Source organism: Durio zibethinus, chromosome 8, assembly GCF_047325235.1.
Source record: "Durio zibethinus cultivar Kanyao isolate XHJ-2024 chromosome 8, ASM4732523v1, whole genome shotgun sequence".
NCBI lineage: Eukaryota > Viridiplantae > Streptophyta > Magnoliopsida > Malvales > Malvaceae > Durio > Durio zibethinus.
In genome coordinates, this window is record NC_143169.1 from 22,005,969 (window position 1) to 22,132,408 (window position 126,440).

Below are 126,440 nucleotides of genomic sequence, written 5' to 3' on the forward strand. Positions count from 1 at the left end.
TAAGATTAGCTATCCTCTTATCTCTTGTCTCATTCACCATTCTTATTCTATCCCCTCTTGTTAGCTTATATCCTAAGCTAAATCTGTCTCTCTTTTCATATATAGCCAATGGCTTCGTGATTCCTTGCAGGTTCTTCCCAAGTCTGACTTCAGGTCACCATTCCATCTTGGTAAGATGTTTGACCATCATTTTAGTTGTTGTAGACAAGTGTAGCGAATACATTTTAGATCCTCCAGCTATATATGTTGCATTGGCAATCTCAAAGAATTTATAAAAGCATTCCAGAGCTTCATCTGCTGATTTCACATAAAGAGTATTTATCGGTTGAGTTACCAATAAATCTTTTTCTCCTACCACACATGTTAGCTTTCCTTCAACAATGAATTTAACTTTTTAATGTAATGAGGATGGGACAACACCTGCCATATGGATCCACGTTCTACCCAATAAACAACTGTATGAAGGAAAAGATATCCATAACTTAAAATTTCACGTTGAAAGTGTATGGGCCAATCTGTAATGGCACTTTTATATCTCCTAACACCTCTCTTCTGGTTTCATCAAAGGCTCTCACTATCATATGACTAGGTTTCATATAAGATCCATCAACAGAGAGTTTTATCAGAGTAGTCACATGCATAACATTGATGGATGAGCCATTATCAATCAAAACCTTAGCCATTATATGACTTTTACATTTCACAGTAATGTGAAGAACCTTGGTACTTCCTCTACCTTCAGGAAGAATCTTTTCATCATTGAAGGAGATATAGTTTGAAATCGTCAAATTACCAATAAGCTATTTCATATATTCAACAGAAGCATTGTGAGACACATATGCTTGATTTAGCACCTTCAACAAAGTATTACGGTGTGACTCTGAACTGAGCAATAATGACAATAGCAAAATTCTAACTGGCAACTTGTTAAGCTTTCTACCATGCTATACTCGCTATGTTTTATTATATTTTAGAAATTCACATGCTTCACTTTCAGATACTGATTTTTGACATTGTTTCTTCGAGACTGCGTTCAGACCATTCTGACTTTTATTTTCTTCTCCTACTTTGGCTTTCTCCTTTCTAGCTTTTTCTAGAGCCTTTGGGGTATAACACCTCCCACTTTGAGTTATGCCTCCTACACCCATTATGTTGGCAGTATATGGGTTGACTACGACATTATAATCATACTTTCAAGGTACTGCTTTATCATTCTGATATGAAAAAGGGCCAAGAACTTTAATTGTCACCACTGGTCTGGAAATAGGCTTTTCTAGCTTCGATGTTAACTTTTCATCATAATAGATAGTTATCGATCTACGCATAAAATTATTTTTTAAATCAATGGTAGACACTTCAGCTTTCACCAACTCTTCTTTCTCTCGATAAAACTCTATTCGACCTTCATCCATCAATTTTTATACCTCTTGATGAAATTGGTGATAATTCTTGATAGAATGCCCCATAACACCTTTGTGATAATTGCAGCTTTCAGTTGAGTTAATTGTTTCAGAGCAATTTTGAGGTTCTATTGGCTTCAACATGTCAGCTTTAACTAAGACTTTGAAAACCCTAGCCATCGGAGTCTTAACTTTATTTATTTTTTCCTTCACGTGGCTTTTTTGCCCATCAATTAAGATATTTATTGATGATCTGGTATGATTTGGTAAAGGGTTCCCATTGATATTTGGAGTCTCTTGTTGGTTGGTATCAAAATTTAATACTCTTTCATTGATTAACCCTTGCACTTTATGCTTTAAAATAGTACAATTTTTAGTGAAATGACCTAGATTCCCATAATGATAATCACAATGTGCATTGGGGTCATACCATTTGGGAAATGAAGGTTTTAAGGGTTCAACGATAAAAGAAGCAAGCAGATATTTATCAACAAGTCAAGGATACAAATCTATGTATGTCATAAGAATGAGATCGAAAGTAATTTTTTCTTGGGTATTTCTCAGGGCTCTCAAATCACTATTAGGACTAGGTCTCCATTCTGGTCTGATAGATGCAGCAGGATGATTGTAGGTAGGTGTCTGAAAGGATAGCTAAAAATGGGATGGATAAGCTAGTTGTGGTAATGATTAGTATGGTTGATATGAATGAGGGATGGATGTAACATGGTTTACAGAAGGGTAATGGGTTTGGTAGACTGGTGTAGGATAAGGTGTGAAACCTTTGAATTGTTGCCCTATATAGTTCACTAGTTAAGCTTCATTCTCTTTCCTTTTAAAAGCTCCATCTTTTCTTGCTCCACTCATCTTTCATGTATCGAGCTTACCATTCTTTATGATATTTTTAATGATCTCATCTGATATTACGATATCTGTAAAGTTCTTGGTTGCATTGCCTATCAATCTCTTATAGTACAATACTTTCAGGGTATTCACAAATAAAACAGTTATTTCTTTCTCAGTGAGAGGAGGTTGAATTTGTGTAGCCACGTCTCTCCATCTTTATGTATACTCTTTGAAGTTTTCAGTTACTTTTTTTTCTATACTTTGTAGAGATAGACGATCTGGAATCAGATCCGTGACATGTCGATATTATGTAAGGAATGCCTTTGTAAGCTCTTGTCAAAAATGAATACGAGTCCTATCTAATTGAACATACCATCTAGTTGTAGAACCTATAAGACTATCTTGAAATATGTGCATTAACAACTTCTCATCTTGAGCATATGTTACCATCTTTCGATAATACATGATGATATAGGTCATTGAGCATTTTGTGCGATCATATTTTTCAAATTCAGGGACCTTGAATTTAGGCAGAATGACCACATCTGGAACTAAACAAAGGTCAACCGCATCTGTGGAGTCATAAAAATTCATTCCCTCTACAGCCCTAAGCCTTTCTTCCAATAACTTTATTTTCTCCCGGGCACTGGTATATTTACTTTTTCAGGTGTCTGCATCCCTAACTTTTCTTTTTCCTTGGGATCACCCAAACAGGTACTAAGATTGGCTCGGGTGGTTTTTCCATCATAACAAAATTAATAAAATTTTAAAATTATCCTGGAGTAAGTGTAGATGTCATTCCTGAATAAGGATTGAGATATCCACCGAGAGTAGAAATTGGTACTCTAGTTCCTTGTGAAGGTTGGTTCAGTCGTGGCTCAAACCCTGAAAGATAGATAGGATCTACCATATCTGACGATTGCTATTGAAAGTTAGGATTTTCTTCCATTGCTTTTCCCTTGTCAAGTTTCTTGAGCATATCCATTATTGTACTGAGATCCCCTCTTTGTTCTTCCTGAGCTTTTTTAATTCTTTCAAATTGACTGGCTTATTCTTGCTCTATGATTCTTATCTGTGTCCTAATATTGTATAAATGACAAGTAAGTTCAAAATTTTTGATGGGTGAGCTATTCTTAAACCTTTATTACCATAAATTTTTTATTTTGAAGAAGAAAGAAAGAAAAAATTAGAATGCTATGTGTTGAAAAAAAAAATTTTACTTATTTTATGAAAAATGATGTATATGATGCATGAATACAAGTGAGAGATATTTATTCTTGGATGAATTTCAACATTAAAAATTTTTATTGATCCTATACAACTTTTATTACATAGGATTTACCATCTTAGAGTTATATCCATAGAAGCATTTAGCTTGTTCATAATGGTCCTTTGCCTTATCTAAAAAGTTCACTAGGCGTTGTCCATATTCTCTTATGGGATTAACTTCTCTTCTTAATGCTTCTACCTTTTCAACCATTTTTCATGCTTTCTTCACTGCCTTACAAACTTGATTAGTCAAGTGCTCTATGTATTGTTGCCTCCCTAAGCTTTCTGCCTTCCATCTCATGTGAACATCCATTTCTGAATCACATGTGAAGATTCAATCTTTTTGCTTTCTATGCCACTCATCTATCATTGCTAAAATATGGCTCTTGTGGTCTTATAGTTGTATCTCTAACCCTTGGATCACCTGGTGAAGTGATTCTTTTTCATTCAGTACTTCAAAGTGCTTTCTTATAGCTTTTGCGAGCATGACTTTCAACCAAACATGTACTTCATTATACAACTCACATGGCACACTGATTGAAGATGAGCAAATCTGTAGTTCTATGGGATCCATGAAAACTTCTTGGGAGAAATATGTCCTAGAGCAAATATCTCGATGCAAAACTGTATGATATGTTTAATGCAAAAAAAAAAGAAAAAAAAACAAAATTGAGTTAGTGTAAGGATGTGGTTTAAGAAAAAAAATATTTTTTTTATTTTTTTAGTGTTTTTTTTATAGATTTTTTGTTTGTTTTGTTTTGTTTCATATTATACACAACTTTTATTCTTAGGTATTTCCTATAAGAAGATGGACAAGGCTCTACATAAGGCTGATTTTTTAGGCTTATTAGATGCTGGGTTTGGATTGACAAGGTCTAAAGGTTCCCAAATTATTCCTTACTGTCGTCCATGTTGGACTAGTAAGACACCCCGATCCTCACCCATTATAAGTTACGAACGAAAAGGGTTCAATTCGAGTGGATGTATTTCGCTTGCCATTACGGAGGTTATCACCTCACGAGAGTATAGGTACTTTACTTCCTCTTATAAAGGACGGAGCCCGAGTATAGAGCTCATGTATGAGATGCATCGTGCCATTGTGTGCAAATATATCCTAATTTGTTGAAAGCAATATATATAGAAAAATAAAACATAAAAGGCATAGTAAAAGAAATGTGTGTGAATTTTTACTTTTTATTTTTGATTTGTTTTGTTTTTTTTTTTTTTTTTAGTAAAAATGAAAAATAAAAAATTTAAAAAATTGATTAAGACTGTTTAAATCAAATTTTGAGGATAACAAGTAGTTAATTTTGGCCTGACTCTCGAAAACAAAAAGCGTCCCCAATGGAGTCGCCAAGCTATCGTAACGGTTTTGTGTCTGCCCGATAATTTGAAAACGAAATAAAAAAAAAACTACCGGAATTGCCACCAATCTTTTTTTGGCTATGTGCGATTGACCACCTACTAAAACATATCCTTTTAATAAAAATTTTAAAATTAATAAAAATTTATTAAAAAGATAATTTTACGGTCTGCGAAACAGTCTGGGTTCAGAATCGATTACGCGTAAGGAAGGATTAGCACCCCCACAGCGTCCGTTAAAAAATGATACCAATTAACATGTTATCCCTTGATTTTGATAAAAATAGTCCAATTTTCGGTGTTAGAAAAATAATTTCCTTGATTTTTTATTTAAAAAAAATTTTCGAGAAAAATAAATTAAAACATTTTTATTGAAATAATTCTTAAAATGTTCCAGTACGTTGGTAACATTAGAAGAACTTTTTTCTCACCTAGAGATTTTTTAGGCATCGCTTCTCGGAATACCTTAGAATCTCATCTTCGGAGGCTCAAATTTATTTTTCGTGAAAAAAATGTCATGCATGCAATGCGAAATGTTATCATGTTGACGCACACATTTTATTTTCCCTTTGTTAGAAATTTTATTAATATTTTATTAATATTCTTATTTAAAAAATTGAAGAAAAATAAAAATTTCATTATATTGAAGATTTTTTATAAATATTCCAATACACTGATAATATTTTACAAAAAATCTTCTCACCTAAAGATTTCTTAAAGCATCTCTACTCGAAATACTTTTAGAATCTCATCATCGGATAAAATTTCTTTTCTTCTCATTTTTATTACTCATATTTTTAATATATTCATCAATTTTTATTTATTACTTTTTTTTAAAAAAAGAAAATTTTTATTATATTGAAAATTTTTTTTAAATACTACCATACACTGGTAGTATTTAAAAAAAATCTTCTCACTTAGAGATTTCATAGGCATCACTATTCGAAATACCTTTGAATTTTATCGTCGGATAAAAATTTCCTTCTCTCATTTTTTATTAGTTTAGTATTATTATTAAATTTATTTTTATATTATTGCTTTTAAAAATTTAATCACAATTTCATCATTTGATCCAACAAATATAAACATTTTAATATGCATAAATATTAATAAAATAATATATAAAAAATAAGAAAAATTAAAAAAAAAAATTTTACCTGAACCGGACCGATAACAGTCCAATCAACGCACGGTTCGATTCGACAGTTCGGTCCGACGGTTCGGCTCATCTGGGCACAGTTCAACGGTTTAAGTGCGGTCCGGTTCGATCTGGTCCTGTTCAAATGGACCGATCAGGGGCTAATGGAGAAGCAGGTCGTCGGGTCGGGTACGCGAACCTCGAGTCTGGTAGCTAGTTGACGCGTGGATCCTCCTTGGTCTAAACGACGTCATTTTGGGCATTTTATTGAAACGATGTCGTTTTGGCTATTAACAGTTTATATAAAAGTTAAAAAAAAGTTTTTCATTCATTTCATTCATTTTCCAGCAAAAAAATCTCCTTTTTTTTCTCTCTTCTTCAGTCGACCTGGGGCCGGTGGCCGTCCGTCGCGATGGCCGTAACAATCCTTGCCGGGGGCGAGCTCCGGCAGCCGTTGACGGTGTCGAAAAATTTTAAAAATCTCTCACAAACTCTTCTCGACCCCCTGAGCGCAGATCTAACCTCCTTTTCACCTAAAGGAGTCTCCACTTCCCTAGATCTGCTTTCAAAGTTTCGGTGAGGTTATTTTTTTGTATATTCTGACTCTTTTTTTTTTATGAAACTGACCCTTTTTTTTGTGCAAGAAGCTCTAGGCGCTGGGTTCCTCCCTACGGGAGGACTGTGTATTTTTTTTGTGTTTTTTTTCAATTTTTTTTTGCAGCGTCTCCTTCCTTTTTTTCGTTTTCTTTGGCTTCGTTAGGAGCTCTATTTATAGAGCTCCAGCCATGTGTATTTGGGGGGAAAGGCATGGGGCTTGGCACGGGTGTAAGCACGAGCCCCATGCCTCTTTTATTAGTTTTAGCCATATCCGGTAATTTTGTCAATGAAAGAAATAATTAGAGGGGTGGAGGGTAGGGTATAGTGATCAGAAGAGTGGGGTGAGGGTCTGGTGGATCTGGTGGCATGGGTGGTGGCAATGGTGCCAGGGATGGCACCACTGCCATCCTCAATTTTTTTGTTCTGTTCTGTTTTTTTTTTTTTCATTTTTTTGGTATTTTTATATATTATTTCATTTTTTTTATTATATTTCATATTTTATACCTATATTACGTATTTATTTATTTATTCTGGATAAATTGATGTCTACATATACATTACAAGAAATGTAAAGAAATATCAAGCCAATATTTGCATAAGTTGTTTCAATTGCGAACCCCCAATTAATTCTTTAGGAAAATTATGAGATTTGAGTTACAGGATCTGGTTAAGACTATTGCGTTTTGAGGAGTTCTTCGGCTTCCCCCAGTCAGAAAATCTTTCTAAATCCATGCTATTCTCTGGATTTCTAGCATAACATTCTAGGGAAATAAAACAAGATAGTTTTAATATAATTAAATGCTTAAAGATCTATGGCTTTGCAGCAATAATATTGGCAAGCCAGAGTCAATTCATGCAGCTGGCAAAAGGGGAAAATTAAGATTGCATCAAAGAAAATTGGCAATTTTGACAAACTTAGCATATGTTGACCCAACATCAATATTTCAAAATCGTGAATCAAGCATATAACAACAAGGCGAGAGAGTAGCCGCCTGCTATTATACTAGGTCTTCAACTACACTGGGACTCATCAAGAATTGAAGCCCAACAAAAAAGAAATCTTACTATTTTAATTTTAAAGTTCGTAGGATAGTTATGAGACTAATATATGTCTTATTTCTTTAAATTATTTTTTTAATATGAAAATTTATTTGATATATTATTAGTCAAATTTTTTAACTCTTCAAATGGGATTAAAAAACTAACAAATATTCTATTTTTTAGTTAATTTTTTATTTTTTAATATACATTATGAGTATGTCATTTTATTAATCTTGTTTGTAAAAATCTAAAAATTTCACTACATAATCTATCTGATAACTTCTTTTAATATAATTTAAGATGTATGTGTTACTTTACTAATCTGCTTGCGGATTCCACTAACAATGTATAAACTATTTTTCTTTAATTTTAATTGAATTATAATAAATAATTATAAAAAAAATTTTGGCCCATTAAACTACACCTCCGTCCAAATGCTCATGCTTTCCACCCCCATGACATTTTAAAATTTTTTTTTACAAAAAATATGTAAGTAAGCCATGAACCAAGGGCTTCAGGCTACAGGAGATGCAGAAGGAAAAAAAATTAGCTAAAAATAAAATCACAACAAAATAGAAAAAAAGAGTAAGCGTCACTTACTGCTCTATGTGCAAATGTTACTGGCTTAGGGTGCTGGTAAAGACTAGAGAGGAAGGAGGTGACTGGTGAAGACATTAGGGGCTATGGCTATGAATGGCAGGAAGATGGATGAGAGTCAGTGAGGGCATTCCAGAGCGTTTAGTTTTAGTAGAGTTGGGGAAATTACAAATAAAGATAATGGCCTATTCTTTTGCTAACTATATTAAAATATATTTACAAAAAATTACAAACAAATTATTTGAGAAATTTGATTATTTTGAATTTCAATCCGATTCAAAATTTTACTAACCAATTGATTAATCAAAATTAATTTGATTTCGATATCAGTTTTTCATCTGTTTCACCAACTCTTTAAGACTTATTCCCTTGTTAATTTCAAATTATAGTCTTTTTGAACAATTTTAAAGAGAAATTGGGGTTTTATTTTTGTAATGTAACGATAGTTACGTTGCAAATGGCGACCGCTACGATTCTGACTGCATGATTTGAATGTAATATTTTAATGCATGTTTTATTGTTCAAATGCATATATATATATAATATGTATTATTTTTATTTTTATTTTTTTAGGTTGCAGTAATTATAATTTTCTTAATTATGCCCCCTTTGCCATAAGTTTCTTTCCGTCTTGAGCAAACGACATTAAGCAATAAAAATACATTCGTTCATTAATTAATTTCCAAATTTCATATAAAACCCATTGATTTTCAATTAACTGATATAATACATTGGGTCAGGCAGCTTGAATGTCCTATTGCCGACATTAGTCCCCAGGAGATCGCTCCATTGATCTCCCATGTTTCCAATGATTCTATATCCGCTCTCCTCGAGCTTCTTCCTTTCACTCGATTTGTATACCAATGCTTTTTTGCCTGAATAAGATGATCCCCTGCTTCCAAAAATATCACCAAAAAAAGATCAAAACAAGAAAGATGAACGACCCACCATGTTTTTTTTTAAATCATTATTAGAAGCTTATTACTTACTTGAGTATAAGTTTCTCCCAAGTGTGATATCCAGCTTTTCTTAGATTATTAACCGTTACAGTTCTTTGATCTTCTGGTCTTCCTGTTAAGAAAACGACCTTGGTCCCAAGAGACAATAACTTTTTGTACAGTGTAAGACTCTCTGGCAAAGCTGGGGCTTGGCCTTCCATTACCCATTTTTTGAATAAAGTGGGGTTATATGGCTCCACCCTGGAATTCCCATGCCATTGGAAACATGACAAACACCAAATTTTAGTTTATAATTTGAAGCAAATTTAGTACAATTTTAATCCGTCCAATATATATAACTAATACTGTACTTAAACAGGATATGAAGACGAAAATAGAAGCAAAAGAGTTTTGAGGTCATGCAAATGGCCTTGAATTAATAAATCACTGATGATAAAGTTGAGATGATCTGCATGATTGCGTACGTACCCGAATCCATGCTGAGCAAAATAAGGCAAATTGGAGAGTGCAGTCTCATCTATGTCAAAGAGCCATACATCTTTGCCATCTCTAGCCAGGCTGAGGCTTTGAGCATATAGAATAGCCTGATTAGCTACCACTCTCGAGTCTTTCCTGTATTGGTGACCTAACATGTAATGTCCCACATAGTCTTCACACTCTTCTGGAACAGTAATCCAGCCAACAACGTTATTAGTTTCGACGCCCAGGCGCCAACTCAGGCATGACAAGCCAGGTACATGGTCACCGCCGGCACCCGATTGTGGCCTGAGGAGGTGAACTTTGTGGGGGATAGTCTCCTGGTCTGATCCCTGTGAAATTGTTAGAGTTGTGGCAAGAAATAGAAACAACAACAATGCCATGTTATGTGTAATTTTTTGAGTAGTATTGAAGGAGTGAATTTGTTGCTTTGCTGCCTTTTGGATATAGCCGATTTGCCCAGTTTAAATAGGCATAGATACTTGTTCGCTAACCTCTGTTTTATGACAAATATCTTGGTTGTCCCTATTCCTTTTACGAGAAATATTTCTAAAGTTAAATTTGGGCCCAAAAAAGAAAAAAAAAAAAAACTAACAATAATTGAGACCGATCTACTTTTCATCCTAACTCAAATTATAACGCAAAAATGAAATTATAACAGCTGTGTCATTTATTGATAAAAAGCTAAACTTTTGGTTTTAGCGAATAAGATTCATAATAGTTTCAAATAAAAAAAAAAAATCTCCTTTAAGTATTATTTCAACATCATTCTGATCAAACTAATTGCATTTCCAATTATCCCAGTTCAGTTTGCTACTCATCAAAAGAATATTTTGGAGTATTTATTTGTTTTATTTTGTATACATCTCCTCATTTTTCTTGTTGTTCCTTGCAATTGACTCAGGCCAAGTCAATCATTTTTTAATACGATAAAAAATTATTTTCATGATCAATTTTTGTTTAGATTTAATTCATATTTAGACGACTCAATATACGTTCTCTCACATTAATCTATATATTTAGTTTTCCATAGAGTATTCTATGTAAAGATCGAATTAATCCTTGTAATTCCAAGTCAACTATTTTAAATATATGATTTATTTTTAAATGTCATTGTGCTTGCAAATGTATTTAATCCAACATTGCATTATGATGTGACTGTGTATTGACTTTATATTGGTTGGAAGTGAATATATTTGACAAAAGGATGGGTTTAGCACATTAACGGAGATGGGCTAAAAGTGAAGTGATGCAAGTGATCACAATTCACAATAAAGCAAAGTCAAAAAAAAGAAGATATTTTGTGATCTTAGGAATTTCAATAGACACCATTACAAGTTTTAAGGATCCTTGTTTTTCCTCTCTAATTTCTTCTAGCAAGAAAATCTACACTGATCAGACTACTCAAGAAAAGGTGGGGAAAAGACATTCTAAATTCATTGAACCCAAACATTGAAAGTGCTGTAAATTTTTTTTATTTAAAAATAGAACATTTTTAGCTTTTATCCAATTTTTTTAAATCAATTCAAATAAATTTATTTATATTAAATTTAAATAAATTTGTAAAAATTATTTTTTTACTTAAATAATAAAAAAAATAATTTTTTTATCATTTGAATAAAATCATCATTTGATTGGTTGAAAGTGCTCTAATTGAAAACAAAAATTTAAAGATATACAAGCCAAGCCCACCTGATCCTATTGAATAATGGCACCACTGACTTTTTGGTAGATTGTGGTACATGCTTGTCACTAATCAAAAATCACATTACAAGGAAGGCAAAAATGGGGTGGGGGAAGGGCCAAGCAACTATCTCTTTTTCTTTTGTTGTTGTGATTATAGTGATTAAAACTGTTGCATTCGGAAAAGAATTTGGTGACGGATGAGCTGCATCATGTTTTTGAAGTTGCAGCTTCGAAGGCGACTGAATGTGGGCTGGGGGATCAAAGTACCGATGCAGTCCCTTCCCTTTTCGACCGTAAAGATTAAGTAATTATACAAGATTAGAGATTAATGCAGATCTGAAATGCCATTGATTACAAAAGGTTGCATATTTAAAATGTCAAGGTTCTTTGCATATCAGAAATTTATTAATAAAGTTTAGCGATTCATATTTTTCCACCAAAAAAATAAAACAATCTCTTTATTTTTATTTTTTTCATTACGACGGGAGAAATGGGACAAGTCACAATCCTGAAGTAATAGCAACATTGAGGGCGACAATAATTTCGAAACGTGCGAAAGAGAGATGGGACGTGATCAAGTCATGGGAGACAAAAGCTCCTCCACTGCGATTTATGTGTTCACCAAAGATCTCAATTATAGGTCGAACCATAGGCAATGGTTAATGTTAACTATCTTAGTTGGTAAACATAAATGCATCTCAATTTTCACTCATATACTTTTTCGAACCTAATTTATTAATTTTAAATTTTAATTTATTTTTTATTTTAAAAAAAATTGATAAATTTATTTGAATTTCGTAACTTGAAGAGATACGTAAAATCACAGTAAGAGGGTACAAATTAAATTGATAATTTGTATGTTTATATTATATAAAATATTAATAATTTATATATGCATATTTTAATATATACGAAAATTATAAATTATAGTTTATATTGATATAAAAATATAAAATATGAAACATATTTTTTAAATTTTATGAAAATTTTTTTATAAGTTTTATTAAAATCTTAAATTATATTATTTTTATATTTTTTATTCATATTATTTCTGTGTCATATTATCGTAATATATTTAAGATTGACAGATTTAGCAAAAAACTATTAAGTTGTCCATATGCCTGGCTTTTTGTTTTGCAATAATTGGGCGATTTAAGCTAATTTCTTCGACTGAATTAGAGCTAAGGAGTGGAGTTTTGTCTTTTGTCTCACTATATATGTAAATACAACAATGTACGTAGGACTTTTGACGATGTTCTTGCCGTGATCAATAATTAATTTCTTGCTTTTCTGTTTTTGTGAATTTGGGGCCATAACATATTAGGCTTATTACCACTTAAGTACTTACGAACAATACCAAAATCCTTGCTATAATTTTAGTATCATGTAATTTTTTACTGTTAGACTTGTTCACTGGTCCAATTGTTAATGGGCTTGATTCAATTTGTTTTTAGCAAAAGTTTTGAAACCCAAACACGACTCGAGTCGTGAAAATATTTATTATAAAATAAATATTATTTATTTACTTTTAATTCAAATATATTTAAATTAATAAAATATTAATATAAAATGATTTTTAATGTTTTAATAATAAATTTACATTAAACGCTGTTGAGATCTCCCGTGTTCCCATTTTGGGAAAATCAAATTAAAAAAAGAAGTGACCGAGAGGAGCTCAAGGCTCTTTTTTGGCAAAAATCCAGAACCAACGAATTGCAGCCGGCGACGACAAACAACGACAAAGGCCGAGCTGGATCGCCATTCGCCAAAAATATAAATTGAGGTTAAATTAATGGAAGGATCAAAATGTTATAATTTCAAACTTTTAAAGATTAACAAGTGATTTTATAAAGTATAGAGTTCAAGATAATATTTAACTCAAAGTTTATGATCGCAAATTTACTCTATTTGGAATTACTAAATGGATATAATTTCATAAATTCAAAATCCTCTTGAAAACATTCACGCTTAGATTTGCGTAATTAATTAGGCTAAATGGTCATTGTGACTTTATCTCAGCGAAAAGGGGACGGCAGTTATGAAACTTTCAAGTCTTAAGCGGCAACTTCCATCTTACGTTGATTTTTATGTATGTTTAGTTTTGTTTATTTTTATTGATTTTTTTTTATGGATGATAAATGTAATATTTTATTTATTTAAAGTTTTTTTTTTTGTAATTATAAATTCTACTAGTAAATGTAATCTTATTTTAAAAAGAAAACTAGGCCACATCAACTACTCTCAACTCTTGGGAGTACTAATTATTTGTGTACTTTTCCATCTGTCAGCAAAAGTTTTACTAATTCTTTTACAATATTAATAAATTATTATCGCATAAGTCTATGCATACTTTTTCATTTAGTATTTAATTAGTAATCCGTAACAATCAAGGCGCAAATGGGAGGTTACGCTTTACATCAGTCATGTTGATCGATGCATAAACCATTCTTAATCAAAGTCTTCTACCAAACCTACCATGAAAAGTACATACTTCTGACCTTTTACTTAGCTTTAGCTTAAAGTCATGATACTTTTGTTTTTATTATCATTTTTTTTATATTTGTATTATATTTATTTTATATTAAATATATATAAAATAAAAATTATCATAATATAATTTATATAAACACGTTAAATATAATTTTTTTTTTTACTTTTTATCAACCTTATATATTAATTTTGTAAAATCTTTAAATTATATCATTTTCATTTTTTTATATAATTTTTGTGCCATACGAACGTATGATGTTAAAATTATTAATTTTATTCAACAGAGAAATCTAACAAGCAACATTACCTGAGAAAAGAAAGCCGGACAAAAATCTGTTGAAAAACATATAATAATAGTGAGACGGTAACTTAAAAAACAAAAACAATTAGCTACAAGAACAATTGACCAAGTTTCTTATGCCAGTATCTGGTTTCAGAATGGTACTTAGGTCTTACCTGTAATCTAAGTATAAAATGTAACTGTTGCTTTGCTATCACATGTGAGAGAAATGAAGAGACAGATGAAGATGAGAAGGCATTTCCTATTGTTTAGCAGCTTTGCTATGGCAGTTTTGATTCATGCACAGAATCAAACAGGTTTGGCTATCTAAATCTCATGATAACAATTCCATTTCTCTTTAACTAACAGAACAACTAATTATAAAGGCCACCCCATGTTTCTTCCCAGGGTTCATTAGCTTAGATTGTGGGTTGCCTGAAGGTTCAAGCTACAATGCAACCACAACAGGCATAAATTATACTTCAGATGCGCCATTCATCCAAACTCAAATTGGCATGAGCTATAGACTACCTGGATTCAATTCAGGCACGCAGCAACAGATACTGGAGAATGTTAGAAGTTTTCCGGAAGGAGACCGAAACTGTTACATGATAAACCTCAGCAAGGGTAATAGATATTTAGTCAGAACAAGTTTCATGTATGGGAACTATGATGCAAAAAATGAAACACCAGAATTTGATCTATATTTAGGACCTAATTTGTGGGATACAATGGTTTTTCAAAATGCATCTGCTGTTGTAGTCAAGGAAATCATTCATGTTCTTCAATCAAATTATTTGCATGTCTGTCTCGTGAACACTGGGAAAGGGATCCCTTTCATATCAGCATTAGAGTTGAGGCTTTTGAAAAACACAACCTACGACACCAACTCTGGAACAGAATCACTGGAAATTTTCTTCAGGCATGCTTTTGGTTCAACATACAATTCAACATTCAGGTAAGTCGTTTACTGAATTTTTGCAAATATAGAAGAAAAAGAAATTTTAGGTGCTCTTTTCTTATAGTTAATGGGCAATATTTGGCTCAGGTTTCCACAAGATGATTATGATCGTATCTGGCGGCCTTACCAAAGAGCTGATTTGGGACAAATAAATACTTCTTCCACCATTACATCTAACAACGACTATGATCCACCAAATCTTGCCATGAGCACTGCCAGCATACCATTGAACGCAAGTCAACCCTTGAATTTTTCCGTCCAAGATTCCGATCCCAATGCCCAATTTTATTTTTACATGTACGTGGCAGAACTTGAAGTGCTCCAAGCTAACCAGACCAGAGAGTACATCATCTATCTCAATGACTTGCTTTGGTTCACAGCTTATAGTCCTACATATTTGCGGGCAGACACTATACGTACCACAGCTGCGTTAAATGGAGGCAATTTTTCAATGGTAAGAACCAGAAGATCAACCGAACCACCTACCCTGAATGCCTTTGAGGCTTATAAGGTAAAGGAATTTCAACAGTCACAAACAGCTGAAAAAGATGGTATGTTGTCTCTATAACTAATGAAAGATTGTCTTCAGTCCCGATCATTACCTATCATTCTGTTAATATATATCTCCTTCTCTCACATATATATGATAGTTAATGCGATCATGAATATAAAATCAATGTATGGATTGAAGAGAAATTGGCAAGGTGATCCTTGTGCTCCACAAGAATACTCATGGCAAGGTCTTAATTGCAGCTACGAGGATTCCAATCCACCTAGGATCATATCTTTGTAAGTCTCTGCCTTAGAGTTCAAGTTAAGCTATTAATATTCATTCAATTGTTAATAAAACTATTGTTCATGAAATCAGGAATTTATCCTCTAGCGGTTTGAGTGGACAGATACCTCCTTATATCGTCAATCTGACTCAATTACTGTATCTGTAAGTGTCTCCATCTCATATGAAATAACCCGGTATCATCATATAGAAGGATGATAGATGGAGGAGAAATATAACCATTTCTATTACAATATCAGGGACTTATCCAACAATAATTTGACTGGACCAGTGCCAGACTTTCTAACTCAGTTGCAATCTTTGACTCTGCTGTAAGTTAATTACTTGAGATATAGACTTGAAAAATCTAAATTTTGAATAAGGAATTAAAGAAGGTTCTTCTCTATATCTAATTTGCAGAAACTTGGAACGAAACGCACTAAATGGTTCAATCCCCAGAGGACTCATTGATAAGTCAAACAAGGGTTTGCTACAATTAAAGTATGCTTTCCTTTCCATGATTTACGATTTATGATTATATAGCAATTTCCTTGTGTTCTTTCTAATCTCCTCAGCAAACATGAGAACAAATTTACTGCATGAGAGGTTAAATTCTTAGAAATTGGGATTGGTATAGGTAACTTTATGTATCAGATGTCGATTATTAACTCTTGTAATCCAAGTCTTACATTTTTTTTTCATTTTTCTTTGTCAACTGAATTAATTAAGTGTGGAGGGAAATCAAATTCCTTGTACATGGAATTCATGCATGACAACGAAGAAGAAGAACAGCGTAGTGGTTCCGATTGCAGCATCAGTTGCTTCAGTCCTTTCTCTCCTCATTATTGTTTCGGCTCTCCTTTGGTGGTTTAAAGGGAGAAAAACAGGTAGAACAAAACTTACAAAGTATGCGCTACAGCTTTTCACTGTATTTTTCTCAGCATTTCATTAAAAATGTTCTTTTAACAAAGTTTAGAAACGCCACTAAATAGTAAAAAAAACGTCATTAAAAGCCCAATTTCTTCGAGTGATGGTGGACAACAAGACATAAAAATGATCTTTTTCATGCTATTGCCAAGGATTTTCTCATTAGTTATATGCTTATTGAACTTGTTTTAATGTAATCAGCAGGCAATTTGGGGTCTAGAAAACCATACAAAAAGGAGATAAAAAATCGACAATTTACATACTCTGATGTCCAAAGGATCACAAACAATTTTGAGAAAGTTATTGGAAAAGGAGGATTTGGAACAGTTTACCTCGGTTACATAGGTGACACTGAAGTAGCAGTTAAGATGCTATCACAATCATCTATTCAAGGGTATAAGCAGTTTGAAGCTGAGGTATAATAACATCACTAATACTCAAGTTTGACCTCATTGATACATATAAAGCTATTAAAATTGGGGTTTTAATTCATGACAAATATATGTCATCACACAGGTGGAGCTTCTTTTGAGAGTTCACCATAGAAATTTGACTAGCCTTATTGGATATTGTGATGATGGCACCAACATGGGGTTAATCTATGAGTTCATGGCCAAGGGAAACTTATTAGAGTATCTCAGAGGTTTGAACTCTTTATTCCCTTTATTCCCCTACTGTAATATTTTTATTAAAAATTTATATTTAATGCACTATTAATTAATAAATATCATACACACTCAATTCATTAAAAAAAAAAGTACTTCATTTTAATATATTGTTTATATATATTATTATTACACATGGTTAAATTTCTTTACTTAAAATAAAAGAAAAAAAAATAACTCCCTATGAATTCAGACAGCAATAGCAGTGTCTTGAATTGGGAAGGAAGACTTGGAATAGCGCTCGAGGCAGCACAAGGTTAGCATGAACATTTTTTTTTTTTTTTTGGATATTTGAGATCGTTAGATCGTAATAGAATTCATTTATAATAATTTCTTATTTTTATTTTTGCTTTATTTTGGTAACTAAAATACAAATAATAATAATAATAATAAATGAAATGAAAATGCAGGACTGGAATATTTACACCATGGTTGCAAACCTCCCATAATCCACCGAGATGTAAAGTGTACCAATATCTTATTAAATGAAAACATGCAAGCTAAATTATCTGATTTCGGGCTATCGAAAACTTTCGAAGGTGGCTCTCATGTCTCCACCGTCGTTGCCGGTACCCCTGGATACCTTGACCCTGAGTAAGTATTTACATCTTGTCTAGAGATTATTGTTTGTGATCTCATCTCCCACCTCATCTGATTGCTGAAAATTAATTTTTTGGTTTCCATGCTTGGCAATGAAGGTATTCCACAACAAACAGGTTGACGGAGAAGAGTGACGTTTATAGCTTTGGGGTAGTTCTTTTGGAAATCATTACAAACCGGCCTGTGATTGCAAGAACAATAGATGAGCCTACTCACATAAGTCATTGGGTTGGCTCCATGTTGTCCAATGGGGACATCGAAAGCATTGTCGATTCAAGGTTGAAAGGGGAGTTTGAGATAAATTCTGTATGGAAAGCGATAGAAGTGGCAATGGCTTGTTTATCTCCAGCATCCTCAAAAAGGCCAACCATGACTACTGTGGTGATGGAATTAAGCGAGTGCTTGTTGGCAGAGATCAATAGGACAAGGGGAGTCGTCAATGAGGATGAATCACTAGAATCAATTGGCATGATATCCTTGAATTATGGGTCTGAAATAACTCCTCTAGCAAGGTGATTAGGACACCAAAAATATCATGGTTTATTATCCTTAGAAAAATGTTCCCCTTGAGCTGGGTTTGTAATTTTCTACCTGTACATAAAGACACTTCAGGGAATATAAAGTTTAGTTTGTTGTTTGTTGTAGTACACATATAAAAACACTTCCAAAGATATTAGCCATGTATAACACAGTTGTAACAGACTTTGAGCTTAGTTTTTTTTTTTTTTTTTAATTATAATTTCGTTTATTTTATGGAAAGGAATAGATATATCATATATCTGTGTTCAAGGTTATTAATTGATTCTCGATTGTAATTTTTAGATATTGAACAAGATAAAGAGCTCGGAAGTTTTATGTTTTAATTTTGAGAATGAAGATTGATGTTTATTTGAAATAAAAAAAAAAAGTTTATTTCTTTAAAAATTTTGAGCTTTACGAATAGAAGACGTAAAAATGAAAATTTTATTAATTCATTGGTTAACTTTTACTATCACTTTTTTTAATTATAGTTTAATTATTGAATTAATAAAATTTTCATTCTTAATCTTTTTTACAAAAATATTGTGCTTATACCATATAAACACGGATTTTGGTACTAAAATATTTACCAACCAAGGTGATGAGGATGCATTTATAAAAGGAAAGACGTAATAATTTATTAAAACTAAGTATATTACTATACATTTAGCATGATATATAAATCCCACATGAAAATGAAAGAATTTTTCATATGATATTAATACATAAAAGAAAACAGTTTACCAGGTCAATATCAGCGAAATTCTCCTTCTTTAAAGGCTTTACTTTGGCCAGTAGCCATCTATCTGTTCAGTCTACGTACTGAAATCAGTCATCTGAAAATTCAAAATCTTGAAGAACCATATTCTAATAACGTGCAGGCAGCGTTACCTGACCTTCGCAAATTGCCCTTAAAAAATGAACCATTTTTTTTATTCACTTAAAACAAAATATAATTTTAGAATTTTACTAAGTCAAGTTTACACTAATGATCTGGTCCAAAAAGAAAAAGTTTACACTAATGAGTAGTGACAGAATGATAAACAAATAATAATATCAATTTTAATGTCACAACTAATCAAATATAAATAATTATTAGGAGGATTTTATAACCTCATGGTCCCCATCTTCTACCAAGCTAATTAAACCCATTAATCTGAGTATTTCAACTTTGGACCATTTCATATCATATAATATATTATACATATTTGTAACATGAACTATAGGTTGAGAAGTACGTGTCATAAATAATGGATATGATTGTTATTAGTTTTTTATTTTTAATATTCTTTAAGAAATATATATCATTTTTTTAACTTATAGAGTTTAAAATGTCACTATTAGTAAATTAGATATTTATTATTATTGTTGCTGTTGATATTGTTATTATTATTATTATTATTATTATAAATAAGATTCTGTCGAAATTCAACTAAAAAAAGTATGAGAAATTATAAGCAATGAGACTTGGGCTGTTCTCATGTTTAACCCAAACAATATTGTTGTTGTTAATGGGCTTTTTTAGGCCCATTTCGCTTTATCAAATATTGTCATTTTTATCTCTATTTAATTTTTTTTTTCAATAACTTATATTTCATGAAATTTTGAGACTTTTGAAATTTAAAGACTCTTCTCTTCCAATTTTCCATAAAAAGCTTAAAATTATTTCTAATTACTTTAGAGTAGAAAATTATTTGTAGACTCCTAGTTTAAATTAAAAGAAAAAAAACAACCAAGCAATCTTTTTTATTATTTTCATCAAATGCATTTAGTTAAATGATCGTTAACATATTAAAACTCCAAAAATTCTTAATCCATTCACACATTAAGTAGACTTAGAATGAATATTCCTTTCCTCAATCTCTAAAACTATATTTAGGTTTTACTCCATTAATTCATAATACTCTTTTCAAGCTACAATCCTCTCGTAAAATATATATATATATATATATATATATTGACATCATATATGTTTACTTATTCAACTTTTGGAAATGCTGTAATTTTCTTTTATAGTGGGAAGGTCATAATTGCAGCTTTGCAGAAGTTGGCGGAAATAATTTTCAATCCCTTCCTTGACTGCACTGTAAGTTACTTGGAAATAAAAATTAAGTTTTTTTTTTTAATAAGTGAAGTATTTTTACTGTTTTATCTTTACAGAAACCAGAAGGAAAACAGTCTAGCAGAACTGGTTGAAAGATCAAAGAATTGTATCAATGGTAGCATCAGTTGTCCTTGTAATTTTTTATGAATATATTCAGTAGTCATTTGCTAATTGCACCTGTTAATCCACAAAATACATACCAGTCTATGGAGTCCAAGAATAGCCAGTACTTCAAATACTCTGAGAGGTTCAAAGGATGACAAAAAACTTTGAGAGAGTTCTTGGAAATTAAAGGAGGATCTGGAACAGTTTTCCATGGATACTTGGATGGCACTCAAGTGGCAGTGAAATGCTTTCTGAATCATAAGTTCAAGGATTTTTGAAATATGTATTTTATTATTTTAGAATCTCACATTTTATAAAAATAATAAATAATAAAATTTGTTAATTATTTGATGAAAAATTAAGTGATCTAATTATATATATTGTTCTAAAGATTAATGCCTCATTTGGGGCTAAATTACATGTTTTTGCTTTCAGGTATATAATCAGAATCAAAGAGCAAGAATACTGATGTGTATAGCTTTGGGATTGTTCTTTTGGAGATGTTCATAGACCAACCTGCTATTTCAAGAACACCTGAGGGCTAAGAAGGCTCATAATCATCAAGATCTAGTCGAACAAGTCAGTTTTATGGTTGCAAAAGGAGACATTGCAAAGATTGCTGATCCAAGATTAAAAGGAAACTTTGGCATTCAATCTCTTAGGAAAGCTAAAAACATATATACCAATGGCGTGCATATATATCTGCACGTAGGACAGGAAGGCTAACCATGGATGAGGTAGTGATGCAATTGAATCAGTGTTTATCGGTTGAGAATTTGAGATAGCTCAAAATAAGAAGGGCCATCAAAGTGAAGAAAACATTGTTTCTTTTTGGAATAAGATGTAAAATTCACAAGAAATTGACTTCCCCTTATTTGATAATAACAATATAAAATGTTAAAATACATGTGAACCTTGTATAAAGTATAAACCCATAACTAATTCACAGATAGATTCAAACAAGAATTTTAGTTATAATATGTAACCATGTTTGAGGATAAAATTTTTTTTCAATATCATATCATCTGTTGATAGAATAATTATCTTTCTTTTATCCGACAAATTTCTTAATAATCTCATAAAAAACCTACAAAGTTTCTAATGCCAATTTAGAAAATCATATTAAATCATTTTGTATATTGGCAAACAAAGATAATATTCAAAAGGACTAATATGGTTTGGGTAAAGTCGTCATGTCAAACCTCGATTGAGGAGTAGGATGGCAACTCAATCCGTTCTCGATGGATTTTGATCCGATTCGATCTTATATGATCAATTTTTTTTTTAAATCAAATTTCGGGTCAAATCAGATCAAATAATGTTAAGAAAAAATTGGATTCGGGTTTTAGATAAACCCAACTCAATATTATATAAAATTAATTTTTAAATTAATTTTTTATTTATATATATTTAAATAATTATATATTTAATGTTTATATTTTTAAAATAATATTTTATTAATTTTGAGTCGAATCGAATATAATTTATATAATATCAAATTGTGTTCGAGTTCGGATTCGAATATTAAAAAAATAAAAAATTTTAAATTTAATTAAATTTAAATTTAACGAATATAAAATCAGATCAGATTCGAAACGAATAAAAACTCGTCCCTATTGAGGAGTCTATAACCAATCATTCCTGACACCTACAAGTCACTAATATATGTAGCTGTCCACAGCTATAATAACAATCACTCGAACAAAGTCAATTCAGCCGAATTTAAAATTTAATTTAAATGATTCATTTAATTTTTTATGAATTTTCATAATTAAAATTTTTACATTTTCTATAATTTTTTGGTTTAGATTTCTTTTGTTTCGGAAAAAAAAAAAAAGTCAATCCTTCCAATTTGAACTAGAAATGCTCTTACTCGCACGCAAATTGGTTATTTTGAGACCCATGAAATGTGGTAAGCTTGAATGACCAAAAAAAAAAAAAAAACCCAGCCTGAAATCTGGCTCCTTTCTCAACAGATTGTGTACATTTAGCATGTATATCCAAACTACAAAAGACCCATTTGATCCAATCAAAACCCGCTTTTTCACCCTTACAAGAAAAAGCTGAAACTGCCGAAGCAAAACCAGGATTTAACAAATTTTAAAAAAAATCCACATCACCATCATCAATTCATTATCATGAAAACATCATTAGTTAGATGATTCTAGGGATTATATACAAGTATAAAACAGAATTAGGAGTTTAATAATCATATATATATAATATATTACAAATGCACCTGCCAAAAAAGAAGCATAAACATGTGCTATGCAATTAGACTGGGGGTGGTTTTCAAGAGCACGCTTTGGATTGAATCAAGGAGACCACTGGCTGGGGACTCACATATGTACAGAGAATGTTTCTTTGCTTTGGTTAGCAAAACAACGTACACATTAAAATAAACCACCATAAAAGATCTCCAAGAAAAAGAAAGCTTTTCAAGTACACAGAGAATACATTAACCAAAGAGTAAAGTGATCATAATCACTTTCTGGCCCTTGATCTTAATCATAGCTGCTATAATTGCTAAGCCTTTTCATATGAAAAGGTTGTCAAGAACTAGCTATATTTCCACCATTCTTTTTGCTGTTCCACTCTAGGTTATCTCAATTTTGAGAGTGGAAGCAGAAAACAGAATGGTGGGAATATATAGAACTGATAGACAAGCTCCCCCGTTCTGCTCCATCATTGTCAAGAGTTTGAAACTCTAGATCGATTACAGAAGATATATGTAATGATGAAAATGATGATAAAGGGATTTTGGTTTTCGGACTAGTTTTCTTATACAGTAGTACTTGTTCTGAGGCTAGGAAAAGTTTTTTTGCATGTTATTCATTAATGATGAATAATGCAATGATGATGAGTATGACTGAGGAACCATGTGGTTAGGACTTCTTTTATAGGTTTTGGAATAGCTTTTTCAACTTGGTGGGTGCATGGTGGATATGATTAGGGTTTAGGAGTGGAAAATTATGTGTTTGCATGGGGAGATCAAGAGAGTGGTTGAAAGGTAAAGAAGAGAAAGCAAGGTTGGTAGGAGGACAATTGATCGGGTCACGCTTGTGGCCTAGGTTTTCTAGTGCCTTGACTTGGGAGCTGAGGAACTTTATGTAGTTCGCAGCCTCATCAAGCATTGATGCTGTATCCATCTTGCTTCCACCAGGAACCAGCCTCTGCAAAACCCTAATTCTCTCACTTACCCTCTCCCTCCTTTGCCTTGCAGCCACAGTTTGTGGATCAGTTGATATTCTCACGTTCTTCCTCTTTGGTTTCTCCACCACTTCCAAGCCTAAGTTCACAGGCCTGAAGGCTGCAGCTCGATAAATCATCTCTTTCATTTGTGCAATGGCCTTTGGATCAGGTTCCTCAATGGAAGAAGATACTGATGAACTTGGCTGTTGAAAATTGATGTTCGATGAACAAGGGCGCTTTTCTGATCTGGCTTTCTTTGCTTTCGGCGGGTTCTCAGGAATGAACCTAAAATCTCCTTCTGTGGCAGAAGGTTGAGTCTGAAGAAGACTGAAGTAACCACAATTTAGACCAACTTTCAACTCACTTTTATTTGAAGAACTAGGCTTTGTTTGTGACTGTTTGCCATTAGTGATGTACTGATCCGAAGAACTCTGGGACACTGTCTCGTCGAGCTCATTTACTGGGCAGGTGAAATCTATGCTTCCCGTATTTGAGCCATTGTTTTCAGACGCTCCTGATGAAACTGCACTGCTAGCAGCAAAATTCCATAAGTTCTTACAATCAGAGAAAATCATGGAAATCCCATCTTCTTCAACTGATGTATCAATGTTGCTACTAGTAGCTGAGAGCAAGCAATCAAGGGACTCAAGAGAGCCTGTAGTTGTAGCACCAGCCTTATCATTTCGTAAACCATTGGTGGCTTGTGATTGAACCGCCATACCAATATCAGAAATTGAAGCATTTGATGTGCTCAAACCGTAAGCTCTACCTATCAAAGGAGAAGAGCACAACTCTTGGGTTATAGCATCTCTCCAATTAGTAGATTTCGGGAGGCTTGTATCTGCCGCTAACCTTATTCCTTGACGCTGCAACATATTAACGTTCGAGGCAACGTTTACTGAATCTAGTTCAGAAACTGGTTGTGGAACCATTTCCCTTACTATATCTGAATCTGGATTCACACGAAATAGCTGAGCTTTTTGAAGTTCTTGAATTGGATTGAAGATATCTTCTGGCAGATCCATCTCGCCACCGTACATGGAAGAATTTAAGTTAGACATTAATACACTGTCTTCTATATCATTTCGCTGACTGTTCCACACAGGCAATGAGTTAACTTCTGAGCCATCCCATCCCAGGCCATCCATGGATGAAACTTTTTTCTGAGCCAAAGAAGAATAAAATTTCTTCAACATCCATAAGCCAAGGACTTTGAGTAAACGTGATATAACTGGAAGGTTCTATAGCAGTTATGCCACTTTATTGCATAGTGTTTCATCAACAGAATAAAAGAAAATTGAGATGAAAGATAGTTGAAGGACATACCAAATCCAGATCCAGCTGCCACTCTGGTTAGATTGCCAAAAGAAGCCAACAAGTGACGAATATTTTCTGCGGTTGGATCAAACCTCAGCTTAATATCACTTTCTTGATTATGAAAACTGTGATTATGGGCAAAACAACCATTGCTAACGTCAGTGTTGGCAACTAAGTTTGTCCTGTATCAAGGAAAAAAATAGAGATTGAAGAAATTGCCCCAAGAAATCATCCAACAAAACAAAAACATGAAAGCAATCCAGGAAAGCAAAAATATAAGTCAAGTATGAACTACAAATTTTGGTGTCTATGGAGTTAAAGGGAAGATATTTCATCTACCTTGAGCTGTTCTGGAGAAACAGTATTGACACCGAACTGTTATGTTTAAAAGCATGCTTATATAGATAGGAAAAAGGGTATCTCAATAAAATACAATTTCATTAGTTGAAAGGAGGTGTAAATGTGGGGTTTGAAAAAAAGATAAGGCTTTTTGGTCGGTTTGGTGGGTATGTAAGAGTATATTTCTGCAGATGGGGAGCATCAAGCATGAGATATCAGAGAAGCAGTTTTTAATCTCAACTATATATAATTGATAATCTTTTATTCACAATTTTTTTATGTAGTTTTGCTCTCTTTCTAATGGGGAAAGCTCTAACATCCTTTTAGTTGCTTATAATATTCCATGTGCACTGTAATTTTTCAGTAAAAACTGCAGTCCAAGCAAGCATCTTTTGACAGTATACCACCCTCTTTCTAAAAGCTTTCCATTAATCATACTCTTAATCATGACTACTATCACTATCCCTCTTTTTACTTTTTACATAGCAGAATTAATCTGAGACTATGAAAACTATAAAACAGATCAGTAAAACAGTAATTATATCTGTACCATGCTTTTACCATATTCAACTGCTCTGATATAATGACATGTATTTCAACATTTTCTACAGAATTTCATAATTAAAATTTGATGATCATAGTAATTAACTGTGAAAGGACAGTAAAAGTATATGAAAAAGGTTGAAACCTGAAGAGTAACCGCAGTTACATTTCTTAGGATTGCTAATTTGAACATAAACAAGAGCAATGGGGGACTGGGGAGGTTAGGTTACAGGCAAAGTAAAAGGGCAGTCGGAGGATCAGATGAAGCAGATAGCACAAGCAAGTTGCTAAGAGAGTTTTGTCTCTTCAATCATCCCACAACAGATAGTTGTACTTGCAAGAGAGGGAAAGAACAAAAAGAGAGAGAGAGAGAGAGAGAGAGAGAGAGAGATAAAAGAAAGAGAGAAGGAAAGAAAAGGGAAGGTATCTGCTCTCAGGATCCTGAGTCCTACCCGCATGCACTCCATCATTACAGCTCAATGAATGGGATGCCATAAATGTCATTGCTAAGTGCCAACCTTAGTGGGATATCTCATGTCCAATCTAAAATCAATTGACAATAAATGAAAAAATTTAACTTAAATATAAAATTATAAAAAATTAAAAATTTATTATATATGAGATAATTTATTTTAATATATTTTTATCACATGTAAAAAAAAATCAAATAAACATTTTACGTAATAAATTAAGAAACGATAAGTATCTAACTTTCTATCAATTAATAATTAATTGAAAAATCGAATATAAATATAAAATTATAGAATATTAAATATTTATTAAATATGAGATAACTAATTTTAACATATATTATCTCTTCTTATCGTCAACTCTCTCATGTTTTTCATCACTAAATCTGCAAAGAACAAATGACAAGATAAAGGAATTTGAACATCAGATTTCTTGACAAAACAAATATAGTAAACTACGGAAAAAGAAATATACCAACTTGAAAGTTGAATTCCAAATTCCAATCCTTACCACTTCCTAGTTAATCAGAACCTATAAAAATAAAAAACCCAAGATGGAGGGAGAGAGGGAAAAATCATTAAGATTGATGGAATTGTTAATATTGAATATTTTAACTCGTAAAACTTTGTATTCGAACCCATTTAATGAACTATACGTAAATTTAATTGTAAGTACTAACATGAGATGCGTAAGTACCCCACTCTAAACTTTTAGAAACAAAAAGAACAAAAAAAAAAAAAAAAAAAAAAACAAGAAAGCGTTAAATGACTGTTAATTTTAAGTAAAGAATCCAAATTGGAGTTGCTCTGAAAGTTATTCATTGCACCTGGAGCGTTTCGGTGAGTTGAATCTTGATTTTTCCTGTTCTACTTACCAAACTATGACCTTTTTGAAAGATGTTGCTATCTCGAACTTTAATCGGTGGATCTTTATCAATAATTTGGTGCCACCGATTTCCAATCTTTTTCATGTATAATTGATATATATCTTATTCCAAAACCTTTAAATCTTTCTTCTTCCAATAAAAAAAAAATACACACATCATGATGACCACCAGTGTTAGCTCAAATAGTAAGAAGGGAGCAAATCTATATATTTAATTTTGTAGATTTTGGGGAAAAGAGAGGTGTTTACGTGGTATCTTTCCTTCTTCCAAAAAACTACTTTTTTATTTTATTATTTATTAAATATTTATTTTTTTGGTTTCTAATGTTTTTATTCGGTTTTTTTTAATTTTTTATTAAATAAATTTTATAAAAAGAATCAATATAAATAAAAATGATAAAACACTCCGTATTCAATTTATTTCAATTCGTAACAATCCAAAATATGTGCGTTTGTGGTCTCATGTTAGGTGTTCACATTAAACCACCCTTTTTTTATTAGTTTTTTTTTGTTTTTTTATTAGATAAATATTATAATAAAAAAATCAATTGAGATGGAGATGGAGATAACAAAATAACTTGTATTTAAGTTTTAATTCGTTCCGATTCAATTAATATATGTTTGTAATTCGAGATAATTTTGGTTGAGCTTTTTTAAAATTGAACTTGGTTGAAAGCAAAATTTTGTGTATTACACTTAGATATTGATATTTATATAAAAATATATTTTTTATTATTTATTTAATTTTATATTTATATACATATTTTATTAAAAATATTATTTAATATCTTAATTTAATAAATTCACATGCTATCTTATTTGATTTCTTTTTTTTGTCATTTTTTTATTTTTTAAAATTTTATTTATTAAATAATTTATGAAAAAAAGTTAATAAATGTATGGATGACAAAATAATTTATATCTAATATATTTTGATTAGTCACATTCAATGGATACAATTTTTTTTTAAGTAAGGATTGTGTTAAATTTTATATTTTTAAATAAATTGATTCAAGTGGGATTGGATTTGGAATGTTGTTCTTCTCTAAATATATAAAAGAATATATTTAATTAATTATTTAATTTATATTTATATTTATATTTATATTAATAAAAATATTATTTAATATCTTAATTTAATAAAAATTATATCTATAATTTATATTAAAAAATAAACTCATTTATATTTATTTATATGTTGACCTCGATTAAAATTTGATATAACATTTTTACTTTTTTATATTTAAAATATAATTTTAAAAATAAAAATAATTCGGTAAAACGCAGCAGCATGAATCAAATTCTAGTTAAATCTAAAATTGTGGGACAGAAAAACAAATTGTTTTAATGGTCATTTCATAAATTGAGTTAAAAAGTGACGGCAGTCAGGCAATTAATTCCTGTTTTCGATTATATTTCAACATCTTTTCATGGCATTTCATATAACTACCGACGCGTTTGCTAAACGACTGCGTATGAGTAGAAATATAATCGATTAAATTTAAATTAATATAATATTAAATTTGAGTTTAAATTTAATTTAAAATTTAAAATTTAATTTGAATTTAATCAAATTTTATTTTTTTAATTCGAAATCGATTCAAGATGAAAATTGAACGATTCGAACTTGTTTAATTAAATCATAAAAATAAATTTGATTTTTATATTTAATAAAAATTTAATTATTTGTACTTAAGTTTGAGTTCGAATTCGAGATATTTTATTAATTAAAATAATAAAAATATATTTAAATATAAAAATTTAATTAAATTCGTGAGCTATTCGAATCAAATATAAAAATACTTAAACTTGATTCACTTGATAAATTGAACATTTGAACTCAAACTCAATTCTTTAATAATTTATTCAAATTCAAATTCAAATTTTATCAAAATTAAATTCAAATAACTTATGAATACTAATATATCATTTATTTTTTTAAAAATTGTAGATATTTCATCCATACTTAAAGTTATACAAATCATCACATCTATCAACAATCTCTTTAAAATCGAAGATATTGAAGTTTTTCATAATAATGCTCTAATCCATCTGGCAAGCAAATCAAATTAATGGCAATATTGTTTTTCTTTTTTTTTTTTGTAAACATATTGACATATTTGGTTCTAAGTATAAATAAAACAATTTAAACGTATGCGATTTAGGATTTCAACAAATACAAGAAAAGAAAAGGAGTAAAAGACAACCAAATAGAAGCATTCAAACTCATAAATTAAAAGAGTCAACAAAAGTGAAAAAAATATTCAAAGGAAAATTCAATCTTGCAGTAATTTTTGTTTGGTTGGGGCCCCATTGTCAGAATCTCAATTAATGATGCGTTATTTCTGCCTAAAATACTAACCGTTTTCGCGGGCGCTTTGGGGTGGGCTCCATCATCCGCCAGCCACGTTCGCATCTCGTCCTTTTGCATTATTGCTGATTGGACATGTGACGCAACGGTCCGCATCACATGTGGTTCATGATGATTGGGTGTGACCTAAATGGACAGCCGTCTCCCACGTGGGGAAAATCTAAACATTGAAGAGCTGGATTTTTGGGGACCATTGGGGTTTCCCATCTGAATCTGATTGAATATTGATAGAATGGTGATGATATGAAAATTCAATGTTAGGTTTTTCTATAAAATTAACAAAAGATCGTGTCTTTGACACGCTTACGGTCCTTTTGCGACAGTTAATTACTAAAATATGGTGTCTTTGACACTCTTAAAACCAGCCCGAAGAGTGTTTGCTAATGCATATGTTCAACTCTTTGTATGGTGCCATCAATGTCCCAGGTCGGCAAAATTCAAAGATAAGAAGAAATCATTGTGACCGTTCATCGTTGGCGTCGGCGGAGAGAGGTATTAACAACTACAACGACATGTCACGGTTGATAAAAGCCGTCGGTTCAAGTTGGTGGCAGCGAGGCTTTGGTGTACATGCATGTACAGAAGGTTTGTCACATTCAAAGGCCTCTAGCTCAACAACCCAGAAACGGCCAAAGGCCCATGTCAGGTTGGTAGTGGGGGCTAGGTGGCCTCCTCCAAAATGAAGGATCGTCGTCCCCAACGTTTTCTAGAACTAGCATTTACAGATTTGTAGTGATTATGAATATGATCCTAGAATTCCCAAGCTGATGTTCAGGGTCATGAATCATGATGCTCACCCCCACTATCATGACACTACGGGCCCAAATGATCACCATATTTATTGAAAAACGTAAATAAATAAATCACAAATAAAAGGAAAAAATTGAGATCTTTGTTCTTGCATTTCATACTTGGTTATTTAAATAGGTAATAATGTGCTTCTAACCTCATTTTAGTATCAAAACTGCTGAAGGAACTGTGGCTTTGACTTCATTACTTTCTACTTGTTTAAAGATGCATGAGTCGCATGATTCATGCGGGGATGATCTCCCCCACGTACTGAAGATTTTTATTGCAATATAGCTGGTCGTATACAAATTCAATACTCCAAGGCCCCGAGTGCATTGATATGGCAATTTGTAGTGTCAGCAAATAATGACAGAAAAACCTGTTTGGCATGATATTCATGTATATATAAACTTAAAAGATAGTTATCCAACTAAAAAAAAAAAAACAATCCTGATACCAAAGTCCAGATATTCAAATCTTGAATGGTGATTTTCCAGGAAAGTTCTACAGAAAAACATGGTTATATATAAACAATGTAAAATGGGCAAATTTTACACTTTTGTTTAAACCAGCTAGCTCCAGTTATGGCCTGATCCACTCAACTGATCAGGCTTGCCTATCTATCTTGCAGACCAACCACCAAGAGAAACATTTGGGGTCTTGTAGCTGATTGATGTTTTCCCAGTAAGTTTGTCTCCAGAAGCAGAGGCCATAAAGCAAGTAATGCCTTGAAGCAGCAAGTATGAGTGCATGACCAACTAGGCACCAAGATTTTAATTGATATGGCAGCTTGTTCTTGGTTGCAATGATACACGGCACGCACACAGAATAAAAACTGCTGATAAACAGGACAGAAGAGAGAAAATAGTCTTAAAAATTCTAATAATGATATGGCAATTTTGTCATGATAAAACCTGTCCTATTAAAAATTTCTAAATATTTTATCCGAAAATTACGTGTTATGTTTTAAATTATCATATCTCTTGTCCATTTAAGGGTTAAAAAGAGTATGGCCGGCCATTTTCTTTCTATCAGGCAGCAGCATTAAGGTTACAGTTGAAAGTGAGTTCGAAGACCTTTTTCTTTATAGGTGCAGATTTATAAATCCAATTTGCTAACATTTCCTTTTTGATCGTTAGATTGCTTCTGACTCGCCGCTCTACTGGACTACCTTTCTCCTGGTTCGTTTGGTTAAACCAACCCCTGATTTAAAAGCATGGCCACAGACACAGACCACAGTGGTAGGACGTAATGGGCCTCTCTTGCTCAAGTCGGGCTTTACACATAACTTCGTGCAGCAGCAAGCTGCATGCATTTTACGGGGCAAACTCTATGCTCCTGATTCTTGATCTTTCTCGTCATCATACATATTATTTCCTGTGGAAATCTCTCTTATCCCAATCATTCTCTAGCTTTAAAAAGTTTAAATTTATTTCATTTTCCATCAATCATTCTCAATTATTGACGTTCTTCGTGTATTATTCCGATTTGCAAGTTCGTTTTGTTGGTCCAAATGGGGTTAATTTAACATAAATAAATTATCACCATTTATCTCTTGTTAAAATCCATTTTAAATCCAAATTCCATTCATGAAAATATACTGTGAGAAATCAGTTGAGATTCAGCGAAATGATAGGGGCCACAGTTTGACACTAACCAGGAGTTCTATTTCCTTTCATCTTCTAAACACAATCACCGTAGCTGAAGAAAAGTCCCAACATCACCACAGGACATGGCTGGCCAAGCTACAATCCGACAATTTCAGTTCTAAACTCAAAGCAACAGACACAAATTTTACTCATTACCAATCCGAGGTTTCTCCATCCCCACTTTTCATTTCTCTTTTTCTTTTTGTCATTTGCCGTTTCGGTTACTTTTAACAGTTTCAACTTATTGTTAAAAACAAAAACATTCCCTGTGCAGGGAAACCACAAAACCTGTCTCTGTTTCTATTAATACCTGGCAGAATTCACGAATTTAAGAGGAAATGTGAACAGATCCATCTTGATTTTCAAAACGTTTCTCCTGTTAATTTCAACCTTGTTTATATAACTCATAAAAAAATCACACCCCAAGCATATGGTAACAACAATTCTGTCCCTTCTTTTCTATCTCTAAATCTCGTAATCATCATTTTTTACATGTAGTGTTTGTTTTCTCCGAGATCACCGGAAAAAAGGTCATTGATTCCTTCGAAATTTTCTGCCATTCCAGCCATACTTATTGTCCTTCTTGTTTTACAAATACTCAGCAAAAAGTGATTTACTTCGCTTATTTAATTATATCAGTGATCTTAATTCTATCATAAACCTTCCTTTGCTCTTTTCTATATAAGATGCGTTTCAAAGTTTTAACTTTGTCATCTGGAGGAAAGGTTTTGATCCCAAAAGGGTGCTTCTTGGCTTGGTTTTAGAGGAAAATATAAACCCAGAAAGCTGATTTTGATTGAGAGATAAAGTTATGACGCAGTCAAGGGTGGTGACAATGGAGGAAGGTAAGGACCCGGCTTCTGCAGTCAGAACGAACCTCTCCAGGGCTTTGCATTTGAGACTCATTCTATTTTGTTTGTTGTTTTTGGTCCTGGGCATTGGATTATCGATCATCAGTATGTATTCAGTACGATTTTTTATGGTCCAGCATGTATCTACTGTAGCACCATCAACTATTCAGCCTTGTTTTAAAGAGGCTAATAGCATAAAAAGTTGGATTAAGCCTCCATCAAACTTGATGCATACTATGAATGATACCGAACTATTCTGGAGAGCTTCATTTATTCCTCAAATCAAGGAATATCCTTTCAAGAGAGTCCCCAAGATTGCCTTCATGTTCTTGACAAAGGGGCCATTGCCACTGGCTGCTCTTTGGGACAGATTCTTCAAGGGGCATGAAGGGAAGTACTCGATATATATCCATGCGCTGCCATCTTACATTGCCAGCCATCCACCATCATCTGCTTTCTACAGGAGACAAATCCCAAGTCAGGTATTATCAACTTTTCATTTTCTCACATATGTTGTGGGATGTGGGAGACTTTTTAGTTGCTTAACCTCATATTTGTTGGAATTTGAGATGCTTACTTGGTTCATGATCCTATTTAATTGTTGTTATCAAATAATGTCAATGTTTATCCTTTGGTTTGTCTCCAGCTGAAAGCTTAATAAAAGTAACTGTTCCTTTGTGCTGCCATCTTTTTCTTGTTTGTCTTTAATGAGCTTTGGAGTGCAGTTAGTGGAGGTAGCTGCACTTGAAGCTTGTTATGCTATTTCAAGATTATGTGAATTAATATGATGCTGATGAATAAAACAGACTTCTCTAACATGAATGCAAAAATTACCAACTTCAAGGAAATAGTTTAACTTTTTGGGATAGATGGTGATCGACTTTTCATCTTGACTGATTGTTGGTCATTTTTTTTTTGGTTATATTCACATAGTAAAGTTTTATCTTTTTTGTCCCATATCTACTATACAAATTTATATAGCCATGTCCACATATGTGGCTCAAATTTATAGCCCTTGTTCTTTACATATCTTTGCTTATATATTCTTTCTTCAAGATTGCCTTCGTTTATGTAGTTGAATCGTTGAACTATTTATACTATTTTATAATAGGATACAATTTGTAGATCTTGAAACTTTTGGATGTTCATCTATTATCCATTAGCTCTTCACGACAACCGCCACCTGAGAACTGAAAACTCTTTTTCGGGTGGGTGATCCCTACGGCTGTCAGTTTGGATTACTCTTGGCGGGATAAAGGGGGAAGTTGTGGCTGGTGCAATCCAACCATGATGTCAAAGCATTAGAACTGCACTTGTCATATACAATATGCTTCTTGTCTATGCTTTACACCATTGGTTGCTTCTGTCGTTTAAAATGTGATTCTATTTTATGCTTTGTATTATCACTTGCCAACATTTTTGTATGATATTTTCTTTTTTTTTGTGTGTGTGTGTGTGTGTGTTTGAATTGTTAATCTTGTCTGTTCTTTTATTTTTAAAACTTGTATCTGCATAATCCTGATATGCTTTTGAATGCATTTTCAAACACTAGCACATCAAAAAGAATGAGGAAATTCTGTAGGCACTCTGAAGATGTTCGTTTAAATGTTGTTATCCTTTGCAGATGGTGGAGTGGGGAAAGATGAGTATGTGCGAGGCTGAGAGGAGACTCATTGCTAATGCATTGCTCGATATCTCCAATGAATGGTTTGTTCTCTTGTCTGAGTCTTGCATTCCTCTGCACAATTTCAGCATAATCTATCGCTACATATCAAGATCAAGACACAGCTTCATCGGATCATTTGATGAACTTGGACCTGATGGGAGAGGACGCTACGATCAACGCATGGAACCAGAGGTCACACTTAGCCAATGGCGTAAAGGATCTCAGTGGTTTGAAGTTAACAGGAGGCTTGCAATTAACATAATTGAGGACACCACCTATTATCCCAAGTTTAAGGAGTTCTGCCAGCCAGCTTGTTATGTGGATGAGCATTATTTCCCCACAATGCTGAGCATCCAATTGCCTCATCTCTTGGCAAACAGGACTCTTACATGGACAGACTGGTCAAGGGGTGGTGCTCATCCAGCCACATTTGGGAAGGATGACATAACAGAAGGTTTCTTTAAGAAAATTTTTGAAGGTCAATTATGCCTTTATAATAGCCAGACAGCTGCAGTTTGTTATCTTTTTGCAAGGAAGTTTGCTCCAAGTGCTTTGGATCCTTTGTTAGGATTGGCATCCAAAATTTTAGGGTATTGACTAAACTTGGTTACAAAGATGATTGTTGGATCGAGTTATAACACCGATGTTCAAGCCATTTTTGCATGTATAGATTATTAGATCCTTAACTGATATGGCATGATTTTATTGAATTTATCAGATTACAATTGACTGAATATAGGATCATACATTTTTTTATAAATTTTTAACATCTTTCTGAGTTTTATATCTCCAAAACTAGGGGGGAAGAACGAACAAATAATTAAAGGACATTGTAAATTGTTATTTGGGACACTGATATTGATGAACTTGAAGCATTTGTTTGATGTGTTCAACCAAAATAAGATTGTATTTACAGCAGCAGCATTAAGTTTCAACCCCAGTGAGGACAATCAAGAATCTTCACAGTTCATCATGTACATTTTCCTTTGGTGAATGAAATTTTGGCTCTGCTGCAACAAGGAGATACCTAGCAGCCAATGATGCCTGAAGTGCAGCACCATAAGGAAGAACATCTTCATTGATCATAAAGTAGGGTGAATGAACAGATTTGAGCAGCGGACGGGTCTCATCTTGCATTCCAAGCATGAAGAAATAGCCAGGAATTGCCTCTTGGTAAAATGCAAAATCCTCAGATCCCATCAATGGTTGCATGTCTTTAATTTTTTCAGTGCCAAGCATATCCCCTACAACATTGTGGAAGTGCTCGTGCAAGTCCTTATCGTTTATGGTCGGAGGGAAAAGTGGTACCGATTTATCATTTTTGTAGAAATCAACAGTTGCACTGCATCTTTGCACAGCAGCTTGCCCTTTGATAACCTGTGACTTGAGTTAATCAGGTTTTTGGGATTGTAAAATTATTAACATATGTGAGTAGTACTACATTCAAAATGCAGGAAATATGGGAAAAAAACAATATTGAACCTCTTTCAAAACTTCTAGTTGCTCACAAGCCTTTTCTTTCAATGCTGGAGTATTTTAGTTTATTTGTGTACTCCAAAAATTGCTGAATGATTTGTGAAATGATTCAAAACATCTTACTTATATACCTCCTCAATTCGCTGCTTAAGTTGTGTTAAACTTTCTTTTGAAAATGCTCGAAAGGTTCCACCAATTGTAACTGAATCTGGAATGACATTGAAAGCACCACCTCCTTGAAATTTTGCAACTGTCACCACCTACAAGGAAATGCTTTGTTATAGTGGAGCACAGAGCATCACAAGAAGTACAAATATATTTTATCGGTTCATTGAGCCAGGGAAACTATGTTAGTAGAAGGGAGAAAGTATTTCCCGTGGAGTAAAGAAAATCTAAGAACCAAAATACCACTAGGTTTCAGGTTACAAGGTATCATTCCGAAGAGGGGTACAAGATCTAAAGAAAACTTTTCTAAGAAGGATATTTCAGTAAATATAACATGTTTGAAATTGAAATGTCAAAAGGAAACCAAAATTTGAGACTCTCTCTTTGCATATTTAGTTTAGAGGGAATTTAAGAACTTCTTGAGCATAGAGAGTTCCTTCTCTCATCGATGGATCTGAAGTCTAAAGCTGCTTTTGCTGCCTCCCTATTCTGCTTTAACACTACTCATACCTTCAGGCATTGGTTATGTTCCCTAAGCAGCATTTACAAGTATAGGTTCATAGGGTTGAGTGATTTCAGATTCTATATAAAGCAACATAATACGCTATTAACAAAATCTACATAAATCCACCGCTAAACTTGCTTAATGGAAATACACCACAACACCAACAACCCTTCAAACGCACATGGCATAATTTCTTGGCTTCTTGATTAGATGGTAAACATGACCATTCACTCAAATGAACATCACAGCAACTTGTTGCCCGATAAATACAATGAGTCACATCAAAGTAAATTGTCCCAGACAGACCATGAAAATCCTGGCATCCATTTGCTTTAATCATTGAAAAAATAAATTTTCTGTCCCATCACCATTGCGAGGAGAACTGCCCAATTTAATTCTAAAATCCAAGTGGAGGAATCATCTTGATTGCAAAAATTTAAAGAAAGGTATTTGGGGTATATAAGGGCAAAACAGCATCTACAGCATTAAAACAAGGCTTAAAAAGATAAGCCAAATCATTTCTTAATATGCACAGGAAGCAAAGGATAGAATGCTAGAAGTAATGGAAGGAAGACATGTACCCGGGAATCCAGTGGATCAGCTTCACGTGAAACAAGATGTTGTAGACTAACAATAACATTAGAAGCAGCCAAAATTGGGTCAATTGAATGCTGAGGAATGGCTGCATGGCCTCCTTTTCCGCTTATTATGGCGTCGAAGAAGCCACTTCCAGCCAATAGAGGACCGGGCCTAGAGGCCACTGTACCAATAGGTAGATTAGGTGCAACATGCAGCCCAAAGATAGCATCAACATTCTCTAACACACCTGCATCTAGCATCTTCTTTGCCCCACCACCTCCTTCCTCAGCTGGTTGGAAAACAAGAACAACAGTACCCTGATTAAGAAATAAAAATGAACAGCATCAAACGTCCACAAAGGAAAGAAGGAAGCGAACAGCCTAACACAATTAAAACTTTCACGGGACAATGTGAATATCAATAGGAGAACTAGCACTGGCTACAGAATCAAAGGCTAGATTACATAGGCTAGCCGTTCTATTGTCTTTCTTCAGTTAGGTCAGAAGCTTTTCAATCGCCAGAGTTTCAGTTAGGGGCTTATTTGTTGTCGGTCATAACAAGGAACAAATTTTCTAATAAACATCTGCAAGGAACTGTAAGTACCAAATTCAACAAGAGAGAACTCAGATGTTATTCCATTATCTAACAATGGCTCCAGGCTCACTAGAGCTAATTGGAGAGCTATATAGCTGTAACCATCAGATATTGAAACAATTTTGTATTCCTATTATTTATTAACACATTGTGTTTTATGGCATTCGCTCTCTTCTGAACTTTACTGCATGCTCCTCTACCTTAGAAGAGAAAAAGTAATACTAGGAGATTCCATCAATCATATCCAATGAAACTTATACTGATGCTCCACGACACATTATACTGTTACAGACACAATAAATGCCTTAAAACTAGTATCTATGACGAAAAACCAACAGGAATGTAGGTATTGCAGCCAAATCACCAGACAAATTGATACACAATCCTTTATTACCTTACTAGAAAGCAAGTTATCCCATAAAGTGACAGTAAGCCGAGCAAAAAAGTCTAGGTCTCCACAGAAAAAACTGTACTAGCAAGGCAAAAAACTCAAGAAGAAATGAAAGCCAATTTTGACAGTGAAATAGACTTTCTCCATGGACCAACTAATGCCGTCTCATAAGGCAATGTTTCAGATAACCATTTCTTTGACTGACAACCACATAGAATAAAACAAAAAATGGAAGATAGGAAATGCAACAAGAAGTACAAAATCCTTATGCAGTTGTTCCTTTCTCTCTTATATTTATATCTTTTCATTATCTTTTTCCCCATGAAAAATAAGCAAGTAAATAACTCTCCAAATAGAGAACAAGAGTGCTCTTCCCTACTTCTACATCTGTAATAACAATGAAACTTTAAACACTATTCAAAATTTTTCTTAAAAAACTTAAGAAAAAAAAAGGAAACTACTTTCATAGAAATATTTATTCCATCATGTTTGGTAATATATATCTGCATGATTTACACAATGACTTTCCAACTAAGCAGATTGCTTCGGTTCAAATATAATATACGCAAGGGCATCCAGGTACTGAGATAATTGATAACCTCTTATACTTTAGCGTTCAAAAAATAGTTTTCTCTGGCAAAGCAGCATAGAATGACATTTGATGAATGAATGTATTCACTAGCATTTCCTTCGTATCATATATTAAAAGGTGAAATTAGCAATTTTGAAGTGACATAAAATACCTTTTTAATTACTAATGATTTAAGATTATTGAAGGAAAAGAACATCCAGAATTATCAAGAAGCCCTAGATACCATGCAAGAGGCTCGACAGAATTGGATGAGGAGATACAAATTAACAATCAAAATTTGCTCTAGTGAAATGGTAATTAGCACCCTTACTATGCAAATCATGATTGGGAGAGCAATAATTCAATCATAAAACAAACTATAAAACATAAAGTTTGCGTGAAGCAAATATGAAATTAGCAAGAGAAATTGGTGTGACACACCTTTAACTCTTCAACATGCTCTTTTAGTATTTTTGCAGCAGCAAGAAGCATTGAAACATGAGCATCATGTCCGCAGGCATGCATCTTCCCTGGATGTTTACTCTTGTGCTCCCACTCAACCATTTCCTACACATTTTAACAGCCCATTAATAGAAGTTCAAGTTGACTTCTTTCTTCATACTATATAAAATTGAAGGAAAAAAAAAAAATGAAAGCAAACATCTTTGTGGTCATCAATTACAAGCTGTGTGCCAGAGTTTAACTAAAATCATCCTGGTTTACAAAAATCAAATTCAAATTAACACAATTGGTAAATCGCAAGATCAAATTCAACCTGCTAAAATCATACAGTGCCTAGAATTGAAAAATTAAGCTCAATCAATATTCCCTATGCATCCAACTTTAGTGAAAGTAACACAAACGCAATAAAATCAATAAATTATAGAATAACTAAGCCTCATCTTTGCAGATTTAGCTTGAGACAAGACTAACTTTGAAAAACCAGAATTTCAAAATGAATCCGAAAATATATATATGTGTATATATATATATATATATATACACATATATATCTTTCGGATTCATTTTGAAACTATTCATATATATACACATATATATATTTTCGGATTCCTTTTGAAACTATTCAAACCTGCATGGAAAGAGCATCCATATCTGCCCTTATTGCAACAAAAGGAGGTTTACCAGTCCCAACAAAGCCAACAACACCAGTAACTGAAACTGGGTATTTATAAGGAATACCCAGTTTATCCAATTCTTGTCTGATCAGCTTACTAGTCTCAAATTCCTCATATCCCAATTCAGGATTCTCATGTATCTTCCTCCTAATGCCCACCATCCAATCAAAAAGCTCCTGTCTTTTAGCAAAATCAAGAAACTTCTTGGGGATTTCAGACAACCCATTTGATGAGCCCAAAGAAGAAGATGACAAAACAACTGCTGTATTAAGCAGATGCAATATCAAAACCGAAGAGACCAACTTGGAGAAACTCATGCTTGTTTTTCTATGACAACAAGCTTAAAGCTTGAACTTTAAGGACAAAGAAGATAATCTGTAGGGAAAAGAAAGTTGGGTTTCTGGAAATCCTTGGCATTCAACACTGTTTTTATGGACTACTAAGCAGTAGGTGACTAGCTAGCTGTCTGTACCTATTACACTCCACAGCTATTCACGTGCTGAATTAACTTAACTATTTCTGACATGTTGGTGGCTGAAATTCCAGTCAACCCTTCAAATCATGGACGGAAAAGAAAGTACATTGCGAAACCTATGCGGCTACGGCATGAATAATAGGGTTTTTTTTTTCCACGCTTGAAAGTGGGGGATAATTTGAGATAAGATATGTCCTATTTCAGGGGAATTATTATACATTAAAGATAGATGTTAATGCAAAATTACACTCAAAGATAAACATTTTAGAAAAGGAAAGAGGAATTGGCCTAAATTCTAAGGGGGACCTCAAAAATACCTTGCCATTACCAAGTGGACACACGTGTTGTAAAACGTGGCAAAATGGAAAACATGGAAAGGCCAACGCTCAAAAGTCATATGCCAAAAATAGCCAGTCATGTGCCAAAAATAGCCTATATCTGGAAATGACTTCTTTTTAATTGCCGACCGGTTTCAATATTGTGACAAAGCTGCAAGAGTCCTTTATTATTATTATTATTTTCCTTGGTTTCTTAAGGCTGATGAATTTTTTTTTCATCAAGAACCCTTTCATTTTCTTCTTCTTGTTTCGATTAAAAAATAGTTTTGTTAGTCATTCATCAATCTCAATAGAAAGTTCATCAGTTTTAATGGAATTCAAATTGCAATCTGAAAATTCTCAATTACATAAACATACAATTTTCATGCAGATGACATGTTAGAAAAACAGAATTTAGCAAAGTGACTTCAGTTTTATTGTAGAACTAATCTGCACTTGAACTTCAATTTTCCTAATTCTGGAAGTTTTGATCATGGGCATTTTGGTTTAAAAGCCGGCAATTGGTTCTCAGGCAGCTGTAATAATTTGTGAAGTTCAATGGTAACTTCAGGATCCATCCCTGTAGAAGTATTCCCTTATTTCGGGCTTTTAGTCAATTGAAATTTATTTGTGCATTCCTTCTTGTATCCACTTGTTCTTACTTTGTTTAATTTTGGTTCCTTCAAATCCATTAGCGTCCCAATTGGTGGGGAAGAAACCCCTTTGTGCAAAGTATGACAAAATGCATAGATTCCTAAATGGTGGATCAAAATTGATTTGAAGGGAATCCATCTACAGAAACATCTGCAGAAGAAACCATCTGGCAAAATAGAAAAGAATAATTCTATCATGGTGTCTGAAAGAAACAGAATATGCTGATCAAATGTCACGAGAACCAGTGTTGAAGGAACCATCATTTAAACATCATTATGGGATTGCTTGGCCTGGAAGGAAAAGGAATCAGGATATATACCTAGAGCATGGAACAAACAGTTGACGGAGTGGATTATATCTCACAACTGCCTGAACCAATTATCCATCAAATCATTGGTCTCCTCAGCACAACTGCTCTGGACTGAATGTTCATGCCCCAAGTCTTGAAATATATTTAGTATCTTGCGAAGAAACATATGCCATGCAACATTGACTTGTCCACATGCAACACCCTTAAGAGTTTGACATTAGAAGATGCTAAACTGAAGGATCTAGTTGTTTCAACATCATCTCTCTTGTTTCCCTGTTGTTTCCCTGTACTTGAGAAATTGGTCCAAAGCAGGTGTAATGCGTTGAAAAATATTACAATTTCATGTCATCAGCTTAAGTCACTTACCTTGACAGAATGCAAGCAGCTAGAGAGAGAAGGCTGATACTGATACTGATACCCCAAACCTTCTTTCTTTCCAGTGCAAGGGTGATAAGATGCCCTTTTCTCTTCCAATGCATTCACACAGACCCAATCATCCCACAGACCACATACTTACAGGGATTTTGGGGAAAATTTAGTGTTAAAATTCAAACTAAAAGCATCAGTTCATTTATATGAGACACGCACCATATATGACAATAGAAAGCAGAACCCAATTCAGTCAAATTTACACATACAATAAGATCTTTAAGCAGCAGTTATAATCCCAAATACCATAGCGCTATTATATATATATCACAAACTCATTCAAATGGATTCCACCATTTTCTTAACCTCTTGCCTTTAGCTCTGCAAGCCGCCTTGACAAATTGTCCTCATCAACCTTCTCCTGTGTCTTGGTTGACACAGCATGAGCAGCCGGCTGTGGCAACCCAACAGAGACCTCCAATCCATAATCATCAGCCACTTGTTGCATCAAGCTGTTGACCTCACCTTCTGGTGTGGACAATGAAGTAGAACCAGCCATAGCACCCTCCATAAACTCTGCCTGGACCTCCATATTCACAAACTGCTTCTCGAATTGATCCATTGTCTCTGACATCTTCTGCAAATTGCCTGCAACAAAAAAAAAATCAAATTTCACCATATCACATCAAAATTAAAGCTTAATGCCGTTAATTTACAGTAATAGAGAAAAATATTAATAAATTTTTATAGAATTTACTTTAGGCTAATGTCTCCACAATCTTTTTGCTTAAGGCTAATTTACCCCCAAAATTTCCCAAAATTGCAATTTTTTTTGTTCTCCTTTAATTCTAACCCTAAATTTTCCTTAATTATTAATTTCTCCAAAAATTATTAGCATCCCCAATAGACACAAAAGAGGAGATCAAACATTTAAAAGTAAATTTTTTACGGAGAAATTACCGGTGGATAAGGAAGATTCGAGAGACTTGACAATATTAGCCATGGATTTGTTAATGGTGGTCATCTTAGCTTGGGTATCGAGCCTGGCAACCACGGCATCGAGTCGCGAAGCGAGCCGGAGGTAGTTCATCTGCTCACTGCGCTTGCGAATAGCGTTCTCAGCGTATATCCGAGCTCCGTCCATGTTACCTTTCTCGATCGCCTTCTTCACCTTCAATTTCTCGGATTTCTCTTCCTTCTCGCACTTCCTCGCCTGGCGTTGCAGCGATTTGGACGTGAATTTCAGGTCCATAATCTGGTTCAGGAGCTTCTCGGTGTTTCCCATAGCTGGATTTTTCGTTTATTTGCAGAGAAGATTTGATTTTGAGAGGAATTTAAAGAATTTTGGTTTTTTTTCTTTTCGGTGTTTTGATCGTGTTTTGACTTTGCTTTGCTCCTTGTATTTGGTTTTCTGCGTTTTTTCTTTCTGAGGAAAATTGGGCGAAAGTGGAAATGCAGCGTAAAGGGAGGACCATAACTGGGCCCAACTTTACGTCAAAAATCATTTGTTCTTCCTACATAAGCAATAAAAAATGTGTGATTATAAAATTATAAGACATAATATAATGCATTTTTTAGATAAATTTTTTCATAATCGTTTTTTTTTATTTTAAAAAATGGATGCTACAATGGGTTGATTATAATGCCACAAAGGGTTGGTTGTTCTTCACTTTTTTTTTTTTTTGATTACCAAAGAAAAATAAAAAATAAATTATGAGTCTTTAAACCTTTAAAAAAATTTCATTCTAATACATTCGTTAAAAATTTATTAAAATTAAAAAAAAAATCATAAAACCTTAATATTGATAATGGTATTAAAATTCAATTTTATCAAATCATCCATACAAAGATTTCTTTCTTTCAAAATTAATGAAACGGGTTTATGTTTATGTGGTCTATAAGATTATAATAAAATAAGATAAAATAATATTTTATTAATATTTAATTAAATAATGTTATATTATATTGTGTTTGATATATGTAAGAATTAGAACATGATGATTTATTTATTGATTAAAATTATTTTTTAAAGTTTATATAATTTAAATTATTGATATAATTTTTAAAAATATAATAAGACATGTAAATTTAATTTTATGGATTAAAAATAATTCTTTCCATATTAAAATGATTGAATCATCTTATATCAAGAGGATGATAATCTTCTTTATAATCTTATCTCTTTCAATTATATACAAACCAAACATAATATAAAATAATTATTATATTATCTTATCTATTATTCTATACATTAAACATAACCTAAATATAAACTCTAACTTACAAACTTAATCCTTGTTTTTCCACTCACAATTATCACCAATTAAAGTACCAAGTAAATGGAAACATTAAATCAATAACAACTCTAGCATCCAATTCACATTCAACCTTCTAAAATCTTTCCTGCCATACAAGCATCAAACTAAACCTTACCACCTATAGCTCAGCCACCATATTAAAGCAATAGCCTAGATAAGCTCGGAATCCCACAATCCATTTACCTAAAAACGATCAATCCTCCAGCAATGAGATCCAGGGTTACCTTAAGATGCACTATCTATGTTAAGTTTAACTAATTCAATATCCAATGGTAGCTATCAAATTAATCTGTTTCATTACATTTGCATTAATTTTGTTGCATGCTAAACTAACATCCTATGATGTTAGTTTAATATTCTGCAACAAGTTCACACCTTCCAAACAGGGTTTTTTTATTGGATCAAAACCCTAGTTTGTATTTTTCTCATCCAAATTATGGTTGTAGCAAAAAAAACAAATTTGCCAATCATGAGAATAATCCACCAAATCACCTCCAACGTTAATTTATAATTTAAGAACCACATTAAAAATGTTTAAAATTTAAGTATTATATTGAATATTTTACTATAATTTAAGGATCATGACATTAAGCATTTCTAAACTAAATAAATTATTTTAGAATTATTTGTTTCATATTCTAATTGCTTGGTTAAGCTCATGGACAATCTTGACTTTTTGACCAAGTTGACATGTCAAGCTGACCTAAATCCATAAGGTCATGTTAGCTCGGCTAGCTCACATGTCTACCCATTGGATTCCCCTAAATGCTAACTTGTCATTCCCTGATTGGGTAGTCAATGTTTAGCTCAGCTTGACCTACTAGGTCATCCTTGACTCTAGAGCTAACATGAATAGCCTAGGCTTTGTCTTTAACAGCTCTATTATTTTTTCTTTGATTTCAAGGTTTTAACTCCAAAAAGTAACTCACCACCAACATTTGACGCATCAAGCAAGGGTAAAGTACATTTAGCTAAGCTCATAGCAAAATCTGCCTAGAAAGATAGTTGTCAAGCGAGAAGAACCATCTACGGTAACTAAAACAGAAATCTAAATTAGTGAACCTAACACAGATCGCCTTATTACAGTAGGCCCCATAATGGAGCAATTCCTAGCTTTAAACCAACAATTACAACCCCTCAAAGAGATGATTCAAAACCTCACCTCACCACAAACATCCAAAGCATACGATTTAATCACCCTAAGAAATCTGCACGTAGAAAAGCTATCGAGCTATAATGATACTGAAACTTTATCGACTTCAAGAGATGAGAAACATACTACTTCAGTTACCCATTATTATATCCACAGTTCAACACAAACCACCATTTAAAAATTCAAATAAATCACCCTAAAGTCCTAACTAAATAAAGACCTGAAATCTCTGTTATAGGCCATAGAGAAAGAATTAAAAGGAAAAGCCTTTGTATTTGATGACAAGTTGAAGTTTTTGAAAACTTCACCCTTCATCGAGGAGATAGATTAAACTATACTTTCAAAAGGATTCAAAATACCGACCTTAAAGTCATATAATGGTACATCTAACCTTTTTAACCATTTAGAGCTTTATTGGACTAATATGATAATGTAGGGGGCCAATAAAGCTTTAATGTGTAAAGAATTAGCCATCATGCTTAAAGGGGCAATTTAGTCATAGTATTGCAATTTAGAATCGAGGTCTACAACTACATTCAAATAGCTCAATTACTTTTCTTATCCAAATTTGTCAGTAGCCGATGAACAAAAAAAACTATGTTAAGTTTAATGTCAATCTACCAGGTCAAAAACAAGTTTTTGAAAGATTACATCATGTGTTTTAATGCTAGAGCCCTTCAAGTTAAAAATCTAAAACAAGTTATTATAGTCGTTGTTCTGATCAATGGATTCAATGATAGAAAATACCATTTCAAATTCACCTTTTCCTTAAAGCTATCAAAAATTTTGGCTGACGTTCTACTTATTGTTGAAAAATATATTAACGTTGAAGCTACAATGAAAAGCAACTGAGGTAAAAAAAGGCTCATTCTCTCTCATCAGCTTGGAAAAAAAGAAAGAGGTCTACGATCCCCCAAAATGAAAAAGAATCTATAATACCCAGAAAGGGAAAAGACCCGAGTACCCAAGAGCCAAAAGCCCAAGTAAACAAAAAAGTTACACTACACTACACTAAATACCTTTCAATAGAGGATTTTAATGCATATCGAAAGGAATTGCAAGCTCAAATGGTCGAAGTCACTAAGATTTAACGTCAGATGTGCCTTCTATCAAGACTCCAATCATAATATAAAGGACTGCATTGACTTGAAAAATAAGATAAAAAATCTAATCAGAAAAGATAATCTGGACAGGTTTATTGGCCGAGCAAGATAGGGGTAGAAAATAACAGATTTCAAAAAAAAAAATCAAGTAGAGAGTATAGAAAAAGATCACAAGAACGAGAAAAAAAAAAACCAAGGTGGTGGTAATTAAAGGAATGAATAAGAAGAGGATGAAAGACGAGCCGTGGATAATAAGCATATTGTAGGCATAATTAATGTGATAATAGAAGGGACATCTACCTTGACTAAGAAAAAGTTTGATCAAAGAATGAAGATGGCCATAGCATTCTTAGCCAATAAATAGAAAAGTTGAAAAGACAAACCAATTTTTTTCATTTCAGAATACTTGAAAAAAAATTAAATTTCACATAACGATGTTATAGTGATTTCAACCGTTGTAAACAATCATGTGGTGAGACGGATATTATTTGACAATGAAAGCTTGATTGATGCCTTATATTATGCCAACATGTTAAAAATGAGTATAAAGAAGGAAATGTTACAACTGTTTAACACCACATTGATCGATTTTAAAAATAAGTAAATGCCAACTAAATGAACCATCAAACTATCAATCTTATTGGGTATTGAATCGAGGAATGTCACCTCGATTATTAATTTATAATGGTAGATGTCTTTTAAGCTTATAACATGATATTGGACTGACCTAGTTAATCTGTTATAAGAATGATTGGCTTAGCTCCTTATTTGAAAATCAAGTTTTCAACACCAAATAGGATTGGAGAGGTCAGATGAGACTAGTCCACTGAGTGACAATATTATGTGAATACAATAAAAGAAAAGATTAGGAATCAAGTTGACAATTCAGTTGGTGTCGACAAAACCTTAAGTACCAAACATGAAAGGTCAAAGTCAAATAACTTAATGAACAAAGCAAAATAGTTTGGGTAAGAAGCTATAAAAATCGAAGAGAAAAAAGAAACGCGTTCTTAAGCCACTCTGAACTCTTAATCTCGACATTTGTAAATACATTTTAAAGAAAATTCAATGAAACCTGTTCTTAAGCTAGCATATACACATGTTAATAGAAGTAAGCTCTGACACTGGTTAAAAAAAATACAATAGATACATTTTGATAAGTTCTACTTTCCTACCATATGATATTCTACTAAAAAATCAACTAACTACTATGTCAGGATTCATCATTCTCATAAAAAAATAATCTCGACCTAAAGAAGATCATTGATTAGAGATCAAAAGTTGATGATAACCGATTAAAACTTACAAAAGACCTCATCTCTATATAGTTTTAGAAAAATAATACTAAAAAATGTATGCAAATTGGGGCAAAACTTGATCACAAAGAGTAGTTAATTCAACTATTAAAAAACAATGCAGATTTATTCGTTTGGACCCAATCTAACACGTCTGGGATAAATCTTGTGATAATGATCCACAAGTTATACACCGACTCGAACATAAAGCTAGTTTGACAGAAAAAAAAAAAAAAAAACCTTTACCCCAGAAAGACAAAATCAATTAGGGAAAAAGTTAGCAAACCACTAAAAATAGGCTTTATCTAAAAAAGCATACTACGTTGAATGGATTGCTAACGTTGTAACAATAAAGAAACACAACAAAAAATGGAGAATGTACGTGGACTTTACCAACTTTAACAAAGCTTGTCCAAAGGATAGTTTCTCTCTATGTAGCATAGATCGACTGGTGGATAACAGTGCCAAGCACAATTGGCTAAGTTTTATGATGTTTACTTTGACTATAATTAAATCAAAATATTGAAAGACGATGAGAAAAAAATAGTCTTTTGGTTATAAAGTAATGCCTTTTGGTTTGAAGAATGTAGGTACGACCTACCAAATATTGGTTAATAAAATTTTTAAAAACTAGATCGATCTAATTTTTGAGATATATGTTGATGACATGATCATAAAGAGAAAGAGCTTGATCGAGCACTTGAAAAATTAAAAAAAAAAAACTTCAATACCCTTAGAAAATATAACATGAGGCTCAATCTGAGCAAGTGCACCTTTAGGGTCACATCAAAAAAATTTCTTAACTATATGATTAACAAAAGAGGGATGGAGGTAAACCCTGAAGGGTTCAAGCCATTTTCAATATGAAAGCACTAATCTCAGTAAAAAAAAAAAGTGCAAAGATTAACTAAAAGAATTGTTATCCTAAGCAGATTCATGTCAAGGTCAGTAGATCGATGTCTACCTTTTTTAAAAATTTTCATAAATATTTCATATTTTAGATGAATACCTCAATGTCAAAAAGCTTTTAAAGAACATAAATAGTGTCTATCCTCTTCACGTATACTATCTAAATCAAAACCTGATGAAATGTTAAACCTCTATATTGCAACAACCAACCACGCTATCAGCTTGATATTGGTTCGAGAAGATGAGAAAATGAAAAACCAGTATAATTCATACGTAAAGTACTGATAGGGTTTGAAATAAACTACTCTAAAATGGAAAAGTTGGCTTATGCTATTATTACATTGACTAGAAAGCTTATGCTGTACTTTCAAGCCTATACAATCAATGTGTTGATCGACTAACCACTTAAGCAGATTCTACAAAAACCTGAGCTATCAAGAAAACTGATCAAATAGGCAGTTAAGCTAAACGAATATGACCATTACATTTTACCTAAGTCAACCCTTAAATCACAATGCTAGCAAACTTTGTTGTTGAATGCACTTCAGCCAAAACCAATAAAAAGCCTGTAAAGTCTAATTAGTTAAAAGTGGAAAAAATGTGAAAACTTTTTTCTAATGGGTTAGCTAGGGATTCAAATAGCGGTGTTATAACGAAATAACAACCGTGAAATTACAGTAGCGCCACCACCCATCATTGCTATCAAAGAAAAAATTATTAAAAAATTTAATCATACTCAAAACAGTGTGTAACAGCCATTAAAAAATGACGTAATGGGGAATAATAGCAATAACGATATGTTATTGTTGCTATCCTTTTTTTTTTGTCAACATAAATTATAATAATAATAAAAAAAGCTTTCAAGCTTCAATAGCCAAGATTCTCAAAAATTAAAATAAAACAACTAAGATTGCAAAAGCAAAAGTAAAGGTAAAAGCCAAAAGAAAATATAACTCAGTGTCATTCTTATATTCTCTTCTCAGTTTCAAAATTCGTCTAAAAAATCTTAGAAAACAGTATCAAATATCAACCATTCAATCAGCAGCTACCCAAATTTAAATCCACCTCAAATCCTCAGTCAATAATCAAAATAAAAAAAAGTAAGAAAAAATTAAATTACCCTTTTTTTTATAAAATTTTTGTAGAATAATGTTGATATTTGTATTTGTGATAATCTGAGTGAGAGATATGAGGGTATGTGAAAGATAGAGATATGCAAAAAAAAAAAAAAAAAAAAAAAGAGGGTGTTTTTATTTTTATCTCAGAATGGGGTGGTGGGTGGGGGTGGGGTGCTTGAGGGGTATGGTGGGGGGTGGGGTGAGATTCAATGGGTGGGGTGCTTGGAGGGGGGTAGGGTGGAAAGGTGAAGTAGGGTAGGTGGTTTTTATTTAATTTTATAATTAATTTTATTAAAATATAAATTTAAAATTTTTTTAGATAAAATTTAGTTAGAAAGATTGAGATTTTATAATTGAAAAAATTAATATATTAATAATTTAATATGAAATATATAGGAATTTTAGATGAAAAATTTTAATAAATTTTTTTGTATAAGTTAGATGAAAAATAATTAAAATTAAATATTATATTTTGATTTTGTTATTTATTAATTTATAATTTTATATTTGAAATTTAATAATTTTTTTTGTTGTTTTGGTATTTATATTGTTGTCAATTCTTTTACTATTAAATTAATTCTTATTAATTTATTTTTTTGTGTAATTATGGAATATTCTATTTATTATATAATATATTGAAGGTAATTTATGATAAAAAATTTTTTTACATCAATTAGTATATCAAAAAGATTAAGTTACTTAATAAATTTAGTGTTTTACGAACTATTACTCTTAAGATTAAAAATTAAAAATAAAAAAAATTTAATGTAGATTCAATTGTTAATGATGGAATAAATAACATTAATATTTCTAAATATAAGTTTATTTTATTTTTATACAAAATAGCAAGCAAGCCACCACGTTATTTAATTTTGTAATTAATTTTATTAAAATATAAATTTAAAATTTTGCTATTTTAAAAAAAATTTTAGATAAAATTTAGTTAGAGGGATTGAGAATTTATAATTAAAAAAATTGAGAGATTAATAATTTAATATGATATATATAAAGATTTTAGATGAAAATTTTTAATAAATTTTTTTGTATAAGTTAGATAAAAAATAATTAAAATTAATTGTTATATTCTGCTTTTGTTATTTATTAATTTATAATTTTATATTTGAAATTTAATAATTGTTTTGTTGTTTTGGTATTTATATTATTGTTAATTTTTTTGCTATTAAATTAATTCTTATTAATTTATTTTTATTCTTATGTAATTATTGAATATTCTATTTATTATATAATATATTGAAAGTAATTTGTGATAAAAATTTTTTTTACATCAATTAGTATATCAAAAAGATTAAGTTACTTAATAAATTTAGCATTTTACAATCTATTACTTTTAAGATTAAAAACTAAAAATTAAACAATTTAATATAGATTCAATTTTTAATGATGGAATAAGTAACATTAATATTTCTAAATTTAAGTTTATTTTATTTTTATACAAAATAACAAGCATGCCATCACGTGAAGAGTTCCCAATCAAAGGAGTAGATGATGTACCAAGTGATGATATAGGTTAGCATTTTGAAACACTTGTGCCAAATATAAAAAGAAATATTTTATGCAAACTTTGTGGTAAAGTTATAAAAGGAGAAACAATACGTTTCAAGGAACACATTGCTTATAAAACAGGCAATGTTGCAACATGCCCCAACGTTATTGATATGTTATGTTTTTATAATTTCTTTGAAAATATTATTATTAATTTCTCAATAAAAATTACAAAATTACATAAGCATGTGCAACTAATTTTTTTTCTTTTTCTTAACTATATTATTAATAGGTTTAATAAGAGAAAGAATGATGAAACTTCTTCAAGAAAGCAAATCAAAGAAAATTGAGAACAAAAGGAGAAATGATGAATTCTTATCATAATTAAGAGGGGAAGACTATGACTATGAAGGTTTTATTGATGAAGACATCACTATTAAACAAGCCATGCAAGATAGTATCCAATTACAATATGAGTGGCACAGAAGACAAGAATCAAACAAAGAACTAATGGTTGGAGTAACATACATGAAAAGGGTTGAAGCTCTCATGGTTCAGTTGTTGAATATTTTGAGAAAAAACAAGGAAATCAACTCTAAATGAGTTTAAATTTTCATTAAGAGGGGCTATACTTGAATTAGTTAGAAGTAAAAGTTTAAAGTAACAAAAAATAAGTGATTCATTTTTAAAGACATTAAGAAGAAAGATGGGTGAATCAGTATCAAAATTTTTTATATATGATCGACTTCTTTTTTAGTTAACAAACTCTCCATTGTTACATAATTTGATTTCTGTGACAGTAGAAATTGGCTAACATGTAAAACTTTCAACACTTTTTAAGGTTTTAGATGTATATTTAAAGTCTAAGTATCAACAAATTCATAAATGGCTTAATGGATTAAAAGCTCATTGGAATATATTAGGTGCCACTTTGATGTGTGATGGTTAGACCAACAGTTTAAATCAAATGCATATGATTAATTTTCTTATTTACTATAGTACATGGATCATTTTTTGGAAATCTATAGATGTCTTAAGTGTTCGTAGTAGAGATGCAAACTTTTACTATAGATTATTGGATGAAGCTGTGAAAGAAATTGAAAAAAAATACATTGTTCAAATAGTCATTGATAATGAGGCAACACTTAAGGTTGCAGGAAAAAAAATAATGGAAAAGAGACAACATTTGTATTGGACAACATATTAAGCTCATTGTTTGGACTTGTGTCTTGAGGATATTGGCAAGAAAAAAATGCGGCAAAGGTTTTGGATAATGCAAAAAAAGTGACTTGTTTTATATACAATCACATTTGGACTGTTAATTTGATGAAAAAATATACACAAAGGAAACAAATACTTTGTCCTACTCTTACTCAATTTGCCACTCATTTTATACAGTTAGAAGAAATAATAAGGTAAAAGCAAGGTTTGAGAGAAATGTTCAATTCAAAGGTTAGTACTTAGTAATTAGTATAACTATTTAAATTTAGCATCTTTTTATGATATCATTATTTAAAATATATTACTCTAAAAATTTATTTTTGAATATATAAGAATTTAAAGAATCAAAATGGGGACAACAAAAATCAGAACATGCTTATGAAGCTAAAAAAATCATTTCGAGAAACGATTTTTGAAAAAAAAAAGAAGTGATATAATAAAAGTTTATGAGTCTTTGGTAAAAGTGTTGCGCCTTATTGATGGTGATGAAAAACCAACAATGGACAGGACAATGCTTATGAAGCCAAAAAAATCATTTTGGGTAAAGATTTTTGAAAAAAAAGAAGTGATATAATAAAAGTTTATGAGTCTTTGGTAAAAGTGTTGTGTCTTATTGATGGTGATGAAAACCAACAATAGATTTATTCACGAGGTGATGGATAGATCTAAACAAGCAATTCAGCAAAATTATCATTATTCTATTGAATATGAAAAGATTATTGATAATAGATGGAGTTTCATGCATTCTCACTTACATTCAGCTGGTAAGTAAACCAAGAATATATATTGTATTTAAAAAAATATGTTTATTTTATATGCTTAAATTGCTTATATATTTATTTTTTATTACTTTAATATAATAATATTATGAATTATGTTTAGGTTACTATTTAAATCCACAATTTCAATTTGGAGTGGAGCATTCTAAAAATGTTCTTAAAGAAACATTAGATGGTACAAGAGCAGTTATTGAAATATTAGAACCTTATATAGATACTCAAATCAAAATGATTAATCATATTAGTATTTAATACTATTTTATAACTTTGACATTTATTTTATGTATTAAAAATAGAATTATTTTTTATTTATTCATTTATTATTGTATTTTTAATTGATGTAGTTGCTATTATTTCGAGACAAACATGAAATATTTGGTACTCTTCAGGCTCAAAGAGCTTGGAAGCAAATGAATCCAGGTAATTAGTAAATTAAATAATTATAATTTATTTATATTATTTAATTGAATAAAATATTCAAATTTAATTTAAATAATTTTATACAAGTAAGTGGTGAATGATATATGGCATTTGTGTTCTTGAATTACAAAAACTAGCAATCAAAGTGCTTAGTCAAATAGCATCTGCAACGAATTATAAACGTAACTAAAGCACATTTAGCTATATTCACACCAAAGCAAGAAATAGATTGAAGTTTGAAAAACTTCAAAAACTTGTATATACCAATTATAACATGAGGCTGAGGATGAGACATCAAAAAAGAATGAGCCTTGACGAGATAAATAATAGTTTTAATCCTATTAGCTTTAATCATATTTTTGAAGATGATAATCTACTAACAAAATGATTGTAAAAGAAAAAAATCATCTGTTAGATGGTCAAAACTATAATTGATTGCCTACAGATAATTCTGATAATGAAATGAATGTTGAACAATCACGCCAATTTCAAGAAAGAAATGTGTCTCATTTAAGTTCAAGTTCAACACCAAATCAGAGTGATAATGGTAGGGATTTAAGTCTAAATAATGGTGATAGTGATGGTGATGGTGTAAATTTTAGTGGTAATATGGATGCAAATCGACCTTATAGCCTATTTGAAGGAGAATTTGGCTTTGTTGCTACTAGTGGACTTTTTATTAACATGGTAAAATATGGAATAAATTCATCTGCTGAATATAATGGGGGTCAAAGTGCACATACAGCTCGATCAAAAGAAAAAGCCAAGAAACACCATTATGATATTTCTAGAGGTTTTTTACACTCAGGTAGGAGACCAAATTTTAGTAACTTTGAGTATAATGAATGATCTGCTAGTACTTAAGGACGTTACTATCCATTGGAACAACCTAATTTTCAACCTCCTCATGGTTATCCACCTTTATATAGTTATTATCCATCACAAATGTATCATCCACCTCAAATGTATTATTTACCACAAATGTGTCATCCTTAAATATATCTTTCACCTCAAATGCATCAAGAATAAAAGCCATAAGGATTGGGATGGAGTTAACTTGACTCTCAAAATAAAAATAGAGAATTTGATCTTTTTCGTCATTTTACTATGTGGTAAATTTTGAAATATATATCAATAGTTATAGTTGATAGAATTTGAAATTTTTATATTTTTAAGTTTGTAATTTTATTAAATATAGATGCTTGGTATTTAATATATTATGTTTTGTTAATATCTTGATTTGCCTAGAATTAATATTAAATATGAACTTGGTTCAAGCAAAAATTGTGTTGTTAAACCACATATGAATGTTTTATTATAATCTAACTAAAATTGTGAATAATTTTTTTAAAAAAATAAAAAAATAGTATGATAAACTATTTTAAAAATCATTAAATAAGAGTTTTTTATGATTATAATTATAATTATTATATTTTATAACAAATTGTACAAAACTAAAAAAAATTCATGACTGCAATGACCTTGATGACTGCAATGATCTCCGTTATATCCGAAAAGATAATAAATGCGATGTGACAAAAAATGTGACTGCGACCGCTATTTAAATCCCTAGGGTCAGCTACCAATCAAAGAGGTGAGGCTGGCTTAATTTTGATTAGTCTAGAAAATATGTAGTTCAATACACTTTAAAATTTGGGTTTAAAGCTTTAAATAATGAAACTGAATATGAAGCATTAATTGCCAGCCTAAGGTTAACTATCGACCTGAATGTGAAGAACATACTTGTATATAGTGATTCCAAGCTAGTCATCACTAGGTTAATGAAGAATTAGGGGCCTTAAAAAAAGGAATAAAGAAATATTTGGATAAAGCACTAGCATAATTAACTACAGTTTCTTAGTTAGGGGTCAAAAAATACTAAGGTTAGAAAATATTTTAGCCGACTCATTATCTAAGTTAGTATCTAGAATAACAAATGATAGTTCAACCCATGTTTTAGTTAAAGAGCTATAGAAAAAGTAGACCAAATCAAAGAAAAAGAGGCATGGATGACCCCAATCAGAACCTACCTGATGACTGGTGAACTACCTAAAGACAAGATACGAGCTAAAGTCCTAAATGGAAAGTGCTATGATACACCATTATTAATGGAAAATTATATAGAAGGTCTTTCAGTTTGCCTTACCTAAGGTGTGTAAATGAAGATGAGACAAACTATGTACTTAGGGAAATCCATGAAGGAAAATGTGACAACCACCTATGACCTCGGTCACTAGCTTACAAGATACTTAAATAAGGTTACTACTGGCCGACCATCAGGAAAGATGCAACCAAACTAGTGAAAAAATGTGACAAATGTCAATGATTTGCAGACATACAATTTTCTTATCGACCAAGCTCACCCCTATCATCAACCCTTTGCCCTTCATATAGTGAGGAATATATATCCTCAATCCTTTCACCCCAACCACACAACAGAGGAGAGTCGTACTAGTAATAGTCAATTATTTCATCAAGTGGCTTAAAGTTGAGGCCTTAACTACCACGACTAAGTCTCAGGTTAAAATTTGTTTAAAAGAACATAATTTGTTGATTTAGTTATATGTACATCTGACCTACTAGGTAAATCTGAACTAATAACAAAATCAGAAGTCCGAAGTCCTTTACTTAGGTTAGCAAAATAAATTGACCAACCTTACATTTGTTTATTTTCTAATTTTTTAGATAGATTGATTACTTTCAATACCAAGAAATCATTAAACAAGATCTGCCAAGGTTGTTTAATTGATCTTGAGAAGTAGATTTGTACTTAAGTGAAAGCCTAAGCTATGGTATAATACAAAACTAATACTCAAATTTTGAGGTTATTTTATTATATACTTGCTCTCATATTAATTATAAACTAGTGAGCTAAGACTTGTGCAAAATTGTTGTTTAGTTTATATGCTTTGAAAAAATGAACTAAAAAAAAGAAAGAAATTTTAAGCTAAGATTTATCCAAAAAGTATTTCTATTTCATTGAAAAAAATGTATTCTTTACAACATTTAAAAAAAATACAAAATTATAAAAAAAAACCTATCTTAAGCCATATCTTCGAGTTGTTCCATAATCTATACCTTAATTGCTTTTTAATAATAGCTAGAGTATGAGTTTCATCGCTTCAACCTTTTCATCTTGTGAGGTCTCAATTTCAACTTTAAAGACAGCATTCACAACAACCTTGATCTCTTTATCTTCAATAACATCAATCGATGTTGAGACTAACTAGGTCCTTAGCTTGTTTAGATTGATACAAGAAAAGTCTAGATTAGCAAAAAAGAACTTCATCTCTTTCAATGCTAAGTCAAAGGAGCCAAAGACCTTGTCCCAAGCAAATTTAGTTTGCATGTTGTAGAACTCATCAAAGTGGATGAAGTTCTCTATAGCTTGTTGCTCAACCTTTTTTGCAGCTTCAAACTCTTACTCTATTCTCTCCATTTCAGCCAATGCTTCACTTAGCTTGAGGTTGGATTATTACTACAAGGACTCAGCTATGGCTTTTTGAACTAACATATCCTTAAGCTGTTAAGTTATGTTCATGACCTTTTTGTTGAGCTCATCATTAGTTTTCTTCACATCAGCATAGGAAGCTTTGAGCTTTCTGTTCATCTTCGTGATGAGGTTGATGTCCTAGGCATAAGTCTTAAAGTCTTGCTCTATTTTTGTAATAATGAACTAGAGTTCGATAGTAGTTCATCAGACCCTGCCTTATGTTTTGAGAGATAAAGGTAGGGAGCTATTCAAAGATTACAAAAAATGAAAACCAAAATCAGACTTAGCATAATAAAATAAATAATAAAAAAGGTAGACTTAGCTAAAAGATTACTAACTTTTTTTTTGGAGATAATGATCCTCGTGATTTTCCTCACTACCTCGAGATCTTCATAGGCATTCTTTGAAGAGTCAAACTCCCTGTTGATTGCAACTCTTTTCAAGGTGAGATGTAACTCAACTATCGACTTAGAGGGGGAAGCCTTAGTCTTTAGCCTCTTATGGGCCTTTTACACTATGCTCATCTATTTAAGCTTTTGAAACGTGATAAGGCTTTTACCAAATGACCTGGCTAGGCTGAAGAGGTTAGGGATCTATTAACTTTATACCTTTTGAAAGGGCACTGAGCTAAATAGGGGCTTTACCTCTTCCTTTCCCTTTAGAACATTTACGAATTAGGACATGTCAAATGCTTCACCTTGGTTAGACATATGTGCAAAAGGGAAAAGAACTAAAAGTTTAAAAAATTCATAAAGGATAAAGGCAATGTAAAGTTACCTTACATTTATCCTAGTACTTATTCTCCCTAATGACATTAGGGGAGGTCAACTCGTAAGCATCTACAATTAACTTCCTCATTGGAAGAAGTCTATTATTGTGTTCCAAGCATCAAGCTCATCTGTAGGGATCGACTTGGACTTCTTAAAAAATTCAGGCCTATTACTTATTTTCCAAACCCCCTTCACATTTTCTATACAAAGAAAGAAAACCTTCAACTTTTTATTGAGCTTGGGCAATTAGCAAAAATCTTTTTGAGAGGCTAAGCTATTATATAAACCAACTCTTCTTATAAAGATGCTTCTTCACCGTAAAAAATTATAGAAAGACGATAGGAACTAAACTTAATTCTTTACAAAGAATGATAATCTACTATGTACCCAAAAAAATTTAGGGCAAAATTGGTAATAGTTAAATTATAAGAAAAAAAAAGCTCTATAATGAAAAAAATGTAAAAAAATCTTAGACCAACCATTATAGAATCCCAATACACCCAAATCTTATTGTCATCCAAGAGAATAATGATGTAGTCATTAAAGTTTCGTAAAATTACATTGTATCCCTTTTTTGAAAAGTCAAATTTGACCTTTAAAACAGAAGAATGATGCACCAAGTACATATTATGATAGTTTTCGAGATTGGGTCTACCCTTTAACTTTTACATCACCTTTTTCAAGGTAATTCCTAAGGAATAAGAGGTATAGAAATGAGAAAGGTCTTCATCATTATTGTCATCGGTGACCTCTACTTCTTTCTCACCTTTACCCCCTCTTTAGCCTGGTCAGATCCTTCTACCTGCTTGGAACCTTAAGCCTGCTCAATCCTAGAAGCTACATTATTTAGTTCCTTAACTTTTAAAGGAGCAGACTTCTAAATCCAAACATAGACAAGAATCTCCATTACATTGGAAAAGGAAAAAGTTGACTAGGAGGCAGAATACTCTTCAAACTCAAAAGACGAGCTTGAGTTAAACTTTATGCCTGAGTTATTTGTTTGTTGGAAAAAAAAAAGAAAGATAAAAAGGATGAAAAGGATAAAGATCAACAAAAAAAAGGAATTGAAGAGGAAAAAAGGTCAATTAAAGAGCTAGACTAACTTTTGGCATGAAAATTAGAGGATTCAGGAGCTTAAAATCTAATGCGTAAAAGTTCATCCATCCCATAATAAACCCATTTTCCTCTTAGGCGAACATTGTTTTCAATCTATTTTTAGCCTTCAGTAGACATCAGATTTAACTAATAAGTAGCTCGGCTATGGTCTCTTCCTATAATAATAAAGGGGACTTGATTATCCAAACAAAAAGCTTTATGGTTAAGCTAACCTCCTCTTACTTTTACCATAAAGTTGTTAGACATGCTAGAATAAAAAACATAATGAAAAGGGAAAAGAAACATTTTGAAAAGAATGAAAGTCAAAAGGTCAATTAAACGAAAGTTAGAAGTATTAGGAGTCGATTAAATCCAATCGACATGAGAGTTAAAAGACTATGATGTGAGACATGAAGGCCTCAGATGTCCCCTTATATATCTAACTCAATGTCTAGATATATGTCTTAAATTATGCCATATAATTAAAATGATTACCAAGGACGACTCTTCGTATTCTTAGCCCATATTCATGTAATTGCCAAATCTTCTCTCTCTTAATTAATTGTAGATACAGATTCATCAGAATCTATAAAAGGGGCACATTAATCATTTCACCAAGAATTTTACTTTTCACAAAGACACATGCCCACATTGACCAAACACCTGCAACATATCAGGTTAACCATGCATTAATACAAAAAAAAAAAATTCAAGAACAAAAGGAAAATACACAAAGCCCCATGTTGGTCATCGTAATAAAAGAATAGCAAAACAAAGATAAATGTAACATTGGATATACAAAAATCGTAGGCAACAACCTACAAGCTTGGTCAATGCTACTTTTGCTACATTAATACCCATAACATCCACTTAGGCAACTTGAGATCGGATCAATCGAATAAAATTCCTTTTAAAGCCCACACTTAAAAATTTAAGCTGGACACTAGTAAATATGAGTTAGATCAGTCCAATCTATGTTTATTAGTTTGATACTCAAATTGCTCGATGGGGGATAAAATGTTAGGGCATTTTAGGTTCAAAAGGCAAAAATGTCATTTCCCCTCATTAGAACAATCAACAAACAATCATGAGCGATTTTGAATTTTTTACTGAACTAATGTGTCAAGTCAAACTGAATCCATTTTATGATCTAGGTACCATTTTATGATCTCACTTTCATATACTTTCTTATATTCTCCTTCCTATCTACCTCCTTGATCGATTTTAACTTGAATGTCGAATTACAAACGCTATAATCATTCCCAGCCTTTATCTTTAACAACTCTTTTTCTTTTTCCCTTGATTTCAGGATTTTACCTAAAAAAAGAAGCTTGACACCAACAAACAAGTTATTAGATACTTTCGCATTGGAGTTGATAATGAGCTCAAATATTTTGAAACGAGTTTTACAAGGTCGTGAAACTTGTAGTTCAAAAATATGCTACTAGCATTCTAGCTATTGTCAAATGAAGCAAACCCTGCTTCCTGGAAAGTTCCATAATCCAAACACCACAAGTTGCTCAAAGCTCATCCTAACAAATGGGTTTTTCCTTCTTGTGTATTTCATATCACTAGGAATGCAAAAGCTCCTGAACTTGTGCTGTCTCAAGGGTTTCCCAAAATTAATTCAAGTCTTGGTTAATGATACAAATTACCGTCAGAAAATATGAATGCTCGGTGATTCTGTCGAAGAATAAGGGAATATATATAAACCAACACTCATTCCTGCTGCTGCAATCAATGCCTGTGATTCCAAAAACTATGCTGCCAGGTCCAGGAGAATGATAATATATATAAATCTTGCGTATCACTTTCATCCTTATAACTCCACATATAATTCCACAACTATCATCACTTTGCAGGCAAATTGCAGCAAAGAGACACACTGAAAATGGATAGAAAATCGGGTATGTATATGAATAGATATGTTCTGGTTACGAAAGCCAAGAAACGAAAAATGCATAGAGGACAGTGCCTCCATGGTGGCATGATAATTAGAATCATTACATTTGCAGTATTACAGAACTCAGACCAGCCTCACCAGAGGCAAAAATGCATGGAGGGGCCAATAAATAAACGAAAGCAAAATTGCCACTGCCAAGTCACACTCACATGTGGACGTGACATTCTCTTGTTCAACTGTCCAATTAATGTCTCTCTTTCACCTTAGCCTCTCCCCCAATACCCTACTCAGACACTGTGCATAGATTTGTGCATGTAATTTTCTTCAATATACTTATCTTCTACTAGCATTCTTTTGGCATTTTGATAGAAGCTCCTTGGTGTTTAGCTCTTGAGAGAGAACCTCCCCCACCCGCTTCGCCCACCTCAGCTGGCTTTATCTATTACGCGGAAAAGTGATAACAGAAACCAATAGGCCCATATTAATCTTTCTTTCATCCCAAGCACAGAAATGGAAAAACCCATTAGGCTTGTAAGCTCAAAATAGACGCTTTTTCCTATAAAGGGAAAAGGAAACTTAAGAGACCGATTTACCCTTTTGAACAGACACTTAAGAGACCCCTTTTTTAAGCAGAAAAAAAGAAAAGAGTCCATCTTTCGTTAATTTCAAATGCATTTGGATGGCAGAAATGCATTGTAGATAGGTTGTTTTCAACTGATTCCAAAGAAGCCACCGCCCCACCTCATTTTTTCTTCTAAGCTATACTGTACTAGATTCAGGTGCTTCTTCTCTCTCTTTGGTGGTGTTTTTGGCTGACTTTTGGCTCTGGAAAAATGAATGGGGTAGGAGAAGAGCAAATTGTTTAGGAGATTGCTGTAGTAGTTCCGAAAAGGAACCTGAAGGAAGAAAATGAGGGTTATGATTCTGTCGAGGTTCTTGTAAATGAGTTCAGAAATGTGGGTTTGGTTGTTGAGAGAGTTCTTGGGCTTTCAGATGAGTTTATGAAGGTTTGAATTTTTTTTTCTTTCAAATTTGAACATAATCTCTTCATTGTCCTGAGGAAGGATTATTTGTCCCTTTTCATATATTTTATTTTGCCAACTGCCGGTTGTTCCAAGTAAATCTTCAATACCCATATTAGTTAAAGATGTACCCTTTTTCCCTTTTGGCTCCTGCTAAGAGTTTTTGTGTGTGTGTTGAGTCTGTTGTTATGGTTTCCTTTCTTTTTATTGTTTCCAAGTAGTTGGGATGTAAAGTTTATCTTGAGTTAAGTTGCTTAGAAAGTATCCTTCTTTCAGCTGGCAGCACCATTAGAGACTTTGGGAAAGGCTGCGGCCAAGCTGCAAATGAAGAAGCCCACTCATATTGGTAATAATTATTTGGCTTAGATATTGATGGTTGTCCCGTTTCTTTTACTTAACTTCATTTTAGTTATTGGACTGGTTTGATACCAATTGCTAATAAAGTGCTGCACTTCAGGAATTGATTTACAATTTGAGTGGGAAGAGGTCGAAGCTTTTGTACGGCAGCCTGACGGCTCATTATTCAGTTGGTGGGAGCGTTTTCAGTGCTACCATCACATGATATATGAAACTGTGAGTTATTTAATGCATTTCATCTTACTTCTCTCTTTCTAATTTAACACTACTTCTTTATGAGACATCAAGTCTAATATTTAGAGGTCTTGAATGAGATAAAGTAAAATTTTCTTCTTATGGCTTTTTAATCTTCTGGCAGCTCTTTTTATGTTTAACTTAAGTGGTTGATATCAGTTTAATTTTACAGTGCTCCTTTATTTTGTGGTGGTCAAATTAATGTTCAAATGCATGTTTCCTGAATGACATGGAATCCTTATTGAATTTTGTGATGTTCTACTCAACTATGAGCCCATGTTTTTCGTCTATAAAGTAAACAAAAAAAAAAAAAAAATGAGCACAGGTTGGTTGTTATCTATATATTAGTTGTTTTCACTTGTTGGTATATTTTGATAATTGATATGATTGATTAGGATTTTCACTGTTTTGATGTTCTCTATATAGTAAAAAATGTGCACATATGCATGGAAGTATTTCGATGTTGTTCATGTAAACAAGTCTTTGGATCTGTAGCGTGTCTGTATGCTGCCTCTACCCAATAAAGTTTTTGAATTTTATGCCTCTTGGAAGACCAGTAATCAAATAGAAATTTTACAGGTTAATAAGAAGAATTCAGACTCAACTTTAATATATGATGACAAAGAGATCCAATGGAAAGCTGGGGAATCATTACTGCAGAGTTTGGAATTTGAAGGAATTGTTAAACAAGTTTTCCCTTTACATGGTATGCTTAGTTACATTTATTAGCAAATTATCTGCTGTTCTCATGTTCTCTAAGCCCTGAAGTACGATAAATCCTATCTATAGATGAAACAAAGAGGAAGAAGCTACTGAGGAGTTGGGCATTAAATTGTTGGAAGTTCACAAACCAACCAATTGATGAGATTTATACGTATTTTGGGACAAAGGTGATTATAACTTAACAGCTAGCAAAATTTTTCAGTGCTTAGTCTGTTGTTTAATCAAGGTATTTGTGCATGATAGATTGCAGTTTATTTTGCTTTCCTCGGGATGTATACACGTTGGATGATTTTTCCAGCTGCATTTGGCCTTATCTTGCAGTTGATTGATTTGGGGTGAGCCAATATCTTTCTTCTAGGAAGTTGTTTTTGTCTTCTCAATTGTTGAATTGTTTTATCCTTGGTTTTAATTTAATTGCTTAGGTGTAATGATTTATCCAGATCATTACAATTACTAGTGCTCCCTGCTTTCTTCATAAGCATAGTGTTGTGGGCTGTGTTGTTTTTCCAGCTCTGGAAACGTAAAAACTCTGCACTTTCTGCCAGGTAAATTGTTTCATATAATTATAAGGGCCATCTTTTCAAATATGAGGCTTGTTTGTTTAGCTTTTCTGATTCAGTTACTCTCTCTTTCTCTCTGTGGTGTAGATGGCATCTTAATTTTTCTGTCAGCACAAGCCAAGGGTACAAAATATTGGGGAGGGAGTGGAGCTCCCTACAGTCTCCCACAGAACTAATAAAAAATTTGGGAATTGATAAAACAAAAGAAGAAGCATTTCAAAGATATGAATGGTTTGGTTATCTCAAGCGATTCGGAAATGATGCTATTGTTATTTCAAGTATCATCTGTCTCCAATTGCCATTTGAGTTGGCTTATGCTCATCTCTATGAGGTCATTGAGTCTGATATTGTGAAGTAAGATCCCACATCTCTCTCTCTCTCTCAACACCTTAAATTAAATTTGATTATGCCTGATTAATAGCTTGTGTTGATTTAGTTTTCTTGTCAGCTACTACAATCTTGTTATAAGAGTTCTTTTCTTTTTATCCTATTTAAATTGCACGGTGTTTTACTTTATGCGTACCATGCTTTTGGTTTCAGGTTTGGGTTAACCGCAGTTTATCTTCTTGCCATTCAGTACTTCACAAAGATTGGGGGAAAGATATCAATCAGGCTCATTAAGTATGAAAACAATGAAAATACTGAATATCGGGCTGACAGCTTGGTCTACAAAGTATGATTAGAAAGTGATTTGCCATTCAGTTTTCTTTTTCCTTGTAAGGAAATTTATTTGAAGGATTCAATTTATATTTCAGGTGTTTGGTCTTTATTTTATGCAATCGTATATTGGGGTTTTCTATCATGCCCTTTTACATCGCAACTTTATAACCTTCGCCAAGTGTTGGTCCAGCGTCTGATACTTTCTGAGGTAAAGATAATTGAGTTTCATTACTTTCTTTTAATACCTTAAAACTTCTTGGACTTAAAATGCTTATGAACTGCAAAATGCTATTTAGGTGTTGGAAAATCTGTTGGAAAATTCTTTGCCATATCTGAAGTACAGTTACAAAAAATATAGAGCTGTTAGGTAAGGTTTTCCCAAGGAAGTCTATGTTTGCAATCTACTTAGCATGGTGCAGCATAAGTTTACATTTCGTTCTAATTAGCATAATCTCTTTTGTCAAGAAACAAGAAAAAATGTGAGAAAAGTTCGACTGGGAAGATCCAATTCACGTCCAGGGTGGAGAAAGAGTACCTGAAACCCACATATTCTTCAAGCATTTGTGAGGAACTAGAAGATGGGCTATTTGATGGTAATGTGCCAAATATGGAGTAAACTAATTGTGAAGATAAACTCTTCCACTATTTTCTTTTCGCATTAAATTACCTTTTGCATGCGGGATGGGTTTTCTTTATTTAGACCTAGTTCCTACCTAGATAGAATAATATATAAGTGTAAGTTTGAAGATTTGATGATAATCACAATTTTTTAATGGAAAATTTTTATATTGATTTGCTGTTAGATGTACAAAGACATTCTATATTTACTTTGATTATAAAATAATTTGCTGTTAGATGTATAAAGACATTCTATTTTACTTTGATTATAAAGCCCCATCACAAACTTATAAAACCTAGCTTTTTCTTCTACTTAATGATAGCTCGAAACCGTGTGCAGATTTTCTGGAGATGGCACTGCAGTTTGGAATGATCATGATGTTTGCCTGTGCCTTTCCCCTTGCATTTGCCTTCTCTGCCTTGGTATATAATGCTTTTAGTGGTGCTTTCACCTGATTGTAAATATGGTTTGTTTTTAATTTCAGTTTTAGTACTGTGAAGTGTGAACTAAACTTGATTGTTTGATGTATAGAACAACATTGCAGAAATTAAAACAGATGCCCTGAAGCTGCTTGCTATGTTGAAAAGGCCTGTTCCACGGGCTGCTGCTACAATTGGAGCTTGGCTAAACATTTTTCAGGTATTTTTACCATAAAAATGTATGATGTCAATCGGTCATTGGCCATCACAAGTACAAAAGCAAATGTCTTGACTAAGAGAACTACTTTGCTTTAATTCTATTTGCTTCAAACTGTTTTTAGTGAGCCTCACTTGAGCATTTAATAGTTCTTAGCCGAGTCAAGCCAAGGGAATAGTTCTGGAGCCAGACTTTCACAATTGGGTGGTCCAATTAAAATTTTAATGTTGCTAAAGTGGCTGCTTTCTACGTCTTTAAAATTAATATTCCGTCTATTATCATATCTTGACTACTTAAGTAGCTGCAGAGTATAGCAGTCGTAGCCAAGGAATTTGACTTTGATCTAAAATTAGACTGAACAGCATCCTATGACTGTGGGTAATATGCTATCTGTTTCCTATGTTTCAAAGCTTGTAAGAAAAGGCATTATCTTCATTAAATACCATTTGTCGGTATGGAATGGTATTTCCACATCCACGCGCACACACACACACGCATATATATATATGAGCTATGAATATTAAGAAAATTTTCTTTGCACAGTTCTGGAATAAGTGATGCAATATCAATTGTCACCTACTGTTCATCTATATTCCTTTCACTCTTCAACACTTATCATGATCTTTAGTGATATGGTGACTTTGAATTTCAGTTCCTAATATTGATGTCAATATGCACCAATTCTGCACTTTTAGTATGGTTATTCGATCAGGAAGGTAAATGGAAAGATAGAGCCTGGACTTGCAGCAATTCTCGTCATGGAACATGTTTTGCTGTTGATTAAATTTGGGTTCTCCCGCTTTGTTCCCGACGTATCTCCTCTTACTCTAGCATGTATTAATTTGTTTACCTAAAAACTTTTAATAGCTAAAGACCTGTAGTGATTTGAAGAGACTATGTATGACAGTATGAGAGTATAGGAACCATTGACCTCTCTTTCATGACAGGAACCTGCTTGGGTGAGAGCCAACCGGGTGAAGAATGCAACACAAGCACAAGACATGTGCTCCAAACTGCTTTTGAGGAGCATTTCTGGGGGAGAAAGGGCATTTGGTCGATTAGTTCCAAGAAAGACACCTGATGGATTAAATAAGACGAGTAATGTTGAAACCCACATATTGGTGTCCAAGCTTTTCCTCAAACTCATTGCCTAGTGTCGTGAAACAAGATCAACAAGTTGATGCCTCTATCAATTATCAAAGATTGCTCAGTTACAAATTTGGAAACCATTCAAATATATATAGGTTTTGTTTTTCCTGTAAATTTTATTACTTTCTCAGGGATTGTTCACATCTGAATGTTCATTTTTCAATTTTATAGTGGCAAGTGTAAAGAATTTGGTAATTAGACGGATCTCACCCACTCTTTGATGGGAATGAACTCTGTTACCAAGTTTTCGCCATTAAAGCATTGCCTCAAAATTTCTCTCATGAGCGGTACCGTGCGCATTATGAACTGCGAGTCTTCAACTAGCTATAAGCATGTGATGAGCGTCAGAAGCTCCCATACCAATCACTTCTCATGACTTGAGCATCTGCGGCAACAGCCTTAGCCAAGCTCTTGATCTCAGCCGTTAACTAGTTCGAATCAAGTTCGTTTAATGATGATTGTGGTTCCACTGACACCTTAATGAAGGAGAGACATTGTTTAAAGACTGCGCCTTGTGCTAGTACCAGTAATGTTGCTCTTGACGGCGGCCACGCCCTTACCCAGAGCAACAGTTATCTTGACAGACTTGGCCTATTCTAACATAGTTCCCTGAGCCAATGGATAAACCTAGATTCAATGGTATAATTAAAGACTTGAACTTGACAATTATTATTGACTATTTTGCCCAAAATCTGTTTATACATAAAACCAGCCACATTTTCCCTCTGGGTAAGCCCTTGGAAATGCGAACTTATTTTTATAACTGACCTAAGACAGATACTAGTACAGTCTCAGTGATGCCACAGCCCACAATACATTCGGCTTTCATTTGTAACGTCTGAACTCTGAAAGACCACAAACGTTGCATACTAATGGCAGGAGTAAATGCTATGTTTTTTTCAACACCAATGGAACTTAAAGGGCAAAATGCTCAAAATTACCACATTAAAATCCGGAAAACAGACGAGTAAAGACCATAATGATATCTTCTGTTTCAGAACCTAGATATAAAATCCACCACCCAGCTAAAACCATGAATGAAAATAAGACAATTTCAGAAAAGGTAGAAAATAAGTATCCAGAACAATCAAAATCGCAGCAAAATACGACTTAAAACTGTCTAGCTCACTTCCTGCCATGGATCTTCAAGGCTTGTCTGTTCCTTTTCTTGACACCAGACTTGGCAACCTTCAGACTCCTGTGCACAGCACTCAACCGTGCAAGGGCTGCTTTCGTTAAATCTGGCCTGTAGTAGTTGTCTGTCACCTGAAATGTTTAAAACATAGAGCATTACAGGAAATTCATAAAAGAAACGCTATGGTGAGACAAATTATAAGAATGACTAGAGAAGAGAACTACATGAACAGGATTTAAGATTATCATTGAAAATCCATATGAATAGCCACAGCATGAAGACAGTGTGCAATTGGCAAGTTAACACACTTACAATAATAACATTGAGAATATAATAGCTGCCAAAAGAAAGGAGAGGGGAAGAGAGTGGGAGGAAAAAAAAAAACAGTGGGGGGGGGGGGTGTGTGACAAGATACATATACACAATTATGCTCAAAGCTAGCTACATAAAAATTGAAGATGCACTGTTTAAATTTTGGAAGCTCAGAAGCCAAGCGTAACAAGTACATTTCACAGAAGAATCCAACAAATAGATCCTTCTTACAAGTTATTGCTTCATCACTGCAAGATAAGACTTCCCAGAAAATTTAAATTTGAATACAAGCAACACCACACCTTTAGATAAATAAACCATCATTCAAGTAAACAATCCAACAATTTTCTCTCTTCAAAACATCACAACCACAACAATTAGTCAATTACCAATAGCAAACCTAGTAAAAGAATAAAGAGACATGTTTCAGAAGATGACTTTGTATTTACCTGGTTTGTGACTGCTTTGGCCATCCGGGGGAACTCCTTTTTCATGACAGATTTGTGAAGCAAGCTCGAAGGCTTATTCTGCTTCTTAGTTTTGGTGGTTGCTAGCAGCACAGACTGGTCTTTGCCCCCACGTTGAATGGTGACTGTTTTCTTGTTTGCCAACCCTAAAATTAAATTAGATCCAGCAAAGAGCAAGTCAAACAAAACCAAAAGAACATACTTGGCTGTTCAGAATCTATGGAAGGGAAGGGATTAAAGAAAATATATTAGACAAATAGGGCATCATAGCTTGTACAAGTTCTTAAAATTCTCAAGATAAAAACAGCAACATTATTTTACAATTCCTTGAGTTATATATCAATTACCATTCCCCAACTCGTGTTATTCACATTTTCCTCGGGTTAAGGTAAAATCTAAAACTTCAGTTTTTCTAAGAAACCAAATTCAGTTTAAAAAAAACAAAAAGCAGCCAATAGAATCCATTAATAAAAACCCAATATTTCTCCTCACACTTCGTAAGTGACTACCAAGCATTTGCTTACAAATCATTAAAACGAAAAAGAAAAGCCAAAGAAAAAAGCTACCATTTCTTTCAAGTAAACCGAAGATCAACATCCTCGAAACAAGAAGAAGAGAAAAAAAATGAAACTTTCGGATCAGAAGATACCAGAGTGTTTGTAGGAATTGAGATTGTAGAGATTGTTGGGCTCTTTGCTGAACTGAAGGCTAGCAGTTCCTCTTCCAAACTGCTTCACCAAAAAACAATTGTTCTTCTTTACTACCTCCCAAATCAACTGTCCTGGAACTGTCGCCATCTTCTCTTTCCCTGCGCCAAATCCACCCAAACCATCCTTGGTAAGATTAAAATCTTCAAACAAAGCAAACAAAATCAGAAATAAATTAACAATTTTGAGCTATGAATAGAAGGAAAACCTGTTGATTTTTAGGGTTTTTAACAAGGGGAAGGGAGCTGAAGCGAGAATTTGGAGAGCGTAAGGAGGAGCAAAATAAGAGGTTTTATAGCACTGAAAACCCTAATTATGAGTATATTCATGTCCTCAGTTAAAAGCCCCAAACTGCTGGTCGGCCCAATCTTAAACAAAATCAATTCTATCCAATCTAATGAAATAATACTAACTCATATTTGAATATCACAACAGTCAATAAATTTTTAATCTGTATATTTAATATATTATTTTAACAAATATTTTTGCATTTAATACAATAAGTTTACTAAATTCAAAAAAATTATAAAATTTTTCTTAAATATCACTTTATCATTACACACCAATTAACATTTTACTGAACTTTTTTCTTTTTTTTTTGTTTTTTCATGATAAATAAATGTTAGAATAAAATTGAAAAATAAAAAATAATAATTGATTGATTGATTTAATTAATAACATTCATATTTGAATTTTGCTAACAAATTACACTCTTTAAAATTACTATGTTAAGTAAGTTATTTTTCATTATGTTTAAATTCATAAATTAATTGTCAACTATCATATTTAATATAAAAACATTAATATAAATATTATTTTAACTTACATTAAAAATAAAATATTATTTTAACTAACCTTAAAAACTTTCATTTACGCAAATACCATTGAAACATTTTCCTGTCGATCAATGGGGGCCTGATCCATGATCAACCCAAAAAGGGTCTACATCTCAATAACAAAAATAAAGGAAGAAAGAAGGAAATGGAATTTGCAAGAAAAACATTAGAATTTGAATTTCCAAAAACAGTACAAAAGTTGAAAAGAAAGAGGCTATGGGAATTGGAATAAATTACCAAATCAAAGTCCCAAAGCCAAAAAAGGTACAACTGGTAAAATTTAGGATATTAGCCCCCTGAATCAACCTGAATTCATGAATTAAAAAAAAAAAAGAAAACCCAATATCACCTGATCCCACCTCCTTTACACCTCAAACTAATGTTACACTTTCATATATACAAAGCTAGAGAAGCCTTCATCATCATCCTTCGAACTCCTACCAGTTTCCCTTTCTACAACAAAACCAATGTCAATTCAATTGTACAACGGGATTCATTGACCTACCTGTGGCAGAATGCATGCTGCTGCTGCTATTGGCAAGGATTTTAAAATGAACCAGCTACTGGGTTCTCTAGACGAACAGAGTCCCCGAAATCACCTATTCATGAATTTCCGGATGTTAAAGGGCGGTGTGTTGGTCGTGCTGAGCCATTCAATGCTTCATTTATCCTACTGAATACTAACTTTAGAGGAATGCAAGCTATTACAGGAGCCTCGGGCTTATCCGCAACCGGTTTCCTGTCTGCTACACCCTGCTTCCGACCAGTCAATGAAGACAATTTCCGAATCTTTTTTGACAACAGTCCAGATTTCTTCGCTTTGGCTGATTTACGTGATTGCAATTTCACATGCTTTGTAGGGACTCGTCCACCTGAATTTCGCTTCATTAAATGAACAATTTCATTGCACTTCATACCAGCTTCTTGAGTCAAATTGCCACAATAATCATCACTCAAAACCTCGACCGTTAGAGGGTGACCAATTATGGCTTTACCATTCAGTTTACTCATGAGGGAAACTAATGGAACATGCTGTGGCCTATAGTTAGCTTTCACCTCAATCTTAACATCATATAATGATGAATCAGCAGAAAAAGGTTTTCCAGGAAAATCTGTCATCTGATATCTGGAGTGGACAGTATAGCGGGACTGACGGTATGGAAGTAACCTTTGACGGGTCAGAGAACCATCAGGTAGTATTTTTTCCTCCATTATTGGCCCCCTCACTCGAGGTTCCCGAGACATAGGCTTCCAGTCCCGGAACCCATCAAGCAGCTCTTCAACAACTGACTTGGACTTGGATTGCAAGGTGCAAGTGTATGGAGCAAGTGACCCACCAACACCATTGCAATCAACTTTCTGATCAGAACCCTGAGAAAATCCATCCAAGTGCTCTATACCTGCCAAATAAGCATTTGGTTCATCATCCATGTCAGCATATTTTCTCGAGTCGTGTTTTTGAATTTTACTTATTTGTCTTGATTTTCTCTTTCCTTTTAACTGCCACTCTGCATTACCTTTCTCTATCCTCTGGCTAATAATATTTTTATGAACAGCCACTGATCTGGTACAGCCAGATTCATTATGTCCCTCAATTTCAGCTTGCCTCCCCAAATCACCGACTTCAGGCATCTCAGATGAACAAGATACAAATATTGGAGAAAAATCTGTCAGAATCAAATGATTTATCAGTACCAATAGGGAAAAAAAAGTAAAATGCTACAGTTGCAAAATAGATGAGAGAGTAAAAGGTAAAACAATCAGGCTCTAGAAGAGCATCTAGATACCACAAACTGGAGGTTTTGCAAGAAAGATCCACAAAATAAAACATTACCAGAATTGAATACCTTCTTATGCTAAAAATGTCAGTGGACTGTGTACTTAAATTGACATCTTTACAACAGAAAAAGAGAAACAAGCAGAAGACCACAATGCAAGAAGGAAGCAGACCCAGTACTAAACTAATTTCAAACTGATTTGGTTGTTGAGCTAGAAGAAAATTCTGGTAGAGCGCATGAAATAGGAAGGAAAAAAACTCCAAATACAAAGGGAGCTTGATGTCTTTACTCTAATTCAACTTAGTCTCCAGGCAAATTGTGATCCAAAAGGGACTACCAACAGAACCATTCAAGTTATTGGTCCACATTATGCCGTTATTACCAATGCAGTTTTGAGTTCAGCCCTTTGATTGCATGAGTATAAACATCAATGTCTTTAGCTCCCAATCCAAACAAAATTCTTGTGGTTAGAAAATTCACACTGCAAGTCATTATATCCTCAACCAATAAGAAGAGTAATTTAGCTAATGTCCAATCTTATAAAAAAGGCAAATGCAAGATATGAGTTATGAAGTTATCAAAAGATATATGACACCAGAACTCACCACAAAAACAAAGAAATACAAAGCTAAATGCAGGCAGGAATATCTGAATTCTCTTGGGAGCCATACAAAACCAAAATTATGCTGACACATGTAACATGTAAAGAACTAACAAATGATCTAAATGATCCATCAGCGGTAGCAAAAACCCCCCATAAAAGCCCATCAATACAAGTGCAATTTATAAAAATAGCAGAATATGTTTATGCACAAAAAGATGCAGTGAAAATAAGAAATGCTATATTTTATAAATGTATAATCAAGAATACCTGCAGAAGGTTTATCTCCTCCAACAAATGGCACATCAAATAGCCTGTCAGAAGATTCATTTTTAGCTAGCCCCGGTATGCTGGAAATTTCATTGTCTTTTGTCTTATTATTAGTTTGAGATGCATCAGCAGCATGTTCAGAAGCATTTAAGGAGACACCATTCTCACATGAAACTCCAGTACTGTCTGAGTTGTTATTATTGTTGTTGTTGTTGTTGTTAACTACAGCAGAAACACTTCTCCGTGATTCATTAGAATCCATTCCTGAAACCTTGCTATCAGAGAGTCCCCTAAGGGGTGAACCACTTGAGCTTGGAAGTTCATCACATGCAACTGGAACTGACACCATAGCTGTGCTCTCCAAAACCTTGGTTAATGGTCGCCGGCGATTTTTCCTTTTCAAGAATTCATGAACATTTGCCACTTGAGATCTCTTTCTTTTTAGTGAAGATGAATGATTTCTGCTACCATTTATGGGACCTCCATTAGACAGGCAGTTGCCAGTGTTTGGGCCATAAAATGAAGCATTATCTTGTTGAACTAGCTCAAGCACCCCGGCAGCCTGGGCTTTTCTTTTTGACCCTACACCCATACCTAGATCCTCAAGTCCTCTCATGCGCTTGATTCCTTCTGTTCCATCATCTTCTGAATCATTTGGGGTTTTTCTTCTCTTTACCAGCATAGAGTGCCCCTTAGAACCATTAATATGATTTGGCTCTTCAAAGGATATGCCAGACTGTGATAATTCTGGAGCCAAATCTAAGTAATCCTCAGATTCACTCATTTCATCAGTCATATCCTCATTTTCTTTCCCAGAATGTGAAATGGTAGGTGGTTCTTGTGCTGAACCACCCTGGTCACCACCAGAATTATCTTTTCTAGAGAAATAATCGGGATGATCCTTGCCTAAACGTGCACTCTCAATCTCGAGAGCATGAAGAATAGCATCTTCTCTTCGAGCATATTTCACTGCTTTCTTGCTAGAATTTGCTGCCGAAGCCTTAGCTTTGTTGATACATGCATCATATTCTCCACAGCGAAAGGCCTTCACCCTCTTAGACTTTTCAAGATTATACCAGTCCCTAAAGCCAAAAAAGCCAGTAAATTTAGTCAACAAAGTTAAGAAATATGAACACATGCCAAGCACAGTAAATTTTTCCATTCAATGGTGGTCATTGACCAAATTCATATATTGTAAACAAATCGTTCTAGATTTTTTTTTTTAATTTGGGGAAGGGCGATTTGATCATTCTAGAAATTTAAATAAGAAAATGCAGCACTAACAGTGCTTGACCCATAAATAATTCAGCATTTAACAAGGCTTATAGTTTAAACTTAATAAATAAAGACATGATGGGTTATAAAGGAAAAACCTTGAATCTAAATCATCATAATCTGAAAGGGAAAATAGAAGTCATCTTTCCCAATCTTAGATAATTTTGTTATTTTCTATTGGATCAAGACGTAGTCAACAAGTTACAAGGTAACAATTGCGACAAGGGATGATTACAGCCTCTACTAGTGAGCAACAGAACAAACACTCACCTAATGAACTGATTCAGAAATGTTCTTTAGAGCTCAATTAACCAATGCCTATACACTATAACAGTGTAAAGACATGGCAACAAGAAAAAAAAAAAGGTAAAACATTTATACAGGGCTCTTGGAGGATTAGATACAGATTCTCCTACCGGACTGAAATAAAATCAACAGTGTCGGTGCTTAAAGAAAAAAACTTTTCTCAAGTTACCAAAAGTTTTAGTTTTGATTATTAAAAAACAGCCACAAAAGATTTTATTCAAACGACAGAACTTGTTGAGTTAAATGGTTCACTAAAAGCACGAATAACAAACATAATACACCAGAGCAAACAAGCAGGACTTTCAATATGAAGGAAATGCTGAACTTTCCCCCATATCTTGCCACAAAAACAATAGATATGAACATGAAAGTGCAGCATATAGGTCGAAACCACATGCTTGCAATCCTCTCCTCAAAATGGAACCAAAAATATACAAAAAAAGCCAACAGAGGAAAGACCACTCATTATCTGCAAGTGTTTCCCCTTTTTCAGCGTCTTATTGATTAAGCAATATCGAAAACAAGAGTTTCAAAAATGACAAAACTATGAAAACTATTAAACAAAAGAAAAAACCTTGAATAAAAGAAAAGTGCTACAATGCATAATCAACATCAATGCAAGCCATTAAACCTAGCCAATAAAAATCTAAAAAGTGACTGAAAGATTAAAAAAAAAAAATTGCACTCACACGCTTGCATCTTCACGACCAAGGAGCTTAATGGGAGTACCAGATCTTGGAGAAACCAAACAACTCTCAGAGAGCTCGTCAAGGCCCATAATCCGACCTGGCCACCACGAACCGTTTCTGCGTCGGACCCAAACCAACCCACCCACCGACGCATCAATGCCCTTTACGTTGGGCTCATCGGTGCTCCCCATCAGAAACCCCTTTCAACAAATCCTCCTAAAAAATAAATGAAAAAATAAAAAATCTGATCTTTAAGAGTCAATCCTTAAACTCCGTTTTTAAGCAGACCCAAGACTCTAAAATCACCAAAAAAAGTCGATTGCTTGAACGAACACATACGAGCTTTAAAACCTGAAAATGCAATTTAAAAAAAGCAAAAAGAAAAATCGATAATAAAAACCTTAATCCTGCATGCAACTAAAAACCCAGAAAAGAAACAATGAAAACCCCATAAACCCAGAAAAGGAAAGGTCCTAAAGGAGACATAAAACCTAAGCTCAAATGGGTTCATGGAGCAGAAATGGCTCTTGCTGGCGAAGACAAAGCCCAGTTCAAGCAACAACAATTTTTTTCGGCTGAAGATACCGAAAGGCCCCTCTAATGTAATTTTAAAAATAATTGAAGCCTTTATTTTTTTTTTTTTTTTTTAAGCCCCTCTAATGTAATTTAAAAAAACCCAGAAAAGGAAAGGTCCTAAAGGAGACATAAAACCTAAGCTCAAATGGGTTCATGGAGCAGAAATGGCTCTTGCTGGCGAAGACAAAGCCCAGTTCAAGCAACAACAATTTTTTTCGGCTGAAGATACCGAAAGGCCCCTCTAATGTAATTTTAAAAATAATTGAAGCCTTTATTTTTTTTTTTTTTAAGCCCCTCTAATGTAATTTAAAAATCATTGAAGTCATTTTTTTTTTTCCATCAATTATTTTTTTAATATTTATTTACATTTAATTAAATTTTTATTTGAATAAAAAAATTAATATCGTTAATTTTTTAATTAAGATAAAAGTTTATGTGATATATATAAAATAGATAAAAACTTGTTATATTATGTATTTAATAAATAAAAATAAAATAAAATAAATTCTTTATTTTTTTTTTACTTTTTCTCTAAAATTTTTAAGGAGTCAATTGATTTATTTCGTAAATTGTTTGATTAAATTTTTTTCATATGACTAGATTTTATCTGATTAAATATTCAATTAAATTAAAATAAAAATTAAAACTTTGATTAATTGTGATAAAATATTAAAAATTTAAATAATTTTTAAAATTATCATTTAAAGATAGTTTTAATTTTTAACTTTTTTTTATTTTCTCATTTTAAAGATTTCTTTTTTGTTTCCTTCCCACCTTTTAAATAAACTTTCATTTTTTTTTATTTACTTGAAAGACTTTAAAATATTTGTAATTGTCTATAACTTCACTTTTTATCAAAATTTTTCAAAGATTTTATAAGGTTTTTCTTTTTTGGTAAAATGTAATTTAAAATTTTCAAAATTAGATTAACCTAAAATGATATTCACTTCAAATATCATGAACCATTTACTTTATAACACAAAACTAAGAAAATAACACCATATGGACTTGATTTATCTTTTGAGTATTATTCAAATCTATACTATTATATATAAAAAGTCTTCTTAAGCATCCTATGTTGACACCTATCTTTTGTTTTTTAAGAACTAAACTAAAATATATTGCAAAAAAAAGAAAGGAGAAAAATATTCCAAAGAAGAAGAGAAAATTAAAAAAAATGAAAAAAGATAAGAAGATAAGAGAAAAGAAAAGAACAATCTAGAAGAATAAAAGTTTCAAAAAGATAAAAGAAAAAGAAGGGGAACAGGAAGAAAAAGAAAATTTAAATATAAAATTTCTAGAGATATCAGATAAGGGAAGACCAAAAAAAAGAAAAAGAGAGATTCAAGAAGAAGAGAAGGTTATGGGAAATGGAAAATCGTCAGTCAATATCGACTTAATCTGACACTGATAAAATAGATGGAGAAGAAAATAGACAAAAAAAGAGAGTTTATCAAAGAAAGTTTGAGATAGAGGTTAAGAACATTTTTTTTTTAAATCTGGTACCTTAATCTTATGGTATATATAGACACCCCATTTAGTCCAGGGTATTTTTTTAGTTTAATTTTAGGATTTTAGTATTTTGTTTAGTTTAGAATTATTTATTTTATTAATTAATTGATTTATGATTTAAAAAAAAAAAGAAAAATGGGAAAAGTTTGATTCGGTTTGAAGTCTAGTATTTTAATTGAAAAAGAAAATGTATTGATTTGAGATGTGGACTTGGATTAAAAATCTAAAATTTACTTTGATTAAGAGATAGAAACCAAGAAAACCTTCTCATATTATGATTTAGATTAGAGGCCTATAAAAAGATCCCATTATGATCAATTAGACACAATCAAGAATCGATAAAAAAAATCAATAGAGGAAAAGTAAAAAAAACAAAAAACAAAAAATTAAGATTTTTTTATAGTTTTTTTTAGTGTTTTAGGTTTAGATAATTAGAATTTTCTCTTTGGAGTTCTGTGTTGAAGAAAAAAATTGAAAAAAAAAACACAAAAGAAAGGCATCCAATAAAAAATTTTAGCAGTAAAATTTTCAAAGGTTTTGTGTATATGTGTTTTAAATTTCTATTTGATTTTTGTTTAAAACAAAAAAAAAAAAAAAGATAATCACCACAGGCGAAGGGCGCTAGTGAAGCCATAGGTTGTTTTGTAGAGAAACAAGAAAGAAGACAAAGTAATTTCTATTTTTTTCTTTATTTGTATATCTATTTGTGTTACTTAGTTGTTTCTCTTTCTTCTTTTAAAATAAAATTTTATAATAAATTCATAATTCTTACCAAATAATTAGAGAATTTAAATCTTTAATTATAAATTCTATCAAACACTTAGAGAATTTCATAATGAATTTTAGAAAAATAATTTTTCAATCCTAGCAAATGATTGGAGGATTCAAATTTCTATTAAATTTTATCAAACTATTAGAGGATTTAAATACCTTTATTTTTAAAATTTTCATAAAATGATTTTCAACAAAATTTTCACCAAAATGATTGGGGGATATGCATTGATATAAAATCTTGTCAAACAATTGGAGGATTTTATTATTTGATTTCAAAAAAAATAGTTTTCTAGAAAATATGTTAATGAATCCGACAATGAAACTTCTTCAAAATGAAATATGAGTCTCCATGAATATTCCTAAGGTGAGGGAATTGTCTTAAATTTTTACCAAACGATTAAAGTAATTTTAAAAATAGTTTTCAATATTAAATTTACTAGATAAATTACAAACACATTTTAAAGTTTGGATAATATGAAGTCAAACTGGTACCATCATTTGATTGGCATTGTGAAGGTGCTATAACATTTCTTACACGTAACTGTAATCTCGAATCTAGTTTTGATTTCGTAGATATAAAATCTATCTTTTAAAGATACCTGAGTTATTGAGATTTCTCTTTAAAAAATGATAGATTTAGTTAGATAGCCAATCTTATCTAATTAAAAAGATTGGTAATGACTCCTTAAAGTCAGATCTAACGATAGCTTTACAAATCTATATGTTGTGATAGTTTGGCAATTCCATTAGAGACTCCGAGAGTCAGGCCATTAATTAATTTGAATTATCCTAATTTTTAGTTTGCTTGGTCTTAAATTATTCATCGTTTTTGTTTGCATTTATTTTTATTGTTTTTTATTCTTAGACTTGGCTTATGAACATGGCAAATAAAGATATATATATTCTTTCACACACACTATTACATGCATATGCATCAAATGAGCTCTATATCTAGGTCCTGTCCTCTTTAGAGGGGAGTAAAGTACTTACGTTTTCATGAGATTTCTTATCTCTGCATAGGTTGGCAAAATACTCATATTCAAATTAAACCATTGTCACTTGTAGCCTATATAGGTGAATATTGGAGTACCTTACTAGTCTGTCTTGAACAATGATGTAAGAAACAATTTAGAAACTTTTAGAGTTAACCTAAACCATATGTAGTAAAACATAAGAAGCTAACTTTAAGTTAGAGCTATGCCTACCCATTGTTAGAATGTAACCTAAGTTAGGATATATGAAGGAACTTTTATAGTTTTGTTTGTATGAATTTATGTTTATTCAATTTTTCATGTGTTGTTATGTGGCAAATATTAACATATTCATACATTTATCTATGCATTATTGAATTTTTATCATTCTATGTATCCATTCATACATCATGTTAACTTAGGTGGTCATTTGTTCATTCATGCATCATAAGACAAAGCATGCATTCCTTCATTTATGCATTGTTATGAGGCAAACATTAATTCATATGTCCATTCATGTAGTCATTTGTTCATTCATGCATCATTATGAGGCAAACATTAACTTATGCATCCATTCATGCAATCATTTTTCAATTCATGCATCATTAAATTGTTATGTCAATGTATTTATTTATCCATTCATGCATCATTGAATTGTTATGTATCATATTCAATATGTTCATTCATTTATTCATTCATGCATATAGAAGAATGTTTCTAACAAGTTAAGATGATTCTTGGCATCTAGTAATATATCATCATAATTGTGGTAAATAGGTTTGAACATAGCTCAAAATTCGTATCAATCAAAATTATGGTAGATAAACAAGCTCTTCATTTCTTAATGATGGAAAATACATAAAAAGATATGAATGGGTAATTAAAAGATATGGCTGAATTGCTAAATAATTTGAACGAAAAGAAAACAATGGCTGAACAGATTGATGATTCGATATACCTACCTTGCTTTGGCACATATTCCAAACAGACATCTCAAAAGGTTTAATATCGAATGCCATTTATGGTAAGCTACCCTTACATGCATACTGACTTGCCTCCAACTATTGCTCCTACTCACTTAACTCCTATTCTTGATCCAACTTAGGTTCCTAATCTGAGTGATCCAATGAAATAAAAAAAGCTGAAGATAAACATAGTAAAAACCAATAAAGGCTTTGAATCTCAACAGAAAATAGATCTTATTGAAGAAAGGTTTTTAGTTATTAACGATGGATTTTAATAGTTCAATGGATGTTGTTGAACTGTGCTTGGTTCCTGATATGATCATTCCACTCAAATTTAAAGTCCTTAAATTTGAAAAGTATGATGAAACCAAATGCCCCGTAATATATGTCACTATGTACTACTGCAAGATGGTCGCACATACACATGATAAAAAGTTACTTATCCATTTTTTTTAAAATAACCTTATTATATATGCTTTAAGGTGGTATGTCCAATTAAATAGGTCCCACATCTATGGTTGAAAAGAACTAGATAAGCATTCATTACACAATATAATAACATTATAGATTTGGCTCCAGATTATTTGTCTTTACAAAGCATGAAAAAGAAAAACATTGAAAACTTTAAAGAATATGTCCAAAGGTAGAGGGATGTTGCTACCCAAGTTCAACCGTCATTCATTGACAAAGAGTCCATGGTTATGGTTTTCAATACTCTTAAAGGTCTATATTATGAAATGATGATTAAAAATGCCATTTAGAATTTTGTTGAAATGGAAATTTTTGGAGAGATGATAGAAAATGCGATCAAGAATAACAAACATAAGAAAAGTGGTACAAATGATGCAAAGAGAGATAATGTGCCAAAAAAAAAGGAAAGAGATGCTCAAGCTATGATTTATCAGGGGCAATAGACTGGAGGCTTTACCCTTTGTTAGCCTTATTCGATGTACCCACCTTATTATCCTTCTATAAACAACCTCTTCCAAAATCCTTATATTTGCCAACCAATGCAACAGTTAGGCTTTCATGTAAATCCTTGTCCTCAAACAATAGTCACTCAATTTGCTACCTAATTAAAGAGCAAGCTAAAAAGGTCCAGAAATAATCAAGAAAGCATTCCAATCCCAATTCTTAAACTCTTGCTTTTACTAATAAAACATTAATTATTCACCCATGTGCCTTTAAAAACAACCTCAAATTCATCAATAAAAAATTATAATCAAAATGATAGATGTGATTATCATATAAGGGCAACTGGGTACTCAATTGAAAGATGCAGACAATTGAAAAAAAAAATTAAAAAACTTATCAATAATGGCACTTTGACTATGAAGCTTTTAGAGCAATAAAAATCTATTTTACAATAGTTTTTCTTTTGGATATGTGAAATATCAAACAACTTATGGGAAGATTTTAGAATTTTGAGTTTATTGTCTAAGTTTTACGTTGACATATACATAAGTTTTGCTTTCAATTTTGTCTGTGTATGAATTCCTGCATTACATATGAAAATAATCTTGAGGGAATTGTTAATTATTGTCAAGAATGAACATACCCAGTTATAACCAATTCATACTCCAATTCAGTTGAGAAGTATACCATTCTAAAGCCTGACTTCCCAAGTCTCACAAACTTGATTTTCACTTAATCGAGAGGGATTTCAATGATGATAATCTTCATTAAGGCTATGAGCAATGAAATTTGTAAAATCTTTGTAAGTCAATACATGAGATACTCTTTTAAAGATTCTAAATTTTGAGTAATTTGATAAGTATCAAGGCTAGCCTAAATGCAACCTAACCTCTCTAATTTTTTTCTTGAGATATAATCACTAAAAAGGCCACATCCCTTAGTATCCTTGTTTCACATTTTGATATATGCAATATTCATTTTATTTCATTGTCCTAAAATTTTATTTTGCCTACATTTTAGGGTAAGTTTACCAAAAAGTCAAATTATCCAATTTTTTTAGTATCATTTCCTTTGGATGGCATTGATTTTATCTTTTGATGTGAGTTGTGAAAATCAAGATTGTTACATTGGGACTTCATTTAATGCAGTAATTTAAGCTTGAGTTGCAAAAAAATATATAAAAAAAGAATTGATTAGAACATCGTGCATATGAGATATTCAAATGATTCCAAAATTAAAGAAAAATCTTCTCCTGAAAATAACTTTTCAATGAACATATCCATATCTGATATGATAAATGACCATCTTTTATATTCTTTTCACAAGAAAAAAAAATCAATTTGCTATCCCCTTTGAGCTTATTGAATTCTTTTTTAAAAAACCCTAATCAAAGATTATCCTTCACACTAGGGTGCAAGTATGAAATAAGATCTATTTAAGAAAGTAATGGATACAGAGTTAAGGGTAAGGAAAGAATGCCTACAGTCAAAAGGCAAGTTTTTAAAATTTTAGGCACAATTTGTCTTAATATGAAAAATTGAAGAAAAAAAAAACAAGATGAAAATGCATGTTTTAAGAAAGTAAAAGGAAAATTTCTTTGAAAAAAGAAATGATCCTTGGTTTGATCACCCTTAAATATATTTTTAGGCTTATTTATCCTTTTATTTCAGAACTTCAAACCCTAGCCTATGTTACATCCTTTAAAAAGCCCATTTTGATCAAGTATGGATATTTAAATTAAAAAGCTTTTCTTTAGGAAATCACCATTACTTTTTGATTTTGGATGAATTTTAAGTTTTCAAATGCATGATAAAATATTTAAAAAAAAAAGAGTGAAAAGAAAAAAAAGATTGAATAAAGCTCTAGAGTAAAAACTCGAAAGGGCAATGTAAAGTAGGATTGAAAGCAACTCAAGCAATGTCATTAGAGGAAAGAGCCAAATGAAAATCTTTGAAAAATTCAAAAAGATAAACCCTAATCTGAAGATTTGTTTTGAAATTTGAACCTTTCTTTCTTTCTTAAAAATTTTGAACCTATTACAGCTAGTCTTGATATTTGTTAAATTATCATATCAAGAAATTAAAAGAGTTTAAAAATAGATTGTGCTTTAAAATATGATTTTTCATTGGTGAGCCTAAATGAAAAGATACTGATTTGCTTTTTCAAGTCCAGTGACAAAATCTCTTTTAAGACTTCGGTGTGTCAAACCATTTCATTCCCTTAAATAAACTAAGTTGAGATTCATTTTCATCATTCTATGTAATAATCATCAATTTTTAAGAGATTCAATCACATGTTTTCAAAATAATATGCATTTTTTGGATCATGGAATAATTATATGGGCAATTTCTTTGGTTGTCATAAACATTAAGACATTTGTTGTGAAGATGTTTATATTTGAATTAATATAAATTGGTGTGGATAATAGATAGGTGGTTATGGTAAGAATGACTTTTTGGAACAAGGAGAATAGTCAAGATAAAAGGTTTGAAAAAGATCCATAGATAAGATAAATGGTTTGAAAAATGGAATGCTTTGAGTCAAAAGAAGGGGATAGAGGATTATTGTTGAAAACTAGCTTGTTAGCTAGTTCTAAAGCTCTGTGGCAAAAAATGAAAAAGGGTTTAAGGACTTAGTCACCACAATTAAAGATTCATTACATTGATTTTTGCATTACATGCATGACATTCATCTCATTCATTACATATTCAGTTGATTATGGATTTTGATTTTGAAAGGTTAAAAATTTGGAAATATAAGATTCTGACCCTTGATTGAAGAGAATTTGTTGAGTATGAGATTTCAATTTTCAATTGAGGAAAATTTGTTATCACAAAAGTGATAAGTTTTAAGCTAAGAAAAGTTTCAAACTAAGATTTTGTTTAGCCTTGATTAATGGGTGAAACCTTTTTCAAGATGAAATGTTTTATTTCAAAAGAAATAATTTTTTTTAAAGTTTTGAAACCTTTATTAAAGAGAAGCCTTTTCAAAGATAAGGCATGATTTGTAGGATCTCCAGATATAATTTTTAAGGTCACCGGGTATAATTTTAAAAAAACTAAAATTTTAAAAAATAAAACCTTTTGATAAGATTTTAATCCTCGTATGAGGAAAATATTATGAAAATGAAGTTTGAAACCTTTGGATGAAGAGAATGATTTCAACAAGAGTTAGTAAATCTTAGTTAAGAAACTTTTCTAATTTTAAAGTTATATAGCCTCCGTTTAGAGGAGTTTTTTTTACCATAAGATAAGAATCTCATATGCAAATCCTTGAGACATTGAATTTTAGATTTAAACTTTTCAAATAAGAACTTCAAATCTTGGATGCGAATTTCTAAGATTTTTAAATGTGAATCTTTGAATATAAGAATCTTGAAAACTTATGCAAATCTCAAGAGTTTTTTGGTGAGAATCTCAAATCTTCATTTTGAATATTTGAATAAACCCTTGATCTCCTTCAGATAAGAATTTTTTTTACATTTTCAAAGTTGTAAAACCTTTATCTAAAGGAGCATTTAAATGTCGAGATTTATAAGACCTCCAGAAATAGTCTCTAAGTTTTTTGGGTAAAATTCGTAAGTCTTTTAAGCTGAATCTATTTTAATATTGAGATTTGTAAGACTTAATGGCATAATCCCAAGTCTTCTGGATAAGATTTGCAAGTCTTTCAGGTAAAATGTTTAAATTTTTATATTTTTCAAAGTTGTTGAGCCTCTAATAAGAAAGTATTTTATATTTCGAAGTTGTTAAGCCTCTGTTGAGGAAGAACTTTTGTAATTTTATTTTTTGATTTTTTTAGGCTTGAACAAAATTGATGTCTTTTATCTTTGTACAATTCTTATTTCATAGAAAATACATAAAAAGGGATAAATGTAGATATCTCATTTAGTCCGAGGTATTTTTTAATTTAATTTTAGGATTTTAGTATTTTGTTTAGTTTAGGATTAATTATTTTGTTAATTAATTGATTTATAGTTTTTACTCCATCACAAGATGTTGTTAATCCATTTTATCCTTCAGTTATGGCTTATCTTAGGCCCAATCCACCCAAGGCATTCCTTTGTAACAATTCTCATGCCCAATAGGATATACCCACCCGAGAGTGCCTTCTGCATCAACTTAAAGGCAATTTCAGAATTATGTCAATCCTGTTTTTACAAAAAAAAAAAGAGAAGAATCAATACCAGTCTCCACTTGGATGATTTGAAAGAGAAAAAAAAGTTGAGATTGAAGGTGGTAGAGACTTTAGAGGGCTCAAAAGCTGAATAAAAAATGAATTTATTAGAAAAAAGATTACGAGTAGTTAAGGAGATAGATTTTTATGAGTTCATGGATGTTACTGGGCTTTGTTTAGTCCCAGGCATTGTTATTCCTCTCAAATTTAAAGTTTTGGAATTCGAGAAGTATGATGGTACAAATTATTCGATAACTTATGTTACCATATATTATCGAAAAATGGCTGCCTATATAATGATGAGAAGCTGTTGACGCATGTATTCCAAAATAGTCTTACTAATTCTATGACAATATGGCATATCCAGCTTGATCGATCTCTCATTCACTCTTAGAGAAAGCTAGCTAGTGATTTCATCAGTCAGTATCGACACATCATAGATTTAACTCCAGATTATCTTTCTTTACAGAACATGAAGAAAAAGGCATCGAGTCTTGTAAAGAGTATGCCCAAAGGTGAAAAGACATAACTACTCAAGTTCAACCATCTTTGACTAAAAAAGAGACTATGGTACTATTTGTAAGTACTCCAAAATCTTTTTACTATGAAAAGATAATAGAGAATGCAAACAAAAACTTTAGTTTCTTTCTAATAATGAAATTCTAAAACTCACGAATGAGTATTTTCTAAAAATTTTTAAATGGAAGATTTTTTAAAATTTAACTCAAATAAAAGAAAATTTTAGATAAAATTCAAAAAATTTTGAATGGCCAAGACTTAATGAGGGGGAGTAAGTGGCAATTATAAGGTTGTTTATCAGAATTGGAATAGGATTTATCTTATCGAAGATAAATTATAATTTTTTTATAGTAATACAAATTAAATCATGATTGATTTGGAATTCTCTTAGGTTTGGTCATATAAATAACTTAAAGAAATCAATAGAAAAGAGGGCCAACAAAAAATAGGCAGCAAACACAAAGGAATTACACACTATTGGTTAAGGAATTTTCATGGAATTCTGAACATAAATGGGAGGAAAAAAGGCAATAGCTGTCTGGCTTGGACGTTAAAAAGTTTCAATATGGTAAGAAGGATGATATTGTTGGCTTTTTTGTAAAAATAGAGAATAAAATAAAGAAATGGGAGAAATGTTTCATTCTGGCATTCATAACTTTTATTGGTACCATATAAAGTTTGCTTAAGACAAGTCAATACAAGCTAAAAGAGATTTGACATGGCAAATTTAACTTGTAAACAAGACTAAATTCCAAATTGGTTTTGGGAGCTTTAGTACAAATGACCTATGTGCTTGTTTCCATTTTAATCAAACTTTTTTACATTTTCTAAATTTTCTTATTTTAATTCTTTATTTGTTTGCTTTGTCACTTATTTCATGTATAATTTAAAAAAAAAAGTATTTTTATATTTGATATGGACAAAGTATATAAAATTAATAAAAGGTTTAAATCATTTTTTTAAATCATAAAACCTTTATTATTATTCTTCTAAGGATGAAGGCTTAAAATTTAAGAATATTGATTTGAAAATGAAATTCTAAAAATCATGAATGAGTGATTTTATAAAGATTTTTAGATAGAATATTTTTCTAAATTTAATCCAAATAGAGAAAAAATTTAGATAAAATTTCCACATCCGTAATTAATATTTATTTTTAATTCTTTTAAAAGAATAATAAAATTATATAAATAAATTATGAGCTTACAATTATCTAATGATGAGATACTTAAAAATTTCAAATGGTAATTTTTTTAAGAAATATTTAGGTGAGGAATATCTTTAAATTTGACTCAAATTTTGGAATAATTTAGATAAACTTCAATAAAAATAATTGTATTCTTTTCCAAATTAAAATTAAAAAATATAACTTAAAAATTTGTGTAAAAATATTTTACAATTATTCAAGGAGGGAATCTTAAGAAAAATCACAAATTATTGAATTTTTGTAAGATTTTTAGGTAAAAAGTTTTTTTTTCCTAAATTCAACCCAAATGACAGAAGAATTTAGGTGAGAATTCAAAAAATAGTTATCATATTATTTTCCTAAGGATTAAGAAGCAAGTAATGAATAAATAGAAGAATGATATTTCTAAATAGATCAAAATGGTAAAAAATTTAGAAATGAAGCTTGTAAAAAAAAAAGTAAATTCTAAAGATGAAATTCTTAGTAATCGCAAATTGATGATTTAGGACATTTTTTGGTGAGAAAATTTTCTAATTTTGACCAAAATGGTAGAAAATTAGATATATTTTCGACAAAGAAAAATTTAACAAAAAATAAAATGATTAAGTCTTTTCCATTATAGAGGCTATTCAAGAAAACAAATGAGATTCTTGATTACTCTTGAGGTGAGAAAATATTTTTAAAAATTTTGCTAAATTGATAGAGAATCTTAAAAGTTATTTTTAATATTAAATTTAAGACTATTAGAACTATAAACCTTTAGAATAATTTAAAATTAAATGGTACTATATTTTAGGATAGGTATTGTAAGAGTGCTATAATCTTTCTTACATGTCATTCTATTTAGAAAGTCAGAACCTATTCTTTAGGGACCCTTAGTCAAGCTTAGGATCTTTTTAAAAGGATAGATTCATTAAGTGTACAATCACACCTTAATAAAAGATTAGTGGTGACTTCTTAGGTTATGTTTACCTATTAATCTACAAATCTATACGTTATGACAGTTTAACGATTTTACTGGGGACTCCGAGAGTCATGCCATTAATTAATTTGAATTATCCTAATTTTTTGTTTTCTTGGCTTAAATTATTCATCATTTTTATTTGCATTTATTTTTATTGTTTTTTATTCTTTGACTTGGCTTGTGAACATGACGAATAAAATATTTATGTATTATTTTCCACACACTATCACATGCATATGCATCCCATGAGATTTATACTCAGGCTCTATCTTTCTTAAAAGGGAGTAAAGTACCTACACTCTCATAAGATGATAATCTCCATAATGGTTAGCAAAATCTTTTCACTCAAATTTAACAATTTCTGGCTATAGCTTATGATAGGCAAAGATTGAGGTATCTTACTAATATGTAATGGACAATGATGTGAGAACAATTTAAGAACCTTTAGATTTAACCCAAACCATATGTAGTAAAACATAAGAAGCCAACTTTAGGTTAGAGCCATATCTACCTATCATTAGAATGTAACCTAGTTAGGACACATGAGTAGGCTTTATGAGCTTCATTCATATCAACTTCATAACAAATGTTTTTTCATTTTTATTTATTGTTAACTTGTTGTATATTATATGTTGCATTTTATCTAGCATCACTAACATATGTATTCATCCATGCATCATAATATGACAAACATTAGTATATACATTCATACATTATTATGCACGCATTCATGTGTTTATGAATCATAGTTCGTTGTGTCAAGCATTCAATGCATTTATTCATTCATGCATATAGGATTCTTAAAAAAGTTAAGTTAATTTTGAAAGCTTTTTCGCATACACACTTAGTAATATAAACATATTAATTGAGGTACATAAGGTTCAAAAATAGCTTAACCGCTCAAGAATCCTACTCAAAAACCCACCATTAATATAATACTAAAGACTGAGCCAAACAGATGGAACAAAAAAAAATACAAATCATCTGAAAAAATAAAAAAGACCTAAGAAAAACTTAAAGAAAAGTTAAGTAGAATTTTAGAAGCCTTAAACAAGTTGAACAAAGAGAATGCCGTAGAAAAAAATGCTAGCCCATAAGATCATCAATCACAAGATGTTGTTTATCCTCTTTATCCTCCTAGTTATGGCCTATCTTAGTCCAGTCCACACAAGGCATTCCTCCACAACAATTCTCATGCCCGGTAAGATATACCTACCCATGAGTGCTTTTTACATCAACTCAAGAGCATTTTTAGAGTTATGTCAATTTTGTCTTTACAAAAAAGAAAAAAAAATCAATACCAGTACCCAACTTGGATGACCTTGAAAAGAAAGAAAAGCTAAGGCTGAAAGTGGTAGAGACTTTAAAGGGCTCAAAAGCTAAACAAAAGATGAACTTGTTAGAAAAAACATTATGAATAGTTAAAGGGATGGATTTTTATGGTTTTATTGATACTGCTGGGCTTTGTTTAGTCCTAGACGTTGTTATTCTTTTGAAATTTAAAGCATCAAAGTTCAAGAAGTATAATAGTATAAAATATTCGATAATTTATGTTATCATGTACTGTTAAAAAATGACTGCTTATACTAGTAATGATAAGCTATTGATGCATGTATTTTAAGATAACTTTATTAGTTCTATGGTAAGATGGTATATCTAACTTGATTGATCCTGTATTCACTCTTAGAGGAAGCTAGATTGTGACTTTATCAGTTAGTATCAACACATTATAGATTTAACTCTAGACTGTCTTTCTTTGTAGAACATAGAGAAGAAGGCAACTAAGTCCTTTAAAGAGTACATTCAAAGGTAAAATGGATGTAACTACCCAAGTTTAACTGTTTTTGACTGAAAAAGAAACTACGAAGTTATTTGTAAGTATTTTAAAATATCTCTACTATGAAAAGATAATAAGGAATGCAACAAAAAAACTTCATTAATATGGTGATTTTAGAAGAAATTATTGAAAATGCTATCAAAAGTAGTAAGTTTCAGGAAAGAGAAACCACTAAAAAATGATTGTTGCTTAAAAAGAAATAAACCAAAGCCCAAGCTGTGAATTTTGATAGGCAATAATTCAGAAGCTATGCTTTATATTTATCACTTATTCATCATATTTACCTCCCTGTAGTTAATAGTATTACGTAAGCCCTTTACCAACCATATCCATAACTAGCTTATTTACCAACCTACCAATCAGTCTTTCAACTACCTACATATGGGTCTAGACCTAACAATCAAGTGAGTGATTTGAGAAGATCTCACAATAACTAAAAAAGGGCCAATGTTAATCCTATTCCCTTGACTTATATTGAGTTATTCCCAGAACTAGTCAAGAATGACTTGATTTCTCTGGTTATTCTAGAACCATTGAAGCCACATTATCCAAAGTGGTATGATGCTAATGCTATATGCGATTACTATAATAGGAACGTAAGTCATTCTATTAAAACTTACCTTACTGTCAAACACAAAGTGGAAAATTTGATCCGAAAAAGCTTGGCAAGCTTTAACAAATCAAATAAGCTAGATGCCAATAAAAACCTTTTTCTTGATCAAATGGAGGCATAATTTTGGAAATGACAAAGATGTTAAGACTGGTTGAAAGTTGCTTATCATTTTAGGATTTCTTTTAGAGTAATGTTAAGATTTTTTTATGTAATAAGATTTTATTTTTTATCATTTTAATAAAAGGCAAGTTGATGCATTTCATTACATTTTTTTTTTCATTCAAACTATTATTCTATGCTTTGTTATTTTTCATATCTTTTTTATTCCTTTTCTCAAATTCTAAATGATGAATTTTTAGACATTAATAAACAATAATTCTGGGATTTAATTTTGAAAGCTCATTCATATTGATTTGTGAAGACTATTTAAGTAAATGAAGTAATTTATAAGCAGATATTATTCATAAAAAAATAAAATGTACTTGTCTTGGAATGATCCATGAGTTTGTCTTTGTTTAATAAATGGTTCTCAAAGAAAGTATTCATGTTTAAGATGAAAAATGATTGCCATTTTTTTACCATTCATAGATCCATTACTATCTATTTTTGTAGCTGTTATGATTTTTTTTTCTAAAGAACCTCAATCAATGATCATCTTTCATACTAGGGGGTAAATTTTAAGAAAAACCTACTTGAAAAAGGAAATAGACAAAAGACCACAAAAGGTCTCAAAGATAGAGAGTCAAAGAAAAAGAAAAGAAAAACCCCTTTATATAATAAAAGAAAAGAAATAAATGCCACAATTGATTTGGGGCAAAGTAATGAGAATCCTTTTGTCAGAAATTAGATGAATGAAATAAGAAAGAAAAGTAGTGAAATGATATAGAATGGGGCAAAATGCCAAGTTGCATCACATGATGAGTAATAATTCTTTGGTTTTGAACCTTTTAAACATATATTTTAAGCATATTTTATCCATTTCTTTCATAACCCTCTACCATAACCTATATTACAACCCTTAAAAGTTTATTTTGATCAAATATGAATGCTCAAATTGAATAATCATATGTTAAGCTAAGGCATGCTTTGTGATGAAAAAATAAAATTGTAATATATTCTCATGTTTTAGATATCAATGTGTGAGAGATATCAATAATGGAGTAAGTATAAAAAATGAAAAAAATGAAAATGTGAAAAAAAAAGAAAAAAAATACTTAAATTGAAAACTCAAAAAGGCGAATTGGGTAGAAAAATATTTTAGCTTAAAGTTAGATGGGTAGTTAAATATATGAAAGATTAAAGACATCCGAAGATCCTTCAAAACTGGACAAAGTTTAATGAGCTCTAAAATAATTTCAAAGGTCAATGGAATGAGTTTTTGAAAAAATAACTATGGATTAATATTAAGAATTGTCTGAATATTCATTGTTTAGACAATACCATCCCAATGAAATACTTTGAATTTATTCTTTCACCTAATTATTTTTATGCCATACTCGTTATTGTATTGATTATCTTTCTCCCAATTCACCTTGTACTCTTTTATTTTTGCATCTCCAGAATAAATCAAGAAAATGTATGCTTGTATAATATTTGTCAAGAATTAAAATGATAATGAATGAATGATAATATTTATAAAAGATTTATGTACTCCTTTAAAAAAAAATCCATGAGGCAAAAGGAAAATGAAAAAATGGAAGAAACCAGAGATGAGAAGATGATGAATATAGTGATGGATTGGTTAACATAACCTGTGAGTTATGATCAAATGATGGAAATAATATAGATCAATTGACAAAATTTATTCTGAAATGGCTAGTGCTGAAATGCTAAAATGGAAATGTGAGATGGTGTAGTATTACGAACCTTATTACTATAATTAATTAAAATTTCATTACATTGACATCTACATTACATGCATAGCATTTGCATTTGTTGTTTGAACAATACATGCATATAATTTGGTGAATATTTAAAATTTGGTTTAGTCATACACTTACATCATATAGTGAATATTCGAATCATGGTTTAGAGTATGTAATCTACATTATTGTGAGAATCTAGATTGTGGCATTCGTATCATTAAGAAAACATTTGTGTCATTATCATAACATTCTTTATATACAAAATTTTGACTTTGATGAAATATTAAGAATTTTTATAACAAATTTTGAATTTTTTTAAAAAAATCTTTTAATATAAGATTATAAATCCTCGAATGAGGAAAATATTTTATGAGGAAAACATTTAGAATTTTAAAGTTGTAGAGCCTTTTAAAGGAAAATTTTCAATGTTAAGAAGGATTTGTAAAACCTCCGAACATAATCCTTAAGAATTTTCGAATGAGAATTTTTTAGTTTTAAATGAGAATCTTGAAGTTTTTATGTGAATTTCTAAAGTTTTTGAATGAGAAGCTTTGAAATTTTGGATGTGAACCCCTAAATTTTTTAAATAAGAACTTTTAAATTTAGATGTGAAACTCTAAAATTTATTGAATATGAATCTTTGAACTCAAATGTGAATCTTTAAAATTTTGGGATGAAATCTTGAAGTTTTTAAATAAGGAATATCGGATGTGAAATAATAAAATTTTTGAGGGAAAATCTTTGAAATCTTGAAAGTGAATCCTTAAAGTTTTTCAAATTAAAAAAGGAAAAAAATCTTTTAATGTGAATCTTTAGAATTTTCAAATGTGAATTTTTGAATGTTGGACATGAGCTTTGCTATTTTCGTGCAAATCTCTAAATTAAACTTTAAAAATGAATCTCTCAAATGCGAATCTAAAGAATCTTACGAATCTAAGTTCTTGTGAATCTTTGTATCTTGCAAACCTAAAAATCCTTGCAAATCTAAAATTTTGCAAATCTTAAAAAATTCTTGCAAATCTGAAATCATGTGAATTTAAATTCTTACAAATTTAAAAAATTCTTGTGAACCATAAATCTTTGATAATCTAATTCTTGATAATCAAACTCTTGCAAATTTGAATCCTTGCGAATCTTAAACTCTTGCGAATCTAAAAAATAAATACAAATTTGAGAACTTGATAATCAAACTCTTACGAATCTTTGTGTCATATGAACCTTAAAATTTTACGAATCTAAAAATTCCTGCGAACCTAAAATTTTGAGAATCAAATTCTTGAAAATTTGAAATTCTTGTGAATCGTTTAGCCTTGTGAATATTTGAATTTCTAGAATTGTGAATCTTTGAGTTTCAATTACAAATGTCGAATTACAAAGTTCTTGAATACTTTAAGTTATGAATCTTTGAAGTTTCGAGATTTTGTAATTGTTGGAAAGCCACGCTCAAACATAATGGATGTCATGTCTCTGTACAATTTTTGTTTCACAGAAAATATGCAAAGAGAGTCAGCTTTAGATATCTCATTTTATCTAGGATTTTTCGTCAATTAGACTCAATCTAAGCTTAATTGTAGGGTTTTTATTCATTTTATTTTTTTACTTTATTTTGTATTTAACCTATTTACTTACTTATTTATTTTAAATATTTTGTGGTTTATCTCTAGTTTAATTTCATTTTTTCATCATTATCTGATTAATTACAAAAAAGTTTTTTGAATGGCCTAGACCCAATGGGAGAAAGTGATTAGCAGTGATAAGGTTGTTTATTAGAATTGGAATGGGATTTAACTTGTGGAAGATAAATTCTAATTTTTTCATGATAATACAAAATTGAATCATGATTAATTTGAAATTCTCCTAGATTTAGTCCTATAAATAATGCAGAGGAATCAATAGAAAAGGGGGTAACAAAAATTAGGGAGCAAACAGAAAGGAATTACATGCTCTTGGTTGAGGAATTTTCGTCGAATTCTAGACATAAAAGGGAGGAAGAAAGGCAATGGCAATCTGCCTTGGATGTTAAAAAGTTTCAATATGGTAAGAGGGACGGTATTGCTGGCTTGTTTTATAGAAATAGAGAATAAAATAGGGAAAAGGGGAGAAAGGTTTCATACTAGCATCCATAACCTTTATTTGTACCATTTAGAGTTTGGAGAAGACAAGTCACTGCAAGGTAAAAGAGATTTGACATAGTAGATTTAAGTTATAAACAAGACTAAATTCTAAACTGATTTTGGGCTAGCTTTATTACAAAGGATCCACGTGCTTGTCTTCATTTTAGTCAAATTTTGGTACTTTTTTTAAATTTTCTTATTTTATCATTCTTTATTTGTCTGTGTAGTCACTTTATTTCATGTATAATTTTTAGAAAGGTATTTTTATATTTGATATAGACAAAGTATATAAAATTAAATAAAAAGTTTAAATCATTTTTTTAAATCATAAAAACTTTATTATTATTCTTATGGGGATGAAGGCTTAAAATTCAAGAATATTGATTTGATAATGAAATTCTAAAAATCACAAATGAGTGATTTTCTATAAATTTTTAGATGAAAGATTTTTTTAAATTTAATCCAAATAGAGAAAAATTTTAGATAAAATTTCAACATCCATAATTAATATTTATTTTCAATTCTTTTAAAAAAATAATATAAATATATAAATAAATTATGATATTACAATTATCCAAATATTGAGATTCTTAAAAATTTCAAATGATAAATTTTTTAAGAAATCTTTAGGTGAGGAATATCTCTAAATTTGACTATAATAGTAGAATAATTTAGATAAATTTTAATAAAGGTAATTATATTCTTTTTCAAATTAAAATTAAAAAATATAACTTAAAAATTTGTGTGAAAATATTTGACAATTATCTAAGGAGGAAATCTTAAGAAAAATCATAAATTGTTGAATTTTTATAAGATTTCTAGGTAAAAAATTTTTTTTCTAAATTCAACCCAAATGATAGAAGAATTTAGATGAGAATTCAAAAAATAGTTGTCATATTTTCCTAAGGATTAAGAAGCAAGTGATGAATAAATAGACTAAAAATATTTTTAAATAGATCCAAATGGTGAAAAATGTTAAAATGAAGCTTGTAAAATAAAGAGTAAATTTTGATGATGAAATTCTTAGTAATCACAAATGAATGATTATTAAAGACATTTTTAGATGAGAAAATATTTTTAATTTTGGGTCAAATGGTGGAAGAATTATATATATTTTTGACAAAAAAAATTTAACAAAAAATAAATGATTAAGTTTTTCCAACAATGGAGCCTCTTCAAAACAACAAATGGGAGGTGAGAAAGTATTTTTAGGAATTCTGATAAATTGATGAAGAATCTTAAAAGTTATTTTTAATATTAAATTTAAGATTATTAGAACTATAAACCTTTAGAATAATGTAAAATTAAATGGTACCATCTTTTAGGATAGGTACTGTAAGAGTGTTATAACATTTCTTATATGTAACTTAACTCCCGAATCTCATTTTATTTAGAAAATCAAAACCTATTCTTTAGGGACCCTTAGTCAAACTTAGGATCTCCATAAAATGATAAATTCATTAGGTAACTAATCACACTTTACTAAAAGATTAATGGTGACTCTTAAAGTTAGGTCTAATTATAGGTCTACGAATTTATATATTATGACAGTATATTTTTTTATTATTTTTTTTTATTTGAGGATTCATCGCTAAAAATCATATATATTTTTTTAACTTTAGTGAACAAAAAAATTTTTGATTTCATAAACTGAAGTAGCTTACTTTATATAGATGTGTATGCAAGTTTGAAATAGGATCCCAAGGTTTATAATAGACCATTTAGAAAAATAAAATAAAATAAAACCCTTTGTAATTTCCAGGCTCATCAATCAATCCATCAGAAAGAAAATGGAAACCCTGCTTTCTCTTTTAAGGAATCATGCATTAATCGCTACAAGTCCATTTGACGTATTCTCTTGATTTTCTATCTCACTCTTAGAGGTATTTCTTTTTGGTACTTATATTCTTTGATCTAATATTATTTTCTTAATAATGGCTTGACGTTCTTTTAATAAATCTTTTTTTATTATTAAATTTAAGATGTGTTTGATATATTGCCTAAAAGCTATGTTAATACATGTTGTAAAGGATTTATGGCAATAGGCTGTGATTAAGGCTATTGTTATGATCAGGGATTTAAATAGCGGTCGCGATCACGTTTTCGGTCGCGTCATATTTATCGCGTTTTCAGATATAACGGAGATCATTACGGTCACTGCGGTCATCGCGATCGTGAATTTTTTTATTTACATAATTTATATAAAATGTAATAATTATAATTATAAAAACTCTTATTCAATGATTTTAAAAATAGTTTATGACACTATGTTTTTTATTTTTTAAAAAAATTATTCATAATTTTATTTAGATTATAAAAAGCATTCATATTTGGTTTATTCACAAAAAAATTTATTAAATTTCATATAAAAATTATAAATTAATATATAACACAATCAAAATATAATATTTAATTTTAATTAATTTCTATCTAACTTATACAAAAAAATTTATCAAAAATTTTCATCTAAAATCTCTATATATATTATATTAAATTATTAATCCTTTAATTTTTTTTAATTATAAACCTTCAATCTCTCTAATTAGCTTTTATCTAAAAAAATTTCAAAAATGAAAACTTTTCAAACTTATATTTTTAATAAAATTTTCAAACCTATATTTTTTATTTTTTAATTTTTAATCTTAGTAAGAGTAATAGATCATAAAATGCTAAATTTTATTAAATAACTTAATTTTTTTTATACACTAATTGATATAAATTTTTTTGTCACAAATAACTTTTAATAATTATATAATAAATAAAATCTTTAATAATTACACAAAAATAACAAAAATTTATCTAATATCAAAAAAATTGACAACAATAAAATATCAAAACAAAAAAAAATTAAAATTTAGATACAAAATTATAAATTAATATATAACACAATCAAAATATAATATTTAATTTTAATTATTTTTCATCTAACTTATACAAAAAAATTTATCAAAATTTTTTATCTAAAATCTCTATGTATATTATATTAAATTATTAATCTCTTATTTTTTTAATTATAAATTTTTAAAACCTCTAATTAAATTTTATCTAAAAAATTTTCAAAAATTAATTACAAAATTAAATAAAAAATTCAACTCCCACCCCCAACACCCCACCACACCCAATCCCTTCCCCACCCCCCTACACCCCACCCCACCCCACCCCACCCCACCAAATCCCTCCCCATCCCACCCAATCCCTCTTCATGTGCTTGCCTTAATGCCCCTCAAATGTTTAATTATAGCAAGACGGTAGAACCATCTAGAACCAGCTTCTGTTCATCTTCTTTGCGTGTCTAAAGCTTTGTTTTTCAAAAATTTCTTTTTTTTTTTTTCATCTATCATTTTCTCTCGTATCTTTTCATAATTAGCACTTACACAGTACACCTCGTTCATCTCTCTCAAGTCTCAAACTCTCACAACAGATCATTTTACAAAAATTTTACAAAAAAAAGGTAATTTAACTTTCTTTTCTTACATTATTTGATCTTGAATGTTGATTGAAAACTTGATGCTGATTTGAATTTGGGTGTCGAAATGCTGAATGGTTGAAACTTGAAATTTTTTTTTCTCGAACTATTAGATCCGTGTATTAGATCCATGTAGGAAAATCTCCGTTAAGCAGTTATTTATGGCTGTTACATTCCGTTTTTGTCGTGAATGAATTTCACAATCGTATTTTATCCAATAGCGGTGGCGGGTGGTGACGCTACCGCTATTTTACGGCCACTGTTCCGCTTTTAAACCGCTATTTGAATCATTGGTTATGATGTAGGCTATAAGCTTAAATACTTGATCTCATGTTAATCTATTGCAAAGCCCTTTTTTCTTAGTCACTGAAGACAAAGCAATGCTTTAAATTGAAGAGAATATGTGTATAAATATTTGTTACTTTGTTATTGTCTGTGAAATGATCCTCTGTGAAGTAAAAGGAGCAAGTATGGATACTTTGTTATCGTCTAAGCTTTTGGCTTGATGAATTTTATTTTTGGTCACGATCTTAGAGTGCTTTGTATCACGTCCGTATGCCTAGTCTTTTGGCTTGATAAATTTTGTATCAGAGAAACTTTGAGGCATTGTTCTAAAATTAGTGTCATCAAGTTATTATTGAAGTATATTTGTTGGTTAGTTGTGTTATCATTCATGAGGATCAGAATTCTTGGTCGAATTTGTATTACATAAGTTTGTAATGATGATAAGTGATAATTAATATACATTGGCTACCCTAACTACATTGAAGGGGTCAGATTGAAAAGCAACCACCATCCTTTTTAAAGATAGTCTGCCAACTTCCTTTTGAGGGATTAATCATGTAGTTTCATATATGAATAATCATTAGAGTAATATGTCTTTTAGCTCAAAAATGATTGTCTTGGTGGGTTGTAGTTGAACTTTGTGTCTTGCTGGGTTGTAATTGAACTTTGTTTAATGGTAATTCAATACTATTTTGATTGGATAGCCAAAAAAATTATAATAGTATAGAACAGTTAATCTGAAAATGAGAAACAAATGTAAAGCGATTAACAAAACCTCGGAGCGAAGTGAGGCATTGAGGTATTACTTGCCCTTTTAGGATCTGCCTTTTGCTAGATCCTTCCAAATTTTAGAGAACGATTGGAAAATCGAAACTTACTTGGTTTTAGAGTTCTATCCTTAACCTAAAGAGGATACATATTACAAGGAAGAGGATACTAAAAACTCCTAAAAGATGAGAGAGGTTAGGTGCCATTAGCAAGTTTTGCTTTTGCATTGAAGGATTGCCTTTCTGTTGGCTATTAATTTCTACAAATCAAGCAACTTAATCAATCATGTTTTATTTTTCTTCTTTTGGCCTGAATTTTATTAAAATTGTTTCTTGCAAAAAAGATTCTAAGGCCATGGAATTTTATTTGGCTTGAATTTTTTAATAATTGGGCTTATAAGTGGACATTTTCATTTGCAAATAGGATTCTAAGGCTATGAAATTGTTTTCTTTCTCTATAGCCATCATGGTCATAGTGACTAATTATCTACAGCTTTATCAAACCAAAGAAAACTCTGTTTAGTTTGTTCTTAATTTGATTTGATGAAAGCTTGTATTGGAAATTTTTATTTAAAAAAAAAAATAGTCCGTTTTTTCAATTTTTTCTTAATTTTACTTTTCCATTCTATAAAAAATATTTACTTTTCCATTACCTGGAATTGGTCGCCAGCACAAGGTTTTTCACTTTTCCTTACTATCAATTTCTTAAGAAGTTACTATCAAATTATAATAACATTACTATATTATTATACCAAAAAAGAAGCCATGGACACATGCATGTGATAAGCTTAGTTATATCACTATCAGCCTCAAAAATACAGTTTAGAAATTGATGATGGTGATTTGATTGGCCTTCTAAAAAATATAGCAATGAAATAACCATAGTTTTCCTATACTTACAAATTATAAATGCTTCTCAAAATATACTATAATAACTAATTACGTCTATATATGTTTATTCAATTAATTGTCATCTTCTTGCAATTTCAGGTAATGGGTAGTAATGCTTTTTTATTTTTTAGAAAATTAAAGTTTGCTATTACTTTGATTATTTTGATTTTGTTCTGAAGTAAAGTAAGAAAACGGCATGGATAGCTTAATTACTCAAAAAAAAAAAAAAAAAAAAGATATGGGATAAGCATCGTGTCCATCAGCTTCAGGTGAGCACGACAAAATTTGTTGAATGGGAAGGTTCTTTTTGTCTCATCCCTTCAAATTATGCTTTTATGTTTTGTATTTCTTGTTTTCTTCCCCCTATTATATATATATATATATATATATATATATATATATATATTTTGCTACGATCAGATTTATAGAAAGTGAGTTGCAATAAGAAGTTTACTATAAGCGATGAGACCCAAATGCATTGTTGCAAAGTAAATTAGTTTTTTTTTAACCCGTGCATTTTTTATTATATTTTTCATAATTTAATACTAATTTATATATTATATATATAAATAAATATTTTCATAATCATTTATAATTTATAGTTTAAAATTACAAAAGCCGTCCATATATAAATTATTAGAAAAGAATCAAAATAAGTATTATAAAAATTTTGAATTATGAAAATAAAATTACATACAAATTTTAATTAAAAAATCATTTTTTTGTTCACAATTATATACACTCTTAAAAGTATATATTATTTTAGTATGAAAACTAAAATTTACATATGTGATATATCATAAAGACTTTTTTATATTTGATTTTGAAACTTTATTATGTCAAACTTTTGTAATAAAAATATGATTGTTTTATCTTTTTATATAAAAAAAAAAAAGAGTGATTGTGAGAAAAAATCATAAATATATTGTAAACATCAATTTTTGTCCCAGAATAAAATAAAAAATAATAATAATAATATTACAAAATACGAAATAAAAAAAATATACCAAAAATAATACAAAAACAAAAACAAAAAAAAATGAAAAATACCCAAAAAAAAAACAGAAGACAAAAAAAAATTAAGGATGGCAGTGGTGCCGTCCCTGGCACCACTGCCATCAGACCCTACCCTCCACACCTAATTACTTCTTCAGTTGACAAACATCAAATAAAACAAAATTGAATAAAAGAGGCACGGGGCTCGTGTTTACATCTTGTGACCGAGCCCCATGCCTTTCCCTCCAAACGCGTATGGCTGGAGCTCTATAAATAGAGCTCCTAGCGAAGACGTTGAAGGAGGAGAAAAAAAAAAAGAGAGAGAGATTCTGTCAAAAAAAAAAAAAGAAAAGGAAATCACAAAAAAAAAAAGAAAACAGTCCTCCCCGCAGGGAGGAACCCAGCGTCGAGAGCCCCTGCACAAAGAAAAATCAAAGTCAGTTCAAAAAAATAAAGCCAGAATATAAAAGAAAAAGGGATCTGACCGAAACTTCACTAGGAGATCTAGGGAAATGGGGACGCTTTTTGGTGAAAGGGACTTCAGATCTGAACTCAGGAGGTCGAGGGGAACGTTTTGGTATTTTTGAGAATTTTTCGACCACCGTCAACGGCGACCAGTGACCGGCGAACAGCGGCGAAGGAACGGCCGGCCGGCCATCTGCGTTTGGTCGGAGAAAAAAAAAACGAGAGAGAAAAAAAGGTTTTTTTTTTCTGAAGAGTGAAAGGAATGAGGGAAAGAAAAAATTTTAACTTTTATATAAACAGTCAATAGCCAAAACGACGTCGTTTCAATAAACGCTCCAAAACGCCGTCGTTTAAACCAAGGAGGATCCGCGCGTTGACCCGAACTCGACCCGGGGTCCGCGCAACTGACCCGTTAACCCGACTTCTCAACGACTCTGAACCGGTTTGACCAAATCGAACCGAACCGCTCTGGACCGGCTTGAACCGTTAAACCAACCAAACCGCTCCCAAACCGAACCGAACCGTCGAACTGTCGTTAACCGGTCCGGTTCAGGTAAAAAAAAAAATTTTTTTTTGAATTTTCTATTCTTTTTATATAATATTATCTTTGTTATTTTAAGTTTTTTTTTATGCATAAATGTTTAAATTTATTATGATAAATATTTAATTGTTATTAATAATAATAATAATAAAAATGAAAAAAATATAAAAGAAAAAAATAATATATTTTAAAAATGTTTAAATAGTAATAATAATAATGAAATAAGATTTTATTTTCCCTGCCTAGATGTTGGAGAGAATAAAAAAAATACATCTTCAAACAAATAATTCCGCCTAGATGTTGGGGAATTATTATTTAAATTTTCATAAAAAATGTATATAAGAAAATTCTAACTAGTTTTCCAAAATTATAAAAATTTTGAACTTGCTCTGAAAGTCTGCCTAGATGATGGAGATTTTTAGAGATGTTCACGTTTTAATTAAACCTCAAACCCTAAACTTAAACCTTAAAATTTACCCTTAATTTATTTCAAAATTTTAAGAACACTTGTGGAAGTCTCACATGAGATGATTTGTTCCCGAATACTGCCTAAATGATGGGGTATTTAGGAAACTCCATTTCATTAAGTTTTTCACACTGTGTTCTAAATTTATTAATAATAAAATTAAAAAATAAAAAGTATAATAAAATTGGGATCTTAAATATAAACAGTCGCACATAAGCTCTGTCTAGATGTTGGAGAGTCAAGGTGGTCTCATTATATTTAAGAATCCAACTCTTAAATTGCATTTCATGTTACATAACATTTATTGGCATACATACGTTAGCACGTTATTATCAGCATTTGTTTGTACTATTCTGTCTTTAATTTTTTATTTACTACTTAATGATAAAATATTTTACAATAAAAAAAATAATAATAAATAATACTAAATTTTTTTTTGTGATGTTATAAAATAAAATAAGAATAACATTCCGAAAGAAATAATTCTTGGTGCTCTGCCTAGATGTTGGAGAGTTATTAACAATTATTTTTTATAAAGAGTGTTATTTCATTTTAAGAATTGTTGTATTAAATCTTAAACGAAAAGAGTTATTTCAAATTCTGCCTAGATGTTGGAGAATTTCAAGATAATTCTTTAACTTAAAGATTTTTTCAATATTCCTAAATAAAAATTTTAGCAAAAAAATATTTTTTTAATGAAGAAAATTAATGTTAAATTTCAAATTAAAACTATTTTTATCCAACGTCAAAAATAGTGCATAATTAAATGGTACCAATTTATGGGCGTTGTGGGGGTGCTAATCCTTCCCCAAGCGTAACCGACTCTCGGACCCAACCTGATTTTTCGCATACTGAAATTTATCTTTTTGATAAACTTTAAACTTGTTTTTATAGTTTTATTAAAAAGATAAACTTTTGGGTGGTCAATCACACCCTAACAAAGATTGGTGGCGACTCCTCTTTTTATTTATTTTCTCCGATTTTAAAACCTCATTTTTACGTCTGACGGTCTCAAAACCGTTACGACATATATTTAATAATTATTTAATTTTAAAAAATAATAAATTTTTAAAAGTATTGTTTATCCAAATTTAATTTTAAATTAATAAAAAATATGTTAGTATAATTTTAAATTTAGATATGTGTGTAATTTTAAATTGAAATAAAATATCTTTCTTTTTTATTTTAAATCATAGAAAAATAAGGGCAAAAAATTGATAAATAACAGTAATTCAACTATAAAATTTATTTATTTAAGTTTATGTGAATAATGATTTAAAGGTGATGATTTTTTATGATTAGAATGTAACATTTAAAAGTATTTGAATTTTGTATTTCATATTTATGAGTAGGGTAAAGTATGACATATATTTTTCAAATATTTTTTGATTCATAAAAGTTTAGAAGTAAGAGAGACCATCTCATCTCTAAGGCTAAAGCAAGCGGCCAATCCAATTGGGATTTATGGATAAAATTTTAATTAGGATAAAACTTATATACTTTACAAGACTTTGATAACTTTAAAATTTTTAAAATTTGAATAATTAATTTAATAAAGTTATTTAGAATTATCCTACATAATAATAATATAGGTTATCCACTTAAGCATTGAAGCAAATCTTATTAAATTTTTTTATGTATATTATAATATAATATTATATATGATTTCTCTTATTTGAGTAATAATTTAATAGCAAAATGATAGTAATTAAGAAATTTAAAGAATGTGTTATTATTATATTATCTTTTTAAATTTCTTTAATCAATGTTTCATTTAGTCATTTTGTTAAATAAATTTGGTGCTACAACCAATTATTTAATTACAGTTTAATCTATTAGTAGGTAAGTTCCAATTGTAATTTAAAAAAGAAATATTTCAACAAAAATATGGTATGGTGAAGCTATAAATGTTGCTGTTATTAACTTAAGTAGAGAATTTGAAGGTTTATTATTCTATGTTTCATCTCATAGATATATTTTTTTTACTTGACAATATGTTTATCATTTTGTTGATTATTATTGGAAATGAGTTGGATTAATGTTGTTATTGGGTTTGATCCTGTGTAGACTGTTATTAGAAATTTACTAGTTATTATTTTATTCTTGATGCAGTGATTTTAACATAATTAGTTATATAAGCTTAATTATTGATTTAGAAATTTACTTTTTCTTTTTGTTGTTCTAGCCTAATAATTTTGTTTGGTTTTTCCTAATAAAGAGACCGTTCCACTTTTAATTTTTAAAAAAAATCCATTAAAATTTACACATTTATTTATAAATTTAATTACAGCACCCCACACATAGCTGGGGTTGCACAGTAGTTAATATAAAAATGATCTCATGCTTTATTAATAAAAATTTTAAATTAAAAAATTATCACATATTTTTATTAAAATATATTTAAAATAAATAATAAATTAATATAATAAAGATATATGATAATATTTTTTATTATTAAATTTCATTAATAAAATATAAAATAATAATTTTATCTATTTATTGGACCATTTTAAAATGTGAGTGTTTTATATGTAAATTAGTTTACTATTCGTACGATGCATAAATTATTTTTATTTATATAAATGTGTATACAAATATAAATTAATATTATTTAATCACTAACATGTTTGAAATATATATATATATCTATATATATAATACATATAATATAATTAAGACATAAAATCATAATAAAATTAAAGTTGTTAATTAAAAATTTGTTAAAATTTAAAATATAAATCATGATTAATATATCTAATATAAATACATTACTTTTAATTTTTATCATTTAATAATCAATTTATCATAATAATTTAAAATAAAAGTATTAAATTCAATTAATGTGTTTAATTAAAATAGATATTTTTATATTAAAGTGTATAGTTTCTTATAATTAAAAGTGACAACAGATTACAAATACTTGGAAAAAAAAGGACTCTAAATTTGTTAAATTGATCAAGAAAATATTATTAAATATTTATAAAGGAAAAATATATCAAATTAAAAGTATGTGAAGAGGGAAAATAGGAAATAAATGCACAGTTTCATTCTAAAAGATTTAATAGTTAATCAATTGAATAAAAAATTAATTAAATCATAAAAATTTTGACGTACCTTCACTATTATAATCATAATATAAATGATGAAAAGAAGGAGAATATAAAAATATTATTATTTTGTAAAAAAAAAATTATACATAGTTGAATAAGAAATTAATTCATAGTATTTACGAACCTTCATTTATGTGATTTTAAAAAAAAATTGAAAAAAATATTAAAATAAAAAGTAATAAATGTGTGTCAAAAAAATAAAAAAAAAATTATTTTTATAAAAACAAAATCATAAAAGTAATAATACCTTTCAAAAAAATTACGAATAAAAAACTCTACACTCCATACTATTTATAAATGTTGAATGATAATTACGATGTTTAAACTTTAAATTGACAATAATATCTTTTGAATTTAAAAATATATATAATAAATGATATTTGTGTTTTTGAATCTAAAAAAATTTTAAAATTAAAGGACTATAAAAAAGTTACCAAAGCAAAAATATCTTTTTGAAAATTTAAATTTAAAAAAAAATCTCTAACTGAAATTTTAACTAAATAAGATTAATTTTCTTGAGTTTTATATTTTTATTGCAACTTATTAAGATTTTTTATTTTTGAAAAAAAATCATAAATAATTTGGGTAAGATTTTACTTTTAAAATTTTTAAATTTGAATTTGAATTAAATATAATAAGCTTTGTCTATATGTCAAAAAAAAACTTATTCATCTAAGTGTTCACGTGACAATATTATCGGATATCTTTATATGTTGTAATATAATTATGATATATATGATTTTATTTATTTTTTATATAAAAATTTAGATAAAAAATTTATTCTAAAATCAAATTACTAATAATAAAATTAAATCTAAATTTTACTAAACATTATCATAAAAAAATTACTAATAATAAAAATTAAATCTAAATTTTACTAACAAAACATTTTTCAATTCAACAAAATCTTATTTGTTTAATATTTTGATCAATCATTTGTAATTATGTAAGGCTGAATGTTTCACATGAAAATAGAGAAAAATATACAAAGTAAATTACACAAATTTTTTGATTGGTGATTCTGCTCACGTAAATCATTTAAAAATATACAATGGTTTTTTTTTAATAAAAAAAGTTTCAAAACAAAAATCTAAAAAATGAAACTTTCAAAAAATAAAAAAGGACAAGAACCTAGTACGCTGTCGCACCATGAAAATCTGGCAAGCGCACCAACTCCTTTGTAGAACTCCGTTCTTCGTCTTGTCCGAAAGGGGAAAAAAGTCGAGTGTTATGATTTGGGACAAGCACTTTATCTTATTTTTTCTACACTCGTCTTATTGGACATTGCGGGTCCCCCTAATCTACGGCTGTAAAAACACATCTGCCTACATGCTGATTGTTGATTAGGAAATTTAAGAATGTTATATTATGATGATCGGCTGTGATTACACAATTAAGGGTAATAAATAGTAAAGAGCAAGAGTGAAACGGTGAGTTTAGAAGTGAGTTTTTTATTAGGTTTTGTGGAGCTGGAGAAGTGTACATGCAAACTGTGAGCTTCGACCAACTCCGAGAGGAAAAGCAGAAACAAATCCACAAGCAAAAAGCATAAGCAATTATTATCCCAAATTCACTACCATGACTGGTAATTATTATTTTGTTTCTTTTAATTCATTATTCAATAAAACTTCATTTTTTACTAATCAAATTCTTCTTTTCTATAGCGAATCAAGTATGTTTAGAACACTCCTTCAACGATCATCTAATTGCATAATCGAGTTTTTCTAGTTTTCTTTTATTTTTTGTTCCTTCTTAGTATTCAATTTTTTTTCTTTTCTAGGGTTTTCTTCTAATGCTATTCGCTTTTGTTTCTTTAAAGTGTGATATAAAGATATAAACTTTTTTCTTTTCTGGGTAATCAGGGATACCCAACAGCGGCAATGGCATTTTTATGGTGGGGGGATGGAGCTTTTTTTTTTTTTTTAAACTTTTCTGGAGGTTTTTGGGGACATGGGTTTTGTAAGATATTATGAACTTCACCTCATAAGGATTGATTTTTAAAGAAAATTAAAGCTAGTATTGGTGAAGCAAAAGTGGTCAAGGTACAGACGTATAGTCTTTGAGAGTGTCTCAAGCCCAGATTAGCGGGTCAAACTGAGATACAATCGATCAACCATCGACTGTAAGGGAACTAACAAACACAGCTGCCCTGGTCATACCAAAATGCAAGTTTGGTAGCCTTTCTTCCCTAGCAGATAGCTAAGGACATGGAATATGATCTGCTTAACATTTAATAGTATTGATTAAATCTTGTTTAATCAATTGATAGAAGAATTATATATACTGAGAATGCGATGCTGTGTTGAGATTGGTTTATGATATACTTCCTTCAATCTTAATTCATTTCTTCGAGTTATGTTTGCAGACCATGTGCAGGAGCAGGAGATGGAAATTGAAGCGCTGGAAGCAATACTTATGGATGAATTCAAAGGTCTTTTGCCCTCATTTTGTTGGACCTGTTTTTTTCTCCCTGATAAAATTTCATGTTCCCTCCTGACCTGTAATTGCTGCTTTTGTATCAGAAATTCACTCTGGTGAGAGTGGGCTAAGCACTTCGAATAGGTGCTTCCAAATAACATTATCTCCTCAGGTGTGTTTTATCCCAGACATAAGATTATCTTCCTTTTTTGTTATGTGATTGGCATTTCTTTATAAGCCCATTTTGTTCTAGTTTTTCATGGTGACCTTGCAATGCCACGGGCGTCAATAGAGTTATAGTTGTTTGCTGAGTAATAATGCACCTTTAAATGATTAGGAATGTTTGGCATGCACCTTTTAATGATTAGGATGTTCGGCATGCTTAGCTGCTAGTTCTACATCATTATTCATTCTTCATGACTTATGCCTTGGCAACTAATTTCCTCTCATCTGATTATCACATTTTGTGTTTGACAGGATGATGACACAGATCAGTCAACCAGCACACCAGGTTATTCTTTTTATATGATCCAACAGATTGTAGTGTGTCATATTTATCTGCCACTACACTTATATGCACACTCGAACAAATAAATTTATAACATCAAATTTGATTTAATTTGCTTTATTTTGGGAATTCTGCTTGCTGCCCGTAGTTCATGATTTTCTGTGTCCCTGTGAACATAAGCTGTTGCCAAAACTTCTTTGCAGTTCAGCTGGCTTTGGTTTTCTCACATACAGAAAAATATCCTGATGAGTCTCCACTTCTGAATGTAAAAAGGTCAGCATGTCCTTTCAGTGCAATGTACCAAAATGCATGCCACTATATTTATAGGGATATTTGTTACTGTCTCCTGTTTACACAAATTATCTAAGACAGAAATGATTTTTCCTTTTGTTTGAAGCTCATTTGAGCTTTGCTCGATGAGGATGGTGGAAAAGTTTTTAATCCTATGTTTGTGCTATAAAGTATGAAGGTGATTATGAATCTTAGCCATTAGGTTGAAAATTTTGCCATCCTTTCCTCTTTCCATTTTTGCTACCTATCTAAGTCTTAATCTTTCCTTGATCTTGTTGGGTGTTCTTAATACCATTTGAGATTAGACCAGCAAACAACTGCCTTTTTCTTTATTAACTGCTTTTTGTGTTTCTAATATTTGGTTAGAATTAAATGTTTCATGAGTTGCACCAACAATTAATCATATGCTCCTCACCTCTGAATTGACTGCTATTTGGTGCATATATGCAATATAGACCTCTAAAAATCATCAAGGCTTATTTTTTTAATCACCTTGGCTACTTGATTTTCGCCTTTCTAGATTTGCTATGTGGCAAAAGCAAAATCTTATTTGGTTAGAAATGAGCAAGTTCACACCTAATGGTTCCTAACTGAGTGAGATCATGGCTTTTGTTGTCCGTGAAACTAATTATTAAAAAGTATTTTCTTTTCTTCTATATCCAAACTCATTATTGCTTTTGAAAGCAAAGAAGGTATTAAAACTGACAACCAAATGGACCCTAATAGTTGTGTTGATCTACCTTTTGATTTTTGTCTTCTAATTTAATTTTAAAGCTACCTCAAGTGAAAGGCTACACTAAAATGTCAGTGGCTGCCATGTGACTAAATCCTATAAGTGTTATGTCCTTTCAGACTCTAATGTGTAGTTTCTTTCATTGATGACTCCAACTGATACAATAACTCAGACTAAAATAATAATCATATTTTGAATGTGTTAAATGATCAATATTGATGTTATTTAACATTTATCTTTCATGGATAGAAGACTGTATCATTTTGTGCTTGTTGCTTGCTGAAATTGAATGGACTTTATCTTGAGCATTTGGGATCTTGTTTAGAAGATGCATTATTTGCCCCTCGTGATCTAGTTCTTTCTGATGAACCTTTTTAAATAACCTGCACTTTTCATTTCCTTTTCCAGTATACGGGGAATACAAACCAATGACCTTAAAGTTTTGAAGGAAAAGCTGGAACAGGAGGTAACCTTGCAGGGCATTTATATCTTTCATATTTCCGGAATTTGTAATTTACAATTTAAGCATATCTAAAGCTTCCAGGAAATATTCTTCTGTAAATTTAGCTTTTGGCTCTTAATAGAGAGTCAACGCCATATCTTTCCCCAGCTCGTCACTGCGTACTGATAAATGTGAAATCTCTTGATTGGAATTGTTAAGTGGCTTAGGGAATCTCAAGTGTGCCAATCCTTTAGCTAATTGAACTTTGTTTCACGATCATCTTTAGCTAGCAGTAGCATCTGTTTAATAAATTAATCCTTCTTTCTAGTGGAAGGTTCCAATAAATTATTATTTTTAGTTGCTATGCCTATTAGCATCTTTTTCTTATATGTAAAGTGGTTATACATCTTAATTTGTCCAGGTTGTGCAGATCCTCACTTCATTTTACACTTTACAGGCATCTGAAAATCTTGGTATGGCTATGATTTACACTTTGGTTACATCAGCCAAGGAATGGCTATCTGAAAGATATGGCCAAGATGCTGATGCTAACAATGCTGAGGAAGAAGAGGCAACAAAAGATGAGGTGTGACTGTTATTATGCATTTTCATTTTCTCTGTTATCCTGGTTAGATGTTTATTAGATTCAAGAGTAAAAATAACATTTGTTTTTAGTAATCCTTTAGCAAATTCAATTTGCATTCCTATATCATTGCCCACCTGCTTGTTGGATGCAATGTTGTCCAGTGTATTTATGGCTTATTTAAGCAAAGGTCTGCAGATAGAACTACTTGCATGTGTTAACATCCAACAACTTAGACCTATAGAGAAGGAATGTTGTTTTTGCCCTAAGGTGCTGCAGTGCCACTGCCATTGTCAAGGTGGCGCCAGGTGATGCCTAATTAAGAGGAAGGATAGATTTTCAAATATATGTTTCAAAGGTATAAATGTGATAGCTTGTGCCCAAGATGAGTTTTTGATATTGAGGGATCTGGTATCCGATCATTTACTAGAAGCATGAAACAAATGAAGTTATTGTTCTTTTAAATGCTTGGTACTAGAAAACTAAAGGGTGTATGGTGAAGCTCCTGGTTTGCAATGTTCATAATGTGAATGTGTCAAATGAATCTCAACAGACATCAGTTTGAATGCTGGACAAAGTGGACTTGGTCAGACCAAAAAAAATCCTGTGAGTACAAAAACAAAATGACTTGAAAGTGAGTGTAGAAGAGAAGTGGAAGTTGAGACTAAGTCGCAACATCATAAAAGATGTTACATTTACAGCATTAGGTGTTAAAAACAATTGAAAAAAAAAATTGTGGAGAAGAGGATAGAAGTTGGATAGTTGAGTCACTTTTAATTAAAACCAATGAATGAGAAGAAGGATGTCTATGTTTCTCACTGTGCATGCTGTCTAGTTAATGGAAGGTGAGAGATAATACCTATTGAGCTTGTGATAATATGCTCTGAAACAAACTGGATCCAGTATCTTGCCTAATTTTCCTTCAACTGCTCCCACCACCCTTTTTTTCGAGTTCAAACTTCAAAATGCAGAAATGACCCGTGGGATTTTGGTATATGACAGGATCATGGCAAGGATGTTTTACGCTGATGTAACCCATCATAATCGGTTTCTTCAAATCAGGATTAACTGTGAATTTAGGAAAGAAAGGGCTAAAATTATTAAGATATACTATGCTGGTTACTGTTATAGCAGCCTGACTTTCATTCAAGTCATATGTACTGAAGAAAAGCACAGATATTTCCTCGTAGACAGTTTTAGACACCTTGTGGTTTGTGCTATTTTAAAAAATAAACTTTACTTGGAACTTTTAATGCTAATTGGTCAATCTGCTGTAAGAATGCCCTGTATTATCTAACAAAGCAGCAGTGTGATCCATTTTTTTGGGTTAAATCCAAGAGGAACAACAGAAAATTTTGTGCTAATTATAATCACAAATCAAGATGCTGTTCAAGTTTGAGAGCACTAAGCTTTCTCTTAATACCATATGTTAGTCTTTATGTAAGAGGAGCTATCATACCTTTTCCTTTCAGGTAATTGTACCACACGGAGAACCTGTTACTGTTGATACATTTTTGGCATGGAGAGAAAGGTTTGAGGCAGAGTTGGCACTAGAGCGAGCCAAGTAAGTTCCATAGCTGAATGCTTTTTGTACATATGTGGACATCCACACATTACTTTTATCTTAGTTTTTTGTTCTGAAGTCTGCAAGTTTGGTAGTGCTAAACGTGCTGAAGTTCCTTTTGCTTATTATTATTATATGAAGTTTATCCTTGGTAGAAAAGTGCTTGACCTGGGACAAGATGTAGAGGCATATGTCCTGCGTACAGTTTCCTGTCTTTGCAGTCTGGACTTAAATGGCACCTGTGTCTTACTTACATGAACTCATGTTCCCATAAAGAGCTCCATGTCATTAGGAAAATTAAAGGAGTAACTGAAATGCCATTTCTATTCTCGTTTGACACTTTAAACACAATTCATATCATGGAGATCTTTCTTGAAATAAAAGAAACAAAAATCCTGTAGATAGTTTCCATCTTAATAAATTTGGCTTTACAGATAAAGCACAAAGGCACCTAGATCAGAGAGGTGACTTTGCTGGAATATTGTCTAGAACCTGCATTGCTCGAACTTTGGAAGACGTGGGTCATATCCAACATGCATATGTACAATTTTTGCTAAGTTTTCCCTTATATTTGGAGGGTCATGCCTCATACTGCATTAACTTTGAGGTGTCTGATATGCATACTTTTAAAAAAAAAAAAGTAGGTTTCCCTCTTCTATTACAGTGCATGGATAGTTTCCTTGGTTTGTTATGTCTTATGTGTTAAAAAGAAGAAGCAAAAGAAAAGCTATCTATGCTTTGAAAATTGAAAGCCATATATTATGCTGTCACAAATTATGAACTCTCTGTGCATCAATTTTCAGGCTAATGCCAGAGTCTGCTTTTATGGCAACCAAAGAGAAGAAGCTCACAGGCAGGCAGTGGTTTGAAAGTGGAAGAGCTACTGCGGTAATTTATACTTCCTAATTTTTCCTCTCTATAGCATTGTGGAAACTTAACATCTATATTATTGTCATAAGGATTTGTTAGGATTCCAGAAACAAGCAGATTATTGTTTCATTTAAACTGGCTAATAATCTCAAATGATTAATTTGGATTTGGGATGGTCTACTTCCAATTCTTGTACCCATTGATTAATGATTCTTTCTCTAACATGTTTTTCCACCATTTTAAGAATAGAATATATAATCATTAACAGTTTTATGAAACCACTATTTTCTGCAGGAATAAGTTATATCTTTCCCCTATAAGATGAATCTGAGACTTAATTATCCAAAAAAAAAAAAGGGAAAAGAAAATCTTGGACTCTGTAAATTTATGTCAGTGTTAAAAAATGTATATGCAAGATGAGAAGTTTATTTAACATTATTCAGCCAAAGATTTAATTGGATTAATTGATTTCTATCTATGGTGGAAAGCAATCACGACTTAATGAAGAACGAATACAAGGATGTGATATTGGTAGAATGTTTAATTAATGTTACTGCATCATTAATATAGTGACTGTCTGTTCTGCAGAAAGGTGCAGCTCCAGTCAGTGAAGAATCTGATGTGGAAGACGAGGAAGATATTGATTTTGATGATGATGATTTTGAAGGTGAGTTGCTCTCTTGGCACACCAGACTGTAACTGGTACTGATTGTGCCAAGAACATGCATTTAATGTTTTCATAGTTTTGATATGGTTTGATAAAACTGAAGCATAAAATGTTAGCAAATTGGATGAAAGAAATTATTTGATCACTTTGGGTTAATGCAGATGATGAAGAAGATATGCTTGAGCACTATCTGGCTGAGAAGTCTGATTCATCCTCCCACTCTTCAAAGAGAACTGCTTAAAAGAAATTCTCGTGATTTGACATTTAAATATTTTTGATGCAGCATCTCCAGGTACTGGAAGTTTAACATTTCTCCCAATATTCATTTACTATGTATTTTGGCACACTTTATCTCTGGACACTTGAGAGCAAGTGGGAGCCATGGTTTCATGTTTAGAAACGTCCTCGCATTTAAGTATGGCAGCAAGGATGGAACTGATTGAAGGAAAATAACTTCTTTTGTAACATTGAGTTTTTGTTTTAAAGCACCATCTCTAATGTAAAATTCGCCAAATTTTGCCTAGTATTCAAAGATCAAAACAATTTTCATGCCTTTTAGTGGTCATGAACTTGTATTTTTCTGTGGTATTTTAAGCCATAAGGTATTAAGTTGCATCTTTGATTTTTGTTCAGCAAACTATATGCTAATTTGGAGTCATTACACACGATTTGCAGAGTGTAACGGTTTCATGTATGCTGGGACCGGGGGTGCTCAATTTAGGAAAGAGGGATTAAACAATTTCAATGATCATCAGGAACAAGGAAAAAGAGCAAAAAATAAAAAAGAATTCAAAATAGCAAGAAATGATATATTTTATTTTAAATTATTGTTGCTGTCAAGTATGTCACAGACTCTCAGTACTGAGCTAAAATTTCTAGGCAACTCTTGCAGGCCAAGAATAAACAACTATGACACGTTGCTTCTCCTAATTACTATTCCAATGAAATTCTAAACAAGTTATCCTTTCCCAAGTCTTCAACATTACTAGTACATTACAAATGTATGTTACAAAGAGATTTGTCATATCTCTAATTTTTCCTGGCATTTACTTCAAAGATCGAGATCTGAAAACCCATGTAATAAAGTTGGAGTGCAGTCTCCAGAGGTCACAGGTACTGACAACCAAGAAGCAGCCTTGGTGCACGTACAAATAATTCTACACCTTTCTTTTCTATACGCATCCTTGATCAGTCATGGCTTGAGCAATGGCCAGAAAAGCAGAGATGACCGCTCCATGTAGCAAAGCCCTGTTAAAAGTTAATGAAGAATGAGAGTGAACTATCAGTTGTACTTGGGAAGGACATAACATCAGTAACTACATCTTGGGTTCTCAAACAATATATTTCCAGCCATTATACCTTTCGAAGCCTGCCAACCTTTCAGGAATGTATAAAGAATGATCACTTAATAGCCATAATATAGAATGATTTTGGTCCAGAGCATAACAGTATAATAGATTGATTTCTACTTATTGAGAAATAAGAAACAGTCTGACTGCAATTTGGTGAAAGAATCGATTAAGAACACCAGATCAGCAGCAGATAGAAAACTAGTGTTTGATTCATGTACCTTGTGCCAAAGAGAAAAATAAATTATAAAAAGGCTTTCCACCTCACTTTCTTACTAGTAAAATGATAGTGCTAACACAAAAAAGCACTTACTCGGGACTTTCTTTTTGATAACCAAAATCATTTGCTGCTTTGAGGGCTCTATGGAATGTCTGTTTCATTGCTTCCTGCAAGTTTATGTGCAGAGAAGAATCCTCACTAAATTTGGTCATAACCAGATGTAAAATTAGCTGTCAAGTTAAAAAAGGGAAGAAATCTGAAATAAGCTACAATGGTAAATCCAAAAGAAGCCAACTCAAATTCACTTAGTATTATACTGACATGATCTTTGCAATTTCAATACTCCCAATCACTATAAAAGGTATTTTATGTTAAATAAAAACACTCGGTTAATCAACAATTGACTAGTACCAAGTTTGAGTTTATCTGAGTTATATAGCCAAAGTGACTGCAGGGTACATAAATATATGGCATCTACTGAAGCAAATAGAAGTAGGATGTTGCACCGTGGTAGTACTAGCAAACTGTCAAATGCTACTCTAGGTTAACACACCTTTTAACAAAGACATGTAAATCTTACCTGTAATTTAGATTCAAAATCCTCCGGTGACCAATGCATTACATTACACTCATGGTTTAATTCAATTTCTCCTGCAACAACCTGTAATTGTGTCATGGAGTCAGCAAATAAAGTAATATTATAAACAGAAAACATCCCAAAATTCATGCCAATATGGATGAATAAAGACATGTTCACAACAGTCTCAGCTTTACCATCCACCTTCAAAATATTTGGCTATCCCAGAAATAATCATTTAGACCAGTCCACAAATTCAGAGGCATTATAGACTTAGCCATAAATCATTGTCCTAAATCAGCATATCTGGCACTTGCTGTTAAAAGATGACTCCCCTGTTAAAGAGAATGAACTAATTTTTCTATTGGAATTTGCTGCTATTTCTTATAACCATCATACTTTATCTTCAATTTTCTTTTGCATCTTTGTGACAAAAAATTTCATTTGCTATTAAAGTAAGAAATTGGTGGCTCTCTTCCCCTTTGATAGCATCACATTCCAATACAGCACGATATGATGAATCAGACATAAGCACATTATGCTTACGAAAAATACGTATATTTACCTTTACTGCAATTCAGGTTCTAATCATTCAAATCTATATTTGCATATTCTTCTTATATCATTATAGAATTTATTCCATGAACATTCCTTTTGTTTAGAAGAAAAATCAAGCCTACTCTGAATTTGCATAAAAGCAAATGAAATTATTGCCTCATAATTAAACCTATTTATGATAATGAAAACTAATTTCATCAAGAAGATCGAGAAAGTGAAGATCACACCCCTCCAGCACCAGCGGCCATGGCAGGAGCAATGAGAACATTAGCCTTTTTCAATGCATCAACTGCTTCAGGACTGCAAGGCATATTTGAGCCTAGGAGACCACAATAACATATAACTATTAGCTAATATAATTAGTATCATTATTCTCCAAGATAGAAATATATTAAAATATTTTTCTCTCCATATCAGGGACTACTACCTTCTACAAGTATATGACAACCTGAATTAACCAGATTAATGGCATCAACCTGGTCAATTTCATTTTGAGAACCACAGGGAATTGCGACATCACACCTTTCATTCCAAGGCTTTGCTTCATCATAGTACTTAGCCCGAGCATAAGTCTTTGAATAATCTCTGCATACTCAAAATTTATAATAGCAGCTCTCAAGAATCACTAAAAGAAATGAAATTTAAATTGAAGTATGGAAATGACAGTGAAGAAAACACACCTCAAACTTCTTTGTTGAGCTTTGAGATCCCTCAAAAATGATATTTTCACATAATCAAATCCATCCTCATCAACCAAGTATCCCTTCGAATCTGTGCCACATATCAGGCAAAGGTAAATGATTAATAGATGAACATCTGTTTCAACCAACTTTTATTTGCTAAGATCTTCACTAAGCTGAATGTGCCATCAACTTTATTTGCTTGCACTGAGGCTACTATACATCATATAAGTTCCTAATAATAGCATTTTGAAATTTCAAGCTTTATTCCACATACTGAAAAAGCAAGGATAATACACCAGAATCATATCAAACAATCACAAGTAAACTATTGTATATTTGTATGTTTACCGTCCTGTAGATCATTTCCCTAAATCAAGTTAAAGGGTAAACAAAGCAACCAATGTGCTAGACATCAAGAAATATATAAAGAACTTCTTGGCGATGAGAAAAAGAACCATGAACAATGAACTTGAGTACGATTTGTAAGGCACTTTAGAATGGCTAAGATCCTTCATGTACATTAGAAATTACAAGTGATGAGCACAAGGTTAACATGATAAAAATACTTGCAAACAAGAAATAGACCAATTAATTCTAGCTCAATCAACTCATGGGGCAACTGCAACTGTTAAGAAAAAAGCAATGCAAAATTAATGTACTTTCTGCAAGAAAGCTCATTTAGCGTCAGTATGACCATTTTTCACTGAAATTAGCAAAATAGCTAGAATGACAATGAAACCAAAGGAATTCTGTAATAATCATCACATAACAAGTGCATAGCAACATTACAAGTAATTATTTTTTCAATGCACCCAATGTGGAATGGAGAATTACCTGATACTGTAATTGGAAGAGCACCAACAGCAACAAGCTTTTCCAGAACATGCAATGCAATCTTTCCAAAACCACTTACAACACATCTGGAGGAAGATTCCAGCGAAATTATATTCATGTGATCAATTTAGTGAAACGACTAACAGGAGTAGACTTCAATATTGTGATAAATCTACTTTTTGGTATATCAAATGACTAACAGGTCTTTCCAAAAAAAAAAAGAAACAAGTTATTCACCAGAGAAAATTCCACCTTTTTATATTTGCACAAATTAGGGAAAACATTACATGGAACTACAACTTATACTCAAGGCTACAATATGCATTTTAAGTCTAGCTAATAATAAGCATCAAAAGTTAGGAAAAAGTAACCTCAGTCCTTTGATATCTTTATTCAACTCTGCAAGAATAAGCTGGGCAAAGAAAACCTGCAGAAGCATGAGATCTTTATCAAAATCCAAGCTATCAGAAAGAGATATATACATGGAAAAGACTGAACCCACTATAAAGACAAACATTGAAATAGTGAAGCAGAATAAGAATCTTTTATGGATGAAGAGGTGCAAAGTCAGGCATTAATGCATTCACCCTGATATTTAACTACCTATCTACAATTAAATAGTATGGAGTGGAGATGAGTTATAAGTTACCAAGCCATAAGCAGTTGCTTCAGTTCGAAGGCTAGAGCCAGACCAAAAGATCCTTGGCCCTGTAAAACTTCCCTGCATAAGGAAAAAAATGAAGACATAAAGACCACCTCATAATTTCATTCAACATTGAATTCTCACTAAATAACTTAAACCTTCCATTTCTCTAACAACTCATAAAATTATGTAAAGGAATAGATATAATAGTTAAGATCCTAAAATGACATATAGGCTGCAATGTCTACAAACATAAAACCAAAGTTTAAATTTTTAAAGGAATATATAGTATCAGAAAATGATTTTCAAAAATCAATATGTACACGGACAATTTTATTTCTAAAATTACACATGCATCTGCAAATGTGAACAGATGTGTTGAAGTGTCAGAAAAGGGAAGCTTTCAAAAATAGACACACACATGCATACACACTAAATGTTGGGTAGGTTTACCCTCTTAGGTCTCATAATTTTCCAAATGCAATATTCAAGTTTACTCAACTTTTTGATTCTGTTCAAATCTTTGAAGTCCAAATGACCAAGTGCAAAACTTGACAGGTTTACAGCAAAAAGCACACCAGAAAACAAAATAAAATTATCTTTCTAAACTTGTGGTAATCCAACAGCTATAAAGAATTTCAACCTTCAAAGCACCCATTACCTTGAGACCCAGTGAAATGTACCATACAAAACCAAATAAATACAAGAGAAAAGATGGTATGGACCTTGCAACAATTCAAGCAATCATTTGATCTTCACGAAATTAAATGAAGCAGACATGAAATTATTAGCCCATAGCAAGAACCGAAAAGATTAAAATAGAAGTTTAAGTGTTCAAAATACCTGAAAGTTACCAGCTAAACGTCTGTATTGTCCAAAGAGGTATCCCATTTCTCTAATACCAACTCCCATTTCCTCTGACGGAAGGTCCTGACAATATAAAATGGAAATCAGATATGCGGGGCTACAAATTAAAGAGCATATTCAAGCAGAGAAGAGAGGGGTCTTACTCACTCACCTTGTCAGGACCAAAATAATGATACATCTCATTCATGAAACTTTGACAAAACCGCATGATCTGCTAGCGTGGGTTTCATAAACAACTGTAAGAGGATTGCTAGGGTTTCTAAGAAGGTTCTTATTAATGATATTAATAAAATATGAAAAAGGATATGACCTCATTATCACTCTTTCCTTTTGGATCAAAATCACTTCCACCTGCCGCCCCACCTAGTTTGTAGGGTGATAAAGCATTCTTTAATGTCTGCAAAGAGGTCAAATGACAAGTTCTCACTTATTAGGAGATTTTTAAAAGCCAAACGAATTTTTCATTACTCATTTTTGCTATCATTCTGAACAAATAGTCCCTTTTAGTATGAAGCAAACATATTTTGTGTTTTTTATTTATCTTCTGCTGACATGTGTTCAGCAGTTGGCCTAACGAACAAATCTGTAGGGTTTTTTTAAGCAACAGTTACCTTGGATGCACTTAAGGGTAAAGCTCGAGAAAACTTGCTATCTGGAAAAGAGTTAAGAATGAGTAAATTAACATGAAATAGAAAGTGCAGAAAGTACCTGTTCAAAACCAAGAAATTTGGCAATACTTAAATTCATTTTTTGATGAAACCGAATACCACCCCTACATGGACCCAGCGCCTGGTTAAAGTGTACCCTGAAGCCTCGATTGACATGTGTTTCACCTTTATCATCCACCCATGGAACTCGAAAAACAATCATACGCTCTGGTTCTAACAAGCGCTCCATGATATTGACATAACTGAAGCAAAATAGAGCAAGATGATACCAATAGTACATATGACGGAGAACTCTTTACTTCGGATGATTAAGAACAAATCATAGATAACAAACTTTTCTGGCAAAACTCACTGGGAATTTTTGGCAATCACTCTCTCTAAAGCATGAACAGCTTCTTGTACAGATTGTATGAACTCAGCTTCATGGGGGTCCCTTTTCAGTGCAGCCTCAATGATTGATCCAGCCGTTTTGGACATAAGAGCTTCAATTGAGGAAAAATTTTCCCAGGGATAGCAAAAACGAATATAAAGGTTAGATTTTTAATCCTTTTTTAAGGGGGGGGAAAAGTAACAAACTATTATTTTCAACAATCAGTTTGGTAAACATATGCATGCTAGAATCAAAATAACTAAAACAATCATTCAAAAGGAAATTTCATCCAAAGGCTATTTAGTTCAGAAAAACAGGAGGATGAGTTAAAACCTTCCATAGTTCATTCTGACAAGTTCTGTTGATACAGGTGCAATATTTTTATTATGCTCTATGCAGCAGCTACTTTTTCAAAAAATTTAACCAAGTATTCAGAAGGCGTAGAGAATAAAGAATTGTGCAATCATTTAACAGCCTATAGCTATAACCTATTGTAATGCTAACAGGAACGATGTTCTGTGTCATAACAAAGTTTTAATTCTGTAATGACAGAAACCATTCTTCTGTCACCAGTTAAGAGTTTTAGTAGCGCACCACAGCACCAGCAGAGGCTTGAGAGAAAATAAAAATTGTCCAATTGGACTCCCATTCATACTTTTTATTTTAAGAATTTAAAAAACCTCTAACATTTGGATTCTAATGAAGGTCATTTGAAAGCTGTCCCCCAGATTACAAACTACAGTGGTTCATTCAAAGTTATGTTGCATTAATCTAAGTTAAATGTACTTTGATAAAATGATTCAACTTCCCTATACTAGATATAATAGTACCACCTTGCAACTAAAATAATAATAACAACAGTTAATGCTTCAGCACTACAAGATTAAAAGAGTACAAGGCTTCTGCATAAGGTGGGAGTTAAAAATAGAAAAATCTAATGGCTTATGATGAACACTGTTCGCATCAATCAAATCCACATACTAAATATGATAGATTGAGATGACTAACCTTTTACATTAATGGGTTTATCAGCAACAATCTTATCCTTCGAGGCCATTTGGAGACGGAGAGCCTCCTTGTGAAGCAAACTATTGTTGTGCTCTTCCAATGCACTCATCTGCATATTTCTACTACCTTCATTCCCATAAGGATTCCTTCTATGCTTTCTACCATATTCTTTACAAACAGAGCAGAATATCCTTGCCGTTCCTTCCTTCACATCAACATATGCCCACTTGTAAGTATCAGCCCACTCCTCTCTCCATCTTTTCACAACCTTCTTCTTTCTTTTTGCAGGTTGTGCCTTCGACATATCTTGATCATCATTTGGGAGTTGAGAGACCATTGCCATCTGCTTAGATTCATCCTGCTCTTCAGCAGAAGGTTCTTGTGTTGGGCCACCAATGAGAGGAGTGTTGGAGAAGGAAGGGTCATCATCTCCAGGTCCAATCTCCAAATCAATCCCCTCATCAAGAGATCTGACCAGATGCCTTTGTGCTTGAATCAAGTTGATATCACCCATTGTAGAATTCATCCCTGGCCCACCACCTGGTAGCAACATTCAGCATGACAATCTCACCCAACAACTTAAAGAGCTAGGTTTCCTGTCAACATAAGAAGCTGCATAAAAATCAAACTGATTATAGAAAAATAAAAGTTACGATTTCTCCCCCAACTAAATGAAACTAAGATATTCCAGCTATCACTTACATAGCAGCAGAACACTTATATCAAGTCTAGACATTTTAAGGCATAAGAGGGTAGAGTGAAAAAAGAAGAGGACAGAGTAGAGGAAGTTACTCTCCTGCACCTCATTTGAGATTGAAGTGGAGAGTTGAGTACAGCAAAAAAATGAGTTTATGTATTATAACCGACGTACTCTGATTTAAGATCATTGCTAAAATAAATTTCAAAAGATAAAAATGGGTGTTCAGGTTGAAATCATTAAAGTGGAATACTCTACTCCCAAATCCTATCAATTTGAAGAAATATAAGAAGGGAGGTTTTGAGGGGACTTGATTCACCTACAAACCCCCTTGCCCCTCTCCCCCCATTTAAAGTACAAAAAAAGACTCTGAAACATAGTAAGTAATCCTTTTACTCTTTTTCACTCTACTCCCCTCCTTCCAAACACACAGTAATTGCATCAATTGCTTCCAGTTTTACATTTTGTTGAATTCCAGACAACATATTACACAAAATTCGAAATTAAACCTTTTCTATTGCCTACATTTTTAATTAGGATGGTTAGATGAGAGATGGCTATAGATAATCACATGGAATAAATTATGACGAATTTCAATAACAAAGATAAAAGCATAAGCATAGTGAAGCCATCATGAACCGAAACCAGCAAAACCCTTCAAGTTTACAAAAATTCAGGGTAGAGAAACATGGTCAACTTGCCACACATAAAAATCAACTCAGTGTACGCATTGTTGTACATAAAAACCCAAACTTCTGGTATCTACACTCACTTTCCAATATATTTCAGAATCTAACAAGTAAACAACCCTTCGGATTGCCCAAGAAAAGGCTAAGCAAATTCAGGCCGCAAATTCAATTCTTAGAAACCACAACTACTTCTAAATTTCATCAGCAACCTAATAAAAATCACAATATAAACACTTCAAAATTGAAAATTGAAACCAATCCCAAAGCAAAAAAGTCAGTAAATTACCATATTACTCAAAACCCAACAGTTTACATACAAAAAATAATAACCCCGAACTAAAAAAGTGATAAATTCAAAATTTTCAACATACCAAGAAGTTAATTTGGTAGCTTAAGGAGTGCCCAGAAGCTAAAAGCAAGAGAACAAGATAAAGTACCTTGGAAATTCAGCACAAAGGTAACAACTTTGAAAACCAATGAGCCAAATTTTACAGCCCCTTCAAAAACTGGGCACCCTTTTAGTCCTGAGTCCTCTTTTTTTTTTTTTTTCCTTTAACAATTTGGCTCGTATATCTAAAACTGACAGTGACATCTTGCTCTTCTTGATGATAATTTTATTCTCCGTACATAACTACGTCTGATTATAGACTAAAATAAATATATAAAAATATTTTGAGATTCTTGTAAAAGTTGGTGTTAAAATGGGTAAATATGGCATTTGACTTTTTATAGGACGATAATTTCAAAAGAGTCCCCCTCACTTTCGCTGAAAATGCAATCCTTCTCTCTAACTTTTTATTGTGTGCAATTGAGTCTCTTGCCCTGTTTGCCAAAAAGCAATAATTTTTTTTGCGCATATTTGACTCGACGGATTGATAATTTATATTAATTAATTAATTGAAACTAATCGGTAAAAAAATCAATAAACATTTAAAATTTAATGCATTTTTGGGTAAAAAAGTCAAGACAATTGGAGTTTTTATACGGAGAGTGGTAAATATTTGTTTACCAAAATAAAATTGAAAGGAAAGAAACTTAATTTGATAATTACAAGAAAGTCATGCTAGAATCTAACTAATTACCGCTACTCCTCAAGTAATTATAATCTACTTAAGTGATATTGGATTAATTAATTCATATAATTATTTTTAAAAAATAATAACATATAACAGATTTAAAATTTAAATATTCAAACCTACGATTACATTTTTTATGCTTATGAGTTTCTTTATACCAAAAAACTTAGAACCTATTAACTTGATCCAGGTACAATTGGTCAGTGAGAACCTTTTGAAACTTGTTTGATCAAGATTAGAACTGTTTTAAACAAAATGTTTACATCTGTAGTGAAGCAAATTATGTAAAAGATTGCTTAGCCACCTAGTTAATTATTTGGAAATTAGCCTTCATGAGTATGATGCAGGTTTTGCATCAATCTGCTATGAAATTGAGTTGCAAGACATTGACCATGTTCTAAGATTCCAAGTTTTGAGGAAGGCAATTATGCATACAGTAATTTTTTCCTGGATAAATATGGGTCCATACTTTGATCTCCAAGTTCACACACATATTCTCCAAATATTGTTCCTAGATATACTGAATCATCCATATCGCTTTTTTTTTTTTGTACATGGGAGGCCATGGAGATAGGAGAAGGGGTTGTGAGATTTAAATCCCAGACCTGGATGCCACTTCTTAAAGAAGGTAGCTGCATGAACCGAACTAAGCTCTGGGTTTCTTTGATCTTGCAGAGATTCGAAGTTGTTCATCCCAAAGTTACTTACCTTTTCGGAGTATAAACAGGAAGAAGAATTTTGAGCAAAGTAAAACTTGTTTTGTTTTTTTTTTGGGCCAATGAAGTAAAACTTCTAGATGTTATTGCCCTGCCTGTCACTGCTGTAGACATTGACAAGCGAAGTTTGCAGATTTTAAGCACCATCACTTTCGGGAATGTACAGCATTGGTTCAAACACTCTTAAACCTGCATCAGAATCTCAAACTCCAAGGCTTTTTTCCTGCTTAGTCCAAATTCAATGAGAGTGCTGGGAGTTTCCAACACTCAAATTGTCTAGAAGGAATAGCTGGTTTCTCACCAGCGACCAACTGATTGAAACAGCTACTGGGGTTGCAGAATTGCAGTTAATGACTCGCTGCTTTTGGCTTTGAATCGTTAAAGACGTTACAAATTCTGGTGCTGATATTTTAAGAAAGAATTTGGCTTGTGAATGCAGCACACACACACACACACAAAGCAAAGAAAATGGATTAGATTCAGATACAAACTTGGTACATATTCACAAACCAGTTCGGAAAAAAAATGAGATTAGTTTTCCTGCATCTGTGGTGTTCTTAATTCCATAAATATTGCCAAGACTGGAATGTCCTGTGCAATGCTATCTCAACATAAAAAAAAAGGAATCAAAGAAAGTGTTACTCTTTGAAAAGCAAAAGTAACCGATCAGTAAGCAACCAAGGCTGATAGCTCAGAATCAAGAACATTTATCTTGCTTTATACTTTTTGCATTATCCAGGAAATTTTTTTTCCTGATTCATCAACAACGATGGATGCCAACTTTTTTCTAGAAGGTGATTATCTTCTTTCTCGTCCACTTGCTCCTTATAGGCTTATCGCTTATAAAAATAACTGCAGCTGCAGCAAAGAAAGGTATTTATATAATCAAAGAACAATTTCATTAGGAGACTGATTATCAAGGCGTTAGCTGAAGCATATGGAACATTTGAAGACCCCATCAAAGAGCAATACAAAATATTAGGATATGTGGGCAAAACTGCAGAAACTATTTGTCCCTCTCAAACTATGATATTCAAACACCAATTCCTTACGGTTTCTAAAGTTTCTGAAACATTGCTGTCATTGCCAAGGAATATGGGAGGAAAAGCAAAAAGAAGAAAATGGATAGGATTAAAGCATTTGTCATTGCTGCTGGAGGTTGTGAAGTTGTGAAGTTAAGTATATTATCCGTCGGATACGCACCCGAATTGGGTTTGCAGAGTCAATCCTTTTAGAGGCATGGGGACAAGCTGCTGCATAGAATGAAAATCCTACATCGATCTAAACCTTCTCATTCACTTTTTACAAGAGGCTTCCCAGATTGTCAAACATGCATATTAGGCCTGTCATGTTTATGATAAGTTAATCAGGCCGATTCTCAGTGGTGGTTTATGGAATCTTCCAAGGACATGCCGTTTTTCGGTGGGTGTACCAGTTGAGCCAAAGCTGGCAAAACCTGTTGAAGCAGTATCTGAGATGATTAAAAAGATTTGATGGTGTAGAATACGCTGAGTACAAGTATAATGAGGAACGTGCCCATGGAGGATGGTAGGGTGGAGAAAAACTTTAGTAATCTTGAACCAAATACTGAAAAGTTTTCGGACGTTGT

At 31.5% G+C, this 126,440-nt stretch overlaps 9 protein-coding genes, 1 non-coding gene and 2 pseudogenes across 22 annotated transcripts; 4 read left to right on the forward strand and 8 right to left on the reverse strand.

The window, feature by feature from the left end:
• Positions 1 to 8,869: 8,869 nt before the first annotated feature.
• On the reverse strand, positions 8,870 to 10,109 carry LOC111278738 (acid phosphatase 1-like). The gene is made up of 3 exons (XM_022865362.2): positions 9,675 to 10,109; positions 9,237 to 9,446; positions 8,870 to 9,139 (listed from the first exon to the last, which is right to left on the reverse strand). Exons 1-3 carry the CDS (start codon positions 10,064 to 10,066, stop codon positions 8,962 to 8,964), a joined length of 780 nt encoding a protein of 259 aa, XP_022721097.1. The 5' UTR covers positions 10,067 to 10,109; the 3' UTR covers positions 8,870 to 8,961.
• A 4,232-nt stretch (positions 10,110 to 14,341) lies between these two features.
• LOC111278433 (LRR receptor-like serine/threonine-protein kinase IOS1) lies at positions 14,342 to 18,901 on the forward strand. The gene is made up of 13 exons (XM_089765134.1): positions 14,342 to 14,456; positions 14,548 to 15,097; positions 15,188 to 15,651; positions 15,751 to 15,889; positions 15,969 to 16,040; positions 16,136 to 16,207; positions 16,296 to 16,376; positions 16,605 to 16,803; positions 17,039 to 17,218; positions 17,319 to 17,445; positions 17,661 to 17,723; positions 17,878 to 18,061; positions 18,166 to 18,901. Exons 1-13 carry the CDS (start codon positions 14,369 to 14,371, stop codon positions 18,581 to 18,583), a joined length of 2,637 nt encoding a protein of 878 aa, XP_089621260.1. The 5' UTR covers positions 14,342 to 14,368; the 3' UTR covers positions 18,584 to 18,901.
• Positions 18,902 to 23,214: 4,313 nt separating this feature from the next.
• On the reverse strand, positions 23,215 to 25,486 carry LOC111278763 (transcription factor bHLH87 pseudogene; annotated as a pseudogene). The gene is made up of 2 exons (XR_016344235.1): positions 25,314 to 25,486; positions 23,215 to 25,150 (listed from the first exon to the last, which is right to left on the reverse strand). The product of XR_016344235.1 is annotated as a transcription factor bHLH87 pseudogene (transcript).
• Positions 25,487 to 32,260: 6,774 nt separating this feature from the next.
• On the forward strand, positions 32,261 to 35,465 carry LOC111278963 (glycosyltransferase BC10-like). The gene is made up of 2 exons (XM_022865748.2): positions 32,261 to 33,684; positions 34,827 to 35,465. Exons 1-2 carry the CDS (start codon positions 33,163 to 33,165, stop codon positions 35,463 to 35,465), a joined length of 1,161 nt encoding a protein of 386 aa, XP_022721483.2. The 5' UTR covers positions 32,261 to 33,162.
• Positions 35,466 to 35,598: 133 nt separating this feature from the next.
• On the reverse strand, positions 35,599 to 42,550 carry LOC111278961 (IAA-amino acid hydrolase ILR1-like 4). 3 transcript variants are annotated; one of them, XM_022865744.2, is made up of 6 exons: positions 42,408 to 42,550; positions 40,240 to 42,325; positions 39,591 to 39,716; positions 37,596 to 37,910; positions 36,476 to 36,604; positions 35,599 to 36,245 (listed from the first exon to the last, which is right to left on the reverse strand). In XM_022865744.2, the coding sequence occupies exons 2-6, from the start codon at positions 40,600 to 40,602 to the stop codon at positions 35,829 to 35,831; spliced, it is 1,350 nt and encodes a 449-aa protein (XP_022721479.2). In that variant the 5' UTR covers positions 40,603 to 42,325; positions 42,408 to 42,550; the 3' UTR covers positions 35,599 to 35,828. The 3 variants fall into 3 exon arrangements, with proteins under 3 accessions (XP_022721479.2, XP_089620825.1, XP_022721478.2); XM_089764699.1 differs by having other exon boundaries at positions 40,240 to 42,314; positions 42,408 to 42,546; XM_022865743.2 differs by having other exon boundaries at positions 40,240 to 41,897; positions 42,051 to 42,416.
• Positions 42,551 to 42,563: 13 nt separating this feature from the next.
• On the reverse strand, positions 42,564 to 43,718 carry LOC111278962 (ESCRT-related protein CHMP1B-like). Its single transcript, XM_022865747.2, has 2 exons — positions 43,371 to 43,718; positions 42,564 to 43,058 (listed from the first exon to the last, which is right to left on the reverse strand). Exons 1-2 carry the CDS (start codon positions 43,693 to 43,695, stop codon positions 42,772 to 42,774), a joined length of 612 nt encoding a protein of 203 aa, XP_022721482.2. The 5' UTR covers positions 43,696 to 43,718; the 3' UTR covers positions 42,564 to 42,771.
• An 18,471-nt stretch (positions 43,719 to 62,189) lies between these two features.
• LOC111278964 (anoctamin-like protein At1g73020) lies at positions 62,190 to 67,564 on the forward strand (annotated as a pseudogene). Its single transcript, XR_016344043.1, has 16 exons — positions 62,190 to 62,497; positions 62,789 to 62,858; positions 62,970 to 63,085; positions 63,683 to 63,809; positions 63,893 to 63,993; positions 64,070 to 64,161; positions 64,267 to 64,371; positions 64,474 to 64,740; positions 64,927 to 65,059; positions 65,142 to 65,254; positions 65,343 to 65,413; positions 65,512 to 65,639; positions 66,005 to 66,087; positions 66,197 to 66,304; positions 66,954 to 67,113; positions 67,249 to 67,564. The product of XR_016344043.1 is annotated as an anoctamin-like protein At1g73020 (transcript).
• A 797-nt stretch (positions 67,565 to 68,361) lies between these two features.
• LOC111278965 (large ribosomal subunit protein eL28z-like) lies at positions 68,362 to 70,414 on the reverse strand. The gene is made up of 4 exons (XM_022865749.2): positions 70,280 to 70,414; positions 70,014 to 70,172; positions 69,347 to 69,510; positions 68,362 to 68,716 (listed from the first exon to the last, which is right to left on the reverse strand). The coding sequence occupies exons 2-4, from the start codon at positions 70,159 to 70,161 to the stop codon at positions 68,576 to 68,578; spliced, it is 453 nt and encodes a 150-aa protein (XP_022721484.1). The 5' UTR covers positions 70,162 to 70,172; positions 70,280 to 70,414; the 3' UTR covers positions 68,362 to 68,575.
• LOC149517622 (small nucleolar RNA R24) lies at positions 69,063 to 69,152 on the reverse strand. The gene has a single exon (XR_016344347.1). It is a non-coding gene; the product is annotated as a small nucleolar RNA R24 (small nucleolar RNA).
• Positions 70,415 to 71,058: 644 nt separating the features above from the next.
• On the reverse strand, positions 71,059 to 76,614 carry LOC111278966 (uncharacterized protein At1g51745-like). Of its 2 annotated transcripts, XM_022865753.2 has the most exons (4): positions 75,827 to 76,465; positions 73,557 to 74,638; positions 72,425 to 72,574; positions 71,059 to 72,307 (listed from the first exon to the last, which is right to left on the reverse strand). In XM_022865753.2, the coding sequence occupies exons 1-4, from the start codon at positions 76,015 to 76,017 to the stop codon at positions 71,511 to 71,513; spliced, it is 2,220 nt and encodes a 739-aa protein (XP_022721488.2). In that variant the 5' UTR covers positions 76,018 to 76,465; the 3' UTR covers positions 71,059 to 71,510. The 2 variants fall into 2 exon arrangements, with proteins under 2 accessions (XP_022721488.2, XP_022721486.2); XM_022865751.2 differs by having other exon boundaries at positions 71,059 to 72,574; positions 75,827 to 76,614.
• A 30,665-nt stretch (positions 76,615 to 107,279) lies between these two features.
• On the forward strand, positions 107,280 to 114,434 carry LOC111278969 (uncharacterized). Of its 2 annotated transcripts, none has more exons than XM_022865762.2 (11): positions 107,280 to 107,385; positions 108,166 to 108,231; positions 108,323 to 108,390; positions 108,696 to 108,729; positions 108,930 to 108,999; positions 110,159 to 110,216; positions 110,650 to 110,778; positions 112,248 to 112,339; positions 113,143 to 113,227; positions 113,798 to 113,876; positions 114,038 to 114,434. In XM_022865762.2, exons 1-11 carry the CDS (start codon positions 107,379 to 107,381, stop codon positions 114,115 to 114,117), a joined length of 768 nt encoding a protein of 255 aa, XP_022721497.1. In that variant the 5' UTR covers positions 107,280 to 107,378; the 3' UTR covers positions 114,118 to 114,434. The 2 variants fall into 2 exon arrangements, with proteins under 2 accessions (XP_022721497.1, XP_089620831.1); XM_089764705.1 differs by having other exon boundaries at positions 108,935 to 108,999.
• Positions 114,435 to 114,671: 237 nt separating this feature from the next.
• On the reverse strand, positions 114,672 to 123,672 carry LOC111278968 (uncharacterized). 7 transcript variants are annotated; one of them, XM_022865760.2, is made up of 16 exons: positions 123,477 to 123,672; positions 121,654 to 122,249; positions 120,628 to 120,757; positions 120,316 to 120,517; positions 119,918 to 120,004; positions 119,759 to 119,818; positions 119,584 to 119,670; positions 118,747 to 118,818; positions 118,469 to 118,524; positions 118,098 to 118,183; positions 117,261 to 117,351; positions 117,008 to 117,165; positions 116,808 to 116,899; positions 116,026 to 116,106; positions 115,539 to 115,612; positions 114,672 to 115,124 (listed from the first exon to the last, which is right to left on the reverse strand). In XM_022865760.2, the coding sequence occupies exons 2-16, from the start codon at positions 122,204 to 122,206 to the stop codon at positions 115,049 to 115,051; spliced, it is 1,905 nt and encodes a 634-aa protein (XP_022721495.1). In that variant the 5' UTR covers positions 122,207 to 122,249; positions 123,477 to 123,672; the 3' UTR covers positions 114,672 to 115,048. The 7 variants fall into 7 exon arrangements, with proteins under 7 accessions (XP_022721495.1, XP_022721492.1, XP_089620830.1 ...); XM_022865757.2 differs by having other exon boundaries at positions 115,539 to 115,675; XM_089764704.1 differs by having other exon boundaries at positions 121,654 to 122,265.
• Positions 123,673 to 126,440: the final 2,768 nt, after the last annotated feature.

Bases quoted from the DNA above. Each gene is read 5' to 3' on its own strand.
- LOC111278738 (XM_022865362.2), bottom strand. From the start codon at position 10,066: ATGGCATTGTTGTTGTTTCTATTTCTTGCCACAACTCTAACAATTTCA. The intron at 9,447-9,674 runs GTACGTACGCAA...TGGGAATTCCAG, and splicing joins TTTGCTCAGCATGGATTCGG to GGTGGAGCCATATAACCCCA. The intron at 9,140-9,236 runs GTAAGTAATAAG...TTTTGGAAGCAG, and splicing joins TGGGAGAAACTTATACTCAA to GGGATCATCTTATTCAGGCA.
- LOC111278433 (XM_089765134.1), top strand. From the start codon at position 14,369: ATGAAGAGACAGATGAAGATGAGAAGGCATTTCCTATTGTTTAGCAGC. The intron at 16,208-16,295 runs GTAAGTTAATTA...TCTAATTTGCAG, and splicing joins TTGCAATCTTTGACTCTGCT to AAACTTGGAACGAAACGCAC. The intron at 17,724-17,877 runs GTTAGCATGAAC...ATGAAAATGCAG, and splicing joins AGCGCTCGAGGCAGCACAAG to GACTGGAATATTTACACCAT.
- LOC111278963 (XM_022865748.2), top strand. From the start codon at position 33,163: ATGACGCAGTCAAGGGTGGTGACAATGGAGGAAGGTAAGGACCCGGCT. The intron at 33,685-34,826 runs GTATTATCAACT...TATCCTTTGCAG, and splicing joins GGAGACAAATCCCAAGTCAG to ATGGTGGAGTGGGGAAAGAT.
- LOC111278961 (XM_022865744.2), bottom strand. From the start codon at position 40,602: ATGAGTTTCTCCAAGTTGGTCTCTTCGGTTTTGATATTGCATCTGCTT. The intron at 37,911-39,590 runs GTGTGTCACACC...TTTCTTAATCAG, and splicing joins AGCATGTTGAAGAGTTAAAG to GGTACTGTTGTTCTTGTTTT. The intron at 36,605-37,595 runs GTACATGTCTTC...ATTTCCTTGTAG, and splicing joins CTGATCCACTGGATTCCCGG to GTGGTGACAGTTGCAAAATT.
- LOC111278962 (XM_022865747.2), bottom strand. From the start codon at position 43,695: ATGGGAAACACCGAGAAGCTCCTGAACCAGATTATGGACCTGAAATTC. The intron at 43,059-43,370 runs GTAATTTCTCCG...TTTTTGTTGCAG, and splicing joins CGAATCTTCCTTATCCACCG to GCAATTTGCAGAAGATGTCA.
- LOC111278965 (XM_022865749.2), bottom strand. From the start codon at position 70,161: ATGGCGACAGTTCCAGGACAGTTGATTTGGGAGGTAGTAAAGAAGAAC. The intron at 69,511-70,013 runs GTATCTTCTGAT...ATTTAATTTTAG, and splicing joins CAATTCCTACAAACACTCTG to GGTTGGCAAACAAGAAAACA. The intron at 68,717-69,346 runs GTAAATACAAAG...TAAACATTTCAG, and splicing joins CCAAAGCAGTCACAAACCAG to GTGACAGACAACTACTACAG.
- LOC111278966 (XM_022865751.2), bottom strand. From the start codon at position 76,017: ATGGGGAGCACCGATGAGCCCAACGTAAAGGGCATTGATGCGTCGGTG. The intron at 74,639-75,826 runs GTGAGTGCAATT...TTTTGGCTTTAG, and splicing joins GGTCGTGAAGATGCAAGCGT to GGACTGGTATAATCTTGAAA. The intron at 72,575-73,556 runs GTATTCTTGATT...TGATTCTGACAG, and splicing joins AGGAGATAAACCTTCTGCAG to ATTTTTCTCCAATATTTGTA.
- LOC111278969 (XM_022865762.2), top strand. The intron at 109,000-110,158 runs GTCAGCATGTCC...TTCCTTTTCCAG, and splicing joins CCACTTCTGAATGTAAAAAG to TATACGGGGAATACAAACCA. The intron at 112,340-113,142 runs GTAAGTTCCATA...ATCAATTTTCAG, and splicing joins TTGGCACTAGAGCGAGCCAA to GCTAATGCCAGAGTCTGCTT.
- LOC111278968 (XM_022865757.2), bottom strand. From the start codon at position 122,206: ATGTTGCTACCAGGTGGTGGGCCAGGGATGAATTCTACAATGGGTGAT. The intron at 118,819-119,583 runs GTATTTTGAACA...TTCCTTATGCAG, and splicing joins GTTTAGCTGGTAACTTTCAG to GGAAGTTTTACAGGGCCAAG. The intron at 115,676-116,025 runs GTAAGATTTACA...TTAACTTGACAG, and splicing joins ATTTTGAATCTAAATTACAG to CTAATTTTACATCTGGTTAT.